We start from the raw sequence: 109,807 nt of genomic DNA, 5'->3' as shown, positions 1-109,807 counted from the left end.
CAGTCTCAGGCAAATCTGAACTGTTTATATCCAGGGGAATGAAGGAACCCCCATCCCTGCACCCCTTTTGCCACTACTGAAGTGTCGCCCCTGTCAAATTGGAGTCCTACTTTTATGTCACTGGCCTGTCCCGTTGTTTTATTTTTTTAATTTGGCCACCCTAAATTTCCGCTGATGGTGGCTCACATGTCTCAACTACACCTCCCAATGCAGCAATTCCATGGCACATTGGATGCTTAACTGCGACCCCCCAAAATACACACACTGGAGAAAACCCTTATCAGTGTCCTGAATGTGAAAAGAGATTCAGCCATAAAGTGGCCCTAAGGCGACATAAGAAACAGCACACTGTAGAAAAAGCTCATCAGTGCTCAGAATGTCCAAAACGATTCATTCGGAAAAGCCATCTGACCATACATGAGAGACACCATTCTGGAGAAAAACCTTATAAATGCTCAGAATGTACGAAAGTATTCAGTCAAAAAAGCAGTCTGACTCTACATGAGAGAATCCACACTGGAAGAAAACCTCATCAGTGCTCAGAATGTCAGAAAGGATTCAGTCAAAAAAGCAGTCTGGCTCAACATGAGAGAAAGCACACTGGAGAACAATTCAGTGCTCAGAATGTCAGAAAAGTTTCAGTAATAAAAATTATCTAAATACACATAAAAGAAAACATACTGGAGAAAAACCTTACCAGTGTTCAGAATGTCCGAAAAGATTTATTCAGAAAAGCCATCTGACTATACATCAGAGAAACCACACTGGAGAAACCCTTATCAGTGCTCGGAATGTCAAAAGAGATTCAATCGAAAAGAAAGTCTGACTCAACATGAGAGAACACACACTGGAGAAAACCCTTATCAGTGCTCAGAATGTCAAAAGAGATTCAATCGAAAAGAAAGTCTGACTCAACATGAGAGAATCCACACTGGAGAAAAACCTTACCAGTGCTCAGAATGTCAGAATAGATTTTGTCGGAAAGGCCATCTGACTAAACATGAGACGACACACAGACGAGAAAACACCAAGCTCTGAATGTCGGAACAGTATCCGTATTGAAGAGGAACAGACTAAATATAAGGGAAATACCCTGTAGAAAAAGCTTCTAAGTGCTCTGAATGTCAGAGCAGCTTCAGTGTGAAATAGGTTCTGACTAAACACAGTAGAGAAAAACTTCATCAGTGCACAGAATGTCCAAAAACATTCAGGCGGAAGGAATGTCTAAGACACCAGAAGAGGACACGCAATGTCATAAAACCTTTTCCGTGCTCTGAATGTGAAACAAGTTTCAGTCAAAAAAACAGTGTCAAGTACCATGATTCAGCAGAATTATAGAAAATAGATTGCAATAGCAACGGGCAATGTCTCCGCACCTGATAAAAGTACTAGAGCAAGTCATACAATGGACATTTACACACATGGCAGTTGTTCTAAAGGCTTAATTCGCCACTGCTGTGTGAATATAAAGACAAAATATGATTAAATATCTAGTGAATAATGGTTCAATGAAATGCGCATAGAATGATTTAATCCACGACTCTCAGATTCTGACAAATCCTTAGGCTTTTGACACAATACAAGCAAAATAATATTCTTAAATTGTCAATATTATAATAACAGGATAAGCAAGTATCGATAGAATTATAAACAAAGGAATGAAATGAATATTTTTGTGTAGGCATGGATATTGTTTGAAGAATTGTTTTGTTTTTGGTTAATGGGCGGCCATTGATGGTGCATGCCCAAATTGATTGTTGTGATATAATTAATTAAAGTAACAGCAGAATAAAAGGTCTGGTAAGAATTGACAGTTAAAAACGACTCGTCATCATGGAGGACACTCCTCTTCTACACTTATGCAAAACACTACCGAGGTACACACCTAAGATTAGGAAATATGCGGAATGGGTAAGAGGCATGACTGAAAAAATGTTAATGCCATGGCCTCAAGAGAGTTCTTTATCAAGAACAGTTTAGCAACACATGACAACATACTTACATGCTGTGTACACAGGGAAGAAGCTACAAAAAAGGTTAGCTATTCTAGAGCTATGGAAAATGTATCAGAGTGAGAGAGAAGACCCACCAGAGAGGGAGTGGATGCTTAATCAGCATGAAGGGGAGGGCGCAGCGCCCTCAGCTCCTCCTTCTCCTTCTGAAGACAAAAGTACAGCTGCTAAGAAGCATTGATTCTATCCTTTCAAGGAGGTATAAGCACCCGGGTATATTAATCCGATATACGCACCTCCTGCTTATAACAGTGAAGACAGTACAGAAGAAAGTAAGATTAAAGAGCACAAATACATGTCCAGACATAGCAAAAGTGAGGAGCGTAATGAGAGAAGAAACAAATTGATAGAGATAGAAGAAGAGACTAAGAGACATAAGGAAGAGAAAGACAAAGCTAGTGAAGTGAGAATCGTATGAAACGAGTGGATGGGAGGACAAATATTACTCAAATTAGACAGAAGAACTATCGACAAAGTTAAAGAGAGAGAAAAAAGAGAGGAACAGGAAAGAAAGGATAAAGAGCGAGAAAGGGCATACCAAGATGAGAAGGAAAAAGAGAGGAAGCGAAACGGAGAATAAAGAAGGTATGAAGAGCAGATAAAAAGAAAGGGGAAAATGGGGAGAAAAAGAAATGTGAGGAAATAGAAACATAGATTGAAAGAACAAAGGTTGCAAGGAAGGCAAGAGGAAGAAGAGAAGCAGGAGATGAAAAGACAGGAAGAGGAAAAACATAAGGAAATAAGGAGGATTAGAAGACAAGGGGAAGACGAAATAGATCACATTGTTAACAGATGTGTAATACCAATTGGAGAGCGAGAATGATGGGAAGAAGAGAGAGGGTCACAACAACCCTGCAGGGAGCTGCACGAAATACCTAGAACACAGATATGGGCTGATGAGTATGAGTCAGAAGGTATAGGCAAAAGGATCGGGGAATTATATAGACAGATGAGGAAACAAAGATGTCTATGAGGTTAAAGGGAGTATCGAAGGATCCCCACCATGATCAACAAAGGATAGATTGGATAACAAAATGATGGACAAGCATAAAACGTTGTCCTCAAACAGACTACATGTTGACAATGAGGAAAGGGATAATAGCCATACCAGTTGGGGTATAATTATGTCAGACGAGAAGAGGGTGCTTGTGGCTCTTCAATAGACCCAGATGTAGGAAGAGGGGTGAAATGGTCATATTTAGAAGAACCTAAAATGAAAACACCAGAACCTGCATCTCATCCCAAACGACCACAAGGATGTTTGCATAGTGAAGGGGAAATGTCCCCGCCTTATGTAAATAGATTGAGGTCATTGTCAGGACAAAGATGAAGGGGCGAAACTAGCCCCACCTGGAAGCAGAGAAGCATGGATGGATACAATTGTAGAACAGGATTCACACAATTCCTGTTATTAGAGAAAGGGGGAGGACGACCACAATATATACCGTGGCCGCAGATGGACAAAGACAATTTAAAATGCAAATTACCTAGTTTGACCGCAGGAGCGGGTAAATGGATTTATGAGCTAGAGAGAATGAAAGCAGGAATTACATTAGTAGTGGGTGATATAAAAGGCCTACTAGTAGCTATCCTGGGCAGAGAGCTGATGAGATCAGCGGGATGTGCGAGTGTGACAGCACAAAACCTGACACATGATGGAGCGCCATTTAATAATTGTGGAGCAGATGTATGGAGGGGAACATAGGGTACAGTATTCGGATACCTCAGACATGGGTGCGATCATGATAAATGTAATAGGCACACAAGTGGACATTTTGCATTTGGGGTGGGCTCCTGACAAAAAACGAAATCGATGTGGTGATGGTGAGGGGGAAATCACTGGCTATGTGATTCTGTTGGAGTGACGCAGCAACCATCACTTGCCCTTGCAACTGCTGCCATACTAGTATCTGCACTGTTCCCCTTTTGACCCGCCACCCCCACACACATCACCTACATCAATAGAACAGGGCCTTCTTTGAATGGGTTGTGGCTCTTGTGGGCACAGAAAACCCAGCTCCAATCCATAATATTAACATGTGTCTCAGGAAAAGAATACGAGCTAACATGCCTCTATGTTGTTTTATAATATGGCCTAAACATGTTGCCCCTTAATGCAATAGCCTCAATAAACCTGTCCCAGTGTACCTGCAGAAGACATATACGTACTTGCATATTTGATAGGAGTCTGACCCCTTTAGCTCTATAGATGTTTTTAACTACAACTCTGTTTCGACATTAACCAGCATAGGAAATGGTGTGGGATGATGATAGAGTCTCAGATTACAGACCTGGTGTATGGGTTCAAAGATGGAAAAGTAGAAGATTGTTGCATTATGCTTGTGGTAATGGTAGCAGTACATATTTGTAGAGAAATTCATCTTCATTTTTTAATCACCTACACCAATTCAGAAGAAAGTGCAACACAGAACACATCGCATCAGTTCCACAGGGTCCATTGCTGTTTGATCGATATGTTAACCATGCAGTGCATTCTTTATTTAAAGGCAGCAGTCTTATATATCAGGTAGAGTTATATTCAAAGTGTTGTCTCTGGTGGAAGTGTCTAGTTAGAGTTCCTCAGATTGTTGTGTGTACAGTGCAGTGTTCTCATCCACCCTAGGTGTCTGAGGCTCAGGGTGCAGAGTCCTGGGTGCTGTGTGTACAGTGCTGTGTGCTCATCCACACTAGGTGTCTGAGGCTCAGGTTGCAGAGTACTGGGCGCTGTGTGTACAGTGCAGTGTTCTCATCCACACTAGGTGTCTGAGGCTCAGGGTGCAGAGTCATGGGTGATGTGTGTACAGTGCAGTGTTCTCATCCACACTAGGTGTCTGAGGCTCAGGGTGCAGAGTCCTGGGTGCTGTGTGTACAGTGCAGTGTGCTCATTCACACTAGGTGTCTGAGGCTCATGGTGCAGAGTCCTGGGTGCTGTGGGTACAGTGCAGTGTGCTCATCCACACTAGGTGTCTGAGGCTCAGGGTGCAGAGTCCTGGGTGCTGTGTGTACAGTGCAGTGTTCTCATCCACACTAGGTGTCTGAGGCTCAGGGTGCAGAGTCCTGGGTGCTGTGTGTACAGCACAGTGTTCTCATCAACACTAGGTGTCTGAGGCTCAGGGTGCAGAGTCCTGGGTGTTGTGTGTACAGTGCAGTGTTCTCATCCACACTAGGTGTCTGAGGCTCAGGGTGCAGAGTCCTGGGTGCTGTGTGTACAGCGCAGTGTTCTCATCAACACTAGGTGTCTGAGGCTCAGGGTGCAGAGTCCTGGGTGCTGTGTGTACAGTGCAGTGTTCTCATCCACACTAGGTGTCTGAGGCTCAGGGTGCAGAGTCCTGGGTGCTGTGTGTACAGCGCAGTGTTCTCATCAACACTAGGTGTCTGAGGCTCAGGGTGCAGAGTCCTGGGTGCTGTGTGTACAGCGCAGTGTTCTCATCCACACTAGGTGTCTGAGGCTCAGGGTGCAGAGTCCTGGGTGCTGTGTGTACAGCGCAGTGTTCTCATCAACACTAGGTGTCTGAGGCTCATGGTGCAGAGTCCTGGGTGCTGTGGGTACAGTGCAGTGTGCTCATCCACACTAGGTGTCTGAGGCTCAGGGTGCAGAGTCCTGGGTGCTGTGTGTACAGTGCAGTGTTCTCATCCACACTAGGTGTCTGATGCTCAGGGTGCAGAGTTCTGACAGCTGTTGGCTTGGGTCGCGCTCTACATGCTCAGTTGGTTCCTCTGTCAGGTGAGCAAGTCTGACAGCGCGTTCAATGGCGCTCACTACCAGAGTGCACAGATGCAAGTGCACCATCCCAAATGTGTGTGGAAAGATAAGTTGAGAAAACTCTTTTAGCAAAGGTTTTAGGCCCTAGTGCTGACGTAGCCATCAGATGGTTTTGGTAGGGTGGCACTGTATGTGGAATAGAAGTCGTTTTGCCACACTATAGGGAGGGGTAGGTTGTTTGCTGCACGGTAAAAGCAATGTGTAGCAAAGCATTCTTTTTTAACACACTGGGCCTCATTACAAGTTTGCCGGTCCGGTAACAACGGTACCCGTAAGCTTGCCGGTACTGTTGTTACCGGACTGGCAAAGTACGAGTTCTGTGGGCGGGTGCCCTCCCTCCCACCAGGTCTGACCCGGCGGGCCAAACGGCACTCGCTAGCAGACACTGACGGTAGCACTGGCACCATTCTTAATGGTCCCGGTGCTACCGTTCTCCCCATTTCCATTTGAGTCCTATGGGACTCAAATGGGAATGGGGAGTACCTTTTTACCGGCACCTGGCAAAGGGGAATTACCGGGCTCACCAGGTCCGTAATGCCCTGGTGGATCCCCATTTCCGGGTGCCGGTAATTTGACGACTCCGTACCGGCATGGCTACCGCCAATGTCGTAATGAGGCCCACTGTGTTTTTCTTTTTTAACACATTTTTATGGTTAGACAATGTCATGTAGTTTCCTATTTCATAGATTGTGTTTCATTAGTGTAGGCAGTATTGGCCATAACGAGCAAGAGGCCTGCCATTTTAGAACAAAACCTCTTCAAGCAGTATAGGTTTTGTTATTTTAGTGAGCTAGGCTGCATTTTTGAGCCATGGTAATTTTGTTTCATTTGTTGGATTTGACTCTTGTTATTGGATAGAAACCTTCAAGTGGCCAAGGTCAGGGAGGAGAGGGTAGCTGGAAAGCTGGCAGTTCATTGTTGCAAGGGAAGTAGTCCTCATGGGTCTTAAACGAGACTCAAGACAGAACGTGCCTTCCCAGAAGATTAACAAATGAATACATAATGGTTGTGAAGGACACAGTGAAATATGCGAGAAGGCCCCGGCAGCAGCACTGCCAAAAGCCAGAACTAGGATGTGAGCACAGCGCCCCCACTGAAAGTTAAGGCACACGGTCCAGTGGTAAAGTGCATGGGTAAAACAAACATATAGGAGAAATGAATGTCTAGGAGCAGGGCCTCAGTAATGTTTTTTCATGCAGCTATTCATTGTGAGAAGATAACTAGGAGGTCGAGTTCCAGCAGTTGTAACATGTATTGAGATGGGAGTGAAGGACAGAGGCTAAAAAAGGCCTAATTGTGAAGGAGATTGTGGTGTTCCGTGGGTTGTAGCAACGTTTTGACCTCTGCTCACTACATGATTGGTTCGTCTGTGTCGGATGCTACAGACAGGGCTGCCTAGAAAATTATTGGCGAATTAGTATAAAACCTTATTCTTATCAATTACAACCTGATAGATGCCAACCAATCAAAACAATGTATTTTATGCTGTCCAAGCAATTATGTCATGTTTGAGGGGTGGTATTTTGATGGTCAAGAGAAACGAAACTGCCAATTATTGCTTAATGTATCGTGTTTGTTAGGGGCTTAGTGATGAGCAGCCAATGGAAATGTTAGAATTAGAAATATTGTTGAATTTCTAGAACATGTTAATTATGTGCTTTTCAGCTATAAATATTGTGGCCCAGTGTGGACGTGTTGAGATGTTTTTTCCAGTTCCACAGAGCTGTCTGACTCTCGCAGCCATGTTTGCCAATAAAACACAGTTTTTTCCTACAATTAGCGCCCTCTACTTTTGGCTACTTTTTGCATTATTTTGGGATGCTTCACCTTTACATTAGCACAGGGCTTGCATGTTGAGAAGACATTTCCTTGAATCTGGGGATCTGTTATCAAGCACTTGCAAAGCCAGTAGGTATGGCTTTGTAAGTATAGAGGGAATGATTATTTTTGCAATCACCTGCGGGATGTAAAGAAAACCTACTGGCTTTAAACGATGAGAATGTCTTGATGAATTGCCTTGAGGAGCACTTGAGAGAGTTGTTTTAATTTAAAAACCATCTCCTGGTCTTGGGGAAAAAGCAGGGTGACCATCACATCACACATGTTTACTGATCATGACAAACCAAATACCTATTATTATAACAAGGCAATTTTACATTACCATGTAAGGCAGCCATCTGGATGGGCTCAAAGCCCCTCTCTTTGAGTTAACAGCCTCATGCAATAACTGTTTGTGCCACAGAGACAGCTGGGAAAAGGGTTGCATAGCAAGACCTGTAATAGCAATCAGAGCAAAAGTTCAATGTTTGGGCATTCTTACAGTCTCAGGCAAATCTGAACTGTTTATATCCAGGGGAATGAGGGAACCCCCATCCCTGCACCCCTTTTGCCACTACTGAAGTGTCGCCCCTGTCAAATTGGAGTCCTACTTTTATGTCACTGGCCTGTCCCGTTTTATTTTTTTAATTTGGCCGCCCTATATTTCCGCTGATGGTGGCTCACAAGTCTCAACTACACCTCCCAATGCAGCAATTCCATGGCACATTGTATGCTTAACTGCGACCCCCCAAAATAATAATTTTTTCCGACCCTCATTTTCACCCCATATACATGTGGGGAGATCCCCCACAAATCTCCCTATATTCATTAAATGCAGTACCCATCCCCCCACATGGGGTATATGTGGTGAAAAGGGGATCGGCATTTTAAAGAAAATCGAAATTTTGGCTGAGCGCAGTAAAATCGGTGCAGTAATTGTATAATATCCTTGAAACTGCTTACCCCACCGTGGTTTGAATTTCATTTGCCTGCATTTAATTCATAATTCTCTACACTTCCCACCGAGCATCCAGGAGCCGAGCTTGCCAGCCTCAAAAGTATGGTCCCATGCCCCTGTGGCCACGTTCTCCTGGGAACTGCCAACTTGCATCATTTCTCCAGTACACTACTGTAGCTGAGAGCTTGAGAAATTCACGTTTGCCCAGGACCTGAGGCCTGTGAAAAGACTAATGGTTTACCTACCTGCAGCCTATATTCCAAGATGACTGTTATGTTGTTCACATCATACTGCACTAACTTTTTTACCCACTACCCCAGCCCCATATCCCTATCCCCTGCATGCCCCTCTGCCCCATGCCCCAATCGGTGCCCCCAATCCCACTCTTCTCCGTGGACTTCTCCAGCTGCATATGCGCACACTGCGCATAATTTACACAGTGAAGAAGTCAATAGTCCTCAACCCCAGTAGTGCCCCCTCCCTTTCCCCACAGTGTCCCCTGTCAGTTACATAATTGATAGGCACACCCCCTTTAATCAATTTATCGATCAACACATTCTTTCCTACCATGTTCTTACTTACCATCTTCAGGATCCACAACCGTATCCATGCTCCCCCTTGTTCCTCATACTCATTTGCTCTAGTTTGTGTTGAACCCATGTGTTTGTGTGCCCTATGCCCCGTCCTGTCAACATTCAGGGACATTATATATCTCCTCCTACTCCCTTTTTTCTTGCAGTGTCTTAATATTAGCTGACCCGCACAGAAGGTGATGAACACCACAACGAGCGCTGGGGCCATTACTTTAAAAATGTTCGCCAACCACATTAGGAACGAAGCAAAACGAGAGTCAAACCAGCTGTCTGATGATACTGCATGTGTTTCATTAGTCCTTCTCAGGTGGTGGGGTTCCGCCTGCTCTGAAACATGCTGTGGTCCTGCCCCTATTAAAGAAAAAGAATCTGGAAATCAGGGTGCCGGCAAATTACAGGCCCATCTCGCTGCTACCTGAGATGATGAAGCTCCTGGAGGCAGTGATTACTCCACAAGTCTCTTCTTTTATAGAAGAGAATGACTGCCTGCATCCATTTCAATCAGGATTCCGTCCCAAGATGGGGATGGAGTCTGTGATGATCTCCAACTGCTTCAGGACAGCGGAGAGACTGGAGTCCTTATCTTCTTTGATCTATCCGCAGCCTTTGACACTGTGCATCACAAGATCTTATTATCCAGGCTTCAGCACGCAGGCATAATTGGCCCTATTTTGGCTTGGTTTCGATCCTTTCGACTGGCCAAAGTCAAACGGTCTTGTTTCAGACCTGCCATTCCTCTCGGGTGGAGCTACTGTGTGGAGTCCCTCGGGGATCTGCCCTCCCCCCTTATCACTGCATGTGGAGTTCTTTTTACTCCTATGCAGATGATACTCAGCTTATATTTTGCCTGAGAAGCTGTGTGACTGTCTAGAAAAAGTGGGAAATTGGATGGCAGCCAATTGGTTGCAGTTAAATGGTGGAGGTCCTGGTGGTTGGGCCCCCGGAAAGGAACCACCTCCAGAATTCGCAGTATTGGCCAGAGTCACTTGGTCCCTGCCCAGCCCCCTGTGCATCAGTGAAAGGTTTGGGAGTTAAACTCCTACCTAATGGCTGACAAGAGGCTCAGATCTTTACTGAAGGCCTTTAAGAAAATTCTTCCTCTGCTTCCCCCCAATAATAGGACTACCTTGGTGACATCCACCATAATCGGCTTGTTAGATTACTGCAATGGCATCTATCTGAGACCACCTAAATATCAGATCCAGCGGATGCAAGTTTTGCAGAATGCTGCAGCCCGGTTAGCACTCCGGGCACCACGTCTCTCTTCATCTTCAACTCTGCTGCACCACTTGTATTGGCTTCTGGTGGCAGCTTGCATTGAGTTTAAGATCCTGTGTGTTGTTCACTGTGCCTTGCATAATGTGGGTCCTCACTTTTTGAAAAATAAACTGGAAAGGTACTGCCCTACGAGGAATCTTCGAATGGACTCCCACCAGCTACTCAGGATTCCCAAATTTCATCAGGAACACCTGGGTGGCTGTTCCTTTTCTGTTCTGGTGCCTAGCTTGTGAAACGCCCCTCCATTGGGCCTAAGAATTTTTGCCAATTTCTTCCTCTTCAGGAAAGCCCTGAAGACGCATTTGTTTAGCTTGTCTTTCCCTCTCTGTTGAGCTTTGCCATTGATGTACACTGAACAGGCTCCCCTCCCCTCCTGCTAGCGCCTAGACGCCCTTGGACCTTAGTTGCGCTTCATACATTTTAAATATAAATATATAGCCTCATGGAGTGTGCACATTTCCTCTCTGGCCTCTGTCAAAGTTGCATTAGTTGCGTTGTTAGCTGGTTCGATGGTGCAGCAGCTATTCCCTATTTAGTGGCAGACGCCCCCCTCCATTTCAGTAATCATATCCAATACAAATCTATTTTGTAGCGCCACCAGTCTAACTGCCTGAAGCCCTTCCCTCACTGAATTGAGTCTTTTTTCAGTCGAGTTTACTAGTTGCAGCACCTCATAGCGGGTCCCTGTAGCCACTTGGCATTGGCTGCAGCTTGGACCTCTGGAAGCAGGAGGGATGCAAAGAATGTGGATGCCTTTGAGAACAACTGAAACTGTGATGGGATTGCAGCCACATGTTCTGATGATTTGCTGGACCAATAGTTGCTGCTGTGCCTGTTTCTTTTCAATGTCTGTACCTGCCCTTCTTGAACTCGTTCTTCCCCCACCATCTTTCTCTTGAGTACCAAAGGATGGTCACTGAAGGGCATCAATTCTGCTCGGTCACTACCAGGGCTGGGTTGTGCAATGTGACATTGGAGCGTAGCCCCCCCAGTCAGGAGGCAGTTGGGCGTACGCCTGGGTCCCACACACCGAACAGTGGTCCATGATTGTCGCAGCCCCGCTCTTCAGTTTTGGAATGCTGATAACCTTGGTGTAGCTGGCGTTAGACCCAGATGTGTTGACCCCATGGATCTGAAACATAAAGACAATCATGTAAGAGGCTTGATGTGTACTGGGTGGTGTCTCTCATCTATCCAGGTCAAAAAAGGTGCATATTAATTCCACGTTGCCCTATGTTTTTGCAACTATATCCCTCTCAACCCCCACTACCCCTTCTGTCGACACTTCACCGATACCTTGGCTTCCCAAGGTACTGATCAAGATCCAGGACTGATTACAGTGGTGCCTGTGTGGCCAAGAAGCTCCTGCTATCCTTTTTTGCTTGACCTGGCTATCTCCCTGGGATGATTAAAATCAAGGGGGTGGACAAGATCCAAGCGAATGTCTGAGCAGGGTGTTCCATTCCTCCTTTTGGGTGTTGTGCAGGTTGGTGTTTCACCGGATCTGTAGGAGGTTCGGAGTCCCAGTGTTGGATCTGTTTGCCACACCCATTTGCCCCAGTTCTGCTCCAGGTTCCCTTCTGTGGAGGTTTGAGGAGTGGATGCCATGATGGTTGTTAGGGAGAATTCTCTTACAAGGCAAATTTCCCACACCTAGTGAGTGCCCCAGCAGCTTTGCTGGATTTTTGGGGTTTGTTTTTTTCTCCGACTAAGAATGAGACTCTTTTCCTCCCACTCTTTGATTTGAGGTACTTTTGACTGCTGTTACTTTAATTAATTATATCACAACAATCAATTTGGGCATGCACCATCAATCGCTGCCCATTAACCAAAAACAAAACAATTCTTCAAACAATATGCATGCCTACACAAAAATATTCATTTCATTCCTTTGTTTATAATTCTATCGATACTTGCTTATCCTGTTATTATAATATTGAAAATCTAAGAATATTATTTTGCTTGTATTGTGTCAAAAGCCTAAGGAGATGTCAGAATCTGAGAGTCGTGGATTAAATCATTCTATGCGCATTTCATTGAACCATTATTCATTAGATATTTAATCATTTTTTGTCTTTATATTCACACAGCAGTGGCGAATTAAGCCTTTAGAACAACAGCCATGTGTGTAAATGTCCATTGTATGACTTGCTCTAGTACTTTTATCAGGTGAGGTGACATTGCTCGTTGCTATTGCAATCTATTTTCTATAATTCTGCTGAATCATGGTACTTGACACTGTTTTTTTGACTGAAACTTGTTTGACATTCAGAGCACGGAAAAGGTTTTATGACATTGCGTGTCCTCTTCTGGTGTCTTAGACATTCCTTCCGCCTGAATGTTTTTGGACATTCTGTGCACTGATGAAGTTTTTCTCTACTGTGTTTAGTCAGAACCTATTTCACACTGAAGCTGCTCTGACATTCAGAGCACTTAGAAGCTTTTTCTACAGGGTCTTTCCCTTATATTTAGTCTGTTCCTCTTCAATACGGATACTGTTCCGACATTCAGAGCCTGGTGTTTTCTCGTGTGTGTGTCGTCTCATGTTAAGTCAGATGGCCTTTCCGACAAAATCTATTCTGACATTCTGAGCATTTATAAGGTTTTTCTCCAGTGTGGTTTCTCTCATGTACAGTAAGATGGCTTTTCCGAATGAATCGTTTTGGACATTCTGAGCACTGATGAGCTTTTTCTACAGTGTGCTGTTTCTTATGTCGCCTTAGGGCCACTTTATGGCTGAATCTCTTTTCACATTCAGGACACTGATAAGGTTTTTCTCCAGTGTGTGTATTTTGGGGGGTCGCAGTTAAGCATCCAATGTGCCATGGAATTGCTGCATTGGGAGGTGTAGTTGAGACTTGTGAGCCACCATCAGCGGAAATATAGGGCGGCCAAATTAAAAAAATAAAACGGGACAGGCCAGTGACATAAAAGTAGGACTCCAATTTGACAGGGGCGACACTTCAGTAGTGGCAAAAGGGGTGCAGGGATGGGGGTTCCCTTCCACACACCTACTGGCTTTGCAAGTGATTGATAACACATCCCCAGATTCAAAGAAATGTCTTCTCAACATGCAAGCCCTGTAATAATGTAAAGGTGAAGTATCCCAAAGAAATCCCAAAATAATGCAAACAGTAGCCAAAAGTAGAGTGCGCAAATTGGAGTAAAAAACAGCTTTTTATTTGCAAATATGGCTGCAAGAGTCATACATCTCTGTGGAACTGAACTGAAAAAAACATGTTATAGAAATGCAACAACAGTTCTAATTCTAACATTTCCATTGGCTACTCGTCACTAGGCCCCTAAAAAACACTTTACATTAAGCAACATAATTGGCAGTTTCGTTTCTCTTGATCATCAAAATACCACCTCTCAAACATGACATAATTGCTTGGATAGCATAAAATACATTGTTTTGATTGGTTGGCATCTATCATGTTGTAGTTGATAAGAAGAAGGTTTTATTCTAATTCGCCAATAACTTTCTAGGCAGCCCTGTCTGTAGCATCCCACACAGACGAACCAATCATGCAGTGAGCAGAGGTCAAAACGTTGGTACAACCCACGGAACACCACAATCTCCTTCACAATTAGGCCTTTTAGCCTCTGTCCTTCACTCCCATCTCAATACATGTTGCAACTTCTAGAACTTGACCTCCTAGTTATCTTCTCACAATAAATAGCTGCATGAAAAAACACTACTGAGGCCCTGCTCCTAGACATTCATTTCTCCTATTTGTTTGTTTTACCCATGCACTTTACCACTTGACCTTGTGCCTTAACTTTCAGTTGGGGGCGCTGTGCTCACATCCTAGTTCTGGCTTTTGTCAGTGCTGCTGACGGGGCCTTCTCACATATCTCTCTGTGTCCTTCACAACCTTTTTGTAGTCATTTGTTAATCTTCTGGGAAGGCACGTTCTGTCTTGAGTCTCGTTTAAGACCCATGAGGACTACTTCCCTTGCAACAATGAACTGCCAGCTTTCCAGCTACCCTCTCCTCCCTGACCTTGGCCACTTGAAGGTTTCTGTCCAATAACAAGAGTAAAATCCAACAAATGAAACAAAATTACCATGGCTCAAAAATGCAGCCTAGCTCACTAAAATAACAAAACCTATACTGCTTGAAGAGGTTGTGTTCTAAAATGGCAGGCCTCTTGCTCGTTATGGCCAATACTGCCTACACTAATGAAACACAATCTATGAAATAGGAAACTACATGACATTGTCTAACCATAAAAATGTGTTAAAAAAGAAAAACACAGTGGGCCTCATTACGACATTGGCGGTAGCCATGCCGGTACGGAGTCGTCAAATTACCGGCACCCGGAAATGGGGATCCACCAGGGCATTACGGACCTGGTGAGCCCGGTAATTCCCCTTTGCCAGGTGCCGGTAAAAAGGTACTCCCCATTCCCATTTGAGTCCCATAGGACTCAAATGGAAATGGGGAGAACGGTAGCACCGGGACCATTAAGAATGGTGCCAGTGCTACCGTCAGTGTCTGCTAGCGAGTGCCGTTTGGCCCGCCGGGTCAGACCTGGTGGGAGGGAGGGCACCCGCCCACAGAACTCGTACTTTGCCAGTCCGGTAACAACAGTACCGGCAAGCTTACGGGTACCGTTGTTACCGGACCGGCAAACTTGTAATGAGGCCCAGTGTGTTAAAAAAGAATGCTTTGCTACACATTGCTTTTACCGTGCAGCAAACAACCTACCCCTCCCTATAGTGTGGCAAAACGACTTCTATTCCACATACAGTGCCACCCTACCAAAACCATCTGATGGCTACGTCAGCACTAGGGCCTAAAACCTTTGCTAAAAGAGTTTTCTCAACTTATCTTTCCACACACATTTGGGATGGTGCACTTGCATCTGTGCACTCTGGTAGTGAGCGCCATTGAACGCGCTGTCAGACTTGCTCACCTGACAGAGGAACCAACTGAGCATGTAGAGCGCGACCCAAGCCAACAGCTGTCAGAACTCTGCACCCTGAGCATCAGACACCTAGTGTGGATCAGAACACTGCACTGTACACACAGCACCCAGGACTCTGCACCCTGAGCCTCAGACACCTAGTGTGGATGAGCACACTGCACTGTACCCACAGCACCCAGGACTCTGCACCATGAGCCTCAGACACCTAGTGTGAATGAGCACACTGCACTGTACACACAGCACCCAGGACTCTGCACCCTGAGCCTCAGACACCTAGTGTGGATGAGAACACTGCACTGTACACACAGCACCCAGGACTCTGCACCCTGAGCCTCAGACACCTAGTGTTGATGAGAACACTGCGCTGTACACACAGCACCCAGGACTCTGCACCCTGAGCCTCAGACACCTAGTGTGGATGAGAACACTGCACTGTACACACAGCACCCAGGACTCTGCACCCTGAGCCTCAGACACCTAGTGTGGATAAGCACACTGCACTGTACACACAACACCCAGGACTCTTCACCCTGAGCCTCAGACACCTAGTGTGGATGAGCACACTGCACTGTACACACAGCACCCAGGACTCTGCACCCTGAGCCTCAGACACCTAGTGTGGATAAGCACACTGCACTGTACACACAACATCCAGGACTCTGCACCCTGAGCCTCAGACACCTAGTGTGGATGAGCACACTGCACTGTACACACAGCACCCAGGACTCTGCACCCTGAGCCTCAGACACCTAGTGTGGATGAGCACACTGCACTGTACACACAGCACCCAGGACTCTGCACCCTGAGCATCAGACACCTAGTGTTGATGAGAACACTGCACTGTACACACAGCACCCAGTACTGTGCAACCAGCGTCTCAGACACCTAGTGTGGATGAGCACACTGCACTGTACAGACAGCACCCAGGACTCTGCACCCTGAGCCTCAGACACCTAGTGTTGATGAGAACACTGCGCTGTACACACAGCACCCAGGACTCTGCACCCTGAGCCTCAGACACCTAGTGTGGATGAGAACACTGCACTGTACACACAGCACCCAGGACTCTGCACCCTGAGCCTCAGACACCTAGTGTTGATGAGAACACTGCGCTGTACACACAGCACCCAGGACTCTGCACCCTGAGCCTCAGACACCTAGTGTGGATGAGAACACTGCACTGTACACACAACACCCAGGACTCTGCACCCTGAGCCTCAGACACCTAGTGTTGATGAGAACACTGCGCTGTACACACAGCACCCAGGACTCTGCACCCTGAGCCTCAGACACCTAGTGTGGATGAGAACACTGCACTGTACACACAGCACCCAGGACTCTGCAACCAGAGTCTCAGACACCTAGTGTGGATGAGCACACTGCACTATACATACAGCACCCAGGACTCTGCACCCTGAGCCTCAGACACCTAGTGTGGATGAGCACACTCCACTGTACACACAGCACCCAGGACTCTGCACCCTGAGCCTCAGACACCTAGTGTGGATGAGAACACTGCACTGTACACAGGGCACCCAGGACTCTGCACCCTGAGCCTCAGACACCTAGTGTGGATAAGCACACTGCACTGTACACACAACACCCAGGACTCTGCACCCTGAGCCTCAGACACCTAGTGTGGATGAGAACACTGCACTGTACACACAGCACCCAGTACTGTGCAACCAGCGTCTCAGACACCTAGTGTGGATGAGCACACTGCACTGTACAGACAGCACCCAGGACTCTGCACCCTGAGCCTCAGACACCTAGTGTTGATGAGAACACTGCGCTGTACACACAGCACCCAGGACTCTGCACCCTGAGCCTCAGACATCTAGTGTGGATGAGAACACTGCACTGTACACACAGCACCCAGGACTCTGCACCCTGAGCCTCAGACACCTAGTGTGAATGGGAACACTGCACTGTACACAGAGCACCCAAGACTCTGCACCCTAAGCCTCAGACACCTAGTGTGGATGAGCATGCTGCACTGTACAGACAGCACCCAGGACTCTGCACCCTGAGCCTCAGACACCTAGTGTGGATGTGAACACTGCACTGTACACACAGCACCCAGGACTCTGCACCCTGAGCCTCAGACACCTAGTGTGGATGTGAACACTGCACTGTACACACAGCACCCAGGACTCTGCACCCTGAGCCTAAGACACCTAGTGTGGATGTGAACACTGCACTGTACACACAGCACCCAGGACTCTGCACCCTGAGCCTCAGACACCTAGTGTGGATGTGAACACTGCACTGTACACACAGCACCCAGTACTCTGCACCCTGAGCCTCAGACACCTAGTGTGAATGGGAACACTGCACTGTACACAAAGCACCCAAGACTCTGCACCCTAAGCCTCAGACACCTAGTGTGGATGAGCACGCTGCACTGTACAGACAGCACCCAGGACTCTGCACCCCGAGCCTCAGACACCTAGTATGGATGAGCACACTCCACTGTACAAACAGCACTCAGGCCTCTTCACCCTGAGCCTCAGACACCTAGTGTGGATGGGAACACGGTACTGTACACACAGCATCCAGGACTCTGCACCTTGAGCCTCAGACACCTAGTGTGTATGAGAACACTGCACTGTACACAGAGCACCCAAGACTCTGCACCCTGAGCCTCAGCCACCTAGTGTGGATGAGCACACTGCACTGTACACACAGCACCCAGTACTCTGCACCCTGAGCCTCAGACACCTAGTGTTGATGAGCACAAGGCACCATACAGACAGCACCCAGGACTCTGCACCCTGAGCCTCAGACACCTAGTGTGGATGAGAACACTGCACTGTACACACAGCACCCAAGACTCTGCACCCTGAGCCTCAGACACCTAGTGTGGATGAGAACACAGCACTGTACACACAGCACCCAGGACTATGCACCCTGCGCCTCAGACACCTAGTGTGGATGAGCACACTGCACTGTAAAGACACCACCCAGGACTCTGCACCCTGAGCCTCAGACACCTAGTGTGGATGAGCACACTGCACTGTACACACAGCACTCAGGACTCTTCACCCTGAGCCTCAGACAGCTAGTGTGGATGTGAACACGGTACTGTACACACAGCACCCAGGACTCTGCACCCTGAGCCTCAGACAGCTAGTGTGGATGAGAACACTGCACTGTACACACAGCACTCAGGCCTCTTCACCCTGAGCCTCAGACACCTAGTGTGGATGTGAACACGGTACTGTACACACAGCATCCAGGACTCTGCACCCTGAGCCTCAGACACCTAGTGTGTATGAGAACACTGCACTGTACACAGAGCACCCAAGACTCTGCACCCTGAGCCTCAGCCACCTAGTGTGGATGAGCACACTGCACTTTACACACAGCACCCAGTACTCTGCACCCTGAGCCTCAGACACCTAGTGTTGATGAGCACAAGGCACTATACAGACAGCACCCAGGACTCTGCACCCTGAGCCTCAGACACCTAGTGTGGATGAGAACACTGCACTGTACACACAGCACCCAGGACTCTGCACCCTGAGCCTCAGACACCTAGTGTGGATGAGAAGACAGCACTGTACACACAGCACCCAGGACTCTGCACCCTGCGCCTCAGACACCTAGTATGGATGAGAACACTGCGCTGTACACACAGCACCCAGGACTCTGCACGCTGAGCCTCAGACACCTAGTGTGCATGAGAACACAGCACTGTACACACAGCACCCAGGAATCTGCACCCTGCGCCTCAGACACCTAGTGTGGATGAGAACACAGCACTGTACGCACAGCACCCAGGACTCTGCACCCTGCGCCTCAGACACCTAGTGTGGATGAGAACACTGCACTGTACACACAGCACCCAGGACTCTGCACCCTGAGCCTCAGACACCTAGTGTGGATGAGAACACTGCACTGTACACACAGCACCCAGGACTCTGCACCCTGAGCCTCAGACACCTAGTGTGGATGAGCACACAGCACTGTACACACAGCACCCAGTACTCTGCACGCTGAGCCTCAGACACCTAGTGTGGATGAGAACACTGCACTGTACACACAGCACCCAGTACTCTGCACCCTGAGCATCAGACACCTAGTGTGGATGAGCACACAGCACTGTACACACAGCACCCAGTACTCTGCAGCCTGAGCCTCAGACACCTAGTGTGGATGAGAACGCAATGGACCCTGTGGAACTGATGCGATGTGTTCTGAGTTGCACTTTCTTCGGACTCATCACGAGTTGGGCGCTATCCTGCCGGTAAATGCACTTGGATACCCCCCAACGCTATTAGCGTTACCGCAACTCGATCTGGCGCAACTTGCGCCGGATCCCAAGTTGCGGTGGCGCTGTTGATCTCCATTTATACCTAGTCCATAGGACTCTAGGGGGCTTTTCGGTGCCATTTCCGCCGGCGGTAATAATGCTGGTGAAATGGTACCGAAAATGGGCAGAAAGGGGAGGTCTTTACCTCCAGCAAAAAGCTAGAGGTAAACCTCCCACTTTCTGCCCAAACCCGGGATTGGGCGGAGCGGTAATGCAGCATTAATATCATTACCGCCGCATTTTTACCGCTCCGCCCAACCCCTGATGAGGTCCTTGGTGTAGTTCATTTAAAGCATGAAGGTGAATTTCTCTGCACATATGTACTGCTGGCATTACCACAAGCATAAGGCAACAATCTTCCACTTTTCCATCTTTGAACCCGTACACCAGGTCTGTAATCTGAGACTCTACCATCATCCCTCACCATTCTCTATGCTGGTTACTGTAGAAAGAGAGTTGTAGTTCAAAACACCCATTGAGCTAAAGGTGTCAGACCCCTACCATATATGGAAGTAAGTATATGTCTTCTGCAGGTACACTGGGACAGTTTTATTGAGGCTATTGTATTAAGGGGCAACATGTTTAGGCCATATTGTAAAACAGCATAGAGGCATGTTAGCTTGTATTCTTTTCCTGAGACAAATGATAATATTGTGGATTGGAGCTGGGTTTTCTGTGCCCACAAGAGGGGGTGCGGGGGTTGGGTCAGAAGAAGAATAGTGCAGCTACTAGTGTGGTGGCAGAATAACACAGCCAGTGCATGCATCCACCCCTTTGCCACCTCCACCAACAGGAGGGGGGTAATATTAGCTGGTGGCAGGCTCTTAGACTCGCGTCCTATGTTGACCAATCAACTGTTCCACCAACCGCATACCAACATTATAGCGGCTGTCACATGGAACAGCATTGTGTCTGATGGAGTAGCCTGGAGTCAGCCTCATGGTGAGCGAGAGGATTGAATGCCAGCGACAATGTTTCTGCGAAGCTGCACAAAGCTGCGGAGAAAGCATGCAGGGGGATTTTGAGGCCTGAGGTAGGTCATGTAAGGAAGACATGGTATCAAGAATAGACAGACACAAGTGATCACAGTTCAAGGGTGTTCATTAAACTGTATAGATAGGTTAGAAAAACGCCTAATCAAACCTTAATCTAAGATTGGAGCGAGCTACGACCATCAAATAATAATAAGGCAGTCCTGGTGGCGTCTTGTTAAATAAAAAGGGCCTATTCTAAAATAAAAACGATTGCCTATCCTTTCAACTAAATACAAAAAGAGTGTGGGATAGGGTTCACAAGAAGGAAAGAAGTGTTCATAAATGATAAGTCAGGATGTGGTAGCCGGGGTTCTCCCTTCCCCATGTTTTGAGCATGGGACAAGGAGGGACACCGGAGCACAGTACACGCTTGTGCTTTGCCAGCACGACACTACAGTTCAGTTCTCAGGTATCAAAACCTCTGGTGGTTATGTCTCTTTTCTGTAAAAAAAGTCTCTTGCCTCCGAGGACCTGATGTGGTCAAAATAACAAACACAAAATTCCTTTTCATAGGTAGGTTGGGTGATGCCGTTTCACCTCCGGATCCCTTCTTCTGGGCTCAGATCCATAAAAAGTGGCTAGCGGTATCAGGACCTTCAGTGGTTCAGTATCTTGTTTCCGAGGGCCTGGTAAGTTCAAAATAATGAACAAAAGTTATTTTCTGATTGCTTTTGGGTGATGAGTGTTCACCACTGGGTCCCCTCTTTCCGGGCTCAGACCCCTCTAGAACCTCAGTTTCCCTCTGTCAGGTTCACTATGGCTTGTATCTATAAACACTTTCTCCAGTACATTCACGTGTCGGTGGATTATGGCTTTTTACCCCTGGATCCCCCTCTTCTGGGCTCAGACCCTTCTCAACTGTTTGCCTCCCTGGTGGGGTTATGATGAAGCGCTTTGAAACACATTGTGTACAGGCGGTATATAAATAAACTATCATATCATATCATGATTCTTGACTCCTGGCTCCCCCTCTTCCGGGATCAGACCCCCCTCTAATGTCAGCCCCCCTCTGTCGGGTTCACTATGGCTTGTATTCAAAGATATTTTCACCTTTCTCTTTCACAAGTTTTAATGTATTTTTAAACAATCCACTGTGGACATCCCTTTGTCGGGCTCACTCTTTGTCAACACAATGTTCATTGGGCGTAATGCTTTGCCCCGTTCTGCAGGCATCCCTCCATCAGGTTCACTGTTGCTAATCTTACAGTTCCGTCTATTTTTTCACTATGCAGGATTCGCTCCCCTTAGTTTTCCAATGGCTTGTCGGTCAAAGACTTTCGACTGCACAGAGGATTGTGCTAGACCCCTGTATGACCACTTTGACCTTTCCCTTGCGGCTCTCCTACGTTCTTCTTGTTTTGGTAGTTTCAACAAACAGGTCCCGGTCAGAGTCTTTTGAATGAATGCCCACATGACGTCGGACCACTCTGCATCTGGACCTTATCTAGGCTTTCTTTAAAGTTAAAAACACACACAAGTTAACTAGTCCTTGCATTCATAATATGTTGCCAATTGCAACCTTCAGCTCAACATAGTCTGGCTTACTATCAGCTCTCTCTGACTCACCAGCTGTGCTGAACTCTTTGGCGTTTCTTGTCTTTGGAGTCAAGGACAGTGCCACAGTAGCCAGCATGCCTCCCCACCTGGGCTGTCAGCGCAGGACGCCACTGTGCACCGTTGACATCCACCACGCAACACACCAGTTGTATATCTCGGTCTTATGATTCCTTTTGCAGAGCCTTTGCAGGTGTGGTTTGAAAAGGGCAAGGGCACCTCCATCCTTGTCGTCCTTTCTGATCTCGCCACCTTTCGTCTCCGTTTGAACTGCCGGTTCGCAATAGCTGCTGCCTCGTGCGGTTAGCCTTGCTCGCTGTGTGCTTTCGTGCTTCACCTTTTATCCCTGTGCGGAAGAGAAAGGGCCATCAGTTGTATGTAGTTGTTCTCAATTGCCTGACTTTGCCTGACCCTTGTGTTGGGACATGTCAGGTAAACGGGTATGGTGTTAATCCATTGTTTGTCACAGTGTAGGAAAGTGTTTATGTTGGAAAAGGGGGGTTAGAGTTTCTAGATATCCTACAGGGTAGGATGGGGGAAAGGTGTTACAGGGAAGGGGAAACCGCATCTCGCTCAGCGGCGTGCCACCTCCACATCCCGAAGACCCCTCATCCAAGTGATCCTCCCCCACTGGCCACCCCCAGGAACTGGATTCAATAGCGATAGTCGTGTCCTGGCCACCTGGATGACAGATCCCTGTGGACTAGTAAGTGAGAAACCTTCAGGTTTCTCACATACCCTTCCTCTATGCAAGAAGGATATGCCTGTTCTTTGTCCAGGCTCCCTGTTGTTAAGACCTGGAAGAGAACAGGGATGAGAGATGTCCAGGAACTCTAGCATATTCCACTGATTGGTTTTCGTCGGTGTAGGTAGAGGTGGAGTGATTTTACCGGGCTCTCTATAATAACCCATGAATTGGGTTTTGAGGGTTGTTTTGGGTTTCATAGGATCAGAGCCTTGCCAGTCCCACATTGGACAGTTTTCAGAGTGGTAGTCTGCCTCCCAGGAACTCTGGGGTAAGAAATCTCCATATGGAGGTGGAGTTTCCTGAAAGAGAGCAGAGAATGTGTGAAAATCCCGCCCCAGAATAACTTCTTCAAGGAGCCCAGGAATTATGGCTGAAGATATTTGGCAGGATTCACCCCGGATTTCAAGTTGTACAGGTATGTTGGGGTACACTTCATTGACTCAATGTTCACATGTAACTCTAACTAGGGCCGCATTGTCTAGGTCCACTCTTGAAACTAAATAGGCTCGTATAGCAGTTTGTTTCCTACCTCAGTCAATTAAGGCACTTACTTGCCTCCCGTTTACCCAAGCTTTTTCGTAGGTAAAGTCGGTAGGAGTTTGGCATAAACAGATGCTAAAGGTCGCTAGCTCTTCCTCAGGTTCTTCCCATTCTTCACCTTTTAAACTACCTGTTGCCATCGGTTTGTCCTTTATATTCTTTGCCTGATTTTGCCTGACCCTTGTGTTGGGACATGTCAGTTAAACGACTCTGGTGTTAGTCAGTTGTTTGTCACAGTGTAGGAAAGTGTTTGTGTTGGAAAAGGGGGGGTTAGAGTTTCTAGATATCCTACGGGGTAGGATGGGGAAAAGTTGTTACAGGGAAGGGGGTACCGCATCTCGCCCATCAGCGTCCCACCATGCCCCGAAGATCCCTCATCCAGGTGAACCTCCCCCACTGGTCCACCCCCAGGAACTAGATTCAATAGCGATAGCCGTGTCCTGGCCACCTGGATGACAGATCCCCGGGGACTAGTAAGTGAGACACCTTGAGGTGTCTCACAGTGGGCAGAAGAAGGAGGCACAGGTCAAGGCTTTCTCCATCTTCTCTGTGCTCATCCTCTGCCCCCTCTTCCTTATTTTCATTTCTTTCCTCATCACAGCTGCGCTCCAAGGAGGAACCACAGGATCGATATTTGAACTGTGATGCAGTGGGACAGATATTAAATCATTTCACCCAATGCATTGAGTTTTCTAAGAGGGACATACCAGACCCTAATGCGAAGCCTACGCTTGGCTTTAGGATAGGAGTCAAGAAGCACCCCCTCCTATTAAATTCATGACAATTAAGAAGACCAGAAACACTGCAATAACCCATTCTATTTTGGACGAATTCCCAATGGACCAATGATTGACAAGCACATTGAGAAGTGTCCCCTCAGCCAGCCATACCAACCAAGGGACATACAGATCTATCCATGCGTGGATGAAGAGCCACAGGCTATGATTAGAGACACCTGTATGGACAGCTTGGACTAAACCCAGAGAAGACATGTTGCTGATGTCATTAGAGACACCCCAACATAGCAGCGTTAGACATGAAGCACACGTGCCATCCGCACTTCAGGACACAAACACGCACTTGAATACATGAAGAACACGAGCTTACAGTTCTATAGTTAGAGGACAGATACATATACATACTGTCATTGCTTTTATTATTTTTGCCACTAGCTAAATGCAGCCACGCAGGAACCACAAGGCGCAAGAGATCCTCACCAAAACTTGGAGATGCTTACACACAAATAACGATATGGAACTGCAGGAGCATCTATGGGATCTAAGAGAGCCAAGTGTGAATAACCTGTAGAAAGGTAGCATAGCATCGACAGGCAGAAACCGCATTATAATGGTTAGAAAAATTACAGCAGGCCTCAGGCCTCTGAGCAAGAGACAAGCTGAGCTGATTCAAGCTGGACCAAGAGCAAGACGTGAGAAGGTCAAGAGGTGCAGATGACATTCCAATCCCCAGACGACAAAGGGACCAGCTGCAGAAAATATGAATAAATCCTCATAATTGAAAGCTGCACAGCTCAAATTCGTGGTCTCTGAACACGTGATGTGGCCGTAGCAGACAATGGACAGCGATCAGCGGTGGGAAAGGAGAGGTGGTCCCAGGCCGCAGACACTGACGGCAACAAGTATGCCACAGTATGCAACAATATGTAACACGTGTTGTGCCGGTCAGGAGAGCACTCTCATAAGGCAAAGGTGGTACACACAAGTTACAATACAGACACATAATCATTCTCATCACCTTGAAGAGGTACACAGTGAGCTGAGAACCTTTGCGGGTCCCAGGCCTGGGGACTTCAGCTCTAGCCAATCACAGTTTAGTACTCTAGGGGTGGGTAGCAACGGGCAAGAACCAATGGTATGTCCACCATACTGCAACAATGTTATAGTTAGTGAATTGGGGATGGATCAGGCCAGCCACCTGACATGCGAGGGCCAGTAGAATAACATCTATAATGTCCTAAATAGGTTATAACATACTCAATAACCAATCGCTTAGCCCAATAGGTTTTCTGCAGAGGGGCCCAAGTTGTGACAAAGTGCTGACGCCATCTGGAAGTAAAACCAGCCTGCGAGTCGAGGAACAGCGAGATGTGCATGAATATTTTCTGTTACTGGGCTTATCCCTGTAGTTTTTACTGTAATAAACTGTAGTTTGAACTTGCCGTTGACTGAGTCCTCTGTTTACCCAGGGGTAGGGTGTTGGGCCCTCCAAGTCTGCAGACTTCCAGTGTCCCTCTTGCATACCTGAGGGTCTGTCCCCAACAAGTTGGTAGCAGAGTGGATGGTTTGCTGTGTCAGCCTGGCAACAGGTCGTCCCCTCCACCGGCGAGCCAGAGAGGTTCGTAGAAACTGAAAAGTATTGCCATTATACTGTACCTTTGACTTGAGGTCAGGTAAAAGTACTGAATATGTATCGGGGGAAGTGTGGGGGGACACGCCCCTTCAGCACCTGTGTAAGACACTCCCACCTTATCGGGAGAAGATTTGCAAGTATTGCGTAGAGTGGTCCAAACGTACTGAGGGGAAGTTAACTAAACCATGGCCACCTTGTGGGAGTTTCTCCAAAGACGTGCAGCAATCACTACTGACACACATACAGGGTACCTACAAGGGGAAGAAGTTAATGAAACGCGTGGTCATATTGGAGTTGTGGTGCATGTTTCAGGAGGGTGAGGAGGATGCAGTGAGGTGTCAGTGGATGCTGAGCCAGCCGGAGGCAAGGAGCCAGGGGCTCATGCCTCTGCACCTCCACATGCTCCTCTGAGTGTAGTATCCGATGACACAGATGATGGGCAAGGGATGTACCCAATACGGGAATTAAGGGCAGCAGAGGGGTACTCAAATCCAACATATAAGCCACCACCATATACTAAGGATGAGAGGCCGAAAGGTACGGGGCAGCCAGCTACTGATCAAGAGGCAAGCAGCAAGACGCAGAAGGGTGCAAGGGAGGGGCTCGGGAGCATAGCCACGAACGAGTGGATAGGAGTACAGATACTCCTGAAACTGGAAATGAAAACAGATGGAGAGGCAGAAGGGGCGACTAAGGCAATGGAGGGTCTGAAGAACAGCAGCGAAGCATCAGACTGGGCAGAGATAATGGACGAAGAGGACAGGAGAGAGAAGGAACCAGAGGCGAAACTTGAGAGAGAGGACAGGGAGAGGAGGAGAGAATAGAAGCTGTAGAGGGAGGATATGGAACGAAGGAAGAAGGAGGAGAAGGAGCACATGGAAAGGGAACAAGAGGAGAGGATTGAAAGAGACCTCAAGGAACGGGAGAGCAGCGAGATAGAAAGATAAGGGAAGTCGAAGAGATTATAAGGAGTAGCAGAGCGGGAAAAGCGCAAGTTATCTGAGAGGGAACCGAGGAAGTTACAGTTGGATAGATTGGCAAGGGAACGAGCGTGCAGGGAGGACAACGAGCGAGCAATAAGGGCAGTAGACACAAGGAGCTCTATACAGGGGAAGCAACAGACTCGAGGATGACAGACGGACAGAACCACACAGCACAAGCTCACTAGACAGGAGCACCACAGAAAGGGACGGAGCAGGCTAGGGACCTGGGGGGAAGGAAGCAGGTACGACTTGATGGACATCGCCTAACACAGACTTGACATCGCAGACGATTTTTGTAGAAACATGGACACATGGTTTGACAATGAGTACAGGTACAGTGGGGATGAGAGTGGGGAGCAGTTCTGATCCCAGTCAATTGGGAGGGGACCAGACAAATGAGTGTCATGGGAGTTTAGGACACACACACAGGGAGAAGGAGGGGGCAGCTCGAATGAGCAGACATGACTGGCAACCGACTTGCATACCCTACATGACACCACTACATACATCAATAGGAGATTCAAGAGATTTGGCACCTTGAAACTCGAGAGCCTTGGGACAAAACAGTAGCAATATTCTATCACATACTAGTATAGGGGCTGCCAGAGCTTGTCCAGAAATGTTTAAGGAAATTGGTGGGAATGGAAGCAAACAGGTGGCAAGAAATACAACTTAGAATAGTTCACCATTGTAGGCTATGGCAGGAGAAGATTAAGAAAAGGGCAAAGGACAGGAAGATAGATGAAGCTAAACTAGTACAGAGAAAATTATCAATGTACACAATGTAAGGGGCGATCTTGACCAGCCCCACCCCACAGGTACAGCAGCAGCAACCACAACCACAACCACAGCAGTTTGTACTGCCCATGGGGGGAGGGATCATGGGGTTGGGTGACCCACAGTAAAGGTTCTGAGGAAGGGGGGCCAACAGAGAGGGTGTGGCTTCGGACCATAAATGCATCACAACCAAGGGGGCTTTCTAGGAGGGTTTCAAAGATATGGGCAACAGATGCAACAAGGGCCAGGGAGGGAGCCACCACAGTGTTGGACCTGTGGGCTGTTAGGACCCATTTCAAGAGTGTGTAGGTACAGTGGGATGCAACAAAACATGGGGGCGCAGGACCACCAGCCCTATCCAGGGGACCAGGACGATTAGTATGCACAAGACCAGCAACAGCAAGGACAGGTGCAGGTCATATATCAACAGATGCCACAGGTACAAGCAACACAGATGCCAGCACTGGTACAGCAGTATGTACAAGCGCCACAGATCCATGGCAATACACAGCCTCCCAGGACGAAGTAAAAGGGAGACAGCAATAACTTGTTCAAGGGGACGGTTAATAAGGAGATATGACAACAGCACCAGAGTACCCATACTAGAGCCAATCGATGTATGTGCAGGCATTGAGAGCGAGCGAGGGGACCGACAAGTCAGGCTGACTAGAAGGATGCATGAGGAGGAGGCGGGGTTCACACAGATGCCCTTATTAGAGAGAGGAGGGGTATGACCTCAGTATGTGCCATGGAAGCATACAGACAAGGAGAATGTGAAGTGTAGGCTACCATTGTTGAGTGCAGGGGCTGGAAAGTGGATCTATGAGATGGAGAAAATGACAGCGGGACATAGGTTAGCAGTGGGATACGTAAAGGGACTACTAGTGTCATTCTTAGGGGATGCATCTGATGACATATGGAAAGGGGCGGGGTTCCCGGGGGTGACGACACAAAACACAGCACATGATTAGTCACTGTTTGCAAACTGCAGGGCAGCAGTATGGCAAACATTAAGGACACATACTCAGACACATCAGACATTGGGGCGATTACGTCTCGGAAAATGAGGGAAGATGAAAACCCTCTACATTCAGGAGATTCAAGAGATTTGGCACCTTGAAACTTGAGAGCCTTGGGACAAAACAGTAGCAATATTCTATCACATACTAGTATAGGGGCTGCCAGAGCTTGTCCAGAAATGTTTAAGGAAATTGGTGGGAATGGAAGCAAACAGGTGGCAAGAAATACAACTTAGAATAGTTCACCATTGTAGGCTATGGCAGGAGAAGATTAAGAAAAAGGCAAAGGACAGGAAGATAGATGAAGCTAAACTAGTACAGAGAAAATTATCAATGTACACAATGTAAGGGGCGATCTTGACCAGCCCCACCCCACCCCACAGGTACAGCAGCAGCAACCACAACCACAGCAGTTTGTACTGCCCATGGGGGGAGGGATCATGGGGTTGGGTGACCCACAGTAAAGGTTCTGAGGAAGGGGGGCCAACAGAGAGGGTGTGGCTTCGGACCATAAATGCATCACAACCAAGGGGGCTTTCTAGGAGGGTTTCAAAGATATGGGTAACAGATGCAACAAGGGCCAGGGAGGGAGCCACCACAGTGTTGGACCTGTGGGCTGTTAGGACCCATTTCAAGAGTGTGTAGGTACAGTGGGATGCAACAAAACATGGGGGCGCAGGACCACCAGCCCTATCCAGGGGACCAGGACGATTAGTATGCACAAGACCAGCAACAGCAAGGACAGGTGCAGGTCATATATCAACAGATGCCACAGGTACAAGCAACACAGATGCCAGCACTGGTACAGCAGTATGTACAAGCGCCACAGATCCATGGCAATACACAGCAATTAGCACAAATACAGAACAGCAACGGAGAAGCACACGTGAACTCAATGGCAACAGTTACAGTCAGACAACTGGGAGGAGTTACCATGGTGGGGAATAACCCTTTACAGGGAATGGGATGTCCCTGTACCCACAGGCGAACTTGATGTGTCCCATCCTGTCGATCACACCCAACCCTGCGGAGGAACCTCGCATAGGGGTGGCGATAGGTGACAAAACGTTTTCCTTTCTTGTTGACACAGGGACGACTAGGTCCTGCATTAGGGAAGGAGCATTTACATTGTCACGCGATGCCAAGAACATTCAAGGATTCTCTGGGGCTCAGGAAGTGGTTCCTTTTACAGACAACATTTCACTTTCTATAGGAGATCACAATCTATCACTGCCTTTACTTTACTCTTGACAGACACCTGTAAACATACTGGGATGAGACATTATGAGCAGACTGAACATGAACATCTCATTCACAGACAAGGGAATAGTGTGCTCCGCACCTGGGAGGTCATTACAACCCCGGCGTTAAGGGTTAACGACGGCGTTAACCCTTAACGCCGGATTCCCACTTTAACGCCTGCTTTTGGCAGGCATTAAAGTCCATGGCGCTAACCCGCCATGGTGCTAATTACACCGCCGTAATTTACGGCGGCGTAATTAGCGCCTTCCCCACTCCCATTATGCCCCATGGGGCAAAAATGGGAATGGGGAAGGGAAAATGGGAAATGGGGATTTACCGCCCCACTCACCTTGGAATGGGGCGGTAAATCTGCCATCCACCATGGTGTAAACGTAGTTTACACCATGGTGGTAAAGTTGGTGCACTTAGCACCAAGGTTGTAATGACGTCCCTGGAATACACATGCTCAATGTAAGGTAGATTGTTCGGGCATACTGTGGGCGCACAGTACAGAGGGGGTGCCGGTGGACGCAAAAATGTTCCAGTATGGAACTGACATTTCCATTGCATGACTTCCAGGAATTGCAGGGAAGAAGTGGCGAGTTCCAAACGAGTACCTATTCAGGCCAGAGGTAGCCATGGACGAGCCAGAGGAAACCATAGTGCCAATAGAAATAGAGGCAGTGGTTGCGTTAGAGGATTGGATAGCAGTGCACAGGATGATGACACAGGACGGGCATGGAGAGCAGTGATCACAGTGGCAGAAGGGTGCAAGTTAACCACAGTGATAGGCGAAGAGCTTTTCAGGTCAGAAAGACTAGAAATAGAGATGGTGTTGGAAATGAGTGTGACCGATTGGTTACAAATAGACTACAGGGAAGTACCACAGAGAATGGCAATGGTGCTCGAGGTGCCACCCCCATTCTGGGAGGAGGATATAGCCAAGGTACCCAGCACTCTATGGACCACCAGTCCCTATGATGTGGGTCACATTAAGAGCATTGGGGGAGTGAAGATCAAGCTGAAGCCAGGATCAATCTTACCAAGAGTAAAGCAGTACCCCCTAACTAAAGAAGCAGATGAGGGCATTTATGAGAAAATCACAGCCCTGATTGAGAGAGGCATCCTTGTACCACCAGAGTCCCCATGCAATACCATGGAGTATCCTGTGAAGAAAACAAAGGGGGGGGTCATGGCGTTTCATACAGGACTTAAGACCTCTTAACCATATTGTAGAAGCAGAATATGCTTTAGTTGCAAACCCAGCGACAATTTTGTGCAGCATTCCAGCAGAAACTGCCTGCTTCACGGTAATTGATTTAAGAATGCATTCTTCTCAGTGCCAATACACCCAGACTCACAAGACTTGACCAGCTTTATGTATAGAAACCAGAAGTGGAAACATACTCGTCTCCCACAAGGGTACTGCGAGTCACCATCTATCTTTAACAGAGTGATACAGATGGAGTTAAGCAACATACAGATGGAGAGCACAGTTTTACAGTATGTAGATGATATTTTGATTTGCAGCACGACAGAAGATCAGTGTAGGAATGACTCAGTACACATGCTGACTGTGTTAGCTGACAAAGGATACAAGGAGGACAAAGCCAAGTTACTTTACTGTCAGAAACAGGTGCAATATGTTGGACAGACAATATCCCAAAATGGCCGACAGATCACCCCAGAAAGAGCAGAGACAATACGCAAAACACCTAAGCCCACAACAGTGAGGGAAATGCAACAGTTCTTAGGGTTATGCAACTATTGCAGAGCGTGGGTCTTTGACTACAGCACATACACAAGGCCACTACTGGGCACTCTGTAGGAAGCACAGAAAGGAAACAAGACACTGACATGGACTACTGAGATGACTGAGTCATTCAAGGAACTGAAGGAAGTAATAATCACTGCACCAGTGCCAGGGGTCCCAGACTACAAACAGGAATTTTTCCTATTATCTCACACTGAAGGCGTAGTGATTAAGGCAGTATTGACAGAGAAGACAAGCATGGGACACAAGCCAATAGTTTACTACAGTGGGAAACCCGATCCAGTAATGAGAGGACACTATCAGTGCGAACAAGATTAGGCAGCTGCCACATTTGCAGTGGAGAAGTCAGCAGCAATAACAATGGGGTGCACCACAACTCTTTACGTGGAACACACCCTCTTTGTGATACTGCAGAAGCCAAAGAGCACACTGATGACACAAAGAGCATCAGGGTACGAGGTGATACTATCGAATGTAGGACTGAAGATTATGAGATGCAAAATTGTCAACCCAGCAACATTTCTAGCAGATATCCTACAGGTACGAGACTATGCACACGACTGTACAGCAAACAGAGATGTTCAGTGATACCCGCAAGGTAAAGGAGGATGTACTTCAGGGGGGAGACGTGCTCTACATTGACAGGTCTTTGACAATTGATCAGACAGATGGGGTCAGGCATACAGGGACTGCAGTAGTAAAACTGAAGGAAGACGTGACAAGTGAAGTAGTAGCCATTGTGTGACTGCCATCCCATTACTCAGCACAAGCAGCAGAACTAGTGGCCCTAATACTAGCACTGGAAAACAGCATAGAGAAGGAGGTGACAATCTACTCTGACTGCGCCTATGTAACGTCCACAGTACACTCTAGACTGTCACAATGGCTCAGGAGGGGGTTCAGAAGGGCGGTCGGGACTCCAGTACACCATGCACTTTTACTGGGCAGATTGATTCAAGTAATTGCTTTTCCAAGACAGATAGCAATAGTGACTTCACTATTGCTATCTGTCTTGGTACTTGCCAAGCAGACACGAAAGGGGAAGATCCCATTTCAAGGGGAAACGAAGCAGCAGACTTTGAGGCAAAATGCGCAGCATATTTTGGGGAGCCATGTGAACTAGGAGGAGCACCAAACACGCAAGAGTGCACCAGGATATGGTACTTAAGGAGGGGTACAACGTACTACCAGAAGCGCATATTATGGAATTGCAGGGAGCTGCACCCAAGGAAGAAAATTAATTGTGGACAAGGAGGGGATGCACAATGTCTCTGACAGATGCCCTATGGCAGCAGGATAACAAAGGAAAGGAGGTAATGCCACTAGCATTGTTGAACACTGAACTGACACAATTGCACTATCCAACACACATGGGGAAGGAGGTCATTGCTACACGCATTGGAGAAACATGGTTCTGTCCTAATTTGGCGGAACACGTGGCTGAATTTGTGAGCAATTGTTTGATTTGTCAGCAGTTTACAGCAGGGCATACTCTGAGAGTTGTGAGAGGAGCCATACCGAGGGCAGTAGGCCCATTCCAGCATTTATATGTGGATTATGTAGATATGATGCAGGTTTGCCAAGGATACTGCTACATGATAGTGGATGTATGCCCATTCTCTTGGTGGATTGAGGCAGGCCCAAGTTCACGTGCTGACACCCTTAGAGCGGCTAAATTCCTAGTCAGGGAGGTTTTCCCAAGATGTGGTGTGTGTGAGGTCGAGCGGTCTGACGAATTCCCTCAATTAGCCAATGAAATGTTCCAGCACATCACAGCATTGTTGGGCATTCACGTAAGTGTGCCTGTGCATACCACCCACAAGCACATGGGGTGTGTGAATGCCTGAATGGCCTCCTGAAGGAGTGCATAGCCAAGTCACAGCAGAGCACCAAAAAGTATTGGCTGCACCACTTACCACTCACGCTGTTTGCATTGCGCAATAAGCCTGGGTCCTCCCACAAGAGCACTGAAGGACTGTGAGAATAGTGTAGATGTGCTAGGGCAAGAAATGCATGACTATGTTACTTCTTTGGTGCCTAGTGCTTCTTTTATCTCTCACAAAATACAACAACACCGGGGATGTATATGTGAACTTCAAGAATAAGCATGCCTTTCAAATTCACAAGAGTGTTTTCAGAATAAATCTTAAACCTTAAGCAACACAAGGAACTAATAAGTGGAGAGCAATTCATCTTCAAACATATTAAAAACCATTAAGCAATTTATCTGTGAAAACCTACTAAGGACATTACAGTACAATCCCAGAGGCTGGAAAAAGGGAAGCCAAAAGAGTGGGATATTGTATGCAAGGCCAGGAGGCCCATCTAAAGACGTTAAGCAGAATTACCTTGGTGCACAGGAGGAAGTGCCAAGGAACACTATGGGGCACAGGAAGTGATACAAAGGAAACCCTTGGCGCACAGGAGCAAGTGCCAAGAACCACTCGGTGCACAGGAGCAAGTGCCAAGAACCAACTTGGTGCACAGGAGCAAGTGCCAAGGAATCAGCAAGAGGCTGAAGAGCCTGGGGATCCTGGTTGCGTGACCTGTAATGGGTGCACCGTGTGGTATAACAAATGCGCCTAGACCAGTGAACCCTGAATACTAAGGACCCAACATTTTGTGAAAGCAAACTACAACAAATAACAAAAGGTGAAGTTAAAGTCTTGGGGACGGGAGACCTGAGACCGGAAGATCTGTTCACCTTATCTTGACAGCAAGATCTTAAAACTCTCCCTTTTTGTTTGAAATTGTGTTGCATGAGACTTGGGGAAGGGAACCCTGAGGGCTACTTTGAACTATGTTGTGTTGGAGGAGAGGTGGCTTTGTCCCACCCCCCGTAACATTCCCGCAGTGAATAGATTATGTGTCAGCCAAGGCGAGAGCCGACCCCACCCGTATGACAATCATCCGCACAAACTAATCTTAGTTGTTATGCAAATACCCAAGCCTATGTGACTGCCCATAGACTCCATTTTGTGTTGTACCCGACGGCATCTTTTTCTAGGCCCAAAAATAATCTCTCTGTAACTACAGCTCTCCCACCCCCAGCGCCTCACTCAGACAGCACAAGCCACCGCCACCCCCTGTCAGTGCCATGCAAGCCTTGTTCTCACAGAAGTCCAGCCATTCATTGTTGCAAATGTTTAGTATTGTTTGGTATTAGATGAGCTCACTGCGCTGTGTGAGACCGGAGCAGGCCCCAGTCCATGAGCCCATCCATCTCCACTAACCTGCCTCAACCCCCACCCCACCAGGCCATGGTCCACTGGTCCCTCACCCACCACTCTCTTTGATGCAGATACACATCTGCCCCCCTTGCGCTGACCACGTCAGAACACCCACCATAGACTTAATCCCGTGTACCCATATATTCTCCCCAAGACTAACACGTGTCAGTTTGTATCACCTATAGAACGGGCTGGGCCATATGGGCCCCACCATACGGGCCTCACTTCCTGTGATATCATTAGAGGTCAAGGGTCGTCTGATGTCACTTCCGCTACCTCTGGCATTTTGGTGAAATGACATCCCTGCAGGCTGGCTAGATTTCTTGAGGCTGATCTTGGAATTCCTTGCTTGGTTAAAGTTGCTATTGGTCCTTGAGGCTGATCTTGGAGTACCTCACTTGGTTATAGCTGCTAGTGGTTCTTGAGGCTGATCTTGGAATTCCTTGCTTGGTTATAGTTGCCAGTGGTTCTTGAGGCCGATCTTGGAATTCCTCGCTTGGTTATAGTTGCTAGTGGTTCTTGAAGCCGATCTTGAAATTCCTTGCTTGGTTATAGTTGCTAGTGGTTCTTGAGGCTGATCGTGGAGTACCTCACTTGGTTATAGTTGCTAGTGGTTCTTGAGGCTGATCTTGAAATTCCTTGCTTGGTTATAGTTGCTAGTGGTTATTGAGGCCGAACTTGGCGTTCCTGACTTGGTTATAGTTGCTAGTGGTTCTTTAGGTTCAGAGTACCTCACTTGGTTATAGATACTAGTGGTTCTTGAGAGCGATCTTGAAATTCCTTGCTTGGTTACAGTTGCTATTGGTTCTTGAGTCTGATCTTGGAATACCTCACTTGGTTATAGTTGGGAGCGGCTTTACTTCTGGAGACGTTCCCATGCTGACCATTTTGCTATATTGAGTTCCCGCACTCAGTGGCACAGTTGTCTCATCGTGCAGCATTCCTCGCTTGATGATAACTCAGTTACTCTGATTCTGGTATCATGTCTTGGGTCACTGTAATCTGAAGCTCGCAGGGCTTCTTTGAGAGAGGGTATACCACTTCTCAAGTGGGGTAATGAGGCAGCCAGCTAGTTCTGATTGGTCTTATTTGGCACACAAGGCCCAATCAGGAGTGAAGTCTTTCCCAGGACCAAGGCACTCCAGTGCAAAGAGGACAGGCGGCCATGATGGAAAGGGCGCTAAATGCAGCCACATGATGTAACAAGGATCGCCCTGCACCCGAAACACGGTGCACATGTGTTTTTTATTTTTTAAATACACAAATAATTTCGGAATGTTCTCTTTTCTTTTTTATATTAAATTAACTATGTGGGCCAAAGAGATGCTACAAAGGCGCATGCAATGGGGTGATGATGATGGGCCCTAGAAAGTCCCAAGGGCTTACCTTCAGTACATGCTTGCAGGGGGTGAGCTCCCTCCTCGTGGAAGCTGGCAAGGCCCGTGCTGGCCGGGTGTTCAGAGAATTCTTTACTCCCATTTATGATATATTGTGGGATTCATTCACTTCTCCAGAGGAGGGTGCCTCTCCCTGTGTGGCTAGGGACGTGAGCCAGCTATGCGATACCCTCCCTAGGGGTTGAGGCAAGCAGGACCTCACCCAAGGACTACCGTTTTGAAGAGGAACGCCCTAAATTACTCAACCCCAACCCACGTCAAACAGCTTCGACACAAAGAAACCAATGTATGTATGTTGCTGTGATAAAGAAATGTTAAATCCATGTGAGAGAGAATCAGAGTACAATACTGTGAAGAAGATAATGTGAGTAAGCAGAGTACTCCAGCAAAAGAGAAAAGGGACTTGGACTCTACGCCTGGGATGGCCCAGATATGGGTCATAAAAGGAGGAGGAGAAATCCTATCAGAGGGAAAAGCTCAGTAGATTCGAATCAGCTGTGGAAGAACATCTGAATCTGGCTGGGATATGCAGCTTATAAACGTGGAACCAAGCTGGCGAGGAAAGGCAACATGCGAGAAGCCTGAAGAGAGAAGCGCTGGGGAAGGAAACCTCAGTTTGGTTGCAGAGTTGTAAATGGTGGCGTGACTAAGAGTCAGTTGACTGCTGAGCCTGACACTGAGACCATGAACTCCTTCAGGACATGGAACAGGTGTAGAGGAAGAGAGAGAGAAGTTGATGGGATACAAGCCAACCTGACAAACCCGGTGATGCAAAACCCCAGTGAGAAAGGTAATAGGGAACGCGGGAGACCCAGGAGGGACAAACAACATCACAAGTATAATAATCATACTGTGATAAAGTGAGATGCCACACAGTGCTGTATCTGAAAGAAGTGATTTATTCTCCAGGTAAGTTACACGTATCAGGTGAGCAGGCCCCCAGCTTCACTGCATCCTCTGTCCACCCTGTTCTCTTCTCAACTGCTAGCACCAGGGGTTCATTACAGCAACCTTGTCTCCTGGAACTTGGAACCCCACTCAACCAGCAACAGGTTCCAAGTCCCCAGAGGGAAGACACCTGGATCTGCCTATAGTACAATGCAACTGTTTCGAAGAGGTATATACATAACACATCTCCCCCTTCAGCACCCAAACCAAGAAGGCGGGAAAACAGTCCTTCAATTTCTCTTCACAATTCCTGACTTGTTCCAGACTCTGCCCTCATCCAACAACACAGCATCCTCAAAGATTATCCTAACTTTCTGAGGTCCCCAGTACCTGCTACATCCCTTCTTGAGTACACCCGGTTTTCTGGCACAAACCATCTCTCCTTCTGACACATCACATTGCCTCACTCTTGTGCGCTCATAAAACCTCTCCTTCATCTCCTGACCATTTTCCTCAACAACGCATTTCACCTGCCTCTCATCCCACTCCGCATTCCACGGCATCCTCAGCCATGGGGGGGGGGCATGGATGTGTGTCCTTTCCTCCAACTAAGCACCTCAAAGCGTATAAAACCAGTTGGGCATGCAGGGCCCACCAATAGGCACAGACTCTCCTCCTCACCAAGCTCTCCCATCCCATCCCATCCCATCCCACCACCTGATGACATCCTAATCGCTTCCATTAAAATGCAATTAAACCTTTCAACCAATCCATTGGTCTGGGGATGGTACAGGGCATTTTATAATGCGTAACTCCAATTCTTTCCAGATATGACTCCATCATCCTGGGTGTCAATTGGACACTGTTATCCTTCTACCATTTCTTCAGGGAACCCTCTCTCTGGAATATGCCATCAAGAAAATTGATAACCGCCAAAGTGTCTGCTTACATCGCTATTTCTATTTTTAACCATTTGGAATATAGATTCATAAGTACACTTCTTTCTCCCTCTCCATTAATGGATCCCAGGATATGTAGAGCCACAAACTCCCAAGCCACACTTGGTAACACTAAAGGCTTGAGGGGTTGTACAATAGTTCCTCAGAATCTTGTCAGAATCTGCACACAACGCACACTATAATTTTTTCAATCTATCCGTCTAATCCTGGACAGCCCGTAATCAGACCTGAGTCTAACTTTTGTCTTGTTCTTATCCAAATCCCCCTCATGAACTGCCTCAGCAAGTAATTTCCTGACACCTTGTGGGGGAATAATGCGTCGAGATTTGCACAAAAATGACCCCTCAATGCCATGCTCATCTCGAACCCGATGAAAGGCTCTTAGGCCCTGGGCATCCATCCAATTTCTCCACCTTGACTCAACATGTTCATATACTGCCCTCAACTCCTCATCCTCAGCAACAGCATCTTCTCATTGCTGATTGCTCAAAATGGCTTCTGATACAGCAAACACCTGATCACATTCCTCACCATCCAGTACACCACCCGACTGTCCTACATCAACCTGTGCCACTCGTGACAAAAAATATGCAACCGTGTTATCCTTCCTCAGAACATGCTCTACACTGAAATCATGTCCCTGGAGTGACGTTGCCCATTTCACAATAGTTTCAGCTTATAGGTGCTGCATCACCACCACGGAATCGCCAAGCTAAAACCAGCCTCTTTACCGTATCCAGGGTAGGTTGTGGTGGATTGATGTTTCCGTTCTAGCATCTGCAGAAATGGGTGCGTCATCTCTGGCATCTTCCCCATAGTCTTCCTAAGCTGCCTCACACACAGACAGCGCTGGCCTATAATGCATAGATCATGCATGTAATCACCATTACATGAGACCTCCCCCTCATCACATTTCTCAGTGTGTGATGTTTGTCATTCCTTCTAGATCCTTTCTTCCACTCCTCCCAACTGCCTCGAGCCTCCCCCCTGTATCCCTTACCTTGGGGATGTAATAGGCTCCTGGCCCTGTTTGCTGATGTCAGAACCAATCCCATGGAAGACACAACACCCCTGTGGGACAGTTGAGAGGGGTCTGGATGCTGTCACGAGGTGGGAGATCCTGTGTAATAATGATTATCAGATGTACGTTATTCATTACCCCAGGACCATCTTCCTCGTCACATTTGTCACCATATAAGGATATCCCCAATAACTTGCTGCCAAGCCAATAAGGAGAGAATTGGAGGCCATAATACTTACGCCACCTGTCACTTTCTTTATGAAGCCAGTATCACATCCTATAATTGTTACTGCTGAATTGCTGCCACCCGCATAGATGTTACTGCCAGGGCTGCTCTGGCAAAGCTAAATTGCAAGTGATGATGAGAAATGAAAGGGGCAGGAGATGCCCAGGCAGCTGCTCTGCAGATATCCATCATTGGCACATCCAAGGCATTACCCCAAGAAGCAGCACCACTGCAGATCAAATGCCCTTGAACAATTGGAGGCAACTGTACCTCTGCATGACCATGTACTATTCCAATCAGAAAGCAAACCAATCTGCTCAAAGACACCACAGAAGGAGTAATACCTATCCTACACCTGTCACGTGTGTCCTGCCCAATTACATTAGGACCCACTCTTCACACCCATGAAAGGAAGCTCACTTTCCTCTATATAAAAAGGTTCAGGACACAAGACAGGTAGCGCCACCTCCTGTTCCTGGAAAGCAGGAAGAGATTTTGGGAAGACAGAAAAGTATCTGGGAAAATCCTAAAATAAGCCGGGCAACCACATCACAAGCCTTGGTAGCAACATCACACTCACCAAAAGCTAGCCAGCAACTCAATAGCACACTCTTGCCGGGGCGCAGAGAGAGGCCTCAGCAATGCCTTCAAAACCAAAGGATGGACCCCTGTGGGTAGGGAAACAAGAGGGGGCTTGGCCAAGGAAAAGCCCTTACAATGTCTGAGGGTCAAGAGCTCCAACATGGACATACCCCCCTTCACGAGTGGAAAAGACTTTGCTGCCACCACTCTATCCTGAGGGTTGGCATCACCAATTTTAATACATCTTCAAGAAGTCTAGAATCAAAGTTGTGTCAACCCTTCTCACCACACCATTTCTCCAAGGACACCAAACGTTGTGACTACCAACTTCTAGTGAACAATATTCTTGTAGGAGAGGCTGTGGCTGTAGCCTCTACTAAGCCCTAAGGGGCAATGCCTCTTTCTCTTCTGCCATAATCAAGATGGACAACGGCTTCAGAATCAAAATAAAGACCTCTTCTGACATCAGCTATAAGCGTGTCAGAAACAAATCCCTCCAGATCCAGTAAGGTACAGCCATAATTGGCTTTCCTCCTCCTTCTTGGGGAAGGGGAGGAAAGGCATAAAAAGGCCCCGCCCACAAGTAAAGGTCCAGTCGTTCCCCATTCCAGTGGTTCTGGAGCTTGGGAGCAGTACTACTTGACTTTCCAATCCTCTCTCTGGGCAAATAAGTCCATTACTGCAATTCCGAAGGTGTCATTTTGTACAGATCATGGCTAAAGTTTTGTCTGTATGGAATAACACATGGTAAGCTTGCATTCAGTTGGGGGGAGCGGCCTGCATCTTCTTCCATTTGGAGGCCCTTAATAGGTCTGCATGCTGCCATCTTGAATATCTTTCTCCCTCCAGGTGGTACCCCATGGATCCCATGTGCCTCTGTGGTCACAGTCTCTGGAGACGGGTGATGATCACGGTGCCCTTTTCCAGTGTGCCTGGAATAACCCCACAGTGCATCTGTTCCTACATCTTGGATGTCATACCTATCAGAAAGTCCTAGCCCTGTCGTGTCAGGGTCCAATAATGCAGGACGCGGTTCATTAGAGCCCACACATGGAACCGTGCCCAGGGGCTAAGACTGCAGGGCCGCCATCGCTCCCGGGCCAGTGAGCCATGTCTAACTGATGCTGCATGAAGAATCAGCAGACTGCTCTGTCTCAGCTTGAAGACTGTGACGAGGCAGATAACTGATCCTAGGTGGGTACAAAACCTGCCGGCTGTGAGATTCAGGTCCTGGCTTCATATTAGGCTGGATGTTTTTGCGTTGATATAAAACCTCATCTGTTGCAGGAGTTAGAGCGTTATTTCCGTGTCCATCCTCATCCTGTGTTCTGATGTAGCATGGATGCAAGCAGGAGTGGATGTTTTCCCTGATGGTGCATTGCCACTGCTGGAGCCGTCTTTTAGTAAACACTCAGGGAGGTGTCTTGATGCCTAGGGGCAGTATTGTCTTCTGGAACGGTTGACCTGCAATTGGGAACCAGAGAAACTCTGGATATTTGTTGTGGATGGGATGCAGTGATATGCATCTTGTAGGTCGATAAATCTCAAACGCCTGGGGGGGTCACGTGTAGCAGGATCTTCTGCAATGTCTTCCCTTGAGCATCTTCCAGGGACGTCATTTAGGGGTCGCCATGGGTCGCAAATGCGATCCCTGTGGTCTTCATTGCTATCGACTCAAAATTGTAGCAAGCTCCTGGGCTGTGGCCAGCACCATGTGGGTCTTTGCTTCTGGAGTGGCTGGCTTTCTTGTTCAGGCCTCTTAAAAAAATAAAAAAAGAACAGGTGTTCGACAAGTCTAACACTTTCAGCAGTGATCCTAAATAAGAAAGAATAGGAATACCCAAAAATGTGTCTTTCTGGAATTCTATACAATAATTGCTAGACTCATGAAAGGTTCATTTCGGGCACACTTCAGGGGGTGAGTCACTGATTTAGTCTGTTCTTAAACACCTCAACTCAGCCTTTCATCCTTCTGAGGTCGATAAACGAGTACTAACACAGGTTGGGTTATATTGTATGTATATTTTTTCTATGCAAAGTGCTTAAGCATAGGTGCTATATAGTAACACATCATTATCATCTGGCCATGGACGTCTGCTTGCGTTCACAGTAATTGGTAATATGGGCCTATACACACTGATCTTAATGATACATATGGCGATCTATTCTTGTATGAAATGTAGATCACATCATAGTGATATCGTAACCATATTTTTCGTCGTGTACTTAGGCACAATGCTATGTGATGTCACTTCCTGTTTCATCAAGGGTTGAAAGGTTGCGTTCCATCGCTTCCCGCAATACCACTTCAGGGTGGGATCAAATGACATAACTTCCTGTGATGTCATCAGAGGTCAAGGGTCGTGTGATGTCACTTCTGCTACCCCTGGCATTTTGGTGAAATGACGTCCCTGGCATCTTCATCTGTAAAATGTGCGGTTTGAGGTCTATATAGAATCCTTCAGAGACTGTGGGAACCAGAAAATCCTTTCTTCTTCTTTTGGGTCTGTAGAGGAGCAAGGCCATTCTTCTACAGCTGGTCTGAATGTTCTGAATCAGAGCGTGAGACGTTGTCTCCTTCTATGGAAGGTGGGGCCATATGAAACTCAAAAGGAGGGCAAAGAGCTGTAAACTCCAACCTTCACCATGGTCCACAGCCCTGCATGCCTGTTTGTTCAGGAACATTTGTGAGCAAAGTATAATAGCCACTCCCCTCCCTCACAGTGTCACTGGCTGAGGCAGTTGGGTTCTTATTGAAAAAGAACCCATTACCTTTTGCTGCTGGAGTTTGCTACCAGTTTTATGTCTTGTAATTTTGAAGACACTTGGTTTGGCTCGGCAGGTGCAAGTTCACCCTGAAGAGGGTATGAGAACATGCAGCCCTCAAATGACTTTTAAACCTACCATCAAGGTCAGATCTCCGAGGAGTTTATTGGCCTGGAAGGGAATGTCCAGTATCACGTTCTTCTAGGAGAAATCGGTTTTCCATCCCCTCACATGAATATTATGTCTGGAGGCTACTGCAGCCCTGGCAGTCAAAGCTGCTGTTGAAATGCTGCTGCCCTCGATTCCAGGGCTGTCTTCCACAGAAGCTGGACCCGTTTCTTCATCAGCCAGGACTCTCATCACAGTCTTTCTATTTTCCCATCATAGAATAGGTATGCTGAACATCTGTCAGTGTGGATGGGCCTAAAAGCAGGGTGATGAATCCAGTGGGGTTGTCACTGATCCCCCGGTGGTGGCCTCCTCCCCTGTGGTCAGGGGTTGTCACTGATTTGCCGGTGGTGGCCTCCTCCCCTGTGGTCAGGGGTTGTCACTGATCCCCCGGTGGTGGCCTCCTCCCCTGTGGTCAGGGGTTGTCACTGATCCCCCGGTGGTGGCTTCCTCCCCTGTGGTCAGGGGTTGGTAGACACTATTTGATCCTGACCCTGGGGGCTGTTGTATGAGGAAGGATCACATGGGAAGAGACGAATACTGGGGAGATGTCATGACTCCATTGGAGAAGGCACAGTGTTCCCCCTGCCCCATGAGGAAGACCCTCTAATACCTGACTTCTTAAAGGCCTATTGTCATTCTAGTCAGGTTCCCACCTTTCACACAAACCCCCACAATCCACATATGACACCTTTTGTTTCTGATGTGCCTTTATGTGAAGTTCATAAGAAAAACCAAAAGCTAAAAGATCCAATATGGACTTCAACTCCCATAAATACTCGGGTACTGAGAGGAGGACTAGAGAGCTTGTACTAAGTAACAGGAGCTCACAATACAACACGCAGACTATGTTGTTTTTGCAAACCTTCATTGAACGGGACATTTAAAAATGGCGGCTGCACTGTGGAGAAGGGAAGTTCAGGGGCGAGCAGTGCAGGAGAAAACATAGGGCCTCATTATGGGTCCGGCAGTAACGTAGCCGGTGCTACCGGAGGTTTGCCGCCGGACCCGTAAAAATGTACTGGTGCCTGACTTCCAGGTGCCACCGGGCTATTACAAGTCCAGCTGCTGGGAAGTCAGGCGCCGGTACATTTGTTAATCCTCATTCCCATAAAGTCCTATTGGGCTCTATGGGAGTGGGGACACAGGAGCACTGGCACCGTTAGCAATGGTGCCAGTGCTCTTGTGACAAGTCTGCCTACCATGGCTGCTGGGCCTGGCAGGGTCAGACCTGTTGGGCACAGTGGCTCCGGCAGGCAGACTTGTAGTTTGCCGATCCGGAAACAAGGGTGCCGGTGAGCTTACCGGCACCCTTGTTTCCAGACCGGCAAACATGTAATGAGGCCCTTTGTCATCCATCCCGGGGCTCCACACCGTGACACACACTGCTGGAGCCAGCAAAGCAGAGAAGGCCAGTCGGACAGGACGAGTCACGCTGCGGGCGAGCCAGGACACTCGGCAGACATCTTTTTCGTCCCAGAACCAAAGTGGTGAAATGAAGTTTTAGTGTTCATTACTCTTATTCGCTTCTTCCCCGTCTCAGTAGTGTCAGAGGTCATATGTGGGAAAATGAGTGGATCTGTTTGCAATAACCTATAAAGGTCGGGGGAGGGTTAGGTTGGTCATCAATAGGGAAAGGGGGATGCCATGTCTCCCTGTGGGCACCCCACTCACAATCTCCAAGGACCCCCCATCCAGGAGATCCTCCCTCACTTCTCCACCCCCAGGGTCGGGATCCAAGAGCGATGGCCTTTCCCAGGCCACCTGATAAGAGGATCCCGGGAAAGTAGGAGTGGGAATACTCTTAGGTTTCTCACAAAGGGTATGTGATGAATCCAGAGCACCATACAGATTCCTGCCGTGAGGACAGAAGGAACCTGCATACGTGTTTCATTATTGGAGACATGCACTGTCATGTTAAGAGCATGCCTGGGTGCCATGTCTTCTCCTGCCCTGAAAGCTCTGCTCATCATGTGAGGCATCATGGAGTTGACCTTTAGATTCTCTGCCAAGTTTGCACTAGATCCATGAACTGGGTATTTTTTAAATAAATATAGGTCATATATTTTCTGGGTCACTTTATTCTCTGTCAATCACCTTTTTGACTGTATGTAAGACAGGGAATTTTCTGCCCGGCAGGATAACGTAATGACTTAAGCAATCCTTGGTTTCTTCCGGCTCTATTGAAGAATTCCATGTTATCCCGTGAATGGGTCAGGGCCTCGAGTTTCTTTCCCTTGGAGCGCTGCATAGAATTCCTCTTGTGCTCTTATAGATCCCAATAGCAGCACCTGTGCCTGTAGTGGGGGAGTGGTCCTTTTATTTACTGTGTGGTGATCTGCAGGCGGACCAGTACCTAATGTATACCTTTCACATATTAATAAAACAATCAAAAGGAAGAACGCATAAAACCACAATCCAACATACACCTTATGGGCCTTAAATTAGAGCATCTAATGTAATACATACAAGGTGAATAGCTTTTCTTAAATGTCTATTCAGCAGTGTTGACACCCCAGTTCTTTGCATAAAATCAAATAGTTAAAAGCCAATGACCACTTCCTTATGCTAATATGCTTTAATATAGGAACCAGGTATTGTACCTGTAAAATAGCATATTTTGGGCACAGTAGAACAACATTAAGGCTTGTCTCTGCCTTATCAGGACAGAAGGACCAACAACCATTTAATGCTTGGGCGTGATTATTCCATCATCTAAACCAGGAATTGAATGGCAATAGATTAAATCAGAACCTAGTGACAGGCCAACCTTCATGGAGATACATTGAGGTGTTTAGGTAAAGCTTTAATCCTGAAGATGACATGGTTTGGTACGTCCAAAACATTTTCCTCAAACAACACACCAACAGTGGAATTGCCCCTTTAGCTAGACATGGCCTCAAAAGTATTTGTTTAATTTGTACTTTGTTGAAAGCGAAGGGGGAAGAGCACAGGTTGTGCATCCTCACAGCTGTTAAGCATTGTAACACATGCTTCTATTACCACCCTGTTCAAACATAATTTGCTCTAATATAACATTTGATAATACTGCCTTGGTATTTGCCCGCGCGGTTAGTCATAGCTTAAGAGGTGTGCTCTCCCAGGTCTGCGATACAGGATTACTACCAAGTTCAATACATCATTTATAACCAGGCGAGCATCCAGGAAGGCCTTACATTTTACGGCAAAATTGGTGTTCTACTGTTTGGAGCTTCTGTGATTCCTCAAATCCAAGACGGAGCAATGTTTTCTCTGGTGTGTATCGTCTCATGTTTAGTCAGATGGCTTTTCTGACTGAATCGTTTTTGACATTCTGAGCACTGGTAAGGTTTTTCTCCGGTATGTTGTTTCTCATGTTTAGTTAAACTGTCTTTTCTATAGTATCTCTTTTGACATTCTGAACACTGATAAGGTTTTTCTCTGGTGTGTGTTCTTTCATGTTGAGTTAGATGTCTTTCATGACTGAATTGTTTATCACATTCACGGCACTGATACAATTGATCTTGGAGGTGAGTGCCTCCAGATTGGGTTTTGTTGAGCAAAAATGCCATGACAAGAATTTTTCAATTTCAAAGTCACTATATTTGGAAAATGTTTGCTATAAACCTCTTATGGGAACCTTGATTTTAACTATAACTGCTGTGTTTGATGGTTTATATGTGTGCACCCCAATGGACAATCTACATTGTGCTGCACCTTTTTCTTGAACACAACGGTTTGCAATTCTCACAACTTCTACCACATGCTTTCTCTTGTGATGAATCTTGTCATGAATCAGACTGATTTTATGAGCAAAGGTTTTCTAGCAGGCGCTGCACTGACAGGTGAATGTATCAGAGTTTAGTAGGTTTTACCTATATGCAATGATGGGAACACAACTCATTCCACTTGCGTCTTCTCCGATATAGCATCAGAACAAACATAAAACTAATGTTTTTCACATTTGCATTGAGTTCATATGTGATTGTCCTATATGTATTTTCTTGCAGGAAACAAGCTGTCCTCTTTAAGGGATTGTTTTGTTATAGATAGTACTTGCAAAGGTCCTGTGTGCATTGACTCCACTGATAACCCTTAGACATGGTGATGTTTAATGGAATGAAACAACTTTCACACGCTGAGCTCTGGGACACCAGCAGTGTCCTTCCTTGTAAACCTTTCCAGGGTCTTCATTTATCAGGTAATTTCCCTGAATTGCAGTATTGCTTTCTCTCTTCATACTTTAGCCATCTGTGGAGTTAAAACAACAGATTATGTATATTCCAGTTAAACAGCACATAGCAATGATATTCATACTCTATTTCAGTGGGAATTGTAATGTTTTGAAAAGTGATGCAGGAAATCAGAGTAGGGGTTGCTTTTGTGAGAGGAATTGTGGCGCTGTGTGGGCAGAGATCTTCAAGACCAGTAATAATCACTTTTCTAATAGAGCTTCATACAGCATTCCTCTTACTTTTGAGCATTGTAAAAGCAGGTGTTTTATTATTGCCCAATTAAGTGGCACTCAGACATATGTAAAATGAAGTTCTAAATGAGGCTTGCAGAGATTTGAACCTGGTTGGCTATAGTTGGACAATGTCTGATGTCTGAGATGAGCAATTAACTTGATGAGCTATCTTACCAGTGGAGAACACAAAGTGGAAGACAGAGTTAAAGATTTCTTTTAGTGGGACATATGAAGGCGTGGGCAAAGAGGTTACACCTTCACTTTAAAACTGTACCTTAACACTTCGAAAGAACCCAGCCACAAAAAGTATTTAAATGTCAAGGGCTAAACTAACGTGTGTCTTGACTTTGAAAACATTTTAACACATCTTTCCTTTTAAGTAATTGTCATGAAATACAGTTAACTCATTCCACTCGGGCTCCACAACACACAGGCACATTTTGCCTAAAATGTTTTTGATTAAATTCTGTCACCTGATGTCTAACAGATTCATACTAAGAACCTACAGTCTATTCATAAAGTGATTAAACACACATGCATGCAAGTGCTTTGGACCCAACCTACAGTCTATTCATAAAGTGATTAAACACACATGCATGACAGTGCTTTGGACCCAACCTACAGTCTATTCATAAAGTGCTTAAACACACATGCATGACAGTGCTTTGGACCCAACCTAAAGTCTATTCATAAAGTGCTTAAACACACATGCATGACAGTTCTTTGGACCCAACCTAAAGTCTATTCATAAAGTGCTTAAACACACATGCATGAAAGTGCGTTGGACCCAACCTACAGTCTATTCATTAAGTGCTTAAACACACATGCATGAAAGTGCTTTGGACCCAACCTACAGTCTATTCATAAAGTGCTTAAACACACATGCATGAACGTGCTTTGGACTAAGACAATTATGAATAGAAGCAGAAATTCAGTGTACACTCTGAAATAGTGAGATTTGTAGCTGTTGGGGGATCTCTCCCATGGTATGCCAGAGGTCTGGGGGTCTGCCTGACTCTCAAGGGCCCCAACACCCTTCCTCAGAATAGACAAATAAAACCAACAAGGATCAATACAAGACAATAAGAATTCCCCCGTACATCTCAGCTCTCCATGGCATGCGGTACAGTTTTGTACAAGGATGTCGTCACCAGCTGGGCCTTCCCCAAAAAACCTATCATCAGAGAGTATTGGGTATCAAGAGTACTATAACCTATAGGAGCACCCTACAGAGGTTATTCTACTGGTCCTTGCATGTCAGTTGGCTGGCCTGTCCCGTCCCCAAGAAATGGTCTATTACATTTTTGCAGAGTAATGGGCTTGCCATTAGTTCATACCCTTTGCCATCCACCCCTGGCTTTCTAAGGTGTGATTGGTGAGAGCTGATCTCCCCAAGCCTGGGACCCGATTAGGTTCTCAGCCCTCTGTGCCCTCTTCAAGGTGATATGAACGGTTATGTCTCTGCATTGTAAATTGTGTGTACCACCTTTGCCTATGAGAGTGTGCTCCTTACGTTGCAACACTTTTTACCGTCTGCATCAAACTTGCTGGGATTAGCTCTGCTGTCCCACCACGGGTGAATGTCCACTGTCTCGTTTGGCTGTACCACATGCTTAGGGATCACACAATTGAGTTCTTCAGCTTGCTTTTATGAGGATTTATTCTGTATCTCTGAAGCTGGTCCCCTTGTCGTCTGGGGATTGGAATGTGTCTGCGTATCTCTGACCTTGGCTGTGAGCCTGCTTCGTCCTCTGTGCCGTCTAAATCAGCTCTCCTCGTCGAACGCTCTGTGACTTTTGGGCCTTTTGTAATTTTCCTTAGACATATAATATGAATTCTACATATTCATGTTACTCTAATTACTCTATACGTTAGTCACACATGGTTCTATCAGGTTCCATATATATCCCTATAGTCCCATAGGGTTGCTCACGTTAATCATCTGCAAGCTTGCTCAGGATCTCTTGTGCCTTGTGGTTCTGTGTTACTGCATTTGGCTAATGCGAAAATAATAAAAGCATTGACAGTATGTATATGTATCTGTCCTCAGTGGTGCAGAACTGCAAATGTGCTTCATGTCTAACGCTGCTACGTCGTGGTGTCACTGACATCAGCATTGTGGCTTCTTGGTGGTTAGTCGAGACTGTCCATGAGGGTATTTTCTATACGAGCATCCCGCAGAAGGAGTGCATAGACGTGCTTAAAATATATCTAGACAAAAGAAGCGATGTCACCACTCCTACCCCTTTTATTTTGGAATGTGTTCGTCTTGCCCTAACAGAGATTTTTTTTATGTACAAGGGTCAGTATTAAAAGCAAATCCATGGCACAAGCATGGGGTTCACTTTCGCTCCTGACATAGCAAATTTGTACATGGACACCCTGGAAACCACATTCATCTTCAGTGACAAAAACCAAATGTTATGTTGGTACAGATATATCGACGATATCTTCATGATATGGAGAGGCTCCAAACTACAATTGTTTGATTTCCATCTGTGGCTAAACAGCGTGGATGCCAACATCAAGTTCACTATGCATCAGGATACCGCACATATACCTTTCCTGGATCTAGATGCTCAAACCACCATCAATGGGCCCCTATGTACCACACTATACAGAAAACCGACAGATAAAAACACACTGTTAACTTTCACAAGTTTCCATCCCCAGGCTTGGAGAGAGAACTTGCCATACGGACAGTTCTTGAGAATTAGAAGAAACTGTACCACCCTGCCAGAATTTGACCGTAATAGCAAGGACCTTGGAGAACGCCTAACAGCGCGAGGATATCCCAAACAAATTATACGAAACGCATGAATAACTGCAAGAAATACCAGCAGAGAGACATGCCTGACAAAAAAAAATAAAAAGAAAAACACGGCGAAAAAATGACATGTGTCACTACGTTTACTCCAATAAGTAACAACATCAGAAGGACCATTTTAAAAAATTGGAACATACTCAAGACAGCCACATTGCAACCAGAAAAACCTTGTTTCGGTTTCAAAAGGAGCCAAAACCTGAAGGATAGACTAGTCCATACCTACCCAGAACCGTCAAAGGAAAAAAAAAACTCACAAACCAACCTGTGGCACTTGCCACCAGTGGTAGTACGCTACATATGTGGAAAGTGCTCAGTTTGCAGCCTGACACAAGATCTAAAAGAAGTCACGATGAACGGACTGGTATGGAAGTATAAGACCTTTACGAACTGTCTAACGAAATGGAGCATATATGGCATAAAATGTCCATGTGGTCTTCTATATATCGGTAAGAGCAAAAGAGAGATCAGACAGAGGATCTGTGAACATCGATCGTGCTTAAAAAATCTAATTGAAGACAAGCCTATGGTGGCACATTTCAAGAAGAAACAACACCAACACACAGAACTACGGTGGTTCATTATACAAACAGTGAACAGCAAACCCAGAGGAGGAGATCAAGATCTGGCCCTAAGAAAACTAGAGCAGAAGTGGATCCACCGGCTAGACACAGTAAAAAACGGCCTCAATGTCGCCATTGAGTGGAATTTGTTCTTTTAAACATGGCGCCACACACACATTAGCCCCAGCATGTGGTTGTAACTCTTACGGCTCCTCCATCAGATAATATAGTTGCAGATGTGAGCAAACAGGGCCCATAAAAAACATAGCAAATAAAGGTACATCTCCTGTCAAAAAACAGACCTAAAGAGCTACTGCCATTTATTTTGCTTTGTAAACACTAAGCATGCCTTTTTTCTTAGACCTTTTTTTTTTAGACCAATTCCGTTGTGTATCCACAAGCATGGACTGTATGTAATATGTGCCTGCCAAGTAGTGTATTGTTATGTACTTCTCTTTTAGACGTGTGGACCTGTAACATCAAATGTATCATTGTTGTTATTTGATATAGGTACGAGCAATGTTTTAATATGTGCATGTAACACAAAGATACGAGTCCAATATGTAAATACACAACACCCGTGTGTTAACCCCTCAATATAGGTGTCTCTGGATCCTGTGCACAATGGCAAAACAAACTGTTTCAACTAGGCTTAGTATGGAGGAAACTAGGCTAATGTACCACATTTTCTGTGGTTTTGTGCTGTTTTGCCCATGTAACCACGTTGTTTTTTTTGTAAAATACAGTAAGTACGCGCGACATATAGAGCGCGTGACTCTAGTCACCAAAAAACACGATTTTGCGCTTCATATTGGCAAAAGCGTACCTTGCTCAAACATACTCTCGAGGTATGTTTTCCAAAGGACTGGATCTCACTTATTAGAACGCATTTCTTAAGTACGTGTTCCACTTTACACGTAGTCAACCAATAGCAGTGAAACAGAACACCACACACCCACCCTACTCTGTCAGGCCCTATTGCTAGGACGACCGCTGTTACCCAATCATCTATTGAGAATAAGTACCGAGCCTCCGCACACAACGCGCATGCGCAAACCGGTGAAGGAAGCAAAAAGCCACTAGACTGACGAGAAGCAGACGACTTTGTAAGTACGCTGCCTCTCGTGTTAACTTTATTTTTTAGCTTTTGATCTCTACTACCAAGAGGTTCTAACAGGGTACAGCATAGAACGGGGATCTCGCAGGTGCGGTTACATAACCGACCCGAGCCCGTCTCAACCAAGCAGTTACCTAGCAACACGAGGAAATAAAACGCTGGGACTCGTCTATTTTTAACCATTGAGAGCCACGGCTTTCGTTTTGCAAAAAGCAGCCTCCGTATAGTTATAACATCATGACTGTTTTTAAAACCTTTTGCCAGTATATATATAAAATTAAGCAATATATGCTACTTTAAGTCAATGCATCAATACATAAGGTCTCATCCTTGTTTTATAGACTAACTATAGGACGTGTTGGATGATGCCACGAAAAGTCAAATCTATCACGAAGACTAGAATCGTTGTACCGGTGTACAGATGACACCCACTTAAGAAATTATAGCCAAATCCACAAGAAGCTAAAGTACAGGTATGAATACCACTCCCTTTTTTCTGTGTATATTAAAAAACGCACACAGATACCCCCCTTTTTTATTGAATGTCATCATTTTCTACCTTTTAGCACCAATGAGACCTTCAAATTCTGAATAAGAGGTCAGCCTTACCCTAACAAAGTCTAGTCCTGCGGAAAGTATAAGAAGAGATACACCAACAGCTGTACCCTCATCTTATGTCAGAAACACCAACAGTGTCGACTTGGAATATGTTTTGAAAAATAACATCACATAAAGTCACTGTTTCACTAACTCCTGACAACCTCACCACATGGTTCAAATATATACTGTTGAGCACTATATGATTATTAATATGGTGTCAACAACGACTGAAGACATATAACAAATGTTTTGTATGTTATAGTTTCAAGCCTGTAATTGGGCCTCTTTAGTAATATAGTGACAAATAAAATTGTTTTTTTACTGTTAATTTGGTGATCTGTTTTTGATGAAAAATTACAGACCAATGTTAGGCGTCTGTCAAAGTGGAGCGTCTTCATACCTTTAGGTGTAGAAGGGTGGGGTAGCCTGTATCCCATTGTATTTATATAGTTTACTAAATTCCCTCTAGATACAGGCTCCTCGATAACAAAAAAGAGGGTACTTTACCCCATTTCATTGAAAATGTGAGTATCCATGTCCAGCTGTCAGTGGCTGTCTCTTAGTGTCTGCAAGAGTCTGTCTGTGAATATTCATGTCCAGATGTCAGTGGCTGTCTCTTAGTGTCTGAAAGAGTCTGTCTGTGTATCCATGTCCAGCTGTCAGTGGCTGTCTCTTCGGGTCTGCAAGAGTCTGCTTCGGAGGATCCATGTCCAGCTGTCAGTGACTGTCTCTTAGTGTCTGCAAGAGTCTGTCTGTGAGTATCCATGTTAAGCTGTCAGTGGCTGTCTCTTAGTGTCTGCAGGAGTCTCTCTGTGTATCCATGTCCAGCTGTCAGTGCCTGTCTCTTAGTGTCTGCAAATTAACAAGGGTGTCCTGGGAGTCCCTCTGCCAGACATTAGTCCTGGTTGCGATAGACTTACCCAGAGTCTTTAGCTCACTATCTTTCACAAAGAAGAAATATCCCAAACATATCAGTCTTTGTCCTGCCCTGGGGCAGTCCAGCACCGAAATGCTAGGCAATTCTCCTCTGAACAAGAGTACCAACAGCATCCCCAGACACGTGTTTCGGTCTGGTTGGACCTCATCAGTAGGGAGGAGCTGTGCCTCTCTAAGAATAGTGACCAAGGGGTCCACGTCTGGATTCCCCTAGTAAGCTAGGGTGAGACCAAAACTTACTCAAATATGCAAATTAACAAGGGGGCTCGGGGGTCCTGGGAGTCTCTCTGCCAGACATTAGTCCTGGTTACGAGAGCCTTACCCAGATTCTTTAGCTCACTATCTTTCGCAGAGGAGAAATATCCAAAACATATCAGTCTTTGTCCTGCCCTGCGGCAGTCCTGCACCAAAATGCTAGGCAATTCTCCTCTGAACAAGAGTAGCAACAGTAACCACAGACACGTGTTTCGGTCTGGTTGGACCTTATCAGTAGGGTGAAGCTGTGCCTCTCTAAGAATAGTGAGCAAGGGGTCCATGTCTGGATTCCCCTAGTAACTACCTGGGTGTGTGAATGCCTGAAAAACGTGGATGGTTGGGTTAAAGGTTACAAAATGAACTCCTCTGAAGGAATGAGAAATGTATTTTTACTAGAGAATATTTGTTATGCCTGCTCCCCTGAGCTGAGACGCAACCTGGCTGACTCAAAGGAACTTGATCCCAAGAGGCTTGCTCAAGCTGCTGACTTATGGGTAGCCAACAGGGCCACTCATAGGGATTCTGGCGCAACTCAGAAAAAGGATGAGGAGAAGAAGCGCAAGAAAGATATTAAAGACAATTCTAATTCTCCACCACCAAAAGAGGGCCACAAAAACCATAAGGGAGCCATACAGATCTAGTGAAACCTCAGGGGCCAAACCAGCGGGAGATTACCAGAAACCCCCATTCCAGAAATGCTTTGGTAAATGTGTGGTTTGTGAGTCTAGTAACCATGTGAAAGGGGATCCCAGATGCAAGGGTAAACCTTCAGGGGTCCACACTGTCTCCTCAGCCTTCGTTCCTGAGAATGAAGCTCCAATGAGAAGTGCTCACTTTCACCTACTAGCGGAAGAACCCATTGGAGTTCAAGTTAGTGTTTCTTTAGTGTCCTTGGGGCTGTGGGAACAACAGAATATATATGTATATAATCCCATACCTGACAACACAAAAGAATATTACAAGGACAGTGTACTTGTAAATGGCCAGGAGACTCCTCCCATCAGAGACACTGGTTAATGAAGATTTCTTCAAACCTGAGGATGTAGCTAATGCACCCAAACGTCCCACTATACTTGCTGGAGGACCTATCCAAATGGTCCCCATTTTGCTAGCCCTTATCCAGTGTAATAACATGACTGTACGAACTCCTGTTAGTGTGCAATCTGAAGTACCTCGGAGGGTCCTGTTGGGTAATGACTTAAACACTCTTGGAGTAGTCTCCAGTACCCCCAGGCCTCCCAGCAAAAAGAAACAGGAGCTGACAAGATTGTCCAGAGGGGCAACCTTGAGAGAGTCTCAGTTTGCGATCAAAGAGAAATCCAGAATCTCAAACCAACAGACAGGCCAACCTTCCACTTCCAAAAGAAGAAAGAGACCAAGAAGAAATCCAGAGTCTCTGGTAAGAAAAAGGGTCTTAAACCCAAGCCTGCTTGGAACACTAGGCCACCCCTCCTTCCCTGAGGACAGTCCCAGGTCACCCCGCCCATCCCCAACTAAGGTTAACTGGGTGGACGAACCAACTCCTGAAGAGCCAGCTACTGTTGAGACAGAGCTGGAGGAGGTCCTTCCCTGCTTAGAAGATCTGGACCATAGAGACCATCCTGAGCTCCAGACTTTGCTTGCAGAAGGTGGACCCTCTAGGGCAGATTTCAGCAGAGGACAAAGAGAGGGTCCTCTCTAGAAGGTTATGGTGGGTTTGAGGGGGTATTACCCCATCAACTTGTTTTGCCCAGCGACCGGTTTTCTAGGTATCCCTTATGGTATGTGTCACATGTTTGAGGAACATGGAGGTCAAATCCCCACCTCCAATAGATAAGACAGTGCTAGGTCCTCATCAATAAGCTGTGCCTCAGTTTATGCTTTGATTTCAAAGTGTTTATTAAAAACAAAAGTAAATTAATGCTCCTTTAGGAGAGGCCCTCTGATGAGATGTGTTTTGGCAAAATAGTGCCTTTATCAAATCAGGGCATTTCTTGTATAACTTCTAGAAATTGGTTCATATGTCTGTACTGTGTTTGCTCTCATGTCGTTTGATGTGAGTATTATGGGTTAATCCCTCCAATCGAACGTTCCGTCTTTCGTACGGTGTCGGCTCTCCTAAAGGAGCATTCATTTATTTCTGTTGATAATAAACACTTTGAAATCAAAGCATAAACTGTGGCACAGCTTATTGATGAGGACCTAGTACTGGCGTTTCCCCTCTAGAAGGTCTGGGACAACAGACAGCTTCCCATATGGAAGGGCAAGAGCCAGGGAAGCATAGACTCTACTGGAAGGATGGATTCCTCTACAGTGAGCCTCCAGAATCTACCCCAGGGGACTTCAGGTGACTGGTAGTACCCCAGGAGGTTAGGCCCAAGCTCCTACAACTATTACATGAGATTCCTCTGGCTGGTCACGAGCTCCAAGAAGACCAAAGAGAGGCTTTTTCTGTACTTTTACTGGCCCAAGATGGGTGCAGATGCTCATAAACATTATAGGAGCTGCCACACCTGCCACTCCTCTGGCAAAAGTGGTTCCAAGAATGTGGCACCTTTAGTGCCCCTCCCAGTGGGGGGAGTTCCTTTTGAGAGGGTGGGGATTGACACTGTTGGTCCCCTAGACCCTCCAACCTCCTCTGACAACCAATTTATATTGGCTGTAGTAGACCATGCAGTCTGTGGCAGTCTGTGCAGTCCATGCACATTCGCTGCCGGGCACCCTGGAGGCAACTTTCTCCTACAGAGCGGTTTCTGTGTTGCATGGGCAGTTACTTTCTTACATCCGCAGCACCTCCTTGCTCTGCTGCCTTTTAACAAATTGAATCGAATGATTGTTGCTGCGAGTCTTTGTGGTTTGGTTACATGTAGCATGCGTTTTTGTGGCTTACAACGTGCTTACACCGTGCTCAAGTGTTTTAGGGGCTGCTGCTATTCGCTCTCATTCTCTGTTTAATTATGTGACGCACATGAGAGGAGCCGCGTGCTATTTTTATTTTCTCTGCTTGCCGAATGTTGAAGACTGATAAAGCGATTGGCAGATCATGCTACCAGATATCCTTAGGCAATACCTATGAGAACTGTTGCTGCCCAAGCAGTGGCTAAGGCCCCCCGCTTGGTATTTTTACCAGGGTTGGGTTTCCTAAGGAAGTTATCTCTGACAGGAGGTCATATTTTATGTCCCACTACATGCATACCATGTTGAAAAAGTGTGGAGTAACCTACAAGTTCTCAACTGCCTACCACCCACAAACAAATGGGCTAGTAGAGAGGTTTAACTGGATGATGAAGAGCATGATAGGTGCCATAGAGGAACCCCTGGGAAGAAAGTGGGACCTTCTACTGCCATGACTTCTATTTGCTTATAGAGAGGTGGCTCGAGTTGGGGTGGGTTTCAGCCCCTTTGAGCTCCCCTATGGTCATCCTATCAGAAGACTTTGGCCCTGATCAAAGAAGGTGTGGAGAGTGTTGCATCCCTAAAGCCAGTCCATGTCACTGGCTATGTACTAGGCCTCAGGAGGAGGATGGTACTCTTGATGACTGAACCATCTGAACACTTGAAAACTGGTCAGGCTCTGGTCAAACATTGGCATTACCAGAAGGCCAACATGGTGGAGTTTACTCCAGATCAGTTAGTACTAGTTATGGTTCCTACATGACAGAGAGCCTTACAGGACAAATGGATTGGACCCTTCAAAGTTGTAGGCAAACTTGGAGAGGTTGATTATTTAGTGGACTTCGGCAACCCCACGGAGGCCCCTAGGGTCTTTCACACTAATCGCTGGCCTATGTCTCTAGACCAGAGCTAGAAGCTTTGCTTCTAACCTCTGATCAAGAAGAGGAGGAGAGTAAGGCTCTCCCTGATCTCCTCAGGGGACACCCTTCAGATGAGAGAATTTAATTAGTTAAACTCTCTTCAGATCTGACTCTGCAGCAACAGGAGGAGTGCAAAGCTCTGTTGACTCAGTTTTCCTCCCTGTTTTCACTGACACCAGGTTTGACCCCTTGGTGCCAGCATGATATACTCACATGTGACAGTATCCCTGTCAAAAGCAGGGGATACATAATGTCTGATCATGTCAGAACTCATATAAAGGAGGAGGTTAACAAGATGCTTGATCTTGGAGTTATAGAGCCATCTACCAGTCCCTGGGCCAGTCCAGTTGTGCTAGTGCCCAAAGCAGGAACCAGTGAGTTAAGGTTCTGTGTGGACTATCGAGCTCTGAATGCAATCACAAAAACGGATGCCCATCCTTTACCCAGTACAGATGGGCTGGTGGATACACTTGGAGCTGCCAAGTTCACCAGTACATTTGACTTGACCTCAGACTATTGGAAAAAGTAGCTCTGACAGACCATGCCAAGGGGAAAACTGCATGTTGCACCCACGGAGGCTTACATCAGTTTAGGGCTATGCCTTTTGAACTAAAGGATGCACCTGCTACATTCCAAAGGATGGTGAACCAGGTTCGGAATGGGTTAGAGGACTTCTGGATGGCATGCTTGGATGACATTGCAGTGTTCAGCCCCACTTGGGAAGAGCATCTTCATCACCTTGGATATGTATTGCAGGTTCTTGAACAGGCCCATCTGACCATAAGGGCAAGTAAAGGTCAAATTGGTCAGAGCAAGGTGGCCTACCTTGGGCATGAGGTAGGAGGAGGGGAGATTGGGCACTTGCCTAGTAAGGTACAAGGTGTACAGGACTGGGCCACCTCCACTACCCAAACCTAAGTGAGAGCCTTTCTAGGTCTCACTAGGTACTACCGAAATTTCATTAAAAACTATTGGAGCATAGCTTCTCCCCTGATGTCATCTCCACTCCCAAATGTCCTAAGAAGGTCAGGTGGAATGAGGAATGTACCAAGGCATTTGAAGGGCTGACACTGGCCCTCTGCAAAGCTCCAGTCTTAAGAGCTCCAGATTCTACCCAATCCTTTATTGTACAGACATATGCTTCAAATACAGGAATAGCTGCAGTCTTAAGCCAACTGGATGAGCAAGGCAGGGAAATGCCCTATTTGCCTCATCAGTAGAAAACTGAAGGACCGTGAAACAAGGTGGGCAACCATAGAAGGTCAGTGTCTTTCCATTGTGTGGTCATTGAAGAAGTTTAGGCCATACATGTATGGTTCTACTTTCCTCATTCAAACAGACCACCAACCCTTGAGACGGATAATGCAGATGAAAGGGGAAAATCCTAAATTGTTAAGATGGTCTATCAGCCTCCAAGGGTTTGATTTCAGCATTGAGCAAAGGTCAGGATGCAATCACCAAAATGCTGATGGTCTCTCCAGGATGTTTGACTGATTGGAGCAAGAGTTTAATCAAGGAGTGGAATAAATCCTCCTGTCCCTTACTCTGGGGGGACTAGTGTTAGGGAGAATTTTAATTTCTGTGCCAATTCCCTTTAACCTTAGAGACCCCAGCTCTTTTCCTGGATTCAGGGCTTTTTAATTGTTATTCCTGAGTGAGTGGGACTTCTTCCCCACTCCCTCATGTGTTTTTCTGACTAGGATATTTAGTTTCTTACTGTTTAATGGAGTCTGGTTAACTCCATAGGCATCTGCTTTTTGCATTGTGACACATGTGTAGTGCCACAGAGATATATTTTCTTGGGTAAACTACTGTTCCCAAGAATAGTAAGATGACTTTTGTCTTACTTACTTTTTCTTTTGTGGGTGCAGCACACACCACCCTATGTGGAGTGCTGGAGGTTACATAGTAACTCTTTGTAATAATCAAAGATCCTTAGACATCTTGTGCACGTTCCATTAGTCAGCTATATTCCACGTTACACAAAGTTCCCTTAAGAGGGCAAGTATGATCCACTGGGTCCCATCACCCATGCTGGAGCTCTCCAACTGACACAGTTGAACCTTCACTACAGGCATTCCTGCACTCACAGCTAAGCATTCTCTCAGGCACACCAACATTCTCTCATGCACTCCCAAGCACCAGATGGTAAACATGAACCACTGGGTGCCATCACCCAGGCTGAGGCTCTCCAACTGACAATCAGTGGAACCTTCACTACAGGCATTCCTGCACTCACAGCTAAGCATTCTCTAAGGCACACCAACATGCTCTGATGCATTCCCAAGCACCAGATGGTAAACATGAACCACTGGGTGCCATCACCCAGGCTGAGGCTCTCCAACTGACATACAGTAGAACCTTCACTACAGGCATTCCTGCACTCACAGCTAAGCATTCTCTCAGGCACACCAACATTCTCTCATGCATTCCCAAGCACCAGATGGTAAACATGAACCACTGGGTGCCATCACCCAGGCTGAGGCTCTCCAACTGACATACAGTGGAACCTTCACTACAGGCATTCCTGCACTCACAGCTAAGCATTCTCTCAGGCACACCAACATTCTCTCATGCATTCCCAAGCACCAGATGGTAAACTTGAACCACTGGGTGCCATCACCCAGGCTGAGGCTCTCCAACTGACATACAGTGGAACCTTCACTACAGGCATTCCTGCACTCACAGCTAAGCATTCTCTCAGGCACACCAACATTCTCTCATGCATTCCCAAGCACCAGATGGTAAACATGAACCACTGGGTGCCATCACCCAGGCTGAGGCTCTCCAACTGACATACAGTGGAACCTTCACTACAGGCATTCCTGCACTCACAGCTAAGCATTCTCTCAGGCACACCAACATTCTCTCATGCATTCCCAAGCACCAGATGGTAAACATGAACCACTGGGTGCCATCACCCAGGCTGAGGCTCTCCAACTGACATACAGTGGAACCTTCACTACAGGCATTCCTGCACTCACAGCTAAGCATTCTCTCAGGCACACCAAAATTCACTCATGCATTCCCAAGAACCTGCACTCACACCAAGCACGATACAACACATCTCCCTTCTTCACACACACACACAAATCCACAAGAGGAAATACACAGGGGACACTCACACAGAGCACCTTTCTTGTGAGAGGTGCAACTCAAAGATAAAACGGAGGGCATCCCCCCCAACACTCTAGCCGTGCCTCCAACAGCAGCCACTCACTCTTACGGAAGGCGTCGCCCCTTTCTAGCCATACTCTACATCTCCTAGTCACGTGAATGGGAAGGCGCCCCCCCACCCCGCTTAATCACCTGCACATCTCACCCATTCCTCACTTCAATTAAACCCAGCCATTTCCAAAAGGCGTGGTCCAACAGTACCAGTGGCCACACCTCACACCGGAGGAGAGGTCCCACTCCATACTATACACACACTTGGCGCAGTGTCGTCACAAACCATTAACCCCCACTTCAGATAGCAGAAGTCCCATACCATATCATACATATCTCACCCACAAAACTTTAATAGACTCTACAATGTTTATACAATGACATTTTAACTTTTGACATTGCCCTTAAAATCCCCAACTGAAACATCTTTTGACCTGAAATTAGCTGAACAGGTCACTCGAACCCACCTCGTAGCTCTCATCTGTCATGGCGGTGAAGTCACAATCTAAAAGTCCATAGCTGAACGCAGCTCTAAACCTGAAAACTCCCTTGCTTTTCTTCATAACACCAAACATGTTCCCAATGCACCTTCCTTTCATTGGGATTATTACATTTGACACTGTTGGAATTAAATCCCAAAAGACCATGTTGCCGCCAGCAACCTAGAGCTAAAATTCCTCAAAATTGTTAAGCTATAACCCAAACACATCATCACACTTCTTGGGTAGTTTTCACACCACTGCAGCATTCCCACAGCTGTGCCAAACACTACCTCACACACACTACTTCCTGCACGTGCCACCTGTAACACACTACCCATACATACATCATCCCCTAACACTACTTGCGTGAGTAATTCATTCTATCCCACACTATAATAACTTTAAGGTAGTGTCAATTGACAGCATCATACACTTAAATGTTAGTTCCCTTAACAGCACAGCATGATGTCAATACACTGAACTGTATGCACCCAGATCAGCTCAGCGAAGCGTCAACCTAAAACACACTCCAAGAGACATAAAACCAATTTGCAATAATGATGACTTCTCAACCTTTGTTAAATAAATCATCAGTAACCCCATGACTAGACGAGCGCTAATGTCTCCTCACACTTTTATTAGAATAAAGCAACAGTACCTCAGATCTCCTGGTGCGCACCACATCACATGTTGTTCCTGTGCTGTACCTATCACCTTCCGAACAAGATCACATCCTCTTTCCGTCATTGCACTGTTCAATAGTTCTACTCTTCGTCTCCGCCTTCCTCATCATTGATCTTGGCATCGCTACGACGCCTCGGGTAGCAAACAGTCATGCACAACAATGACATCATCATTTCCTTCTTCCTGTGAATCAACAACACAGCGGGCTCGTCCCTCAAGTGCCAGCGGATCCTTTATGCCAATGGCGGAAACGTTCCTTCAGATACGTTTCCCCGCGCCTCCTCTTCTCCACATCGCATTGCATTCCATCGGATCACCAGCTCCACAGGCCCACAACTGATGTCACCATTGGCTTCCCACCCACGCAGCACGGTGAAGCTCCCTGTTGTCAACCGGACATACTTGGACTAGGTGAGTGGTGTCGGCCCTGTCTCTTTGCTAACCCTTGACTTGCAGGGACGGCACAGTACGCGATAACCTTCTCACGCAACATTGAATGTCTCCTGCTGACCAACATCACCTAAGGCCAGGCAACCCTGGAGGGAACTTATCTGCACGACCGCATAAGCCAGCTTCACGACCTGGCCACTCTGGGCATTTTAATTTTACCCTTATTGGGTCCTCCTGCAGCTTCCTCTCTTCTGGCCGCACCTCCACCCCTTCTTTTTTTTTTTTGAGTGATTTTCTGGAGCAGGAGTTTCCCTTTTCTATTGACAGCTGCCTTTATGCTTTTCCCTGGGTAACTTGTAGGGCCCTGGTTCTTGCACTGGGAAATGGTGCTCTTTTACCCCTGGGACTTAACACCATTCCTATTTCTTCACCCTGCGGTACCAGATGGGCTGCAACTCCCCCTTTTCCTGGCCCTGGGTGATGAGACTTACTTGTGTGGGGGCAGTGGTTCCTCTACTTCTTCTCTGCACTCCCCGCTTCTCAACCTTTTTCTTCTCTTTTTCCACGTAGGTCCATCTCCAGGCCTCTCATCGAGACCAGCTCGTCACCAGTGTAATAATCAAAGATCCTTAGACATCTTGTGTAAGTTCCATTAGTCAGCTTTATTCCATGTTACACAAAGTTCCCTGTACATCTTCATCCATAGTCCCCTCACCAGAGTCTAGGAACCGAGGGATCCAGTAACTTCCAACTAGACCTTTTCATTCTACTTTGGCGCCGAGAAAAAGGTGCCAAAACCACAAAAGGCCTCTGAATCAAGGAGAGTCCATTGCTGCAGAGTCCCTCTCTCTCGTGCTGCCGCAGGAGCCTCCAGACGTCCCCCAACCCGTTTTTTCACCATGACCAAGGACCAGGAACAAGGGACTGCTGCACCGCAACCATAAGGCATGCAGCTGGAACCAATTCTTCAATTCTCTTGGGGTACATCTATCTTTTGCCAATTGTGGTACTTCCTAGCTTGGCGAGTACTATTTTACACTCTTTTGAGTTGACCTCAACTCGCCTGCACTGGCCTTCCAGTTTATGCTTCTTCAAGGTGGCTCCTCTTGAGCTTCTGTGATTTTCTATTGAACTACTGACTATTTAAAAATATTTTCTAAGAAGAGAGCATCAGAAACTTTGAACTGGCCCATTGGCTTTGGCTGTCCTGGCTCCCTAAAGGCCCCCTTCTCAACCTATTGGCTTTGACAGTGCTTGTTCCCATGCAGGTGTTAATTGTTGAACACTATTATTGCTGGGATGAAAGACTGCCTACCTCCCTCTGGGAGAATTCCAACTGTTTTACTATTTACCAAGTATGTTCTGATCTAACTATAAGGTTTCCTTCCTTATAACTCAATATTGCAATGGTGATCCCAAATAAGTGTAATTACTGACCTCATATTACGTCACTCAGTGTGCTGGAATATGCATAACATAAGAAAAGTTTACTCACCTACTTTATTGCTCTTGTTGAACTGAATCCTAACTTTTAGTTTAATGTTACTATTAGTTGCTGCTTTGTAGAGATTGTCTAATTAACCTTGTCTATATATAAATACATATGTACACTATAACTTTAAGTGTGTACGTGTTTACTTGGATACCTGTATTTACTGATTTCATTCTACAGCTCTACAGCTCTACAGCTCACATTACACCTCTCAAGAGGAGCCTGGCTGCTCAGTAACTCTATCAACATGTGTAGTACAGGCCTATATTAAAAGGTGGGTTACCTAATACCAAGAGATAAGTCTTGTAAAGTCCCACACCAATTGGACTCTACAAATTCTTACATACCAATTCCTCTACACTTCACCAACATTGCCAACTCGATGGCCTGCACCTGAGGGGGACATTTGAGCCTCTCTGTCTCCCTCAGGTGTGGGTCATCTGCATTAATGACCTGACCACTCCTGCAACATTGAACCTCTTCAGCCCTCTTCTTCGTCACAGTACTTGGGGAATTATGGGACTTGAAGTCCCTAATGGAAAATGTAGGCTTTCTTATGTCTGTTGTTTTATTTACAAACCCCAGTTTGTTCCTTATAACTTTCTTTAAAGGAACACCATTAAGAATTAGTCATTAGCCTTGATTGTACGGGTGTTAAACGGGATATCATATCGTGCCTCCTTTTCTTCGTGTATATTGGCCTTAGCCCAGTCGCTCTGCGAAGAAATCCGCGTTGCGAAGTTCTGACCTTAGATCGACTTAGCCACCCATTTTAGGTCCATCCGCCATTTTGATTTCTATCTCAAAGTCACTCTGTGTTCTAAAATGGTGGACAATGTTCTCCTGCTCGTAACCTTAGCTGCCCTGACTTTCGCATAGGTTAATGTCTAAACTGTCCGTAGGCTAAATGTTTGGGTCGTGTAATGAGACCATGTCCTATGTTTGACCTGTAGATCAAAGGATTACCTGCACCAATAAGTCCGATCCACGGACATACATCGAATACAATGTTGTTTAAATATTAAATGTGAGCACTTGTTGAACTACATTGTATAAGACATGTGCTAAGGCTAAATGTTAAATTCGAAGATACATTGTTGCCATTGTGACTTGCTGTTGTATAAACTAGAAGTAATCCACATGCATATAGTTGGACTAACTAGAAGTGAACTCCGCTCGAACCCTAGGCCGAGAATAATTAACCTGCAGAGGGGCTGGACATTACAATTGAAAACTGTATAAAAGATGTGAATATTTAGACGTCCAATACCTCTCACTTCTCACACCGAAAGGGCTGGTATTCGCTGTGATGTACTGAGGGCCAGATAGCTATCTGATACTTTGTTTCTTTGTAAAATGTACAGTTATAGAATAAAGATCTGTGAATCTTTATAAGCCTGTGTTTGGTGTATTTCCTTTTGGGGTACTCAGCCTCGATATTTCTTTTTGCTTTTACAGATGGCGCCCGAATAGGGACCCTCAAGATTGATGCCAGCCTGTTGAAGGTTGACGCGGCTATCAGACCGGGATCGGACGGTGTAAAAGGGGGCCCCTTTCTTGGATGAGACGCGACACCTCAGCAGCGCTGCATGACCCGATCCCTGGATGGTGAGCACGTGGTCCGAGTCGGCATCTTGACGAGGGTCCATATATCGAGGCGGGCAGATTTGCCGAAATCACCAACCACGAGGGACCTTAGAAAATTTGTAATCCGATCAGAACTCCTTAGGATTTGATCAGGTGAGTCGTGACCCGATTCTTAAGTATCCTGATAATTTGTTTTGGCGTATTGCACTCGCGAGTACAATTATTGACCAGGTAACACCAGTATTCTGATATGCCTGGGAAATTGTCTGCCTGCTTCAGGACATTATTCCGCAGTGACAGACAATCTTTGGAATTTGGCCGACCGGCCCCAATGGAGGGGTCGCCGCCGTGTACTATGTACTGTAAGCACGGCATTGGTAGTATAGTATTTAATGATATTTGGCACAGACAAACTAGACATGCTTCCGAACTTCAGTGGCCAATCAATGGTAGTTTTGAAATTCCTCGTATTGAATACTAATGGTAGTTTTGAAATTCCTCGTATTGAATACTTTAAATCCATATTAATGAAGAAAAAGGCTAGACCTGCAGCATTCGATGTATTACAGAATTGGAAGAAAGAAGCTATGCAGCAGTTTAAGAGTAGAGAAAAACATGTGCGCCGTCATATGACGAATGCTGAAAAAGCGTTGTTATATGACCAGAATAAACAGTCTGAGTCAGTTAGGAATATGGATAGGGCTTTTTCACTTGGTGTCCAGAAAATGTATCCTTCTAAAGACTTTCATATATCTGATGAACTTATCGATAAACTTTTAAATGAACGAAGGTCTGGTGCTACTGCGCCACCTCCGTATGTTCCTCTTCCTGCTGTTATTCCTCCTCCCGTTGCTCCTCCTGCTCCTCCTATTGTTCCTCTTAATGTTCCTGTTCCTCCTCTTGTCGTTGCTCCTCCACCTTTGCCTGCTGTTATGGGTCCGGTGGGCTTGCCTGCCACGCCGGTGAAAGTACATCTGTATCAGGATGTTAAAAATGTGCCTACTCTCCCTCTTCCAAGTGGTTCTACACCACTTGTAGTAGATCGGGGAGCGGGATCGAGGGTTGTAACACGTAATACTGTGTCTTCAGAGAAAGAGCGTGAATTAACTGCGTGGGCTAAACGTTGCATGGAGAAGGGTGAACAAGCTGATGTTTTTGCCACACTTTGTAATTTAGACAATTTTCCTGAGAAAAACGTTTTTATTGAAGACTTAGGAATTCATTTATGTGTAATGTCGAAAAGGCTAACTGATATGGAGCTCCCACAAGGGTTGAGGGATCTGAATACGTAAGCATTCTCTAGAGATACTGCGGAGAAAGTACAAGAGCATGTCGAGAGGGTTCATGAGTATAGAAGGGAGTTGGAAGGGTTAAAAAATGAATATGTAGATGGTGATAGTTTGGATGTTATTTTCGTACAGAAAAGTTTTTCCCCTTGTCGTAAATCGGCAAATGAGGAAACACGAATTTGTACGAAAGATGCGATTAGGTGGATCTCAGACACATCGATAACTCCCGTTGAAGTATATGACACGTATAGTCAGTATACGACAGAAATGCAGAGGAAAGTGATACAGGTAATGGTAGGGTACCTACAGGATGAATGCGTAAAACGGAAGATTTGTTGTCCCGCAGAGTTATTGAGTATTTATAAGAGGGCTTTTTCGATTGACACTTCTCCAGCTGCTTTAGCGCTCGATCTATCTCTGTTGCTTAGTAAGCGTTCGGAGTTGCCTACTTCTCAGTTGCCTATGAGAGAGGTTCCTCCGACATTTGTCCCAAAGGTTGAGATTCCAGCTAATGTTGCAGCAGGTACACAAGATATCCCTGCACATTATGTGTTGCAGTTTGTTCACGTCCCGTTCTCGAGACAGGAAGTGAACACCATTAAGCAATCTATTCCCGATATTAGGAAGAATCCGACAGGGTTCTACAAAGAAATAGAGTCAGTCTTACAGTCTTCAGTATTCACCTTAAGTGATATTGATTTGTTGTTTACCGTACTCCTGCCTGTTGATTTATGTAAACAGATTAGGACTATAGATGATATAGCAGGGTTAGGAGATTCATGGGATACTATGACCAGACTCGATAGAGAAAGACCAGCTGGCGAGAGACCACCACAGGTAATACTAACTTTGCCTGATAGAATAGTTACAAAATTGAAAACTATAATTCCTAAAAGAAGGATTATTTGGGACAAGCTTACGGCCTGTGTCCAAGGAAAATCAGAGGGTGCTACCGAGTTCTTTAACCGGTTCGAACAAGTATTTTCAGATTACAGTGGGCAAGACTTAAGCACAGAGTCTGGAAAACGACTATTTGTGGACAAATTTGTGCGTGGATTGCTGCCTGACATCCAGTCACAAATCATGTCCTCTGAGAGCACTTGGCAAGCAAAGACTCAGTCAGAAGTACTGCATATGCCTCAGTACTATGAGAATCGTGTCAATAACGAAAAGGAAAGAGTTGAAAAGAGAAAAGGTGACTTAAAGACAAAAGTACTATTGCAACAAATTGTTAGAGGCCCTAGAGGGGGTAATTTGCAATTTAGGGGTCAGTACATTCCACAGGGAAATGCGCCATTGGGTCCTGTAAACATAAACCAGTGTGCTTATTGCAGACAAGAGGGTCATTGGTGTGCACAATGCCCAATCCTCCAGTAGAGGTCGAATAATGCATTTGGGAATGTGGGTAGACGATCCAGAGGCCGCTCAGGGACGGGGGTCCTGGTAGAAGTCAGTTTTCACAAAATTCACGGCAACCTTTTTCACAGGACAACCAGGTACCAAGTGTGGATAATAGAAACATTTTTGATCATCCTTCTGCTGTTTACCTCTCCGAAGAACTTCCTTTCGATGACATTCTGTTTCGTTAGGATTGCCCGAAGCAGGGTTTGGAACCAATGCCTATTCCCGTTAGTCAGAAAGGTCCCTACGTTGAGATGATAGTGGGAAATAGGAAACATCTATTTTTGATAGATACAGGGGCACAGAAGTGTTCCATTGACCATTTGCGGGTTCCAAACATTCCACTGTCAGGGCAAACCAATGTTTCTGTAGGGTTTTCTGGCACACCAGTTGTCTGTCCAATTTCTTCGCCCGTACCTATTTCTTTGGGTCCATTTACGGACAAGTGTCCATTCCTTTTGACCACGAATTGTGGAGAGAATTTGTTGGGGTTGAATCTGTTGAAGGAATTAAATGTGGTAATTCATTGTTCTTCTGACGGAGTGCGTTTGACGATTTCACCACAGCAACTTTCTGTCTCTCAATTCTTAACCAGACCTTTGCCGCCGGAATTTAGTGATGTTCCGGAGTGTTTGTGGGCAATTGACGACAATGATGTCGGTGTTTTACAAATTGAGCCTGTTAAGATTATTTTGAAACATGGAGTAAAGTTGCTACGTATTCCCCAGTATAAGATCTTGGTCGATGGTGAGCAAGCTTTGAAATGCATCGTCTCCGATTTCGTGCATCAAGGGGTGATTGAGGAAATTGCAGGTAGTTTGTGCAATAGTCTGATTTTGCCCGTGTACAAAAAGGGCGATAATGCAATTCCCTTCCGTTTCATTATTGATTTACGTGGCATTAATAAGATCGTTGCTCCACAATTTCCCATTGTGCCTGATGTGACAACAATATTGACCATGATTCCGGTTTCAGCTACTCACTTTAGTGTTGTGGATCTAAAGAACGCTTTCTTTAGTATCCCTATACATAAGGACAGTAGATACTTGTTCGTGCTCACCTTAGTCCCCCGCTCGTTTACCTTCACCCGTGCATCACAAGGTTACACGGAAAGTCCTAGCATTTATAGCAGGGCATTGAAAGAGCAGCTCGATACCCTTGAGTTGTCCACTACTTGTACACTGCTTCAGTATGTAGATGATTTACTCTTAGCTACTGACTCAGAGAGAGCTTGTAAGGAGGGCACTGTGTTATTGCTTATTCACCTAGCACAACATGGACACAAAGCTTCGCTTAAAAAATTTCAATTTGTCGACAGGAGGTCGCCTATTTAGGCTATCTCCTGTCAAAGGAGGGAAGAAGGTTGATGCCTGAACGGATAAAACTAATTTCTAGCATGTCTGTCCCAAATAATTAGAAGGAAGTTAGAGCCTTGATAGGAATGGCTTCTTACTGTAGGCAGTGGATCCCTAATTTCTCACTAGTGATTAAACCAATTTTGGCTTTGACAAAGAAGGGCATTTCTTTGCCATTGCCGTGGAACTTGAAACACCAGCAAGCATTTGATCTGCTCAAGACTGCATTGTGCTCGGCACCAGTTTTGTCCACACCAAACTATGGAAAGGCCTTCGTGTTGTATGTGCATGAATGTGATGGATGTGCTTTGGCTGTATTAATGCAGGAACATGGAGGGAAGAATAGGCCATGCAGCTACTTTTCTTCCGCCCTTGATCTTGTCGCATGCGCTTTGCCAAGATGTTTGAGAGCTGTCGCTGCTGCTGCTGCGTCCGTAAAACAGAGCGAGGGAATGGTCCTAGGCCATGCTTTAACCCTGATGGTACCTCACTCTGTAGATGTTCTATTAAACAGAACACAAATGCAACATCTCACCTCTGCACGATTAACGAGATACGAATTGATCTTATTTGCACCGCACATCAAAATTCAGAGATGTTGTGTTCTTAATCCGGCTGAACTTTTACCTTTCCCGCAAGGTACTGCTTGCAGTGACAAAGGGCCTCATTCCGAGTATGGCGGTAAGGGATAGCGGCCACCGGTAACGAGACCGGTGGCGGTATTCCCTTACCGCCATACTCCGAGTTCCCTCTGCGCCCTCGCCCTTAACGCCTGCTTTGAGCAGGTGTTAAAGTAGAGGGCGCAAAGGGGCCTGCAAGCCAATAACGGTGACCGTAATGAACGGTCACCGTTATTTGCATCTTCCCCATTCCCATTGAGCCCTATGGGGGCTCATTTGGGAATGGGGAAGAGCCTTGGTGAATGGGGAATTACCGCCCCGCCAACCTTGGAATGGGGCGGTAATTCCGCCATCCACCAAGGCACTGCCGGTCCGGGTACGGCGTCAACCAAGGCGTTAATAGCGCCATTGGTTAGCGCCGTACTCGGAATGAGGCCAAAAGAGTCACATGACTGTCTTTACACCACAGAGCAAGAGACCAAAGGCAGAATCGATTTTAAAGACACTCCTTTGAACAATCCACTAGGGGAGCTGTTTTGTGATGGCTCCTGTTTCAAACTCCCTGATGGTACATCCACAGCTGCTTATGCAATCACCACATTGAGCACGGTCGTGGAGACCAAAAGAATCATGCATAACTCTGCGCAGGCCGCAGAGATTATAGCATTGATCCGAGCTTGTGAACTTTCCAAAGTGCTTACCGTAAACATATATACTGACAGTCAGTATGCCTTTGGGGTGGTTCACAACTTCGGCAGACTTTGGGCAGAAAGAGGTTTCTTGACCTCACATGGCACTAAAATCCAGCATGGCTCCTTGATAGTACGGTTACTCTCAGCGCTTGCACTCCCCACTTAGTTAGCTTTTATGAAATGTGCAGCGCATCAGAAGGTTATAGATAATGTAGGAAAAGGGAACGCTTTTGCTGACCAGATAGCCAAACAGACTGCCACTGATCTCTCTTCAGAAATGTATACTTCAAGGGAAGTCACAAATGCCTGTACTTTGGATGAGGGTATCGACTCCGTACAGAACATTCAAGCTGATGCCACATTAGAGGAATCTAAGAAATGGGCTGGGGGTTTTGCAAAATTGGATGATGATGGGGGTTGGGTGGACAAAATTGAGGGGAAGTGGTTATTGCCCGACGCGTATGTTATGATGATGGTTGTTATGGCTCATGGTCCCACCCATATTTGTGCTCGTAAGGTCACCAAAATGTTGCAAAATGTGTGGGTAAATGACAAAATACCTAAGGTAGCTGAACGTTTCGTTCAGGGGTGTATGATTTGTTTACAGCACAATGTGGGAAAGGGCACATCAACTCCTAGGGGTAGTTTTGGTCCACCTTCTGTCCCCTTTGAGGTGATTCATTTAGACTTTATTGAAATGGAGCGCTGTCATAACTTCAAGTACCTATTAGTTGTCATCTGTGCCTTTAGTAAATGGGTTGAAGCTTTTCCCGTCAAAGATGCCACAGCCATGACCACGGCAAAGACCATGCTGAAGGAATATTTTCCAAGATTTGGTTTGCCAAGAGTGCTGTGGTCTGACAATGGTCCACATTTTATCGCTGCTGTAATTCTGCAGATATGCGCGGGATTACAGATCGACAAACGGTTCCATTCGGCCAGACATGCGCAGAGTGCTGGACTAGTAGAAAGACACAACGGCATCATCAAAAACAAGCTCACTAAGATGTGTGCCAGCACCAAACTAAAATGGCCGGACGCCTTACCGATCGTATTATCGTCCATGAGGACGACCCCTCAAACTAAAGTTGGGCTCTCTCCCTTTGAGGTGGTCATGGGTAGGCCAGCCTAACATTTGGAATGTCCCAAAGCCCCGTTCGTTGCGTGAGGTCGAAAATGTACTTCTTTCTGATTATTGTGGCCAGTTAACTAAAAATCTGTATTTGATTTGATTTATCACCAGGTGCGAGAGGCTTTAACTATTAAATACGAGGGCCCCGGTCACAGCATACGGCTGGGAGACTAGGTCCTTACAAAAGCATTTGAGCGATCCTCTTGCCTCTCACCTCGTTGGCGGGGCCCGCATCAGGTCCTCCTGGTCACACAGACGGCAGTGCGGGTAGCAGGAAAGAAGAATTGGATCCACGCGTCGCACATCAAGAGAATTCCATACCCTGTGCCACACGCTACAGAAGATACAGAACCCCTCACCCGTACTGCAACCAGCGATCACGAAGCAGTAAATAGCATCGGAGACTCTCCCTGAGACCGTGAGGCCTGGGGAAACAGCCATTTCACCTCCACACTCTCCAACAGTTTCGTCTTTAAAATTTGTTCTGGATCTTGCATCAGATCCCGCTTTGGATTCTTCGCTTCCATCGGGAAGTGACGACATGTTGTTCACAGATCACTCAGTACCGGGAGTTACGAGGTACGATCTGCGTCCGAGGAAATAGACCTACTGCATGGTTCGGCTGTGCCATCAAAGAAAGTCATCAAAGGGCTTGCCTTTTTGGCCCGACCATTTGTTTATAAGGGGATTCTGTTGCCTAGGGTTTGTGGAAGGACTAAGAAGACGCTCGGCCTGGAGGTCGCCAGCAAAAAAAACATTGGTGCAAATCGTTTGAAGAACAATGCCTGCAATCGCTCCCGCTCATACGGAACAGATAAGAGACTGTGTGACCAGCTACGGAAACGAACACTCAAATGCGTGGGCCCCGAAAACGTATTGTTTAGTGATAATGTTGATTGGTTTTACAACAGTCATTGCCTTAGGATTCTGGTATCTGGAAGAAGTACATCCGTTTGAAAATGTGTTATCCACTGAAAATGTACCCACTGTTTCGACTCCTTTTGTACATTTGCACACCTTATCCCCTAGAGACTCTCAGCACAGACAGAGTTACCACAACAACACTTTACTACTCATTTATGAACGCTACACATACCATTCTTAATAGGTCCAAATGTTGGGTTTGTTCGCATTTACCGCAACACAGGGATAAAGGGTTGGGTTGGTATATTCATCCTTTGCCTTTGACAACTGCTTGCTATGCTTCTCTTAGAGCACTATTCTTTGGCCGATGGAACGATAGCATCTCAGGGAACTTCGATGGGACGAACTTGAATGATTTTGAAAAACGTGTCCTGACGCCCCTGGGATGCTCACTCTTTGCGAATAGGAGCAAGCCAAATGTTGCTTCTATTAGGCCTTCTGACAGACTGTCTCGTACTTTTCAATCTTTGATCTCTTTCAAGATGGCTCCTATAGGCAATAGGTATGCCACGCCACCTTCTTATACTGTTAACCACAGCCCCGATTCAGTTTCTTTCTGCATACAGAGGAATGGTACTCAGTCAATGGGTGATTTTAAGGGTTGCGCCAACGTTGCGAATTTGACTAGTGAGGACAGACCTTTGTATGTAGGCGAACCTGTCTACTTTGTTTGCGGTAATATAGCATTTCCATGGTTACCCAGGGATTGGCAGGGAACTTGTTATTTAGGGATTCTGTTACCTGGGGTATTCATTGCTAGCACTATAGAAATATCAAAGGCTCGTCCACGACGGGACGAGAATGGCGATACTTCAGCACAAGTTCTGGGCGATGTAGCTAAATCCTTCGTGCCATTTTGGGGGCAAATATTGAACTCAGAAGATATCAGGAGACTAGCGAGAATACTGGAGAGGACCATCAACCGGACCACTGACATACTATATAATATGACGTTAGAACAGAAAGCAATAAGATTAGTTGCACTTTAGAACCGCATGGCATTAGATGTCATCCTGGCTGAACGTGGAGGGGTATGCAAATTAGTGGGGTCCGCTTGCTGTGTTTTCGTGCCAGATTCCTCCCCAACAATCTTTAGGGCGATTCAAAGCTGCATATTCTCAGTTCAGAAGTGCATGTTCCAGAGGGAAACTGGGATCTTAGTGCTTGGTTCTGGGACTTCCTACGATCTTGGGGATGGAAGCTACTTTTGGTCTTGCTGATTATTTTAGGCATTCTGTTGTTTCTTTGCTGCTGTATACAATGTCTTCCTGGTATGTGTTCGATGTTAGGAGGATGTTGTGCACAAGCGATAGGTGCACTAGGGCACAAGGTATACGCCCCAGAGAAAATCTCCAATTAATTTGTGCTGAAAGAAATTTAAGTACCTGACCTCATGGCAATTGATATCTCTGATAGTGATTTAGGATGTATGGACATTGAGACGTGGAGTTACTCGTAAAGTGACTAAAAGTAGTTTAGCGCTTGGCTTAGACCAAAAGGAGGGTTTGTTAAACGGGATATCATATCGTGCCTCCTTTTCTTCATGTATATTGCCCTAAGCCCAGTCGCTCTGCAAAGAAATCTGTGTTGCGAAGTTTTGACCTTAGATCGATTTAGCCGCTATTTTAGGTTCATCCGCCATTTTGATTTCTATCTCAAAGTCACTCTGTGTTCTAAAAGGGTGGACAATGTTCTCCTGCTCGTAACCTTAGCCGCCCTGACCTTCGCATAGGTTAATGTCTAAACTGTCCGTAGGCTAAATGTTTGGGTCGTGTAATGAGACCATGTCCTATGTTTGACCTGTAGATCAAAGGATTACCTGCACCAATAAGTCTGATCCACGGACATACATTGAATACAATGTTGTTTAAATATTAAATGTGAGCACTTGTTGAACTACATTGTATAAGACATGTGCTAAGGCTAAATGTTAAATTCGAAGATACATTGTTGCCATTGTGACTTCTTGTTGTACAACTAGACGTAATCCACATGCATATAGTTGGACTAACTAGAGGTGAACTCGGCATGAACCCTAGAACGAGAATTATTAACCTGCAGAGGGGCTGGACATTACAATTGAAAACTGTATAAAAGATGTGAATATTTAGACGCCCAGTACCTCTCACTTCTCACACCGAAAGGGCTGGTATTTGCTGTGATGTACTGAGGGCCAGATAGCTATCTGATACTTTGTTTCTTTGTAAACTGTACAGTTATAGAATAAAGATCTGTGAATCTTTATAAGCCTGTGTTTGGTGTATTTCCTTTTGGGGTACTGAGCCTCGATATTTCTTTTTGCTTTTACACAGGGAAAGGCAATTCTTTTACGCTGGTGCTATTCACAAATTTCTTTTTACTGCATCTTTGGGTGTTAGCGAGGTCTTTAGCTTTACAGGTCTCCCGAATTCTAGAAGTGTTTCGATTTTGCCCAAGGTCTAGTGGTGCATGATTGTTTTCACCCCTATTTATATGTACATCTTGTGGAACAGCAAGATGGTTATTACAACAAGTATTGCAGAGCCATCCTGCCTAAAGGAAGACTAATACCGCGTCTCATCCCACGGAATCCTCTCATTCGCCTGGGTATTTTCTCCTCCCAGGCGATGCTCCCGCAGAACACCACCCCTAAGGTCAGGATCAGAAAGCGTCTGCCTTTCCCTGGCCACCTGGGAGGAGACTTTAGACAGGGAATTAGTGAGGAATCTGTAGGATTCATTACACAATGTTGTGATGGGAGTCTTTGTTCATTTCTGGACTATCGCACCTTATATTGGATCACTGAATCTTCTGTAAAGTATTATTTTCCTTTCTATCATAGCGGCCAATGATAGGGTAATCCCTACCTATGGACTTTGGACAATGCTTGTGCAGTCAATGTATAACTGCTGAGGCAGCAGATTACGAGGCTCTCAAGCACACTGGGTGAAGGTCAGCCCACTGCCATTTTTGGATTAAGTCAGTCCGTACTGGTTGAGACAATGGAGCCTTATTCCCCAAAGAAAGTAAGTAAGTAAAGAGGTGGTGGCTTGACACCCCTCACCTAAGGAGGTGGACACCAGACATCATCATATCGAGGCCGTTAACCTGGAAGAACATCATGTGATTCGTTGTGAGGAACTGAACATGGTGGAAAGACTCATACAGGAAACAAAGATGTCTATTTTTGTATAAAGAAGTAAGGTAGGTCAAATAAAAGTGGCCTGTTCTGGAGGTCGTTCGACCATAAGGCCAGGTGAGTTGGAGGTGGTATGGCATGATGGGATGCTGTCCGTTTGTTGACTTTGAAGTCTGAAAAAATGGAATCGGATTTCTCCATTCTATACAAGACTGCTTAGTCTTTATTTTTCTTTTACTTTGAAACTCACTTGTCCAAACGTCAGGCCCCAAACCAGTGGAAAGCAAAACCTCCATTACGTCATCTGGGAGGTCCCAATCCTTGTATCTCAGCCTCTCAGAAGCCATACGTGAAGGCTGAGAGTCCTGATATCTGGATGGAGAACCCAACCCTCCTCTCGCAAGAGAAGATCCTCTCTTTGTGGAAGACGAATCGGATGGCAGATGGACATGTCCAGAAGGTCCCAGTACCACGTGCTAATGGCCCAATCCGGGGCTATTAGGATCATGGATTTCCTGAACCTCCTCAACCTCCTTATTACGTGAGGAATGACAGGGACTGGAGGAAACGCGTACAGGACTGGAATTCCCAGTCCACCACGAACGCGTCTCCTAAAGCTCCTCTTGGGGGAAATTCCCTTGAACAGTACAGCTCGCACTTCCGGTTGGCACCGTAGTGAACAGATCCATTGGAGGGGTTCCCCAAAGGGTGAAGATCTCTTGAAGGAATTCCTGAGCTAGTTCCCACTCATGGGAGACTGCGCTTTGCCTGCTCAGAGCATCCACCGTCGTGTTCTTCTCTCCGGCTAGGTGAACGGCCGATAGAGAGATTCATTCTTGTATTGCCCAGAAACAGAGCTGCATTGCCTCTTTGCACAGTGATAGTGACCCTACACCTCCTCTCTTGTTGAGGTAGTACATGGCCACTGTGTTGTCCATCATTATCAGGACATTCTTTCCCCCTACAGATGGCAGGAAAGCCTTCAGTGCTAGGCTGATTGACCTCAGCTCTAAAAGGTTGAGGATGGAGACCAAAGACCACTGATGGTCAAATCGTTGGTATGGGCTCCCCACCCCATGAGTGAGGCATCCGTCACTACTGTCAAGGTTGCCAAAACGGTTCTCCTTTCAAGATGTTTTCCCGACAGGCCCACCACTGAAGGTCCAGCGATACTCTGTTTGGGATTTGTAGGAGATCTGACATCATTTCTGAGAACTGTGACCACTGGGTCCTGAGAGCCCATTGGAGAGAATTTTCATTCTCAGGCGAGCCTGTGGCACCAGACAAATGCAGGATGCCATGAGGCCGAGCAACCTCAGAAAATCAAAGTCCGGTAGATGTTGGGCATTTTGGAATGTTGTCACCATCTGCAGAATGTCTTGAGCCCTCACCTCTGGTGGCAAGGCTTTTCCCAGGGATGCATCCAGGATTGCTCTGATAAATTGGAATCTTTGAGCTAGTATCATGTGGGACTTCTTGAAGTTGAGGGAGAAGCCCAGCCTGTGGAGGCAGTGGCAAGTATAGATGAGATGATCTAGGGCTTGCTCTGGAGAAGTGGCCCTGATCAGCTAATCGTCCAGGTAGAGGTAGACGTGAATCCCCCCTCTCGCGATACTCTCTGCCACAACCGCCATTAGCTTGGTGAAAACCCATGGGGTGGAGGTTAGCCCAAAAGGCAGAACCCGAAACTGAAAGTGAGAGTTGCCAATGGCGATCCTCAGGTACTGTCTGTGCTTGTGATGGATCGGCACTTGAAAGTAAGCATCCTGAAGGTGCAATTATACCATCCAATCCTGAAGCTGGAGGGCCTGAATGATCTGAGAAAGGGTTACCATCTTGGACTTGTCCTTCCTGAGGAACTTGTTCAAGTCTCTTAAGTCCAAGGTGGGTCTCACTCCTCCGTCCTTCTGTGGAATTAGAAAATAACGGGAGTACCAACCCTTGTTCCTCTCCGCTACAGGTACTGGTTCTATAGGACCTTTCTGCAACAGGATTAAAATCTGCTGCATAAGGAGCGGATCCAGAACCTTCAAAGAGTTGTTCCCCGGTGGATGACTGTGAGGTTTTTGCAGAAAAGGTAGGCAGTAATCTAAGGAAACCTTAGGCAACTGTTTCAAAGTAATAGCTTGCCAGTCTGTCAGATGCTGTGACAACCTGCCTCCTACTGCAGTCTTGTGAGTTAAGACTTCAGAGAGGTTTTGGAGCAGCTGACGCAGTGGCTGAAGTTAAGGCAACCCTGCTGTTGCGGTCTTAGTACCTCTACCCCGTCCACCACGGGGGAATCATCTTTGACCTTTTTGAGCTGGCTGTGCTCTGCCCCTTCTGAATGCGGAATAATAGGAAAAGAACTGACCCCTCCAGGGCGTACCTGTGGGGCGGTTTGGAGTTTGCCTTATTGCAGCTCCAAGGGATTTGGCCGCAGCCTTGGAAGTTTGCAGCTTCTCCAAACTCTCATCAGCTTTGTTCCCAAATAGATGTGTGCCGTCAAAGTGCATGTTGAGAAGTCTGGACTGAACATCTGGGGTAAATCCTGACTTCCACAACCACGCAAATCTGCGGATCACTGTGCTAGCCGCCATGCCTCTGCTAATGCTGACAACAGAGTCGAGACCAGTCTGGAGGGATTCGCACATAGCGTCCTTCCCATCCTTAACAATGTTCAGGAAACCGTCTCGTTCCTCCCCTTTGGGGATGTGGTCAGCCGCCATAGCAATACACTCCCAAAGGGGGTAGGTAAATCTTGCCAGCGTGCACGTAGCATTAGCAGATTTTAACGCCACTGGCCGAGAAAACCTTCTTGGCCATGGCATCATATTTTTTATCATCCCTATCCTGTGGAATTGTGGGATAGGCGTTTTGTCTACCTGAAAAAGTAGCTGTCTGTACTACCAGTCTTTCTGGCGTAGGACGTTTTAAAAGGTTCAGAGGGTCAGAAGAAGAAGCTCTGTATTTGGCTGTTAGCCTCCTATTAACTGCCGGGACAACCTCGGGTGTTTCCCAATTGGAAGTTACCCTTCTCTGCAGAGCCCTATGAAATGGGACAATTGGGTCTTCCTGTGCTCCTTTATCCAATATGTCCATTAATTCGTCCTGTTTGAAAACAGGTTTGGGTCTGGACCATCCCATATACTCCATGACTCTTGTCATGAGTTGTCTATATGTCCCCTCGGCATGATCTCCTGGATCTGCCTTACCAAAATCAATTTCAGGGGAAGTGTCGATACCACTCGCCTCATGAAGACAGTGCTGCAAGTTTCTTATACAAGACTCTTCCGATATGAGTTCCGCTGGTACAGAAGGTGTCCCATTTTTGAGACCAAATGGTCTTTCCTCCTCAGATGACCCCTCTGCATCTTCATAAATTGAAGAAAGAGTTTTAAAATACTCTGGGCGAGGTTGTGGTGTATAAATCTTCTTAAAAGAAGAAGGCGCTCTAGACATCACAGTGTCGAAATCATCGATGTTGACGTCGACGGCATCGACAAAACTATCGACAGCTTCAAGTCGTCAATGGTTTCGACATAAACATAAAGGTCTTCGACGATAGTGTCAAAGTAATTTGCATATACGGCATTGAGGAGGTCGACGCTCGAGGTGACGATGGCTTCTCCTTCGATGTTGGCGCCGAGGATGAACACGCGCTTCTCGGCTTGCCGTATGGGGTTCTTTCGGCATCGATGTTGACAATTTTTTGTGTGTCATGGAGGCTTTCTCTCGACTCGAGGGATGAGACCGCTCTCAAGGAGTTTCCACAGCCGGGTTCGAAGACTCACAGCTCTTATGCTTCCCAGGTGTTTTGACTGGGGTATCGCCGATAGGTGTTATCGAGGGGGGCAAGGCCGCGTTCTCGAACACCTTCATCATACTAACTCCGAATTCCTTCCATTGAGCCAGGGTACTATTTTTTGAGGGACAAACAACCCGTTTGGGTGAACTGGATGAGGAAGTGGACAGCGACCTATAGTGCCTCTTTTTGCTATGCCTCGAAGACGAGAAATGATGTGCCCCACTTCGCGAACAGGAATGGGAGCGTTTAGGTTTTTTATGACGATGAGACGAAGGCCTCAACTCGTCAGACGATTTAGAGGGGGTAATAGATTTTTGAGGCTTACCTCACCAACTTCCCTCTGCGCTCCCTCAAGGCCTTGGCCATCATCAACATGCATTTGTCACACTCCGAGCACAGATGTTCTGACCCTAGCCACCACAGGCAGATCTTGTGCGGGTCCATCAAGGACATTTTAGCACTGCAGTCCCGTCACTTTTTAAATCCAGACCGAGGAGTAGACAGAGCTGATGAAGAAGCCATCTCGTCGAAAACTCCATGAAATGTTCTCAGAAACCCGAAGAAAATCGAAGTATCTCACGGAAACAAGCGTTACGTTACTAAAGCTGTGAAGCGTGGAAAAACGGAACTGAGCAACGGGCGCTGTGCACGCTACTTATACCTGTGGTTTTTAAAAATAATTAAATGACCAAGATATCCTCATCCAGAATCCTGAAAGAAGCTGATTCAGGTCTCGTGGTCGTTCCCAGCTATAAATGTTGTCCTGTATGAGATGGATGTTGTCCTTTTACAGGAAACCTGGTCACGGGATGAAATTAATGTGGATGGGTTTGTTTCATATCTGGAGCAGGCTGAGAGTAACACGCAGGGGTGGAACTACAGTGGTCTGTGTGTTCTGGTCAAATCACACTGGGAGAGTGAGCAGGTAGTGTTGAAGAATGCCGTCCCTTTTATACTCCTGGTTATGGTTAGGGTCCACAGACCAGGCCTGGCTGACTTATAATAGTCCCCACAAACAGCAGGGCAATAAGTGTCTGGGAGTACTCGCCCTAGTTTTGGAGGAGATGATCCCTCGGTCAACCGCAGAAAACATGTGCCTGGTGCCTGTGGGGGTTTGGGGGGGATTTCAATGCAAAATTGGGGAGGGGCCTGGTAATTTGTTATATGAGGACACAGAAGATGTGGTGGTGGGGATACCCTCACCCATTATGATGGATCACAGGCTCTGTGCGGAGGGGCATCGCCTGTGGAACTATCTATATGAGTGGGGACTGCGCACAGTAAATGGCCCATTTAGTGCAGACATCCCAGGTAGGGTAACCTTCTCATCATCAGTGGGAAGCTCCACAATTGATTATTTGTGAGTCCCTGTCAAGTTTTGGAACCATCTAGTGGGGTTTGGTGTGGTGGACAACATCTGTAGTGACCACTTTCCCATTAAGCTAGACATCCGACTGGCACCTAGAGTTGCTCCGTCTACTCCAGTGTACTCTCTGGTGGTATCTGTGAATGCCTAGGGACGAACACTCAAATGGAAACACGATTTGCAGGAGGATCCATTGAAAAGGATAATTTAGTCCAGTCCACATGAACTGGAGAAGCTGTTGTCAGGGACCCTCGACCATGCAAACACCTCAGTAGAATTTGGTTCATTACTGTCCAAGCTGTCCTCTGTGTTTTCCAGTGCTCCGGGTAAGCGCACAGGCTCGGCGAGGGTGGGCTGGTTTGATTCGGAGTGCACTAAAGCTAAGTCGAACCTTCTTTCCATTTTGAGCCACCCAATCTTTCCATTTTGAGCCACCCAGGGAGCTCAAGAATTGCCATTGTTAGTGCCAGGTAGCGCTATAAGAGGGCTCTGGCCACTAGGAAAAGGACTATTGGGGTGGAAGCATGGAATGCCTGGGTCAGTGTTTCTAGGGACAATGACTCCAAGCTCTTCCGGGAGATTGCACAGCGTGGTCCCCCGTATAAATACAATCTAGATGTCCCGGTCAGTAATGTGCCTGACAAGGCTTGGCTGGAGCATTTCTCCTCCCTATATAGTGCCTGTAGGGGGGAAGAGCACTGTGGGCCTGTCACTGTGGGCAATATAAGGAGTCTGGCTATTGGTGTCAACAAGACTAGTATTGTTTTTTCGGTGGATGAGATCAAATTAGCCATAGGTTGCAGACGCTGTAATCAAGCCTCGGGCCCAGATAATGTCCCTATTGGTCTACAGCCATCATCCAGCCAATTTACAAAATGGGACCCAGGGCTTCTCCTGCCTCATACCGACCTATATCGCTTTTAGACTCTAAAATCTTGGCTCTTCTAAACTCCTTTCCTGATGTACTTAGGATAGGTGGTCGGTCTCTCCTGGTTCTTGTATACACAGATAACTCTGTCTTGATGACGCGCACCCCAAGAGCTCTGCAGTCCCTTATGTCTGATTATGCTGTCTTCATGGACAGGTTAGACCTAGTGGTGAATACAGCAAAGTCGGCTGTAATGGTCTGTTGGTAGGGAAGGCACGTGGTTAATTTTAGGGCCATGCACTGTAAGAGCAGTGTGATCCCCAGGGTCGATCATTTCGACTACCTGGGGGTCAGATTTCCCGCCAGCTTTTGTGCCACTGCAATATATAAAAACAGGCTCTGGGTGGGGTTACTAGGGCAATGACCATATGCAAAGCCAGACCAATGGATCTATTGCTCAAACTGTACAAAGGCCAGGCGGCTTTGGTGGAGAGATTTGGTATGGAGCTGTGGGGCTATGCGAATGTTGACGCTGTTCAAATGGTGGATAATAATGTTTCTAAGAAACTGTTGGGCCTGCCTTCGTGGACTTCAAATTTCGGAGTATACATGGAATTGGGTTGCAGGCCAATCGGGAATGTAGATTCCTTGCAGCCTGTCCTGCACTGGCTTAGGCTCTGGGCCAATGAAAGAGCTGCTCTCACCCATTAACTGATCACCTCTATGATTGCCAAAGATCCTGGTGGTAAGATCCCATGGCTGAGCACTGTTAAGAAACAGCTGAGGGTTATTCATATCACACATCTGTGTCTGCCACAGAGTGTGCTTTCCGGTGGTGTGATAAATCCGTGGTCTGCCCGTTTCTACGAGCATGTGAGCTCTAACAGAGAAAGTACCTAAGACCATCGTGTCCCCGGGTGTGGGCAGAAGTCCCTTCAGACCGTGCACTCATAACTAGGGTGTGGTTTAACTGCGCCTCACTAAGGGCGGTGGTGGCGGCTTGGTCTAAGGGGGGATACTAATCGGTCCTGCCCTTTGTGTGATGTACCATAGAAGGACCTTGCACACTTGGTATTTTTTTGCCCTGCATATGCGAAAGTGAGAGGCTCCGCCCTAGGGCCCATAAGGCTAAAAATGGGATGTGTGCAACACTGGCCCGCTGTAATATAGTTACTGTGGGCGGACTCAGCTCGTGCGGGCTGGTCCCGGCTCACATGCTACCTACCTGAGGACATGCATGCTGAGAAGTATGACATGATAAGCACATTTGAATGTTTATCCCAGTGCTATGCTGTGGGTTGTCTCTGGGTTTTCTGAGAGTTCTTATGGAAATGGTTCGTAATGTAACGTATTTGTACTGTATTCTGCATTTTGTACTGTTTTTATGGAATGTAATTTGCATCTCTAAAATAAACATAATGTTGATGATAAATGTTCCACATGTGGAGGAAGAGGGGTCTCTGTATTGGGCACCAGCCTCTGGAACTCGTCTCACCTAAAAGTAGGCCAGAACTCAGACACTGGGATTCATGTATTCAGCAGCCAATGTGCGGTGATTGCTTCTACTCTATGGGGATGCACAGCGCCAAGAGGCGACTCACACCGCAGGGAGTGCTATATAAATGTGCCCGCTCCTTCCCTCGCTCCCAATAATGTAATAAACTAACTTCAGTAGACTCATTACATAATAATGTGTTTGTTTATTCAGGTGTGTGTTGAGCGTCATTGCTCCAGAGAGCTGATATTTCTACAGGGTAGTGCACGTCATCACACTCATACACAAACGCTACATCCCTAAAACCTACCTAGCTTGTTGTGTCCAATCAAATCAAGCAGGTGGCATTTGGGAGACAGGGCATATTATCAAATCTGAGGCCATCGTGTCAAGTGAGGACAATTCCCTCAGCAATGGGGGGGGCAAGCAGTCCTGTTTTTGGCAATTATTGTGGTTCTCATCCTAGAGAATCGTGTTTCTTCCTTTACACTGTGAGCCCTGAAGAGCCTACATTGCAAAAGTGAGAACACCCCTCCCCCACCCAAGCCCTGACCAGCACAGAGCCCCCGGCATCATAGCACTGTGCTGTCCCAGTTTAGCATGGCGCATGCGCGAGCCTCGGGTGGGCCCGCGCATGCGCAGTTGAATAAACGGCGTCCGTGCGGGCAGTTGCCCACGGGACGCGTAACAGGCAGCCTCGCGTCCTGCGCCTCTCTGTGTGAGTGCGTGTGTGCATGGAGCGGAGTGAGAAGCCGCCGGGAACTGTCCACGTGGATTTTGGCTCGACTGGTCGTGGCATGTATTTCCTGGTGGCAGTGGATCAATGGTCTAGGTACCCGGAGGTGGATGTGGTGGAGTCGACGGCGACTGAGTTTACCACGAGAGCCCTGGACAAGATGTTCGCGACACATGGCTTTCCGGAGATACTTTGCTCTGTTAATGGACCGCCATTTACCGGCAGCCAGTTTGCCCAATATCTCCGGGAAAGGGGGATACATCACCGTAAGGTATCCCCGCTATGGCCCCGTGCCAACGGAGAGGCCGAAATGCTGATGCGTATTTTAATCAAAGTACTCAGGATTTCCGCCAATGGGGGTGACGACCTTCCGAAGAAGCTCGTGGAATTTTTGCAAGAGTACCGGAACACGCCCCACCAGTCCACAGGGGGTTGCCCCTGCGGAGACGCTGTTTGGGCGCTGCCCTCGGGGAATGATACCGGAAATTGAGGGGAGGAGTCCAGGTGTCATAGACAATGAGAAGGTTCGAGAAGAGCGCGCCACGCGCAATCAGAAGGAAAGCGAGAGACGAGGTCTGCAAGACAAGGAAGTGTGCGTGGGGGACACCGTGCTCGTTCGGAACAGACACCCTGTGGGCAAGCTATCTTTACCATATGAACCCCGCCCGTGGAAAGTCACCCATGTGAAAGGGACCATGGTGACGGCGGCCTGTGAAAGCGGCACGGTCACCCGCAGCAGATCCTTTTTCAAAAAAGTGGACACGGCAACAGAGACCGTGGGTCAGGAGGATGGGGCTAGCCAGGAGGCAGTCCCCGAGGGTCCGACTGATGATCCCACTAGTGCCGTCGCCCCTCCTGGGGACAGGGCCCCTGGAACACCAACGGTCACTGCAAGGTATCCCATGCGCAGTGGCCGGAGACTGCCTGCTCATCTCAAGGACTATGTCCTGGACTCAGGAGACTGAGCCGAGATCGCAATGGACCGTCAACAGTGACGGGTGGGATCCCGTTCATTTTTTACCAGTTATGTTTGGTGCTACACCATAATGTTATGCTGTTTTGTTGTTAAAAAAAGAAGGGATGTGATGTCAGAGTTTAGCATGGCGCATGCGTGAGCCTCAGTTGGGCCCACGCATGCGCAGTTGAATAAACGGCGTCCGTGCGGGCAGTTGCCGCCGGGACGCGTAACAGGCAGCCTCGCGCCCTGCGCCTCTCTGTGCGAGTGCGTGTGTGCATGCATGAGTGTGGGCCGCCCGAGGCACGGGTGGCCACATAACAAGCACCAAGATATATATTAAACACGCTGCTGGCATGTGACACCCTGTGATAAGGCACTATAATAATATATATGTGAATGCAATATACCCCCCTCCTTATGCCTGTAGCTACCCCAGCCCCCTCCCCATGTCCCATTACTATTCTCCTCCCTTTCTTGGGATTTGAGGCAAGGAACTTTTCCCCCTGAGATCGCCTCGAGTTGTGGAGTTAATTCCTCCTCCACACTCCGGATGGGGGCCTGGAGGGCGAAATACAGTTCCCAGTATTTCAACCTGTGGCGTGTAAGCTTTACAAGAAGGACACACTCATAACCTAGTGATTGTCGCAACATCCACTCGCCACACAGCATCCTGCACAGTCTATCACATATCACACCGTACACAACACAATCCATCACACAGCACAATCCTGCCCATCACACAGCACACCCTGCACAGTCCATCACACAGCGTAATCTTGAATAGCACACCATGCACAGCCCATCACACAGCACACTCCTGCAGAGTATCACACAGCACACCCAGCACAGGCCATAACATGGCGTAATCCTGCATAACACACCATGCACAGCCCATCACACAGCACACTCCTGCAGAGTACCACACAACACACCCAGCACATGCCATCACACAACGCAATCCTGCATAGCACACCCTGCACAGCCCATCACACACTGCACAGCCCATCACTCACCTGATCAGAAGCTGCGGGGCCTTTCTGCTCTCGGCTGGGATTTCCTGCAGCTGAAGGGTGAGTTTAGACACACGCTGCTGCAGCCAGGAACTATCAGCGGCCTGAGAGAGAGGCATTAATGTCCAATGTACTGCACAAGTCCAGAGCCTGAGACACTGCTCCCCAGAACCCCATTATCTAATCTAATGCACAAGCCCAGAGTCTGAGGCACTGCCCCCCCTGGACATGCTCAGAAGCAGCATCACATCCCCAGAGCCCCAACGTTTACCCTAATGCAGAAGCCCAGAGCCTGAGACACTGCTCCCAGGAAATGCTCAGAGGCAGCTCCACCTCCTCAGAGCCCTGTTATTTAATCTAATGCACAATCCCAGAGCATGAGACACAACTCCCCACGACACGCTCAGCTGTGTGGTGGCTGCCCCTTAAAGGGCGTACACAAGCGGTGAAGTGACGCAACACGTCAGCGTGTGCTTTAAATAAAGGGGGTGTTACACGGCCGCGGCAGAGCGACTGTGGAGCCCGGACTATACGCACGACTCTGTGTGTGTGCTTCAGGACAGGGGGAGCTCACGGGGCCTTAGAGAGGCCATGCCACACGCAACAGTGGCGACGAGGCGAGGAAACCAGCACGGATCAGGGCGCAGGCGGTGAGGAAGCGGATCATTTTTTTTTTATTCTCATGCCGCGGAGCCGGTGGTGACCACGTGAGTCCGGCCACCATCTTGCGCACGTGGTGGCGAGGGTCGCGGCTCCTACCAGGAGTGCTTGTGCGCCCCCACGTGAAATATTTGGATTCCTTGCATAGGGGACAGCACTGTGCTAAATATTCTTCGATTTGAAGTGTTTGTGACATTTCTGATGCATCTAGTGTGAGGTGAGGAGCTGGGGGAGGCCTACCATCCTTTGTTCTTTGTCCCCTGGGCCCACCCCACTCAATTTTTGGAACCATTATATATGGACTAGTAGGTGCTTCTTTGTTATTCCTGGCTGTTTGGACATTGGTGGAGGGGGGCTACTGTGATTAGTTCCCTAGGGTATTATAGTGCCAAGTGGCTCTAAGCCCACATTTTTGGACATTTGGAGACGGTGGAGGCAGATCATCAGAAGTAGCTGCAAGGGGGGTGTCTGGCCAACATCATCACACTCAACATCTGAACGCAGCTTTGCCTGGAGCAGCACGTCAGTGAGTTGTGGCCCCAGTACTCTAGTGGGGTGCCTGTGCACTCGCTACCATGGATGGCCATGATGCTGCAGCGCCCAGTGGCGCTCAAGTACCAATACCACCTGGCACAGTCTCTGCATATGTGCCGAGACAGCAGGGGGCACTCACACCAGTGCCTGAGTTTGATATCTTGGGAGCCCCATCCAGCCTGGGACCAAGATGGAGACTATGGATTGACAGGCTTGACATGTACTTCCGGGCCACTGGGGAGACGGATGAAGACAGCAAGGTGGCTATGCTCCTCTACTCAGCAGGACCGGCGGTACATGAGGTTTTTCAGTCCCTGACACCTGCAAATGTGATGTGTGCGGCAGCTAAACACGTGCTGTGTGAGCATTTCATACCGCTTGCCAAAGCAGATTATGAGCGTTTTGTGATGTGCAATGCCAGGCAAAAGGACGATGAGTCCCTGGACAATTTCTATGGGCGGCCGCACCGTATGTCCATGTCGTGTTCCTGGGATAATCCTGATACAATGATTAGGAACCAGCTCATACAGGGATGTTCGTTTGGCAAACTGCACAGGCAGGTGCTGCGAGAGCCAGGACTCACGCTGGTTCGCATATTGGAACTCGGACGCTGCCAGGAGGTGTCGGAGGTGCATGCATCAAGGATAGATGCAGCTGTGCCTCCAGAGAAAGTGGACAATGTGTGTGCTTTGGGCCGCGGTCAAGGTGGTAGGGGAGCCAGACGTCCAAGCGGAGGCCAGTGGGACAGGGGTGCAAGGGCCCTTGATTCATGTACAAAGTGTGGGTATGACCTCCCACACCCCGGTGAATGCCCGGCACAGGGGAAGGCCTGTGGACGTTGTGAGACGCTTGACCACTATGCCCGCATGTGCAGGGCTCCGGTGGCAGTGGTGATACCAAGGGGGCTGGTGCGGGCAGGGTTCTTTAGGCCACATCGCCCGCTCAATGTCTCCCAGATAGATCAGGGGGAGGACGGTGCCCCTCATGAGGAGGATGACAAAGAAGAGGAGGAGAACATCTTTTTCATCTTGAGTGTCAGTGCGCTGCGTGCCACCAACAGGAGACAGCCATGGTGTATGGTGAGAGTGAATGAATCAACAGTGCCGGTGGACACAAAGGCGTTTGTTAATGTTATGGTGAGGATGCACTACGACGCCAAGGTGGTGCCGCCCAAATTACAAAAGCCGAGGGCTCGCATCTTTCCCTTTGATGGCAAACAAACGATCCCGCTGGCTGCGCCGTTTTTAGCCAACGTAGAGCACGGAGGGTCATCCATCAAAGCCCGGTTCTACGTAACAACCGTCAGCAGCAACACCCTCCTCAGTTGTGCAGCAGCTGAGGCACTCGGCGTCGTGAGTTTTGCATACTCAGTGTATGTGGAGGACGTGCAGGAGCTGCTGGCAAAATACAGGCAGCTATTCGAAGGAATTGGCCGCATGGCAGGAGACCCGGTGAGGCTGCATATTGACGAGTCGATACAACCCATTGCGCTGAAACCCCACCAAGTCCCATTTCATCTGCGGAATCTCATTGATGAAGAGCTGGACAGTCTGGTGGAGTTAGACATAATCGAGAAAGTTGATGGTCCAACCCCCTGGGTCTCTCCCATTGTCATTGCCAGCAAGCTCAAACAACCTGACTCTGTACGGATTTGTGTGGACAACAAGGCGACTAAGTGCAAAAGACATATCACCTCCATGATTGATGACATCATTGCAGAACTGCAGGGGGCATGCTTCTTCACAAAACTGGATCTTCGGGCTGCTACCATCAAGTGGTGTTACATATGGATTCTCGGTACATAACTACATTCACTGTGCACCGAGGCCTCTATAGGTACAAACGCCTGAGTTTTGGTGTATCATTTGCAGCTGAGGTGTTTCGGAATATTATCCGTGGGCCCCTGGCTGACTTGGATGGCGTCCTAAATATTAGTGACGACATCCTGGTGTTTGCAAGAATGGAGGCAGGGCACCTGGACAGACTGGTGAAGACCTTGGAACGGCTGCAGGTACTCAGAAGACCACTAATGCACAATCCCAGAGCAGGCGACACGCTCAGAGGCAGCACCACACCCCCAGAGCGCCATTAGTTAATCTAATGCACAATCCCAGAGCAGGCGACACGCTCAGAAGCAGCACCACGCCCCCAGAGCGCCATCAGTTAATCTAATGCACAATCCCAGAGCAGGCAACACGCTCAGAGGCAGCAACACACCACCAGAGCGCCATCAGTTAATCTAATGCACAATCCCAGAGCAGGCGACACGCTCAGAGGCAGCACCACACCCCCAGAGCGCTATTAGACCAAAAGGTCGAACAAAGGATCCCTGACCTGGGTTAAGATTATAGAGAAAGACATGGCAATAAAAACATACCGGAGTAAAGTTAATATTAAAATAAACCAGCGGTATGTTAGAGGCTGTCAGTAAAAGTGGTAGCCTCGAACAATGGGAAAATCCCATAGGGAAATATTTGCGGTCGAATATTTATGGCAGTAACCACTGCCACCAGCCAGAAACTTTTGAGAGAAGGACTGTACGGTACCTCCTCGAAAATGAACGTTAGGGAAAAACTGTTAACCCTTCCCAGTACTTCCATAGTAAGATGGGTTGAACTGATTTAGTTCATAAGAATTGACTAGTAAAGTCAATGGGGACTTTACATGTCCTGGGAGACAGTAGTCAGTCCCAGCGTATGGAGTCCGTTTGGGGGTCGCTACAATACCCCTGTGGTACGGCACGGAGGGTGCTGTGTACCACACTTGTTAAAAAGATGATTCCTATGAGGGTGAGAAAACCCCATAGACCAGAAGCACATAATATAGCCTAAAACACACACTAGCAATCTGTCTAAGAGTGGGAAAAAAGGGTCTCACTCTTAGCAGGAGAAAAACATAAAACCTTCAAATCCAGCAAAGCTGCTGGGGGACTCTATAGGTAAGGGGAATTAGCCTTAGAAGAGAATTCTTCCTAACACTCGCCCCCCCGCCCCCCAGACTAAGGGACAGGAGGATTTAATCCACTCCTGGATGAGTCTCTTACCTCTAGTCGGTTAAAAACATCCTAGAGAGACCATCAGCATTTTGGTGGTGACATCCTAACCGTTGCTCAATGGTAAAATCAAACCCTTGCAGGCAGATTGACCATCTTAATAGTTTTGGGTTTTCCCCTTTCATTTGCATCAACCATCTCAAGGGTTGGTGGTCAGTCTGAATGGTGAAAGTAGAACCATACACGTATGGCCTAAACTTCTTCAGAGACCACACAATGGCAAAACATTCTCTCTCAATAGTTGCCCACCTTGCCTCAGGTTCCTTCAGTTTCCTACTGATGAAGCAAATGGGGTGCTCCCTACCTTTCTCATCCAGTTGACTAAGGACTGCACCTATACATGTATTGGAAGCATCTGTTTGCACAATGAAGGGTTGGTGATAGTCAGGAGCTCCAGGATATCACAGGAAATCAGTTGGTCCCCTGATTATTCCTTAGGCTCCCCCCAGTTGCATCTGATGTGGTAATGGAGTTGGTGGAGGTGGATAGGATGGATTATGAATGTGTGAAACTAGCTTTGATAGCTAGATTTGGGAAGACCCCTTCCCAGTACCTTAAGAGGTTTAGGACCCTCAAAAAGCATGATAGTACCCCTTGGGCTACTTGGGTGAATGAGTGTTTGAAAAACTTAGAGGAATGGATTAAGGGTTACAGAGTGAACACTTATGAAGGAATGAGAAATCTTGTAATGTTGTAGTCTATCTATGATGCCTGCTCTATTGAGCTCAGACAGCACTTGTCTGATTCAAAAGAACTAGATTCTAAGAAGCTGGCTAAGGCTGCTGACTCGTGGGTTGCCAACGGGGCTACTCACAAGGATTCAGGGGTCACTCAGAAAAAGGATGAGGGAAAGCAGCCAAAGAAAGACAACAAAGAGAATTCAAATAATTCCAATTCCAAAGAGGGCCACAAAAAAATTCTAAGGGCAAGCCACAAGGGCAAGCGAATCAGGCTAGTGTACCTTCTGGTCCCAGACCAGAAGGAGGTCAGAGCAAGCCACCATTCATAAAGATATTTGGAAAATGTTATGTTTGTGGCTCAACTGACCATGTGAAAGGGGATCCCAGATGTAAGGGTAAACCTTCAGGGATCCACACGGTCTACTTAGCCTTCACTCCAGATGAGGAAGTACCAATGACCAGTGGAAACTTTCAACTACTTGCTGAAGACCCCATCCGAGTCTCAGATAGTGTCTCTTTAGTGTCCTTGGGGTTGTGGGAACTGTACAGGATTCTGCCTAACAATCAGGTGCATCAGATGCTAAACCCCAGTCAGGGGCATCTGAGGGCATCAGAGGTTTCTGGGACGCCATATATCAAAAAGGTATAAGAACCCCTCGAGCGGAAATCATAAAAGCTGCCACCTAAATCTAGCAAGGCCTACTCCCCGACGCCATTGCTGAAATCCTCACACCAAATGTGTGGGGGCCAGGTTCCGCTGGTTCTGGCCTGTGTGGGGGCTGTTTCGTCTGATGTTTGGGTGACCCGGATTGTCTGATAGGGGTACAAGATTGAGTTTGCCGCTCATCTCCTGTGCCCTACTCTGGCAATTGCAGACTGGTCCATGGATCTGAAGAGACTGAATGTGTTTGTGTAGACTCTGAACTTCAAGATGGAGAGTCTGCAGCGGATTATCCCATTTATTGAGATGTTTAACTTTCTGGCATCTCTGGATCTCAAGGATGCGTACTTTCATGTGCCCATTCAAAGGTCTCATAAAAAATATCTGAGGTTTATGTTCATGGGGAGGCCCTTCCATTTCCGGGCTCCTGCTTTCAGCCTCAAGACTGCTCCCAGGGACTTCGGGAAGGTGTTTGGTCCAGTTGTGGCTCTCTTTCAAGCCAGGGGTGGGGTACAGGTATTTCCTTGATGCGCACAGTGCGCTCAGACTTTCACTTTCATGTAATTTACATGCACTGTACTGGCTGTAGTCGGGGGACTGCATGCTCATTTCTATTCTCCTGGCGTATAACCCAATCTTGGGTTTTTCACTTTCTTTCAGCCAGCTACTGCCTAGTGCCTCGTTGTTGGTGCCTTCAAGATGGCCACACGCCTTGCCATCGAGTGTCTTGCCGTAGGCCATCCCTCACTCCCTGCTCCCATTGGCTGCCATTGACCTTAATGGCCAATCGCTGCCACCGGGAGGCGGGGCCCGGTGGCCCAAACAACTAAGGCCCACGATGAAGGCCCCTGTCTTCTTCCTGTCTGCTACCGTAACGCTGCCCGATTTCCTGCCCCCCCTCCCACCCCTATGTATCCCATGTACTGCACTGACCTCTCCCCCTTTCCCCCTCACTTCTCCTCCTTCCCCTTCCCATGCACTTGTGCGATCTGAATGACACCTGACCTAGTAGGATCGTTGTCTGTCTTCCCTCTGTTCCCCCTCCCTTGCCTCCTCGCGCCTTGAAACACTTGTGTATAGGCGCGTTATAAATGCCATATCATGTCATATCGTCCCCCGTGATGTCTGTGTGCCCCCCTCCCACCCGTCTGGTCCCCCGTGAGGTCTGTGTGCCCCATCCCACTCCTCTGGTCCCCCGTGATGTCCGTATACCCCCCACCCCTCTGGTTACTTGTGATGACCTTGTGCCCCTCCCACCCCTCTGGTCCCCTGTGATGTCCGTGTGAACCCCTCCACCCCTCTGGTCCCCTGTGATGTCTGTGTGAACCCCTCCACCCGTCTGGTCCCCTGTGGTGTCTGTGTGCCCCCCTCCCACCCGCTGGTCCCTGGTGATGTCAGTGTGCCCATCTCCCACTTCCTGGTCCCCAGTGATGTCTATGTGCCCCCCTCCCACCCCTATGGTCCCCCGTGATGTCTGTGTGCCCCCCTCCCACCCCTCTGGTCCCCTGTGATGCCCGTGTTCCCGCCTCCCACCCCTCTGGTCCCCTGTGATGTCTGTGTGCCCCCCTCCGACCCCTCTGGTCCCCTGTGATGTCCGTGTGCCCCCCACCCCACTGGTTACTTGAGATGTCCTTGTGCCCCCCTGCCACCCCTCTTGTCCCCGTGATGTTTGTGTGCTCCCCCACCCCTCTGGTTACTTGTGATGCCTGTCATGCCCCCCCTTCTCGCATGCATGTCCTACCTGCTTTTGCCTGATCTATTCTCTCCTGCTTTCCCCTTCCGCCTTAGCTCTCTCTTCCACCCCCCACCCCCACACCTAACCACTGAAGGAGTTGTCTTGATTCATTATGGCTTTCACCATCACCGTCCTGTTGCCAATGCTTGGATTTGACTTGGGCCTCATCACAAGTTAGCCGGTCCGGATTTAACGGTGCCGGTAAAACCGTATCAGCAACGTTTTTTGGACCGGCTAACTATGAGTTCTGTGGCCGTGTGGCGTCACACCCGCCAGGTCTGACCTGGCGGGTGTAACGCCACTGGCCGCAGACGGACGCAGAAACACCGGCACTATTATGGCATGTTACCAGTGTTTCCACGGTCCCCATTTCGCCACAGGACTCCACAGGAATGGGGAGTAACGGAATGCTGGCGTCGGATTTACCGGACCACCGGGGTTGTAATGACGCCGGTAAATCCCCATGAGTCCAGCGGCAGCCTGCCGGTTTTACCGGCACGGCTGCTGCCGGACTCGTAATGAGGCCCGACTCTTGGTGCTTCACCTTCTCAATTCTCATGCTGGACCTCCCCTGCATCTCGTATTCATAGGGGCCTTGAATCATGCTATGCCCATCGTCATCTTGAATTCTTGCTCACATTTCCTGTTCTCTGCAACAATATGTGTTACTACTGACTTCTGCAACTGTATTCGCTCTCCCCTCTGCTTCCCTACTCGTTTTCACTGTTTTATTCTTTGTTCTCTCCACCTCTCCCTTTTCCCTTCTCCCTCTGTACTCCCGCCCTCCCTTTACTTTTTTCTATGCACTTACTCTATCAGAATTGTCCTGGGACCTAGTATGATAGCAACAATTGTTTGTGTGCTCCCCCTTCACTTACTTGTTTCCCCCCACATCTAGCACTATCGGAAATGTCATCCGGCCTAGTACGATAGTCGCTTGTTTTGTTCCTCTCCATCCTTTCTCCTCCCCTTCTCCCTCACCTCCTGTAAATCTCTGGCTCTACCAGAAATGTTTGTCAGGCCTAGTACGGTAGTCGCCTGTCCGTTCTCATTTCCTTCCCACTCCCTCCCTTCCTTATCTGTGTCTTAGCTCTTGCACTATCTGAAATGTCGTCAGGCCTAGTACGGTAGTCGCCTGTCCGTTCTTATTTCCTTCCCACTGCCTCCCTTCCTTATCTGTGTCTTAGCTCTTGCACTATCTGAAATGTCGTCAGGCCGAGTACGATAGTTAATTTCACATTCTTATTGTTCATGGCCTGTATGAATGTCATTGTATGTTCCCTTGTTCCCTCCCTTGCCTTGAAGCGCTTTGAAACACATTGTGTATTGGCGCTATATAAATAAACTATCATATCATATCATATCCTTACCCGGGTGATTGGCTGCTCTAGGCTTCCTCCAGGAATCTGTTGGTGGACCATGTGGGCATCATGTGCAGGGTGCTACAGGATCTGGGATTCCTGCTCCACCTGGAGAGGTCTCACTTTGAGCCATCTCAGGTTATCAGTACAATGGGGCCTGTTTTTGGACAGCATGGGGTGTGTCTTGCTGCCATTGGATCGGCCAGGGAGCCTGCTGAATCTTTTGGGGTGCCTGCTGACCAGGGATTGGGTTACGGCCCAGGAAGTGCTCCGGGTGCAGGCTCATATGGTGGCGTGTGCGTTTGTGGTTCATGGGTGAGGCTTCATATCGGCCAATGGTGTCTCACCTGCACTGCTGCTGGAAGACGGACTCCTACGCTTATGAATCATGGATCCACATTTTCCCAGAGGTAAGGTTTCAGCTTCAGTGGTGGATATTCATGGACAATCTTCTGCTGGGATTTCTACTGGTTCAACCATTGCCAAACATAATTAATACTGACTTGAGTGTTCTCGGATGGGGAACAGTTTTGAGGACCAAGATGTCTCAGGGGCAATGGTTGGCCATGCAGGCTCTCACTCATCCAATTGGAGGGAGCAGGTGGCAATATTCCAGTCTCTTCAAACATTTTCAAGAGACATCTGGCGATCAGCAGTTCTGATGCGGACAGACAATACGTTGGCTTTGGCGTATGTGAACTGCCAAGGAGGAACTAGGTTCCATCAGCAGATGTTGCTGGTGCTTAGGTTTGGCTGTTGTGTAGAGCTCAAACTGCTGTCCCTGTGGGCGATTCAAATCGAGGGGGTGGACCACGTCCAAGCAACAGTCTGTGCAGGATGTGACGGATTGTGTTTCACCAGATCTGCAGGAGATTCAGAGTGCCAGTGCTGGATTTGTTTTCCACCCCTCAGGCAGCTAAGTTGCCCCAGTTCTGTTCCAGGTTCCCTTCTGTGGAGGTTTGGGGAGTGGATGCCATGGTGGTGTACTGGCTGGAGGGAATTCTCTATGTCTTTCCACTGATACCTCTGCTTACCAAGGTACTGATCAAGATCCTGGACTCTGTCAGGGGTGATTATGGTGGTTCCTGTGTGGCCGAGAAGCTCCTGGTATCCTCTTCTGCTTAACCTGTCTGCCCCCCCCCCCAGTGATTCCTGCCCTCTTCCCTCTCAGTAAGGTTCGGAGGTCTCCAGCCTCTGAAATGCCATGTTGGGGGTGTGGGGCAGTGGTTGCGTAGGTCGGTTTGACTCTGCAACTTGCTCTGACGATATAAAAGTCTTGGAGGCTTTCGACCATGAAGGTGTATGATGAGCATTGGAGGAACTTTGTATTGTGGTGCGCCAGAAAGTCAGTACAGGCAGTGGACTGCTCTGTGCCGATAATGTTGCGATTTTTGCAAGGAGGCTGAGCGATGGGCCTGGCTGTGTCCTCTTTACGGGCTCAGTGGGTGGCTATGTGGACTTTTATGAAGCCTTGGTTGTTGAGTGCTGGATGTCAGCCACTGGTCACTTGGCTGCTGAAGAGCTTCCTGCTGTCAAGGCCCGTAGTATGCGAAGGGTGCCTCAGTGGGATCTTCCTTGGTACTTTGGGTGTTGCGGGTGTTGTATTAGGGGTCCTCCATAGGCAAGTAATGACTGTAACACCAAAGTAATCCAAAAAGGACCTACACTAAGCAGGAAGTAACACTGTTTATTTAGGCCCAGACGCAGCTGGGAGAGCACGGTTCAATCAGCACAGTGTAACAGAACTGAGTGAAGAGAGCTTTCAACGCTGCCTACAGCGGACGAACATTTAATACACAAATGACATAATTTGTATAGACACATTTGAAACATTTTTTGAGACACCCAAAAGCTGATTGGTGGGACTACATCAGTCCCCTATATCAGGCATAAATTAAATGATTGTAATTGGTTCACGCCATACTGGCCCCCACTGTCCCACACCACCCCACCACGACGTCTTAAAGCATTACATAATTCTGCTGGCCACTGGAACTTTATTCGTCTGCCATTGGCCAATTCCCATCAAAACACAGTAGACAACCTGTACTTGGCAAAGAGGAGACATTCACCCCATATATATGTGGGAGACCCCTCGCACTCCTCGCACCCACCCTAGATGTATTAAGTACTGTACCCATTCCCCCACATGGGGTATTTGGGGTGAAAAGGGGATCGAAATAAAAAAAAGTCTATACTTTGGGGAGTCGTAGTAAAAACGGTGCAGTAATTGTATAATCCCCTTGAACCTGCTTACCCCACTGTGGTTTGAATTTTATTTGCCTGCATTTAATTTTTTATTCTCTCCACTTCCCACCAAGCATCCAGGAGCCGAGCTTGCCAGCCTCAAAAGTATGGTCCCATGCCCCTGCGGCCACGTTCTCCTGGGAACTGCCAACTCTCAACATTTCTCCAGTACACTGCTGTAGCTGAAATTCACGTTTGCCCAGGACCTGAGGCCTGTGGCTGGGAAAAGATTAATGGTTTACCTACCTGCAGCCTATATTTCAAAATGACTGTTATGTTGTTCACATCGTACTACACTACCTTTCCTACCCAATACCCCTACCCTATATCCCTATCACCTGCATGCCCTTCTGCCCCATGCCCCAATTGGTGCTCCCAATCCCACTCTTCCCCATGGACTTTTCTGGCTGCACATACGAACACTGAATATGAGTTACACAGTGCAGCGGTCAATGCTGTCCTCACCCCCAGGAGTTCCCCCTCCCTTTCCCCACTGCCTCCCCCCATCAGTTACGTAATTGAAAGGTGCGCCACCTGGGCAGTGTTGAATTTGCACGTTTACCGCATTCCCCCCTTCGATCGATCAATCGATCAACATATTTGTTCCTATCATGGTCTTACTTACCGTCTTGGGGATTCACAACCTCGTTATCCTATCCATGACCCCCTTGTTCCTTATACTCCCCCAGGGAAGATTCTATTGTCACACACTCTTGCCCATCATCTGAGCATGCCACCCAAAGGGAAACATACTCGTCCATGTTTGCAGGCAGCATTGCAACCACCCCTTGTGCATTATGCTCATTTGCTCCAGATTTTGTTGAACCCATGTTTTTTATTGTGTTCCTTATCCCTTATCCAGTCAACATTCAGGGACATTATATATCTCCTCCTCCTCCCTTTATTCTTCCAGTATGTTAATATTAGCTGACCCGCACAGAAGGTGATGAGCACCAGAACGATCACTGGGGCCATTACTTTACAAAAATTTGCCAAGCACGTTGGGACCGAAGCAAAAAGAGAGTCAAACCAGCTGTCCAATGATACTGCATGTGTTTCCCCAGTCATAGCCTCATGGAGTGTGCGAATTTCCTCTATGGCCTCCGTCAAAGTTCAATTAGTTGCGTCGTTAGCTGGTATTATGGTGGAGCAGCTATTCCCTATTTTGTGTCAGACGCCCCCCTCCATTTCAGTAATCATATCCAACATATTTCTATTATGTAGCACCACCAGTCTAACTGTCTGAAACACTTACCTCACTGCATTGAGTGTTTTTTCAGTTGAGTTTGCTAGTTGCAGTACCTCTTAGCGGGTCATCTGTAGCCACTTGGCATTGGCTGCAGCTTGGACCCCTGGAAGCAGGAGGGATGCAAAGAATGTGGATGCCTTTGAGAACAACCAAAAATGTGCTGGAATTGCAGCCAAACTTTCTGATGATTTGCTGGACCAATAGTTTCTGATGTGCCTGTTTCATTTTCAATGTCTATGCCTACCCTTCTTGTACTCTTTCTTCCCCCAGCATCTTTCTCTTGAGTACCAAAGGATGGTCACTAAAGGGCATCAATTCCTCTCGGGGCACTACCCGGGCCAGGCTGTGCAATGTAACAGGGGAGCATAGCCCCCAAACCCCAAACCCCCAGTCGGGAGGCAGTTGGACGTATGCCTGGGTCCCACACGCCCACCAGTGATCCATGACTGCTGCTGCCCCGCTCTTCAGCGCTTGAATGCTCATCACCTTGGTGCAACCAGCATTAGACCCCAGATGTGTTGACCCTGTGGATCTGAAACATAATGAAAATCATGTAAGAGGCTTGATGTGTACTGGTTGGTGTCTCTCATCTATCCAGGTTAAAGCATGCACATTTTTATTTCACTTTGCCCTACATTTTTGCCACTACATCCCTCTCAAACCCCACTAAACCTTCTGTTAACACTCCACCGATACCTCTGCTAGCCAAGGTACTGATCAAGATCCAGGACAGATTACGGTGGTGCCTGTGTGGCAGAGAAGCTCCTGGTATCCTCTTCTGCTTAACCTGGCTATCTCCCTGGGATAAATCCTGTCCTCTTCCCTCTCAGGAAGATTTGAAGGTCTACAGCCTCCAAAATCCCATGTTGGGGGTATCGTGCAGGGGTTGTGTAGGTGGGGTTTGACTCTGCAACTTGCTCCGACAGTACATAAGTCCAGGAGATATTCGACTCTGAAGGTGTATGATAAGCATTGGAGAAACTTTGCATTATGGTGTGCCAAGAAGTCAGTACAGGCAGTGTACTGCTTTGTGCCGATAAGTTTGCAATTTTTGCATGACAGCTGAGCTATGGGCCTCTCTGTGTCCTTTTATGGCCCAGTGGGTGGCTACTTGGGCTTTTAGGAAGCCTTGGCTGTTGAGTACTGGATGTCAGCTACTGGTCACTTGGCTGCTGAAGAGTTTCCTGCTGTCCAGGTCTGTAGTGTATGCAAGGGGACCACAGTGAGATCTTCCTTTGGTACTTTCGGTGTTGCAGGACATCTTTCAGTTTGAACAGGTGGAGTCGGTGGACATCAAGTTACTCACTTGGAAAGCAGTGTTTCTGGTCGCTATTACCGTAGCCCACAGTTTGGGGGAAACAGAGGCATTGCTGTGTTCGGCTTGGCTCTGTTCCTGTGTGTTCAGTCAGAGTCGCTTATTGAATACCAGTGCCCCAGCTCCCATCTTTGATACAGCTTTCACTTGGTGTAACTGGGGACTCAAGTTCTCTCAGGATGGCAAAGAGTTCCTTAGATTCTGGACTGTTTCAACCTGCCTTGCTGAGACTCGCTGAGACTTGCATATCGCCGTCCGCGAGAGGAATCCCCTGTGTTGCCGCAACGTGAACACTCTGTGACTAAGTAATTGGACTCTATTTTCTGGACTGGCAAAGTGTTATTGGTGTTTTGTGAGTCGCAGTCTTACCACGGCTCACTGTGCTTCTGAAGAACTGCCTGTCAAGCACTTACCAGAGTCTACCCTCTCTTTTTTTCCCATAGCTCCTCCTGTTTCCGCCTCCTGCTCGGCCCATCCCTGCATCACTTCCTATATTTTCTTGTGTGCGTGCGCATCCGAAGTGGGCTCATAAGTGGCTGTTGGGCTGTTCGGATGAGCGGGGGTGCGGAGGTACAGGAGCCTAAGACTTGAAGGTTGGATAGATGATTTTGATTATATACTGTGATCAAATGTTATGTTAATTTACTGAAATGGTAATAGGGTGTGTAGAAATCAAAGGCGTGTGATATCTTTGACATAAGGGACTCTCTGTTAATTAAGAGGCTAAAAATATACAATTGAGATAAGAGTAATTCTTGTTGGCGCTACTTTAAGTGAATCACAAGCATGGTGAAAAACTTGCGCAGCTGGAAACGGTGTTTGAATAGTTCCCCTAGCACTGCACTTGAGGGTAATACATCAGAGGAAGACTGTCATGAAGAACCAGTGAATCAGGCAAAACAAAAGGACGTAATGGGGGTAGTGCCACAGCAGGTTCTGAATTGCCTGAACAAATGAATATCAATACAGGCAATGCTTTAGTGAACCCTGAGCTATCCAGTGGAGCGATGAAGATGGATCTCACCAGTGTTCCACTTGCTAGCTCAAAGGATAATTGCCTGGAGCCGACTGATGGCATTATATATCCTAAAAATCCCATTTGTAATGTCCCCATTAATGACGACTCACTGCTAGGCGTGATTGATGACGTGTCGGTTTTTCCCGCATCCGACACGTCTTTAGTGGCCCCTGCAGTCCTGGTCGAGTTACACAGTCGCACGCGATTGTCTAATGGGCCATCGACACCTGCTGCAAGTTCTCATGGATTCAGAGAACAGGTCCATTTTCATGCCGCAATTGCAGCAAACTTAAAACAGCTCAAAGAAAATGGGAATTAAGAGGCGAGTTTAACTAAAAATAAGATTAACCAGAAGGCTAGCTCTCCGTCACATGAGTTTGCGGGCATCCCTGATGAATTGAGCTATCCCCATTCGCCCGTACTAGGCACGGATTTAAACCAGCAAAAAGGACGAAATGAATACACACGTCTTCCGACCTCGTCTCTACCCCTTTATCCACTTGAGGATACATTGATAGATTTAAATCATCAAGAGCTTGGCCAGAATTTTGAATCTTCTTGATGAAGGACATGAGTACACCCATGGAGGAATTCATGCTCTGAGCACATCTAATGCTGAAATCCTGAATACACTAAGTAGAATCGAAGGGGTTATGATGTCCCAAGAGAAATGCAACAACTTCTGGGCGTCTCAATTGCTGATTGCTAAGCAGCCTGGGCAAAATGTATGTAAGTCAGTCTCATATACCTGTTGTGATCAGTTTTCTCAAGCTGAAATAATTCCTGATGCAAGTAATAGCATATCAAGTACACAACAACAAATGACTGCTGTTGTAAGACAAGGTTCATTCCCTGTGCTTGATTAACTCGAGATCGCCAAACTTCAGCATGATCGTATTTTGGTGCTAGAAAACATCATAGTGGCAGCTAAACTAGTTCCTCCTGAGCTAATGAAAGAAGATGGTGACAACGATATGCCGGATAGTCCATCGGCATTAACTGACCTGATTGACCTCAATGTTGTCAATCAAGTAGTGACACAGGTACCTCCAGACATTAATGTGGAGCAAAGCGATTCACAACAAACCACGTTTTTTATATCTCGGAAGGCAAAAAGAAATTGTTTGCAAGAGCTCAGAAAAGACGGGTTTTGGCTACTATTCCCATAGTACCTATAGTCAATCTTGAAAAACCAAAAAAGAAATCTAAAAAAACAAAAAATATAAAAACATGTAGCCCTAGCTCATTTAGTAAATCTTTTGGTCTAAGGCCATTGGATGATATGGGCATTGATTTAAATCAATTGAACAAAGAGAGTCAGTCACACCTAGAGGTGAGCAAGACTCAGGCCGATGATAAGTCACTTCAACCTGCTCAGTCACATGAAAAGACCCAAGATACTAGAGATGGGGCAAAAGGGATTGATACAGGAGGGTCCCCTCATAGCTCTCCATTTTTAATTCAAACTCAATTGCAAAGATTCTTTGAGAAAATGGACAAGAAAATCACATCCATGTCTGTCCAGGCTATTAATGAGTCCAATGGTGTAGCAGGGACTATTGTGGACAACATAGTTCCAAATGAGAGGTGTGCGCAAAATGATAAAGTTGACGGTGGTTCCTTGCCGGCCTTGGTGACAAGTTTCCCGCTCCTGGGAAGGGATGTAGAACCCCTAATTCCTATATCAGCAATAAATGATAAATCAGCGGAGGTGGTAGAAAAAAATGTTATGCCTATTAAGGAAATCCCCCCAAAAATGAAATTAGTGATGGGATGGTGGGCAGACCCAACGAAGATCGATAAACCTAGCCTAAATCGAGCTGCAGTGATGAAAATCTTTCACCAAATTCCGGCTCTATGCAACTTGGTATCAGATGATATCGATTGGATTAAATTACATTTTTTACGTAACCACCGCATGATCTGTAAATTACAATCACCCATAATTGCATCCCTAATATGGAATCATTATAAAGATCTTGAGTTTCTATGCTATAAACTGTTTGAATGCCATTCAATGGAGGAGGCGACCAGTTTTATTGATTATCAAGCACCAGAAGTACAGCCGAAATCAAATAATGACTCAAGGGACGTGCAAATGGCAATATTGAATGAAAAGGTAACTCTACAAGCTGAGTCTGTTGCACAGATTATAAATGGTCTCGCTGTCAAGACCGGTGGGGGGGTCTGTACTTCCGCTCTCTATATGGTAGAGGAGAGGCACAGAAGACCCCAGCCAAGATTCTCGATTACGGTAGCAATGGACGAGCAATCAAGGCCTAGCTTCTCAGGAGGTGATGCAGGCTGGTTCTTAAGTACAGTGTATCCCCCAAGCCCCCACAAAGGAATGTCCACACACTGTATTACTGAAAACACAGTCTTTATATAATTAATATTCAAGGGTTATGTACACTTATCACAACAACGCACTTTGTACTCAGGAAAACCAATAATGATAAATATCTACAATTCTAAAGTGGTACCACTAATATTAGACCTCATAACAGTGCATTCACAATACTGTTAAAATAGCACACAGATCAATAGGAAGGAAACCAGCAATAGAGAGAGGAGAGATAAAAGATGGTTGAAACAATAGGCAGAAGACTGGCCCTAGCTACTGGACACAGTTCTGTGTGGAGATCCCCCCACCTGGGCAACCTGTAAAATAAAGGGATATGACACAAGCCCAGTCCATATATTGTTCAATAGTCTTATTCTCTCCTGCAATGTTTTTACCCCCCCCAATGTACCTGGTGGAGTCGAGTTCTTCGAAGAGGCGTCGACAGATCCTTCTTGAATGACCCCCTTTTAAAGCAGGAGTCACGGATCGTCGAGAGGCGTCGAGAAACGTCGAAGACCTCGGGGTTCGGCGACGGGGAATCGACGGCCCTTCTTGAATGCCTTCCCTTTCAAGCGGGAGGCACGGGGCGTCGAACGTCCGTCGACAAACGAGGTAGAACGATGTCGAAGAGGCGGCAGCTTCGTCCGAGCGGTGCTCGTCGGCGTCGGGGCGTCGGCGTCCTGCAAGGCGGAGGTGTGCGGGGCACCTCGATGACAATAGTTCTGGACCACAAAGATTGTAGAGACGGGAGCCCAGCAAGGGCGTCGAGTCGCTCGAGTCTTTGGGGTCGTGAGGTGGCGGGAAACCCACCGGCGGATTCTCCTCGGCGCGTTGGTCGTCCTCGACTTTCTCCGGCAGGACAAAAGCGGTCGAGAGAGTCCTTCGATTCAAATGTTCTTAGGCAAGGAGCGGACGGCTCCGGTCGTCGGCGGCACGGCGTCAAGTGGTTCCCACGGCTGGGCAACACAACTTCGACGGGCCTCCAGCGGTTGCACAGACCTGCGAACCCTGGTCGACGGCAATGGACTTCGACAGCGTCGATGTCCGGGTGCTTCACTTAGATCTCCTCGGCGGTCCCGTCTCGGGTCGGCAGCCTTTCGAGGGTCTGACTTCCAGGGCGCTTCGGCGAAGATTCAGCGGTGCTCGATGGTCCCTCGGAGCACGGGAAGAGGGCGCCTTACCAGGTCCTCTCTCGGGTCAGTCCTCGACGATTTCGACAACCTTCAGTTTCTGTTGAAGCAAATGCCACAGCAAGTCTTCTTCTTCCAGCTGGACGTCGAGGATCAGCAAATCCAGTTACTCTTGAGTGGAGACTCAGCTTCTGAATGCTTCTGAACGTGCTTGAACGTTCCTGAACAATCTCCAGTGGTGAGAGGTCCCCAGATATACTATTCTGTCTCTCATCCACACTGCTGGCACACACACAGCAGCCAATCACACAGAAGGGCATTCATGCAGTCAGTCAGCCAATCAGGCACACAGTGCATTCAGGCCACACTCCTCCCTTTCAGACACTCACAACAAGGAATGTGGATTGGGACAAGTACCCAGCCATTCAACACTACACACTGCATTCAGGCCAGTTTCGTGCAGGGCTGTCTCAGTCTTTGTCTCACATGCCAGAAACCAGACAACCACAACAAGAAGTGCATATTGGTCACACACTCCATTCACCCAGGTCCCACCCACAGGAGGTACCCACAACATACAGTCACAGGGAAGGCTCCAGTCAGTCTAGCTGGGCCTTCACAACAACACCATATATGGAACTTCCACCCAACAGCCAGCCAGGGGGAAGGGACAGAGCCAGGGCTTCCCAGGACTTTGGGAAAAACAAGACAACAGGCAATAGAAAGCAAGAGGCCACAGGGGCCATCTTGTTTCCTATCAGGAATCAACTGATCCCAATGGCAGGGCCTGGGTATCCCAAAATGGAGGACACCCAGAGCACCTGTCAAGTTTAGCATGGAGCTGCCACCAGCCCATACCCTGCTCTGTGGGCCACCCACAGGTGCCCAAAAACATACACTAGGGGCACAGGGTTGTACCCCTACCCATGGGTGCCATAAGGGTATCCCATGGGTCTGTTCACCAAACCAAAAGAGAGCTGCACTGCCAGGAGTCCCTCATGGACTCCTGGGCAGAAAACATGACAGAACACACGGTAAAAACAGAAAAAGGACAAGGATTCAGAGGCCCTGTCCCTCAGATGCATTTCCGGCATCACAGTCGCCCCCCCCAGACTGAGGTGGAGGGTGCCTAATCTCCCACGGGATAGACACCCTCATCCAGACGGTCAACATACCTTCTGGAAAGGCCATCTGCATTATCGTGACTCTTCCCTGGTCTGTGCTCTATGGTGAAGTCTAGCCCTTGTAGGCTAATCGACCACCTGAGCAATTTCGGATTCTCACCCTTCATCTGCATAAGCCACTTCAGGGGCTTATGATCTGTTTGGACCTTGAAGGTGGACCCCGTAAGGTAGGGCCTAAAACGCCTAAGGCTCCAAACTATACTAAAACATTCCTTTTCAACAGTAGCCCACCTAAGTTCTCTACCCTTGAGTTGTCTACTGATGAATATGATAGGATGTTCTCTCCCTTTGTCATCTAACTGGGACAAGACAGCTCCAATTCCGGTGTCGCAGGCATCCGTCTGGACGATAAAGGGTCGGCTGTAGTCAGGCGCACTCAACACAGGTGCCCTACACAGACTTTCTTTCAAGCCATCAAAGGCCCTCTGACAGTCTTCAGTCCAATTAACCTTCCTAGGCTGTTTGGGTGAAGTTAGAGCTGTCAGGGGTGCAGCTATGGTTCCATAGTCTGCCATGAAATTGCGATAGTACCCAGTGAGGCCCAAAAAGGCTCTCACCTGGGTTTGAGTAGTGGGAGTCTCCCAGTTCTGTACGTCCTGTACTTTACTGGAGAGAGGTTGGATTTGACCCCCTCCTACCTCATGACCAAGATAGGTAACTTTCCCCTGAGCTATCTGGCACTTGGTGGCCTTGATAGTGAGGTTAGCCCTTTTCAAGGCCTGCAACACCTTATCCAGATGTGTCAAATGCTCTTCCCAGGTGGAACTGTAGACGGCAATGTCGTCTAAGTAAGCCACACAAAAGGCTTCCAGCCCACTGAGCGCATGGTTGACCAATCTCTGGAAGGTGGCAGGGGCATTCTTCAACCCAAAGGGCATGACCCTAAACTGGTAGAGTCCCTCAGGTGTGGAGAATGCCGTCTTTTCCTTGGCATGGTCCGTCAGAGCTATTTGCCAATAGCCTGAGGTAAGGTCAAAGGTGCTCACAAATTTGGCAGCACCTATAGTGTCCACGAGCTCATCAGCCCTGGGCAATGGGTGTGCGTCAGTTTTGGTGACGGCATTGACTCCTCGGTAGTCCACACAGAACCTCCAATCCTTGGTACCCGCCGGGGAACTTGCCTTGGGGACAAGGACCACTGGACTGGACCAGGGACTGGTGGAGGGTTCAATAACACCCAGATCCAACATCTTGGCGACCTCAGCCTGGATGTGGTTTTTGACGGTATCTGACATACGATAGCTCCTGCTTTTGACAGGCACACTGTCACCAGTGTCAATTTCGTGCTTACACCACGGTGTAAGGCCCGGTGTCAGTGAAAACAGAGGGGCATACTGCTGGAGCAAAGCCCGGCAGGCCCTCTGCTGCTCTGTTGTCAAATCTGGAGAGAGTTGTACTCCCTCCACTGAGCCATCCTGAGGGTTGCTATGCAGCAAATCAGGAAGGGGCTCACTCTCATCCTCTTCTTGCCCTGAAGCTAGCAAGAGACATGAGACCTCTGCTCGCCTGTGGAAAGGCTTGAGCCTGTTGACATGGAATACCTGGGGGGCTACCCCAGAGGCTCCCATGTCCACCAGATAATTGACTTCGCCCATCTTGGAGATGATCCTGAAGGGTCCAGTCCACTTGTCTGCCAAAGCTCTAGGCTTGGTAGGCTCCATCACAAGGATTTCCTGTCCCGGAGTCCAATCCACTTGCGAAGCTTTCAGGTCATGCCAGTACTTATTCAATTCCTGGCTGGCCTTGAGATTTGCTGTTGCCTGACCCATCATTTGTGTCATCCTCCGCCTGAGGCCTAACACATAGTCCCCCACTTGCTTGGCGGGACCTGGAGGGGTGGCTTCCAAGCCTTCTCGGATCAAGGCGAGGGGCCCCCTCACGGGATGTCCAAAGAGTAACTCAAAGGGGCTGAAACCAACACCCTCTTGAGGTACCTCTCTGTAAGCAAACAGCAGGCATGGCAGGAGGAGATCCCATTTCCTCCTTAGGGGCTCTTCCAAAGCACCTAGCATGCCCTTGAGAGTTTTGTTAAATCTCTCAACCAGACCATTGGTCTGGGGGTGGTAAGAGGTGGAGAACTTGTAGGTTACCCCGCACTCTTTCCACATGGTTTTCAGGTAACTAGACATGAAGTTGGATCCTCGGTCAGAGACAACCTCCTTGGGGAATCCAACACGGGTGAAAATGCCCAGGAGAGCCCTGGCAACCACCTTGGCAGTAACAGTCCGAAGGGGTATTGCCTCAGGGTACCTGGTGGCATGATCTACCAAGACCAGGATGAACCGATGTCCACCTGAAGTGGGAGGGTCAAGGGGACCGACGATGTCGATGCCCACCCTCTCAAATGGTGTGCCAACCACTGGTAATGGCTGCAGTGGGGCAATGACCCTGCCTCCAGTCTTGCCAGACAACTGACAAGTTGGGCAGGTCCTGCAGTGGGACTCCACCTCTACTCCCATCCGTGGCCAGTAAAAAATGGGCAGAGAGCCGCTGCTTAGTCTTCTTGGTCCCAAGATGACCAGCCAAGGGCACCTCATGCGCCAACTGCAGTAGGAAGGGCCTGTAAATCTGGGGTACCACCAACCTCTTGCGGGCACCAGGTTCGGGCTTAGTGGGCTCACTAACAAGGAGCTCACCCTCCCAATAAATCTTGAATGTCCTAGGCACTTCACCTTGTGCCTGGGACAGGGCCTGTTTCCTCAGGCCCTCGAGAGAGTGGCACTCGCTCTGTCCCTTACAGAAGTCTGCCCGGGAGGGTCCCCCTTCAGCTAACAAGCATTGAAGGTCGGGATGATCCTCCGGGTTGAGAACCTCTCCCACAGGAGAGTCTTCTGTCTCTTCTTCCACAGGAGTTGAGTTTGGGTTTTCCACTGGACCCAGCCCGTCCGGAGCATGGATCCCAATGGGTGCTGTCGGAACAGCAGGAAGAGAAGGTGTTCCCTCCACAGAGGTGGCCTTCTTGGTCTTCCTTCTTCTTGCCTTAGGCCTCGCCTTTGGCTCGGGTACCTGACTCACAGCCAGACCCGGTGTCACCTGTGACCTAGTGACTGCAGCAGCAGTCATGGGAAGACCATCCGAGATCAACCCCAACTCTACTAGATGATTTCCTAACAGAATGTTAGCAGGGACATTGTCCTGAACCAGGACAGGAAGCTTTGCTGTCTTGTCGCCAATCATGAGTGTGACTAGGGCTACAGGCGATAATTTGGGAGGCCCACCAGCTAACCTGGTGGTTTGCAGAGGAGCACCTTCATAGTCCTCTGGCTTGAGCAGGGTCCTGTCCACCACTGTCATGCTTGCCCCAGTGTCTCTCAAACCAGTAGAAGGCGGCCATTCAAGAGGACACTTCTCAAAAACCTACGGGTGTTCTGTGGGATAGTCGCCAGTACTTCTGCGTACTGGTCCCAGGCCCCAAGGGACACTAAGGAAATCTCTACCGGAGCACCAAATGTGATTCCTGTAGAGGAGGGGAGGACAGTGGCCTCCACCTCAGACACGGGGTAAGGGTAGGTCAGGCTGACAGCCTGTACTCCAAGTGCCTTACCTTTACACTTGGGGTCACCCCTTTTGTGATCCAGAGCCCCACAATCCCAACAAGTGCCAGGAGTGCGGGGTACGGTACTGGAACCACTGGGAACCTGCTTTGCAGCAGGTGGACCACTACTCTTATTCCCACCCACAGAGGACTTATCCCCACTAGATTTTTGGGTCTTAGGAGAGGAAGGTTTTGGTTTACCCGACTGTGACTGCTTTTGGGACTCCTCAGCTTTCTGAGAGGCCCCCTTTTCTTTGTCCTTGTCCTTCCCACTGGAGTCCTTAGGGGACACCCGGTGGGAGACCCACTTGTCAGCCAACCTAGCCAGCTTAAAGGGGTCCAAAATGTTCTGGTCAGCCACATACTGACGCAGCTCTGGTGAACAGGCTTCAGAAAAATGCTCAAAAAACAAGAGGTGGGACAACTCAACAAAAGTTTTCACCTTGTATCCATCAATCCACCCCATCATGTTCATGTGCGCAGTACTCACCCAGTCAACCCAAGACACATTCTCTCTTTTCTTAAATTCCCTGAACCTTTTAAGGTATTGGGTAGGTGTCTTGCCAAACTTGGCAATCAAAGCAAACTTCATACACTCATACTGACCCCTTTCTTCCACACTCAGCTTCAGAATACAGTCATATCCAGTTTGAGGCACTCTGCTTAACAAACACTTAGCCCAATCTCTTTTGTCAACATCATGAATTGCACAAGCCATTTCAAACGCTTCAATCCATTGGAGGATATCTGAACCCTCCACAAACACACCAACCAAATCTTTCATAAACTTGGTGGCTGGGGACCTGACACTCTCACTGGATCTAGCTGAAGTCTCCACTCTAGCTTTCTCTAGCTGGATTCTCTGACATTCAGTGTCCTGGCTTTTGAGTTCAAGGTCCTTATTTCGGAGTTCAAGATCCCTATTCTTGAGTTCCACTTGCTGTGCCAGCTCCTCTTTCTTAAGCTCAGCTTCTATTTCGAACTTGCGATATTCAAAGGCCAACTTCATCCTTAATAACTCAAGTTCCATGGAATTGCTGGGGTTTGGAACAGAGGCAGCAGG

At 47.4% G+C, this 109,807-nt stretch overlaps 1 long non-coding RNA gene across 1 annotated transcript; it reads right to left on the bottom strand.

Moving 5' to 3' along the window:
• Positions 1 to 45,512: 45,512 nt before the first annotated feature.
• Positions 45,513 to 86,462, bottom strand: LOC138525629 (uncharacterized). Its single transcript, XR_011283394.1, has 2 exons — positions 86,043 to 86,462; positions 45,513 to 47,179 (listed from the first exon to the last, which is right to left on the bottom strand). It is a non-coding gene; the product is annotated as an uncharacterized lncRNA (long non-coding RNA).
• Positions 86,463 to 109,807: the final 23,345 nt, after the last annotated feature.

This window comes from Ambystoma mexicanum, chromosome 7p, assembly GCF_040938575.1.
Source record: "Ambystoma mexicanum isolate Mex_15411 chromosome 7p, UKY_AmexF1_1, whole genome shotgun sequence".
NCBI classification, from domain to species: domain Eukaryota; kingdom Metazoa; phylum Chordata; class Amphibia; order Caudata; family Ambystomatidae; genus Ambystoma; species Ambystoma mexicanum.
Note: the sequence above shows the minus strand (reverse complement) of the source record. Positions and strands in the feature narration are given on the sequence as shown.